At 47.2% G+C, this 134,908-nt stretch overlaps 6 protein-coding genes and 1 long non-coding RNA gene across 8 annotated transcripts; 4 read left to right on the plus strand and 3 right to left on the minus strand.

The window, feature by feature from the left end:
- Positions 1–1,262: 1,262 nt before the first annotated feature.
- LOC114772863 (protein angel homolog 2-like) lies at positions 1,263–3,995 on the minus strand. Of its 2 annotated transcripts, XM_028965584.1 has the most exons (5): positions 3,110–3,995; positions 2,896–3,004; positions 2,651–2,699; positions 1,858–2,015; positions 1,263–1,794 (listed from the first exon to the last, which is right to left on the minus strand). In XM_028965584.1, exons 1-5 carry the CDS (start codon positions 3,551–3,553, stop codon positions 1,643–1,645), a joined length of 912 nt encoding a protein of 303 aa, XP_028821417.1. In that variant the 5' UTR covers positions 3,554–3,995; the 3' UTR covers positions 1,263–1,642. The 2 variants fall into 2 exon arrangements, with proteins under 2 accessions (XP_028821417.1, XP_028821416.1); XM_028965583.1 differs by having other exon boundaries at positions 1,263–2,015.
- Positions 3,996–5,190: 1,195 nt separating this feature from the next.
- On the minus strand, positions 5,191–6,451 carry LOC114772862 (protein angel homolog 2-like). The gene is made up of 3 exons (XM_028965582.1): positions 6,279–6,451; positions 5,502–5,866; positions 5,191–5,426 (listed from the first exon to the last, which is right to left on the minus strand). Exons 1-3 carry the CDS (start codon positions 6,323–6,325, stop codon positions 5,191–5,193), a joined length of 648 nt encoding a protein of 215 aa, XP_028821415.1. The 5' UTR covers positions 6,326–6,451.
- Positions 6,452–8,959: 2,508 nt separating this feature from the next.
- LOC114772864 (polypeptide N-acetylgalactosaminyltransferase 14-like) lies at positions 8,960–86,213 on the minus strand. Its single transcript, XM_028965585.1, is given in 16 exon segments — positions 8,960–9,370; positions 13,154–13,273; positions 19,455–19,574; positions 19,576–19,600; positions 20,211–20,294; positions 21,758–21,850; positions 23,792–23,918; positions 27,806–27,909; positions 31,321–31,405; positions 33,623–33,710; positions 37,758–37,879; positions 42,498–42,563; positions 42,753–42,820; positions 46,819–46,917; positions 74,518–74,687; positions 85,915–86,213. Coding segments are annotated over 16 exon segments (1,668 nt in total). The 5' UTR covers positions 86,053–86,213; the 3' UTR covers positions 8,960–9,211.
- A 3,004-nt stretch (positions 86,214–89,217) lies between these two features.
- LOC114772865 (EH domain-containing protein 3) lies at positions 89,218–103,553 on the plus strand. Its single transcript, XM_028965586.1, has 6 exons — positions 89,218–89,870; positions 91,062–91,238; positions 91,710–91,807; positions 98,529–98,941; positions 101,881–102,045; positions 102,365–103,553. The coding sequence occupies exons 1-6, from the start codon at positions 89,644–89,646 to the stop codon at positions 102,890–102,892; spliced, it is 1,608 nt and encodes a 535-aa protein (XP_028821419.1). The 5' UTR covers positions 89,218–89,643; the 3' UTR covers positions 102,893–103,553.
- Positions 103,554–118,252: 14,699 nt separating this feature from the next.
- On the plus strand, positions 118,253–118,757 carry LOC114772868 (eotaxin-like). Its single transcript, XM_028965589.1, has 3 exons — positions 118,253–118,358; positions 118,439–118,550; positions 118,635–118,757. Exons 1-3 carry the CDS (start codon positions 118,289–118,291, stop codon positions 118,708–118,710), a joined length of 258 nt encoding a protein of 85 aa, XP_028821422.1. The 5' UTR covers positions 118,253–118,288; the 3' UTR covers positions 118,711–118,757.
- Positions 118,758–121,318: 2,561 nt separating this feature from the next.
- Positions 121,319–122,245, plus strand: LOC114772866 (C-C motif chemokine 4 homolog). Its single transcript, XM_028965588.1, has 3 exons — positions 121,319–121,478; positions 121,778–121,886; positions 121,977–122,245. Exons 1-3 carry the CDS (start codon positions 121,409–121,411, stop codon positions 122,092–122,094), a joined length of 297 nt encoding a protein of 98 aa, XP_028821421.1. The 5' UTR covers positions 121,319–121,408; the 3' UTR covers positions 122,095–122,245.
- A 1,884-nt stretch (positions 122,246–124,129) lies between these two features.
- Positions 124,130–125,602, plus strand: LOC114772867 (uncharacterized). The gene is made up of 3 exons (XR_003744205.1): positions 124,130–124,215; positions 124,769–124,826; positions 125,191–125,602. It is a non-coding gene; the product is annotated as an uncharacterized LOC114772867 (long non-coding RNA).
- The last annotated feature ends 9,306 nt before the right edge of the window (positions 125,603–134,908 follow it).

Raw genomic sequence — 134,908 nt, forward strand, 5'->3', positions numbered from 1 at the left:
CCCTTGTTTTTTCTGCTATAAAAGTGGCTCAACTGGACACCAGCGTATTGATCACTGATCATGATCCATATTTGCCATGCTGGGTAATGAGAAGAAAAGGAAAATTAAAACGCGCGTAGCAGCATGTTTGCGCGGCCGGAGGAAACGTTTTCGTGCTAAATCTGGTCCCATCTTTTCCAAGAGACGACGATGTTTTGTAAAAAATAACAGTGTTGATGATTTGGGGAAAAAACTCCAGACCAATTTTAAACTTGACAAACTCAGCATGTTTTAATAAAAGAATTATGTTTTTAATGGCTGTGCCGTTTTTTTTTATTATTATTCCACCGCCATGCATGTAGCTCATTTTTCTGGATCCAGGATCACATTTTAATGCCATGGCTCCAGTTCCCAGTTCCAGGGGTTGGAGAGAGGAGAGAAGTGGTCGGTCTTGGTGGGATCATCGGGGTGATAAAGTCGCCATTTGGCCGGATGGATGGCACCACCACCATCTTCTGCTGAGAAGCTGCAGGTCGGAGGACCTGAGAAGGTGGGGGTCGTTCTTCATCCTGACATGTGGCTTCGGTTACTGGTCAGGCGAAAGGTCCTCCTGCACAATTACCGACTCGCCTTTCCCCAGATCACCTTCACCCTGAACCCACGTGCAGGGTTCCAGGCTTGCAAGGTCAGGGGCTTTCATAGAACTTACACATAATAATTCACCTCGTTTCTCTCCTTTTCAATGACTACTGTATTACAGTTCATTTTTATTTATATCGCCACAACACTCTAGTCCTCCACAACGTTTTTTTATTGAACTTAACCTAACTCGGCATTTGTATGTGGACAGAAAAGAAAGAAGAAATATACTTCCTTCCGTGCACATGACAATAAACACGTTGGATCCTCGGACTACATGCTCAGAATATGCTAATGACCGTATTATTAGCATAATTGACAAATGAGCAGGTTGGATGTTGCTGTGGATGAAAGAGAATATTTGAATCACCACGGTGAAATAAAATTATGACGGTCCATCAGGGGGACGCCGCGCCGGTAGTACTCCACAGGGTGGCAGGACACGAGTTCCTTTTAATAGAAGCGTTTCTTAACGCGCATGGAGGACGGCATACGTTTTAAAATCTACAGAAGTCACGAGCTCCCTTCTGTGTTCTGTGTGTTCACTGTCATTTAGGTTTTGGTTAATAAGATATTATATAATAAATAATTAAGAATTTGATATACATTTTGGATTTTACCTTTCAGCTGCACCACAAGACTGGTTGGATATTAAAAAAATATGTTTAGTCTTTTTTGTACACAGAGACGCATGGATTTTGCATACAGGAAGATCTTTTTATGGATATCTTCTACTGCACATTGGGCTCAACAAATTAAAACAGTCACAAATCTACGCTCAGTATCCCATCACAACACGGTTTTGCTCCCATTACGGGAGCAAAAATGAATTTGCACCATTTTAGCATATAAATACACTGGAATTAGTGAAAGTAAATAGTCATTCCTCATTAAAACAATCATACAAAAAAAAAAAAACAATAGGAACAAACAGTCCGTGGGGGAGAAATGCCACGCGTTCCGTAAAATAATAAAAAGTTAAGAACCTTGTGCGTGAACAGTTTTCTGGCACAGTCCGGCCGGGTCAGCGCTGCAGTCTGAACCGCGCCACCAGGGGCAGGTGGTCGGAGGAGTTGTGCTCGGTGGGCAGCCCGTTGGCCGCCTGGAGGACCGCCTCGTCCACCAGCGCCAGCCTGGCCAGCAGGAGCAGGCCTCGGTCGCACGCCGCGCCCCGCCCTGCCAAGTACGGACCGTCAGTAAACACCGGGCGGGGCGCCGTTACGTCGGGCCCGGACTCACCTGACTGTACGGAGACGTCTCCCGCAGCCGGAGAGTAGAAGATGTAGTCCACGGTGATGGCCGTTTTTGAGTGACAGGTGGTGATCTCTTTTTTCCGTCCGTCTTTCAGGTAATGCGAGTAAACGGAGGCGAGATTCAAGCCGTGCTCGATCTGAGGCCTGTTAATGCGCACACACACACACACACACACACACACAGACAGAACTGCTTCATCACACTTGCATGTGGGGGAGATCAGGGGGAGACCAGAACAGTCCTGTCTCGCAATGCGGATGCGGTGGAGAACAGCAAGTCAGAGAGAGAAATCGCGCCTCTCAGATTTACATTTATATTTACAGCATTTACCAGACGCCCTTATCCAGAGCGACTACAATCAGTAGTTACAGGGACAGTCCCCCCCGGAAGACACTCAGGGTTAAGTGTCTTGCTCAGGGACACAATGGTAGTAAGTGGGATTTGAACCTGGGTCTTCTGGTTCGTAGGCGAGTGTGTTACCCACTGTAACTGACGTAAGATCGGTGGTCAGGACCAAACCAAAAAAAAATCAATTTTTTTGTATATTATTCAATTTAAAACCATATAAAATTTTCAACTGTGTAGCAGCATCTAGTGGTCAAAAGCGGCACTGCAGATTGACAAAAGTGCCATTTCATTATGCAATCTGAAAATATATATATGTTTGTGTGTGTGTGTGTGTGTGTATATATATATATATATTTTTTTTTTTTACTTGTCTTAAAACTTTTTCATACCTTTATTGTACTAGGTGGATAAAAGAGCTGTGCAAACTCACCCATGTGTAGCTGCCTTGGCTGGCACATCACTCTCACTCTCATTTGTCTCTGTAAAAAAATTCAAGTGATATTTGAGTATTCAGCACACATCAGTTAGGAGTAATTCAAGTAAACGAGAAAAGAACATCCGGACATTGTGCCTGGTCGCTTGCTCAATGTAACGCCAGCAAACACCAGCATCCAGACAACGCGCCATCAAACGCAATTTCGGGTCATTTCATACAGACGTCAGGTGAAAAGGTACCTGACGGGCGCTCCTCATACTGGCACTGCTGGCTGACGCCCAGGCTCGGAGGCCAGATGGGGACGTTGAGAAGCCGCTGGCCCCTGGGACTGTCCTCCTGTCCGGACACCTGCAGGAAAAAAAAAACAACCTCAACACAGGCCACACCCACAATTCAAATGACGTAAAATAGTTCCTCTCGTGAGAATATGTTAGATGGGATTGCCCCGCCCACCTTGCCGATGGCCATGCCCCCGTAGTCCAGCCTGCGCTCCCGGATGAAGCTGTAGAGGGGAGACCCCGGCACGGAGTTGAAATCCCCGCAGAGCACCACGGGGCAGGTGCTCCCGTCGGCGAGGCGCGCCACGCGGCCCACCTCCGCCAGCAGCACGCCCAGCTGGGCCAGTTTGATGTCCCCTCGGCGCGGGTTGTACAGGAGGTGGGTGTTGGCCACGCACACCCTGGCGGCGGCCGCACCCGGCGGCGCGACGGGCTCCAGCAGCGCCACCAGGCCCACGTTGTCCCGGTCCATCAGGGGGACGCCGCGCCGGTAGTACTCCACAGGGTGGCAGGACACGAGGGTGAAGCGGTCGCGTCTGAACACCACGGCGCAGCCATCCGGCTTCTTACCCGTCCTCCTCTTGTACTCACAGTGGTAGCCTGCGATCACAACGGCCATAACTAACAAAGTTATTCAGTTCACACACAACGTGCCATGAGAATCTGGTGAAAAAGGTGAAACCTTCAACCCCAAACAAATATTAACGGTATAAATAAAGACACTTTTCAGAAGTCTGCATTGTAAACTCTTTTTCTGACTTTTATATATATACGCACACACACACACACACACACATTGTTAAACAATGTAATAAATACAAGAAATACACACAGTATATGGAAGGGAAAGAACCGTACGGGTGCAAGTAAAACATCAAATGTAAGCTCTTGGTTGCCTCTTTCTACTCGCCAAATGACAAATAAATTCTTAAATCATTTTAAATTTACACACAGAAGCTAAATGTTTTGGAATAAAATAGGGCTGCACGATTTGGGGGAAAAAAAGACATATTGCAATTATCGAGATCAATATTGTGATATGCCATATGATAAATGGGGGGGCAGTGGTGGCCCCCCCATTTGGGGCAGTGGGGGCCTAGCGGTTAAGGAAGCGGCCCTGTAATCAGAAGGTTGCCGGTTCGAATCCCGATCCGCCAAGGTACCACTGAGGTGCCACTGAGCAAAGCACCGTCCCCACACACTGCTCCCCGGGCACCTGTCATGGCTGCCCACTGCTCACTCAGGATGATGGGTTAAATGCAGAGGACAAATTTCACTCTGTGCATTGTGTGCTGTGCTGCTGTGTATCACATGTGACCATCACTTCACTTTATTTATTATTAAAGGGCACTTGCTTGTATATCAACGAAAAGTCGCATAAAAATTACTAACAGTGAAATGTTTAATTTCAAAGTGAAACATACAATCTACTTATAACTTGAAATGCCCAGTGCTTTCATACAATATTCTACTAAATTAAATAATCACAAAAAACCCTTTACATTACTGTCGAACGACAAACCCTGGTAAAGGCTAAACAACTGTTTTGGCCATTATAAAATCCAGTATTAGTTCTTACGTTTAACCAAAACGTTGTTTGGAGGCTGACTTGAACACAGGAATGCATAGCTTCGCTAGCTTAGCCTAGCTTAGCTAAGGTTAAGACTTATAAAACGGGATTTTATAATGGCTAAATATATTCAAAACAATTGTCCAGCCTTACCTATGAAATGTAATCCCTGGTTTGGAGCGTACAGCGGTTTGTACAGCCCCAAGCAGCACAAGAGTGAGGCATTTTTATGCACTTCTCTCCATAGACATGTATATGCTTCACTCCACAGCAGAGCCTTTCGCAATATGGCGGCGACGTTGCCGTACGATGCAGCTCGTCATGTCTAAATGGCAGAACTCCACATGTGTTCATTCATAGTTTTGATGCCTTCAGTGAGAATCTACCAACATAAATGGTTATAAAAATAAAGAAAACACATCGAATGAGAAGGTGTGTCAAAACTTTTGGCCTGTACTGTATAATAAAACTGGTAAATAAAACCATAAGTGAAACAACAATTGGGGTGCAAAGAGAGGTTCTATTAAATGTTATAAAGGAATAAACTGGCCTGGGTACCTAAAGATTTCCAGCGCGGGTTTGATCTGATCTTGATAGTGGTCTCTTGCCACCTCTTGCAGACAACATTATCTGTTCCGATAGAGAAAGGACATTAAAGCCTGAAAGGACGACTCTGTTTTTTTTTTTTACGGCTGGACGTGAACCTCTTGACGCACGTCTGGGCTGTGCTGCTCCAGCTCTCTGATGATGTTGGGGAACCTGTGGCGCCAGTTGAGGACGCCGCCGCGGCAGTGTTGGTACAGGTAGGCGTTGTCGCGGAGCAGCTGCTGAGAGAGGATGTTGTAGGACATCACCGAGAAGTCGAACGCGGGCAAGGTGTGGCCGTAGCGGTGCGATAGGTCCTCCCACTCCCGCCGTATCTCTGCAAAGCGGCGCGGGACGGGACCGTTAGCGACTTTTGGACGTGACCCGTGCCGCTTTAGATCGAGGGGGTTACCTGACGAGCGTCCCGCATCCTCGGGACTCGACGAGGACCTTCTGGGAGAGCGAGCGGGTGAACTGTGGGCGCTCGAGTCCCTGGGCGCGCGCCGCTGGTTTTCCGAGCTCTTCCTCCGTTTGGGGGGAGGCTCTCTATCCGAGTTCATGGCTCCGCTCGAGAAGCGCGGCGACCATGGGGCGAGGCCGCTGGCGAACTGTCCCGGGGCCGCGCGTGGCGTCCACCCCGCGAGCTGGTGCCTGGAGCAGGTCGGGGGACACGGCGGCGCGAGGGTCAGTAGGTGATGCCTCGGCCTGTAGAAGCTCCTCCAGGCGGGCAGGAAGCTGGAGCCCACCGAGGTCACGTGACGGGCGAACATGGGTTGGCTGCGAGGAAGAAGCACCCAGGGGTCAAGCTCCAGAATATCTGGATAATTCTGGAAAAATCCCAGTAAACGTTCGACTTCTAACACCAGTTAACGCACAATATTAAATAAAACGAGTGCAGTTGTTGTCATTTAACGCCCCCCCCCTCACCCATGGGCGTCACTTATACTGTTGCTATGGTTACCGAGCACACCAACCACAAAACATGACAGTGAACGAACCAACACGAATTCAAGATCAAGAGTCAGACGTGAATCAAATCGTCCCGTATTACACACTCCAGATTAATTAATAACGTAACAACGTGTGTGTTTTGCCACATTAAAACCCGACTGCCTCGATCAGTATCGGTAAATTGATCGGTATGGATATATATATATATATATATATATATATATTTCTTCTGACTTACTCGGCGGCTCCGCTGAGCGCATCCTGCCTGCCCTGCGGTCGAGGCATTCGTCGCTGCCCGCGGACTGGACGCTAAGCCGGTCGCCAAACTGGGCTAAAGTACAGCGAGGTTTGAAGCAGGTAAACAGACCGCGGCGGCGGCCATGTTCGGCCCGTCGCACGGTGATGACGTCGACGAGGCGCCGGCGAAACTGAAGCGGCTTCGAAAAGACAAAAGACAAAAAAAAAAAAAAAAAAAAACACGGAAGATTTAGCCGCGTCCGCAACGCCGATTTTAAATATTTTAAAATATTTTAAAAGGTTCGAACCGACGGTCGGATTTGGAATAAAACGAAGGGCGGCGGTTGTCGGCACGATGTCGGCGTCGCTCACGGGGAAATAAGAAAAGCCGGACCCGCGTCGGGCCGACCGCGGACCCACCCGGTACCGGTCCGCGTCCGCTCTTCACTCCCGGGTCTCCTGCGGCCCGCCGGAGCGGCGCTGCCCCGCGGACGGTCCCATGTCGGCGGCCCCGCACGGCAGAGAAGGGGGGGAACGGCCTCGCCCCCGCGGACCAGGATTTACATTTATTATTAACGGGCGCTGGTGTTTCGACCTGAGCTGAAAACACGCCGGTTTTCTCGGTGTTTCTGTTTGAAGTCCAAGACACGGTGTCAATTGTTAAGTCCACTTCATCACACAGTCACCCTGTCAAGCACAGACAGTGTTAAATTCACCCTAGTTAGGCTGGTTAGGGTACCAGGTCACTGTAGAGCACCAATATACCAAAATATACCACTATTACCACCAATTCAGCACCAGTCGTAAAAAGTGATTAAATTGAAGTGATGGTCATATGTGATACACAGCAGCACAGCACACGTGCACACAGTGAAATTTGTCCTCTTGCATTTAACCCATCACCCTGAGTGAGCAGTGGGCAGCCATGACAGGTGCCCGGGAACAGTGTGTGGGGAGACGGTGCTTTGCTCAGTGACATCTTTGGCGGATCAGGATTTGAAACCGGCAACCTTCTATGTAACAGACAAACTACAGGATCCACAATGCAGCGCTTCAGTCGACCTTACCAAGTGTTGGCCGGCTGGGCAATTGAGTTTGACCGTTTTTTTCTTTACACATGCTCCATTCTTCTCCTCCTCTCGCGGTCCTTCTCTGCTGTTTGGATGTCCTGCTGGCCCCGACGTGCATGTCCCAGGGCCCTCAGGTGCTCTGCTGTCCAACATCCGATCTTCAACAAGTGAGGGTTCCAGTCTCTGGAAAGAATCCTGTTTGGTTCCTGTCCCTAACAAGATCAGCCCAGTCGTGACCCGCAGGCCCAGTGGTGCTGACTTCACAACGTCATGAAAACACTGGAGAGAAGACGGCTGGTTCTGCTCTGGGTGTCTGAGAGGAGATTCTCCGGATCACGGACAACCCCCTCTCACCCCTATGCAGGCCTCCCTGACGGACCATCAGAGCACACGCCTCTAAACGCAGACCTGAGCTCCACAGGAAGCCCTTCTTCCTCGTGGCAATAAGAACAACAACTCTTCCCCATTCTTCTCAGGATCAGTATTAAAGTCTGATTGTACCCTCCTGTACGCTTGGTCTGGGTTCAGACAGTCTTAACTACAAGGCATCTTCTGTTGTGTCCCGCGTGTCATCAATTCAACAGGAATCCACCAGTTCTGACAGAGGACATATCGTCTTAAAATGATGATTGTGTTTTTTTTTTTTTTTTTTTGACAGTCGGACATTTACACTACAAAAATAGTCAAATGTTTACCACATAAAATCAATAAATCAACTATTATTTAAGTAAATGATTAGACACAGCAACAGCATCCACAAATGTCCCACATGGGGCCTATAATCTTTCACAAATGTCGAATTCCTCAAGGGTGGCTGTAGTACAATAATAGTAGAAAAGTTTTATTCGGTAGTGAGACTAATTAAATGCTTTTTTCCCATCTTCCCTACAGTAGCCGTGAAGGGACCTACCATTTACATTTTAAGGCATTTAAGGCATTTTTTTTTTTATATCAGAAGCCCTTATCCAGAGCAATCAGTAGTTAGAGGGACAGTCCCCCCCTGGAGACACTCAGGGTTAAGTGTCTTGCTCAGGACACAATGGTAGTAAGTGGGATTTGAACCCACCAGGCTACTACCATCAAAAGTGTAAAACACAATAACAGCGACTAAAAGTGAAAAGTGGTAATAATGTTCGTGTTGATATGTAGAGATGTTCTATAAAGAAATGTGGATTTCACTTCACTTTCAGATGGAGAACGATATTGTTTCCTTTGTCCATTGTTTATGAGATGTGCGCTTTAGGTAAATCAACACGTAATCAGTGTTCGACGTACGGGGGCTCTGTTTCATCGGTTCGTATGTTCTAGTGGACCTTTGCACAGTGCTGTATGATAAAAATAATTATATTGGGATCTGTAAATAAGTTCCTTTTCACAACACCACACACACACACACACACACCCCAAATCCACGTAATAGATGGACTTGCATCGAAAGTGATAAAACTTCACATTTGGCAAAAGCACAAAATAGATTTATTTGGATTCCCCGTTTCTTTGAAACAATAAAGCAAGAGGCTGAATACAAGCGCATGATATCTGAATTTGTCTACGTGAAAAAAAATCACTAAAACGAACTTGATCGATGATTACAAACTCTTTTTTCCACTTTTCATGTGCACTTCATTCAGATTGACACGTCACCCCGCCCTTTTATTAAGCCCTGTCTTATTGAATATCAGAGTATAAAGGTGCTACTGTAGAGGTCGTGAACCCTGTGCTTGTCCGGGTGAACTGTGACCGCGCCCTCTGAGACGCCAGTCGCCGTCCGAGTGCCCCTCCTGGGTCGGCCCACCTCGCCGTCCCCAGCCCGAGGCTGCCCCCTGCAGCCCGCCAGCGTAGCCCAGCCCCCTGGGTGGCGGCCTCAGGAGAAGGGCACCTCCCACCGCTGGGTGAACGCCGACAGCTCGCACGGGCTGATCACCAGCATCTTGCTGCTCTCCACGCCGTCCAGGGCCATCTCGCTGTCCAGGCAGAAGCGGGACGCCAGGTGCTCCAGGTGCGTCCCGGACCTTTGCCACCGCTGTGGACACAGGGAAAAAACAACAGTCCTGTTCCAGACTTTCATTCTAAACACTTAAGGAGCTTCTATTTTCTGTAGTTTAATATAAAAAGAAATAAAAAAATCCCACACATTTGACCACATTTACCAGACCCCCTTATCCACAGCGCCTTACAATCAGTAGTGACAGGGACAGTCCCCCCCTGGAGACACTCAGGGCTGCTCAGTAAGTGGAGTTTGAACCTTCTGGGTGGGTGAGTTGGCCACTAGTCTACTATCACCCTACTGGCCATGCGTGTCGCTTGATGACGGCCACTCGCAAGATAACCACTTAACCCGCAATAAACCCAACCGAAATGGCACCTTTTCTGCGCCGAGCAACATCAGGCGATGGACCCAGACTTGTGATCGGCAGGTTTAAAGAAGCCTAACTTAAGACTTTTTAAGACCATTTTTAAGGCCACTTTGCATTGGGGTCGTCAACTACACGTGTCCAAGGGCCAGAGTTTTTCTCGGCAGACACTGTGAGGGGCAGATTCTCTCCTAAAATACGATATTAATTGTGATATATTAGTATTTCCAAATTCTTACAAGATAAATTCTTACAAATTCTTACATAATACCAGTACTGCAGCAAGCCACTAGGTGGCGACTGCAAAATGTTCGGTTTCTTATTTCGGGGCTGCACAATTTGGGGAAAAAGTCCTATTGTGATTACTGCGTTCAATATTGTGATTTGCGATTGCGTGCCTCACATTAAACGACAAATTACTACATCTTTACATCACTCAAATGTCATTTTCCCAAGACTGCAGCTTAATAAAAATAAATCAACAGTAATTTTCTCAAGAACAGGTACATTTAAGAAAGACATACTACGTTTATAGGTATACGGGAACTCTTGTATATAAATGGTATATTTTACGTTTTAGATGCTGATACAAATCCGTCGTGTTGCCTTTTGTTGGTGCATTTTTAACTACAACTTCACCGTCACCAGACTCGGAATCCTTTCCACCAGCTGTTGTGACGTCCCACATACGAGCTGCTTTAAGAGAGCAGCGCTGTTGTACGGGTGGGTGTGGCTTTGAACACAGAATGAGGCGTGGCGTTCGGATGAACCCCTGTGAAAGGTAATGAACCCCCCGCGATAATGAATACTTGGTATTTAATTGGCCCACCACCTGACACGGAAGAACAGGGGTTTCACCAAAAATACATTTATTTACAACATACGAAATCCTTTAACCAATGACTGCAACCAATTTACAAGCAGGATAGGTACTATAGACCAGACGTTCGTGTTCACTGATTATTATATATAACTAATTATTAGAATAATCAATTAACAGCTCCCAGAACACAGCAAAAGCGGTTAACAGGACGAAGAGGTTCTTACATTTACATTTACGGCATTTACCAGGCGCCCTTATCCAGAGCGACTTACAATCAGTAGTTACAGGGACAGTCCCCCCTTGGAGACACTTAAGGTTAAGTGTCTTGCTCAAGGACACAGTGGTACTAAGTGGAGTTTGAGGTGAGTGTGTTACCCACTAGGCTACTAGCACCATCTGACATCACGATCCATTTGATTACAACTATTGGACTTTTGATTTAGGAAAAAAATAAATGTCATAACTAATTTTGAAAAAATTTGCGATTGATTAGCTAATTAAAATAAAAACTGGTTGACAGCCCTGTTTTTTTTTATCTTTTGTAGACGTCATTATAAAATGATTTTAAGGTAAATGTATTGCGTGCACAAGATTTTTTACTTTCCAAGGGGAAAATAAATCTATGATTATGGTGTCAGTTTGCATGTGAACTATCATGCGGTATATAAAAATATTCATCCTTCCCAGACTTTAAAAGACAGACAGGGTCAGAGTTGGAAACTGAACTGAAATGTGCATGAATAACGGTGATGGACTGGCCCATCAAAAGCTAGTCTGAAGAACTAGACTCAAATTCAAAGCAAACAAGAATCTTCTTTTGAAGCGGAACCCTCTATTTCCTCAGATTTAAGGGCCCATGTGCTCAAATACGGTGGTATTCTAAACGTAATGAATGTCATTTTAAAGGCGAGAGAAGAAGTCCCTCAAGAACCAGCACTAGATGTCCCTCTTGCTCCAGCTACGACCTGGAGAATTCAGCGTCCTCGGCGTAACACGTTGTCGGGGGAATTATCTTCTTCACGCGTTCACCGCTTCCATATCCTCTCGGGACGGGAAAAAAAAAGAAGAAGAAGAAAAGACAACAGTCAGGATATTTGATGCTCGTTGTTCCTCGTTCGTTCTACAAGCCGCCGAACAGACGTCTCTGTTCCGCTCCTGATCAAAGGAACCCCGACCCAAATTACCGTGACACTTCTTCTTCTTCTGCGGTTGTAAGCCGAAATAACGAATATAATTAAACCTAAAATCAATTAGTATTCAGGGCCTGCGGTGCCTGGAAGTCCTTCTTGTAACAGGCTGTTGAAGCACCGTTGATATGAAAGCCTTATTCTTGGGCTTATAGTCTTATACGAGGGCCTGAGGGGACGTGTCAGAACATCTCTAATTACCTCCAGCTCCACAGTTACCTCCCGAGGACCGACCGGGGCTCCACGCGACTCTTTCTATGAAGGAGGTATGTGCTCCTCAGCACGGGTTCTTGCAAGGCAGGAACTGGGCTGTCCCAGGTTCGAACCCCACTTACTACCACCGTGTCCCCAACTGTCCCCGTCACTACTGACTGTGTGGCGCTCTGGATACGGGCGTCTGGTAAATGCCGTAAATGTAAAAGAAATGATGTTTGTTCGGCCAACATTTGCACACGACAAATAAAACTGTTGGTGAGACGTCTGAACAGCATTTTCATTTTACACCAGTAACCAACACCGACGAGGTTATAGGTAGTAGTAGCCTAGCGTGTAAGACACTCGCCTGTGAACCAGAAGACCCAGGTTCAAATCCCACTTACTACCATTTACATTTACATTTACAGCATTTATCAGACGCCCTTATCCAGAGCGACTTACAATCAGTAGTTACAGGGACAGTCCCCCTCTGGAGCAACTTAGGGTTAAGTGTCTTGCTCAGGGACACAATGGTAGTAAGGGGGATTCGAACCCGGGTCTTCTGGTTCATAGGCGAGTGTGTTACACACTACCATCGTGTCCCTGAGCAAGACACTTAACCCTGAGTGTCTCCATGGGGGGGACTGTCCCTGTAACTACTGACTGTAAGTCGCTCTGGATAAGGGCTTCTGGTTAATGCTGTAAAATGTCTACAAACAGGTCAGAAAATCTTGACCGGATGACAAGGCGGGATTAAATAAAATAAAAATTGAAAAAACGTGACAAATCGAGTTATCAAGGTTTTTTGTATGTTGCATTTTAATTGTTTGTAGCATCAATGACTGTTTTGTCCTTTCCATTAGACAGCATTTGTCCAACTATGAAAGGATATTTTTGAAGAAGTCCGGGGGAAGGGCGTGGCCAGCGTATATATGGCCAGCACCAAATCCCTTGTGTGTGTTTCAAACTTTTGAGAAGGGCGGGGACGCCTGGCGCATTTTTTTATTTCTTATTCTTGGAGGCGCCACCTGCGCTCCGTAAAATAAGCTTCTGCCGCCCATTGTCTGGCAGTTTTTCTCATTACTTTTCCATTAGAGCGGCGTATTCCCTGCGCTCGGCGCGTGCTGCATCGCCGCTGCCCACTCGCTCTCTATCTGGAGAAGACAGACAGCCTCCCGCACATACTTATTACAGCGGGGATGTACACGGGAGGCGGGGTCTGGCCCTCGCACGGGACGGGGTCGTACCTGCTTGCCGTCGCCGACGTCGCAGGGCATGAGCAGGACCTGCGAGGCGGGGAAGGTGGTGGAGAGCGAGAGGCAGTGTTGCTTCTGGCGGATCTGCTGCGCGTGCGTGTAGATCCACTCCTGGGGAACACACACACACACACACACACACACACACACACACACACACACACACACACACACACACACAGACTAGTTAACACTAGTGTTGAAATTTTGCAGCATTTACCAGACGCCCTTATCCAGAGCGACTTACAATCAGTAGGTACAGTGACAGTCCCCCCCTGGAGACACTCAGGGTTAAGTGTCTTGCTCAGGGACACGATGGTAGTAAGTGGGGTTTGAACCCGGGTCTTCTGGTTCGTAGACGAGATGTGTTACCCGCCAGGCTACTACTGGTGAGGATATCCGGGTAGCGCAGGGTTCTTGCCATATAACCTCGTCGGCGTTGGTCAATGGTGTAAAATTAAAAATCTGTTCAGACGTCTCACCAACATTTTACTTTGTCGTGTGTGCAAATGTTGGCAGAACAAACATCGTCCCAGAGATAATTTCATTCATTTATATTTGCAGCATTTATCAGACGCCCTTATCCAGAGCGACTTACAATCAGTAGTTACAGGGACAGTCCCCCCCTGGGGACACTCAGTGTCTTGCTCAGGGACATGATGGTAGTAAGTGGGATTTGAACCCGGGTCTTCTGGTTCATAGTCGTAAAACAAGGCACGCCGGTGCCTGCATGAAACCTGCACAGAGCGGCGGGTTGAAAAACGACTTCCGATTACAGGCCTGAAGGGCTCCTATAGAACGCCTGCGCGGCCCCCGTCTGGGCTGAGGTGGACCGGCCCGAGCGCGTCCACGATGATCCAATTATTTACCCATATTAAGCCACAGAGAGCAGCGTTTTAATGCCATTTACATTTTTATTTTCTATTTTTTTTTTTAAACGGAAATCTTGTTAAAGAAGACGACTCCACTCCGGCCTCGCTTTATTCCCTTTTAATGACTTTCCCTCTCGCTCCGAGCGATGCCGCTTACTCCCGCCCGTGTGGAATAATGTAATAACGGCGCATCACAAGCAAGGCGACGGGGGCGGGTTCGATTACTAAAGACGGCCCCCAGGGGCCCAGCTTCGGCGACAGAAAAGTGTCTTTTCCTCTTTTCTCTCTTTTTAATGAATTATCCGCGCCGACGTGGGCGCGCTGACAGGGCCTGACACCCGAGGGCGCCTGCGGCCGTCGCCATCGGCAATTAGCGCCACGTCTGCTGAGCGGCGGATTTTAATGAGATGGTGGAGAGAGGACCAGCTTCCTCCCCATCACCTCCGGTCCTGAACGTCGCCGGAGGCAAACTTCTGTCTCCAGCGCCACCCTTTCTGAAGATGAGAATATTTGCATATCAACCACAGTGTCGCTGGACTCTCCTACTAAACAAAACGAAATCAATAAAATCAATAAAGTGAACTTCGAATTGTGGGTCCATCGCATTACAAACTTTTCAGGTGCCCATTCATCACTGGCGTCTATGCTAACGTCACACTGGATTGACATGGCGAGGCCGCTGATCTTGAACGATGGCTGGACATGACAATGAAGAAGGACGCATACGCACGACGGGGCTTAACAGGACAGGGAAGACATCCAGTAGCAAGTAATAACGACCCGATGGTGAACAGACACGAACGGGGCAGCTTTATACGATCAGACACAGGTGAACACGATCAGGAAACATTACACAGGACGAACGTGAAACTCCGGTCCGGATCCTGGACCCGGAGTAAGCCCTTCCGGACCGGATCGTGACAGCTAATTATCTAGTGCAGTGAGATGGTGGGCCCACCATCGGCCCTTAATGACAAGTCACGACCCAGACTGAACGAAAAGTGTCCTCTGTATTTAACCATCACCCTTGGTGAGCAGCGGGCAGCCATGACAAGATTCAAACCCACAACCTTTTTTAACCGCTAGGCCACCACTGCCTTAACGATGAACCAAAAGTGGTTGCGATGCTAGAGTGGGTAATATTCTCTTTTACTGCATTTGAATTAAAACCAGTACTCTTCAGTAGTACAGGGTGGGCCATTTATAAGGATCCAACTTAATAAAATGGGGATGGTTGGTGATATTAACGTCCTGTTTGTGGCACATTAGTATATGTGTGGGGGCAAACTTTTCAAGATGGGTGGTGACCATAGAGGAGTCGGCCATCTTGGATCCAACTTTTGTTTTTTGAATAGGAAGAGGGTCATGTGACACATCAAATTTATTGGTAATTTCACAAGAAAAACAATGGTGTGCTTGGTTTTAACTTTATTCTGTCATGAGTTATTTACAAGTTTCTGACCACTTATAAAATGTGTTCAATGTCACCAACCATTCCCATTTTATTAAGGTGTATCCATATAAATGGCCCACCCTGTACTATTAGAAACTCAATATCAATCCATATCTAATATAAAATGTGTCATAAATGCGTTTCTCCATTATCAATTAGAATCATAAGTTTACAGGTCTTGTTGTATGGTGTGAAAATGGCATTAAATGGCTGACCAATCAGATGAGTTTATACACCTATGCTCATTTTTGAATGATAAGACGTGCTGTAAAACCAATTAGTAGAGCTGGAAATTCGAGAAACAAGAGACGCCTGATGTTCAACACCTTCACTGCCGGCGCGGCAGCCACGCCCGCCCTTGAGCGTCGGCGCCACATGCGTTAGAACGGACGCCCAGCAGCATTCCCTTTGCGCTGTCCATGCATCTGGGCATAAGAGATGCGCTACGACGCAGAGCATAAAATACAGATATATTTCGCGTGGAATCAAATCGACGTGAGAAGGTTCACTCTCATTTTCTCTGCGGTGAAAAGGCCGAAAAGGAGCTCGTAATATCGAATGCAAACGATGCGGCTTTTACTGTGAAAAAGAGCTGAAAGGAACGTGGACGCGGGGCGTAAGAAGGCGAGCGTGAGGCCCGGAAAGCTCGCGCTCATCATGAGAGCGAGTCGGGGTGCTTTGTACGGGCAGGTCGCGGGCAGGCAATTCGGCGCGGGGACCGTCCGATCCTCTCGAGCGCCTCTTTAGGCCGAGCGGGCGGGGCGGCGAGTCGTTTGTAACATTCTCACGCAGGGAGTGGCAGCGGAAATGCAAGAGTCAAGCGTCCGTGCCGAGTTTTATTCATCATCCGACGCCGGCTGCATCGATGCATTTATGCAGACCTGCTAACCTTGTTATAACCTTGTTACGACAAAAAAAAAAAAACCCGCGAGAGAAAAACAGTGAAATAAAGGAGCCGGTCGACGTGCAAATTCGTATCACGCAGGCATCAAACACAACAACAGCGGTGGCCTAGCGGTTAAGGAAGCGGCCCCGTAATCAGAAGGTTGCCGGTTCGACTCCCGATCCGCCAAGGTGCCACTGAGATGCCACTGAGCAAAGCACCGTCCCCACACACTGCTCCCCGGGCACCTGTCATGGTGCCCACTGCTCACTCAGGGTGATGGTTAAATGCAGAAGACACATTTCACCGTGTGCACCATGTTCCCGTTCCCGACATAAAAGTGTAATATTTGGTTATGTTTGCAATATTTGCATATTGGTTTTCATTGTTTACTTGCAACATTTGCAATACTGTGGTCTGTAGTAGTCGCAAAAAGCATTTCACTGCATATCATACCGTGTATGACTGTGTAAGCGACAAATAAAATAAGAATTTGAATTTGTGTGCTGCGCTTCACCTTCACGTTCAGTGCAAAGGGGTTGATATTATTATAGATATTATATGATTATTCTACATTTTAATTCGTCCTCCTGAAAGAACATCGTCCATATCAGGAGACGTGAGAATGGCCGGGCCTGTGTGGACCTGCTTGTGTTTTCACCGGCAGCTACGGTCGGCGCAGCGTTTGCATTTCTTTACATCAGCATCACGCCAGCGTCGGGCGTGGCTGCAGTAAAACCCGAAACCGCGAAGCGCAGACAATGCTGGTTAAAATGTCCACGTGGCCTCGGCCAGCGCTGTAAAACGACGGAGGATAACGCTGTCTCACATTTACAGCATTTACCAGACGCCCTTATCCAGACATGACTTACAGTCAGTAGTTACAGGGACAGTCCCCCCCTGGAGACACTCAGGGTTAAGTGTCTTGCTTGGGGACACGATGGTAGTAAGTGGGGTTCAAACCTGGGTCTTCTGGTTCATAGGCGAGTGTGTTACCCCGCTAGGCTCCAACCACCCTTACAATCAGTAGTTACAGGGACAGTCCCCACCTGGAGACACTCAGGGTTAAGTGTCCTGCTCAGGGACACGATGGTAGTAAGTGGGGTTTGAACCCGGGTCTCCTGGTTTATAGGCGAGTGTGTTACCCACTAGGCTACTACCACCCTTACAATCAGTAGTTACAGGGACAGTCCCCCCCTGGAGACACTCAGGGTTAAGTGTCCTGCTCAGGGACACGATGGTAGTAAGTGGGGTTTGAACCCGGGTCTCCTGGTTTATAGGCGAGTGTGTTACCCACTAGGCTACTACCACCCTTACAATCAGTAGTTACAGGGACAGTCCCCCCCTGGAGACACTCAGGGTTAAGTGTCCTGCTCAGGGACACGATGGTAGTAAGTGGGGTTTGAACCTGGGTCTCCTGGTTTATAGGTGAGTGTGTTACCCCGCTAGGCTCCAACCACCCCTTGCCGCTCGGAGTCCTCCACACACGTTGCGAGTGGAAGGAGATTCTGCGAGTCGGTGCATTTGCTCGATTTCGCTTGCGCGCAGCTTTTTCCGCTCTTTGGAAGAGCCCTCGGTCACCGGCTCCGGTCGCGTGCGCCAGTGGAGGCCCCGGGGCCCCGGCGGGGGCCTCGACACGGCTGACGCCGCAGTTGTAGGCGGGCGTGTTTACGCGTGTCTGGGGGCCGAGGGCGGGGAGCGCGGGACTTCATTAACCAGCGCCGCCGGCCTTACCGGATGAGCGGGGGGGGTGACGCCATGGCGGCAGATTAGTGGGGTCAGCAGCCAAGGGGTTGTTCACATATCGGCGTTTAATGGGATAATGTGGAGTGTAGAAAATGTGTCCTGTATTAAATCTAATTACCGCGGCCGTAATGGACGGGGCTTTACGGCGCCCGTTGTGGCTCGGCGGTGTTAATTTAACGGTAATCTAGTGCGCCTCGGATCCTGGATCCGCGCCGAGATCGGGGGGTTCGAGCGCACGGATTTTCTAAATACGGAGAATAATTACCTGCCGGGGGAATAATTAAGTGGGATGAGGACCTCAACAAACGAGCCGGGCCGTTCGAGGGGCCCCGCTATCGGGCCCCAGCACGTAGCATCTCATTTGCATCATGTAATTACCCATCAGGAAAGGGCAGGGATGCAAACGGCCGCGTTCGCCGCGGTGCAGGGGGGGGGGCGAGGTGGCGAAACGCGAGGAATCCGGTTAAAGAAACGGAGCCGTGCGCATTGTGGCCGTCTGTGCGTGCAGGAATCTGGTTTTATGCAAATTTGCGCAAGTCATCAGACTGGATCAACAATAAAAAAAAAAAGCGAAGCGATTATCACTTGTGATACACAGCAGCACAGCACACGGTGCACACAGTGAAATCTGTCCTCTGCATTTAACCCATCACCCTGAGTGAGCAGTGGGCACCTTGGCGGATTGGGATTCGAACCGGCAACCTTCCGACTACGGGGCCACTTCCTTAACCGCATGAGTTGCGTATCGCTACTCAAAAATATTCCAGAAAAATATTCTAAAAGCAGATAAACGCTTGAAGGATGAAAAAAAGGTTAAAATATTCTCCCTCTGTGTGAGGTTAACCCTTTTGAAATAAACCCTACTTTTGCGTCCCCTGACAGACGAGCCCGTCCGGGATCAGGCTTCCTAACGACTCGCTGGAAGCTGAAATGATAAATGCTGATGGTCCTCGCACAATAAATACTGCACGAATGGGAACCGGCCTGTGCGCCGCCTCGTCTGCTCCCGAATCGCCGAATGAAAAGAGTCTGAGCATCCAGCATCAACATGGAAAAAAAATTAAAAAAGTACAAAATATTTTAATTTGAAAATAATTTTGAAATATTTAAAATATATGATAACAAGCTTGTTGCGGAGGGGAGGAGCTAAATCACAGTGAAGGATGCCCGTGGTAAAGAGGGTCAAATGTGAACGTCTGATCGGTAGCCCTGAGCCATTGCGTGTCACGGTCGTATTAATCCTGCAGGTTGGTGTTGGTGGTGGGAAAGGGAGGAGGGAAATGGAGGAGAAAGGGAGGAGAAGGCTCCTCCCCTTTTTTAAACTTTGCCCAGCGGTACCTGGCTGTGCGGTGGCACTGACTTGGTGGCCACGCAGGGCCCCAGCGTGAGAGCCGGCAGGTCCTGGCCCTCCACCCAGCGGGACTCCAGGCAGTTCTGCCGCTGCCGTATCGCCCCCCGACTTGGCGTCCGAGTCGTCCGGGATCCTGTGGATCAGAGGCGGGAAGAGGTGGGAATTCCATTCTGATGAATCCGCGGCACGGCCACGCCCGCTGTGGATGAATAACTATTTATTATTGAGATGAATATTTGGTGCTATTTAGAGTGTCTCCTTCGGCAGGGCGTCGGCGCTGAATTACAATGGATATTAACATGTACCGGGATGAATTGTGCCGCAGTGGCAGGGCCATTTATCAACACGGGGGGGGGGGAGAAGGACGGGGGAGGAGCCGGCGGTGGGGTTTACGGCCGGCCCGCCGTCCCCCTTACTCAGCAGAGCGCCGGAGCCGCGGCAGATTCATCACCGCGGACCCCCTGAGCCACGCTGCCACCGTTCCTCGGCCCCTCAGCACTTTCCCCTCCTCCCGTTTTCACCGGCCCGCTCCCCTCGCCCAGGGGCCGGGGAAAGGGGGTCAGAGCGCGGCCCCCCGGGACTTGCTCGGCAGATCTCACCTTTCTGGCTCGAGAAAAACGAGTCTGACGCCGGGAGACGTCATTAATCTCGCTGAATGGAAAATCATGAGAGGCGTGATGGGAATTGTGAGTGTGTGTGTGAGTGTGTGTGTGCGTGCGGTAGGCCGGGCGAGGCGCACTCACTTGAGCTCCGGGTAGACGTTGTCCAGATACCACTTGAAGGATTTGCACTTGAGACTCCGGCGGAGCTCCTCCCGCCCGTGAATGCTGATAAGGGAGGAGTGAGCGGAATGAGAGACGAACACGCCGCGTATCGCCAGGCACGCCCACCCCCCCGTCCTCCCGTGCGCAGATAACCTTAATACGGAGGAGTGTTCGTTTTCCGCCTTTTACTATCGCAAAATTGTGAACTTTTAGAACTTCGAACTTGACCCAATCAGAGCTGCTGTTAAACTTGGGTCACTGTAGACGGGGATGTTCATGGTGGTTCCCTCGTAACTCCGGTTTATTTATTTAACTTCAAACTAATTACCTTGACCCCTTCCGATAAACCGGATTTTAATTTTAATGAATGATTAAAATGTGTGTTTTTATTCATACTTTTATCACAGCAATGCCACCCAGCCTCCACAGTTTTAGGCCAGTGGCTTTCACGCCCCCAGGTTCAAGCCCTGTGACGGAATGTAGAGATCGAAGTATACTTGTTTTTGCCGGCCTGTCTCAACTTTAGTTTTAGTCTAGTCTTTGCGGCAAGCTGTCATTTTAGTCTTTATTCATCTTAGTCACGCTACTCATTTTAGTCTGAACAAGTTTCAGTCAATCAAAAGCATTTTAGTCTTAATTATCCATGACTATTTTAGTCTAGTTTTAGTCAATGAAAATTGTATTTTAGTCAAATTGTTTTACTAATGCAATTCTATTTAACAAAGTCAATATAGTACGAGTACCCGGTAGAACATTTATTTAGTCAAATCCATTTCATAGTTAGATCATAAATAGAACTTTTTGTTATTGTGTTGTAACCCTATCAAGAATACTCTATATCCATCCCAGAAATGGAAGACGCTCTGGTTCGACACACATTCTGTCCAAAAAAATTTCCTTTTCCACTTCATTGTAAAGAGGAAAGATGAGTTTGCCCAGCCATCTGCTAAACCACCACAAGTATCCTGTTCATTTGTTCATTTACGGCATTTACCAGACGCCCTTATCCAGAGCGACTTACAATCAGTAGTTACAGGGACAGTCCCCCGCTGGAGACACTCGGGGTTAAGTGTCTTGCTCCAGGACATGATGGTAGTAAGTGGGATTTGAACCTGGGTCTTCTGGTTCATAGGTGAGTGGGTTACCCGCTAGGCTACCACCACGCTGAAATCTAATTAACGCAGCAAATGCTAAATAAGGAAGTGACGTCAACTGTGTGTCTGGACGGGGGACACAAGAAAATGGTAATACTGCATAATAACTATAACACGATCATACGTTTTTACTCATCAACAGTATTACGTGATATATTTCGTAATGTTATAAAGTGACCAGCATTTACGCTGCCTCTCGTCTTGTCAAAAACTTTTCATTGATGAAGATCTTTTTGTTGACAAAAAACGTAGTTTTTTTGTTAGCGGTTACGGACTGCACCGATGGCAAAAACGCCGAGCAACGATGAAACATGCATCACGACCCCAGTCCCCTCATTCCACAGCGTCCCGCATCGCGGAGCAGACACTCACTCTCCGTACGACTTGCCCCTGGCGGCGGGCCGGGCCGAGTAGTAGTAGAGTTTAAACTCGTCCATCCACACCTCCGCTGTCCTCCTGGTGTTCCTGAGCGAATGCAGAGACAGAAGGAATTGTGTTGTTTTTTTGGTGTGTGCGTTCATCTACTATGAAAGGCCGGCAGGGTCCCTTTCAAAGTGAAGTGATTGTCACATGTGATACACAGCAGCACAGTGAAATGTGTCCTCTGCATTTAACCCATCACCCTGAGTGAGCAGTGGGCAGCCATGACAGGCGCCCGGGAAGCAGTGTGTGGGGACGGTGCTTTGCTCAGTGGCACCTCAGTGGCACCTTGGCGGATCGGGATTCGAACCGGCAACCTTCTGATTACGGGGCCGCTTCCTTAACCGCTAGGCCACCACTGCCCCATCATCTGGATGCAGGGTCACTCGCAGGCGCGGCGTGTTTCATACGAAGGATCTCCAGCGCGCCGCCTGCCTGCCTCTCAGATGAAGGTTAGGCCCGGCCCTCGGTCCCCGGACGCTCCGAGCGGCGGGGTCCCTGCACGGCTAATTAGGCCTGTTCCTATCCCCTCTGCGCCGCCGCGGCTCGGGCCGGGCTCAGAGAAACGCAACTTGCCATTTTTCAAAAAAAATAATCATCGTTTCGCCCGCTGCCTTGGAGCGCTTTTGAAGTGCGGCAACAGACCTGCAGAATCGGGAGCAGGGCCCGGGGGGGCTGGACCGCCGCGCACGTAAAAAAGCAAGCGAGGTGCATAAAACGGGGAATCTGTTCATCACCGCGCCAGCGCGACGGGCGCGACCACGCCCTCGGCGGTGCGGAATTTAACGCCTCGAGTAAATTATTCATTAACTCCACTGATCCCCGCGACACGGAGAGATGGTGTCGACGTTACGAAATCGAGTTGTAACGCCGAGCCTCTCCAGATCCCTTAAAAATACAACAAAGAAGCCGATTCCGCTGCCGGCTGCCTCCGCTTTGCGGGTGAACGGCGTCCGCGTCAGAGTTGGAGAGCGGCGATGGACAACTGAACGTGGCCCGCAGTGAGTTATTTTTCTCCCAATTCTTATCTCTTTTTCACCGCGTGCTGCTTCTCATCAGCAAGGGAGAATCTCCATTAGGCCTCCTGAGCAATGAACAATAAGCCTTGGAGTAATAGAATTTTTCCTTGGAGAAAACAAGGTTCTAAAAAGCAAGTGAAAAAATTACAGTACCGAGTTACAGTACGGGCCAAAGGTCTGGACAGACCTTCTCATTCAACGTGTTTTCTTTATCTTCATGACCATTTACGTTGGTAGATTCTCACTGAAGGCACCAAAACTATGAATGAACACATGTGGAGTTATGTACTTAACAAAAAGTGGAGACGTGGCCTCCACAGTCACCGGACCTGAACCCAATCCAGATGGTTTGGGGTGAGCTGGACCCCAACAAGTGCTGAACACCTCTGGGAACTCCTTCAAGACTGTTGGAGAAGCATTTCAGGTGACGACCTCTTGAAGCTCATCGAGAGAATGCCAAGAGTGTGCAAAGCAGGAATCAGAGCAAAGAAACTAGAATATAAAACATGTTTTCACTTATTTCACCTTTTTTTGTTAAGTACAGAACTCCACATGTGTTCATTCATAGTTTTGATGCCTTCAGTGAGAATCTACCAACGTAAATGGTCATGAAAAGAAAGAAAACACATTGAATGAGAAGGTGTCCAGACTTTTGGCCCCTACTGTATTTGTTTTTCCTTCTGTGGACGTACAGACAGACACCTCTGAAATTGTGGATCACTTGACCGGAAACACAATTACATTTAAAACTCGTCAGACTCCCCACCAACCACATGAGATTGTGGACAGTTTACCCCCCAAACCACTTTCCTTTCCCATGGTGCAAGGCTATTGCATTCTGGGAGGTGTCTGGCCTGTCAATGTTTTGGCCAAAAGTGTCATGCGCCCTCAGAGGAAACCGTGGATGAATTCCAGAGTAAAAATTGTAGATGAAATAATGCCGGACGGCGCCTTCGGAGCGGCTTACTTGATGTAGGTGTTGGCGTTCCCTTCGGGGAAGACGTACGGGTGCTTCTTGCGGAACACGTGTCCCACCCTGCTGCACGGGATGATCTCCAGGCTGCCGCCGCACATCCACACGCGGAAGGAGATCTCTGCAAGGCAGGCGGGGGTGGTTATTTACCACGACCGTGGCGTGCAACTGTTTAGCAGCGGGTTTACTATGAGTGAGTGAGTGAAGTGATTGTCATTGTGATACACAGCAGCACAGCACACGGTGCACACAGTGAAATGTGTCCTCTGTATTTAACCCATCACCCTGAGTGAGCAGTGGGCACCATGACAGGAGCAGTGTGTGGGGACGGTGCTTTGCTCAGTGGCACCTCAGTGGCACCTTGGCGGATCGGGATTCAAACCGGCAACCTTCTAATTACGGTGGCACTTCCTTAACCGCTAGGACACCACTGACCCCTGGCAGGTGCATTCGAGAAATTTGATCATTATTTTGCTCATGCATCATAAATAAAGATTTTTTCCCCCCAAGATAAGGAAATGGTCAGCCTTTATTTACTTTTTATAATTTTTATAATCTGTCAGTATTGATAGAACATTTATTCTCGTGTTGCAACACTGTTTTTGCCCCGGCAGGTAGTTGAGGCCAGGCCTTGACGCACAATCTGACACCAACGGATGTTGGAAAAATTGAGAAAAACCCAGGAAAACTGGGAAAAGGACACAAAAAACACACGTTACGTTCGCCACTTCCACAATGAGCCCTCGAAATGCACAGAAACAACTTAAAAAGTGAAGTGAAAGTCATTGTGCGACACGAAATGTGTTGCATGACAGGTAGCCTGCTCAGTGGCACCTTGGCCATTCGAATTGGCAACCGCTTCCTTACCCGCTAGGCCACCGCTGCCCTCTGCCCTGCCCCCAACTTTGAGGATAGATCATTGTTTATGTTACATTGACAGTTTTTTTTTACATTAGCATTAGCATGCTAGCATGCTAACGTGCTAACGTGCCCCAAACGTCAACACCTAGCACCTGCCAAGAAAATCTTTATCAACGCTGTCCTAGAACAATCGCAAGCCAGTCACTTCATTAGGCCCAGTAAAATTGTGTGTGGAGTTTTTGTCTCTAGTAATAATAATGAGGCCAGTTTTTCATATTTCAGGGTTGAACGTTGACGTACATCGTTGATCTATGAACTGTTGTGTTGTGTTGGTGTATGGAGGTTGAGTTCATGTTTGTTACGCTGCGCTCCGCCTGTGGTCCGGTAACTGAACAATTTCACGTTGTCGAAATCACATTTACAATCCCAATACCTTGCAATAACGTCCCTGGGACATCTAGAAAATGTTCTCCCAATGTCCCTGTAATGTCCCCAGCATGATACGTTTTTTTTAAATATGTTTCTGTTTCCTGTGATAACCACATTTTTTTTGTAGGCAGGACAACAGTATACTATGATATTTGCGAATCATGATCGATGCACCTGGATCCGGTATTGATCTATCATGGTGGGCATGTGATCATGTGCCGAATGTTTTTATTCTGATGGCTGCGTTAATCGCCGCATTTATTTATCTTTTTAAATTCTGTCTACTGTACTCTGGCACGAACGCACCGAGTCAACGCTTGAGGGTGGGCGTGTCTGCTGTGCAGGGAGCAAGGGAGCGGCAGCCCTAGTTATTTATTAGCCTTTGCATGAAAAGTGTATGCTGGTGCTGCCGTGTTATCTTGTCACGGAGGGGAAACTGGTTTTATCGAGTCCTCGGCCTCCGGAACACGTGACGGGACACCTGCATGGGTTCTCCGGCAGTCCTAGAGCGCTCCAGGCGGCAGAATCGCGCCTCCGCTCCCATGGGAGCCGAGGCAGCAGGAAGGCGGAGCCCGGAGCGTCCCGCAGCTCCTCTCGCAGGCGCTGTTACTGCCGGAGCAGCGTGCCGCCGCGGCGGGCTGGTTGACAGCGCCCGGCCCCCTCGTGTTGGAGGACGTTTGGAGACCAGGGGGATGGGGACGCTGCAGTGTGTTATCTTTCCAGCACTGGGCTGCTGCCACGACAGTCTAAATATTTGCCTTCCAGAAGGTTCCGCGGGGAACTGGGCCCGACTCTGACGCAGCCGTTTGCTCGGTCCTCCGACGGGAATTTCGCATCGAGCAGACCGCACAGCCGCTAAAGGGTGACATATCCCACACACGTTCACCCCTGTAAGACAATGGCCCAGGGTGCCCCATAAGGACGAGTCTGGACATTAAAGCTGATGGGCCGCCCGCCATCACACAGCACACAGACGCGTGCTGGTTGTTACGTCCCAGTAAAGCAGTAAAGGGAGAAACTCTGCTTGCCACTCTGTGTGTGTGTCTGTGTGTGTGTGTTGTTCCTTTTTAGGTGTGTGTCCGACTGCTGGCTCCGCCCATCTGCCACTGCCAGCATAAGAAGAGGCCTGAAACAGGAAGTCGACGGCTTAGTGCTCACGGAGGAGTTCGGAGTGTACAGTTTTTGTTCTTGTATTTAGTGTTGGCCCTTCTATGTGTACCCTCCTCTGCCCGTGTGTTTCTATGTTTACAGCATTTACCAGATGCCCAGTAGTTACAGGGACAGTCCCCCCCTGGAGACACTCAGGGTTAAGTGTCCTGCTCAGGGACACAATGGTAGTAAGCGGGATCTGAACCTGGGTCTTCTGGTTCATAGAAGAGTGTGTTACCCACTAGGCTGCTACCACCCTATGTGCGTGGATTCCCCCTCTGTTAGTGTGTATATAGTTGTGTGTGTTTGGTTGAGGGGTTTATGGTGTGCACGGTACACCACTTTCGTGCACTTCCATGTTGTCCTCCCTGTCCCCGTTCCTCCCCCCTAGACGGGAATGTGACATCATTCACCAGCGTGTCCAGCGATACACTTACACTCATCACCCGCTGGATCCCGTATCTTAGTTCTACACCTCAAAATCGCATTAACCCATTAACATTACTGACTCTCTTACTGACTCACTGTTTTTCCATGAAATTCCATCGCTTACATACTCTCACACTGAAATAATCTCACTTAGACACGCTCACAAATTCACAGACATGAACATACTCACGCGTGCACTTAATCGCTTAACATTTCACACATGTAATGGTTTACTTGCAATACTCTGTTAGATACAATGATTACTTGACTTGGTCTATAATAACCTGCTAACCAGCCGCAAACTAATTTACGTGATGGCTGGTTATTGATGTCATTGCCGGATTTTTGGTGCTGATGCGGCACATGCCAAAAGCCATGTCAAATCTGATTATTTGATTATATGATCTATCAGTTATTCACTCAAATAGACATGTATACTAAGGTATGTTGCTTTCTCACCCATACACTGTAAAACATCAATAAAACAATAATTCCAGACTGTTATTATAATTATTATTTGTGAAATATATACACACACACACACACACACACACACACACACACACACACACACAGAGTACAGGCCAAAAGTTTGGACGCCTTCTCATTCATGTTTTCTTGATCTTCATGACCATTTACATTGGTAGATTCTCACTGAAGGCACCAAAACTATGAATGAACACATGTGGAGTTCTGTACTTAACACAACATGGAGACCTGACCTCCACAGTCACCGGACCTGAACCCAATCCAGATGGTTTGGGGTGAGCTGGACCAACAAGTGCTAAACACCTCTGGGAACTCCTTCAAGACTGTTGGAGAAGCATTTCAGGTGACGACCTCTTGAAGCTCATCGAGAGAATGCCAAGAGTGTACAAAGCAGTAATCAGAGCAAAGAAACTAGAATATAAAACATGTTTTCACTTATTTCACCTTTTTTTGTTAAGTACATAACTCCACATGTGTTTATTCATAGTTTTGATGCCTTCAGTGAGAATCCACCAACGTAAATGGTCACGAAGGTAAAGAAAACACGTTGAATGAGAAGGTGTCCAAACTTTTGACCTGTACTGTATATATAACAACTTTAATACCTTGACTATAAAAGAATAAAAAAACTATATGACAAGACTCACTCACCGAAGTTCTCTCCTCCCCAGATGTCCATGGCCGTGTCATATTTCCCCAGGTGATTGAACCAGGACTTATTAATCACAAACAGTCCCCCCGCAATGATGGGCGTCCTGTCGGGACACATGGAATTGTGGGTAAAGCTTTACATATTCATCATCGGCACAGGCGACAGCTCGCTGCACTCAGCTCTATGCAAAAAAACGACTCCTTCCTGACCGCAAGGACAGTCTCACATCTGCGTATTATCATACCAATCCGGTTATGATAATGTTGGAAGATGAAGGTGAGGGTAAATAAAGGATTCTCTCTCGCCTCTCCTCTCTCGGAGTGGATTTATAGACTCTGTGGCTGCGTGGAGGTGCGCGAGGACGAGAGTCAGGCGGCCTTTGTTTAAAAACTCATTTCCTCCTCCAGCTGGGGCTTATTGAGAATAATGGCCGCCGTGGCGGGGGGCCGTGGGTGAACTGATTGAGTGATACCGGAGTCGGTCCAGGGCCTGGTGTAACCGCTGACGGGCGGAGGCCGGCGAGACGTGTAAGAGGATAGAGTCTCATTATCCCTGTTCCTGATACCGACGTCGATGGCCTGAACGCGCTCGGAAGCACCGGATCAAACGTGCCGCTGCCTGACTGCTGCCTGTCAGCCCCACTGAAGATAACTTGCATGTTGAAGCATGTGATACACCACAGCACAGCACACGGTGCACACAGTGAAATTTGTCCTCTGCATTTAACCCATCACCCTTGGTGAGCAGTGGGCAGCCATGACAGGCGCCCGGGGAGCAGTGTGTGGTGCTCAGTGGCACCTCGGCGGATCAGGATTTGAACCGGCATCCTTCTGAGTATGGGTCCGTTTCCTTCCCCGCTAGGCCACCACTGCCCCTAAAAGTTATGCTGCATTGGCCGGGTGTTGGTGGTGGGCGTGGTCACGTTTGTGTACGAGGGGTATTAGGAGTGTAGAGAACGGGGGGGAAAGGAGGAGAAAGGGAGGAGAAGGACGCTGCGCTGCACCCGGGTGTGTCACGTATTGACCGGAGGGGATTAAATCCTCCGGAATGAGGAAGTAGGGTGTGCGAGAGCTGTCAATCATGCCTACAGGCTCCTCCCCTTTTTAAACATAGGTTAATATAAAAATAATTAAGGTTCATTTTCCGGGACTTCTATCTATCTGTTATTTCTATAAATAACGAACTTGAAAAATATATTACAAATTGATTTATACAACATGTTATTTTTTACTATGTCGGTCCTTGAACACCTTGAGGGAATTTCTTAAAATACCGAAAAAAATAATAATTTTTGAATTTCAATAAAATGCTCAGAGGGAAGTTCTTCAGACTCAAACATAGAAAACGGTCTGTAGACTACAACTATTACCAACGTGCAATGTAACTCTCGTCTGAATAATGTTCACATAACATCGTAGGACTACAGAATTCAAATAAGCTCACGTCTATGCACCACTTTCCACTACAGAGGCACAGACCTCCATCGCAGTTATTTTAATTCATTTTATGAAGCTGTTATCTATCTGGACAAGTAGGTGAAGGACATAAAAGGCCGTGTCCGTTCAGAACGGACTGGAATGGAAACCATTTTTTAATTCCATCACAGTGCGCTGCCCTCCGGCAGAATCCAGCTCCAGCTTCCTCATCACTTTCATTTCCTGCTTTGAAGTCGGCAGCGCAGACGTCGGCATCTCAGCCGGTGGTGTCAGTCGATGAGAGACGAGGAAAGGGAGGGTTAGACCGCCTAGCCTCATTCCTGCCGGACTCCAGGCCAGGCTGTAATGGACTTTCCGACATCTGACCAAACAGCCGGCAGGTGGAGGAGAGCTGGTCTGCGGAGAACCTCCCCACCCAGAGGACCTCCATTTTTTTCTCCTCTGAGGTGAATTTCTCGCCTTTTCCACAGCGGCACGAAAATATTTTTTTATTGACCCTCATCCAGATTCCTTTTTTGTACTGTAGTAGTTGCAATATGAATGAATAGATAAGAAATCTCTAATATTTGTTGTAAATAGTGCCATGCGGACTGTAGACTGCGTTTTAAAAAGCATTTTTCCGCATATTGCGATTTTGTTGCACGAGCTGGGTCCTGGACTGCAGAGACGAGGAGATAATAAATACCGTACAGGGTGATAGCGGAGCGCAACAGCTGGGGCTGGGTGGTAAATAAAGGCGGAGCCTGGTGAGCGGCGCGGACGTTTCATCGTCGACCTCTTTCGTGCCACCACATAAATAACCCCCCCCCCACCCCCCGCCATCACGGGAAATAAAGAAAAGACACTCCAGTGCGGCGATGACACCATCTGTGGCCCCATCGCGTTCCCCCAGCTGTTGTGCTGGGGAAAAAAAAACCCCCTCATCTTCATCAGGAGTGACGTCCATGGTCACGACCAGGAGTTTCACCCAGAGGTGAAACCAAGAATTTCCTCACACGTGTTCACTAGAACTCACTGGAGATGGACCGATTATGTTTGGACGTCCAACGGTCCAATTCAGCGTGACCTCGCGTCCTTCAAACGTTCACTTTGGAGGTGAAAGGCGGTGAAATTGGTTTGCTGACTCGTACGAATGCGCGTTATGTTTGAGCGGATGCCGCATTACACGTTGGCCTCCACAGAACAGTCGCGAGGAAAATAACGGAGATGAGAGCTGACGAGATGGGAGAAAAGTGGGGGCACCGGGAGAGAGGAGAAAGCAGAGAGCTTTCAGATCTCGGAGGAGAAGGCCGGGAAAAGCACGGAGCGGAGCGAGGGAGGGAGGGGGGTTTCCGTGGAAATGGAACCACAGAGGAAGAATCATTTATTTCTGAAGCGTTTTTTTTTTTTTTTTGTTTTATTCCGCGTCATCGAAGTGAAATTGATCGTCACTTCACTGCGCACAGTGAAACGTGTCCTCTGTGTTTAACCATCACCCTTGGTGAGCAGTGGGCACCATGACAGGGGAGCAGTGTTTGGGGACGGTGGCACCTTGGCGGATCGGGATTCGAACCGGCAACCTTCTGATTACGGGGTCGCTTCCTCAACCGCTAGGCCACCACCGCCCCATCAGCTGGCGAGCCAATGAGCGCACTGTACAGGCATTAGAAACCTGCCAACTGCTCGGATGTTTCTGTTCAGTCGCCCCGTCTTTGTTCATTTGGCTGCGTGGCACAGGCTCGCGGCAAAGTAAAAAGGATGGAAGATCAATCGGAACGCACGGAGAGGGGAGAGAGAGGGGAAAAAAACGTGGCCATTAACTCCGGGTCGGGATCAAACGGCGTTTGAAACCTCACTCGCCGGCCGAGGTGCCTTATCTGGCCGCGACATCTTCGGGGGCTTCTTCCAGGAGCCTTTCTGGCACACCACCACGACCTTGATGAAGCGTTCGGAATCGCAGCTCGCCGGAAGGCCGCCGGGAGGAAAAGAGGAAGAGAGAGAGAGAGAGATTTTCCTTCCCCAACCTGATGAAACCCAGCGTCCGACCGCCAAACCCCCTCCAGCCCCTAATATCCGTCTTTATGCTCCCCTTCACTTACTTAATGGGTTCGGTGGGGTCACCCCTCCTGGCTTTCTGCTCGGCAGAAAGCTGCTCCCACTTGAAATGGAGACTCCAGTCGAAGCCTGCAGCAGAGAGACGAAGACAATCAGGACACGGAGCTCGGGACGGGGACAGAGGAATGATGTCGAGAGCCAGACGCTTCATTATCGCTCAAACTCAACTTTCACGGAGTGGCGGAGAAAAAACACGGGGACGGGCATGTGTAAAGAGAGGGGAAAAAAGGCGGCGGTAAAAAAATAATGAGAGGATCCAGCTGAAGGAGGTGAAAAGCGAAAGAATGAATAAATTAGGGGAAAATGGGACAGTCGAGATGAATCAGATGATACGGCTCCACGGCAGCGGCTTTTCAGCAACTGAACAGAGTCTCCGTGTAGCTTTATTAACGTATATTTTGGGCATTATTACTGTAGACCTTGCACGCCGAGTCACCTTCATCACCACGAATGTGAACATGTTAATTCTCATTTCACAATGAATACAATGCCATCAATTTTCAAATTTAATTGCCGATCGGTGAACTACTCTAACTAACTATTCACACATTTAGCAATTAATCGCGATTAATTCCGAAGACTAAATGTGGCCAATCGAATTGATTTATGCAGATTTTCCTGGACGCGAACACGTCAGCCAATCACTCAAGTTTATTGCGGGTTAAGAGGTTACGTTGTTGCAAACGTTGACACAACGCATATGCGCAAGAGTGCCGTTAACAAAATGCAGCTACGCTAACATACTGAAGGTTTTAAATTAATTGCAGCGATCGACAAATTAATTTGTGTATGATTTTGAAAATGTTCTAAAAAACTCCTTGATCAAAGACCGAATTTCTATAACAGTTTATATCATTGTGGTTTTCCGATCAACATCAGCTAATAAATGGAATGGTGAATTTGAATTCAAATGTGATTATTGAGTTTATTGAGGAATGTACAGCGCACGTGTACAGGACCATTGATCGATGAATAAGTGAAAGGAGACCATATTCATTTCTTCTGCAGCATTCAGCCCGTGGCCGCATGTTCACCGGTGATTGCTCGCCCACACCACGCCGCTCCCCTTCATCACCACCTTTATTCATCTCTTCGCCGGGCCACTGTCAATAATTAAAGCCGCCGCTTCTGCTGACGCGGCCGCCCCTTAATTACAGTAATGATTAATTACGGGACGGTCACCGTTCGACTGCGGCTGATCTTGGAGATGACCTTTGGGAAAAAAAAAAAAAAAAAAACGTCTCTTTCCGGCAACGATGTGGAGACGCTGAAAGGCGGGCTGTTATCGCATTAAAATGCAGTCTGTGTTGGGCGGAGGAGGAGGGGGCTCTGAATTTGTTCTGTTAATGAGCCACGGTGGGAGGGGAGGTGGACCGGGGGTCCAAGGTTCTCCCAGAGTGCCAACGCAGCAGTTAGTGGCCCGGGGTTTCAGCGTGGGTCGATGTGGCGCTATTGACGCCAAACCATTATTTTTTTTTTATTGTGTGTCTTACAGTTGTGTTTGGGGGGCCTGTCTTAATTTTAGTTTTAGTTTAGTCTTTGTGTGGAGCTATAATTTTATTTTTTATTAGTTGTATTAACGTCCAGACTCATTTTAGTCCCAGTCCTGTTTCAGTCAACTAAAAGTCTTATTTTAGTCAGAATTTATGGCAATTTCTAGTTTTAGTCCACGAAAATTGTATTTTGCAATTCTATTTAACCCAGTCAATATACTACAAGTGCCTGGTAGAATATTTTATTTTGGTCAAAATCATTATTATTCGATTATTGTTACCTTATAGACTTCAGAATACTCTACATTTTCCCCTGTGCTTTCCACTTCATTGTAAAGAAAGTGCATCCAAACATCTGCTAAACCACCACAAGTATCCAGAAATGTAATTAATGGCGTTTACGGGAATATAGGATTCGACACCATCTGTGCGATCGGATGGGAGACACAGGACACAGAAATACTGCATAAAAATGAGAACGTGATTAAACAGGGAGTAACGTATTATTACGTCAACGAAAATGGAGAGACATTTTGTATAGTTTTAAATTAAATTAGATAATTAAATTAAATTAGATAATTTTCTTTGTTATAGTTATCGTCACATGGCCAGCACTTACGTTGCATCTGGTCTTGTTTCAATCATGTCAAAAACGTTAGTTGACGAAGACGTTAGTCATGAATTTCGTTATGTTCTGTGGGTTACGTTACGTACAATGAGTTACGGTCTGGTGAATAATTAAACGGTTGAATCGGGTGGGGGGGCTGGAAGAGCAGAGGAGACCGGGCAGTACCTCCACGCAGGTCGGAGGAGGCCGCGACGTAGGCGAAGGTGTCCATGTTGATGATGTCGATGACTGGGCTCACCACGCAGCTGGGGTCCTGGGGGGAGGAAGCAGGAAGAGAGGTTGCTTTTTACCCGCCGGCTCCATGGCAGGAGGAATGGTGAAGATAATTATAAGTTGGAGCTTCAGTTCCCGGCACTTTAATTTGCGACGCTGCTAATGACCTGCGGAACTGGTTTAAACAGAACCGTAATTCCGCTGCTGCATCGCGGCATTTGGTGAAGTTCCGCGCGTGGCCTGGCGGGACGGAGTCGGGTGATGACAGCGTGGACGGTGGACGGTCGGGGGAGGAATAATCTGGCCGAGTCGCCGGCAGGTTAACAAGCGTGGCGCGAGCTGGCGGGCTCCGTAAATAGCCGTCACATGCGGCCCGGTCTGGGGCTGTCACAGTCACAGCCAGCGCCACTGAACTGCTCACAACCGTGACTGACGACACGGCCATCCTCCCACACACACACACACACACAAACACAAAGTCACTCTTATCCATGGACACAAAATGTTCTTTCTTGGACAAACACACACACACAAAAACAAATATATAAACTCTCACACACATACAGTGAGCAAGGTCCATTGACTCTTGGTAATTTTAAGACAAGTCACACTTGTAAACAAAAGCAAACTGTAAAACTATACCGGTGACTAGTTCACTAGTTCACCAATGTCAGAATGTGTGTTGGTAGTGGCCGTGGTCCCAGCACCAGGTACTGACTGGTTGGGGATTTAAAATTTGGCCAGAACGTGAAAGTTAGGTGTGTGAGAGCTGTCAATCCCACCGACAGGCTCCTCCCCCCTTTAACTTTATACAAAAGTTTATACGTTCATAAAAAGTTTATAAGTTCAGCATTTGGGTGTCAATGATTACACACTAACTAACCAACATGATTAATAAGTAGTAGCTTAAAGCTAGCTGTAGTAAATCTTTCATTTTTTTTCTGGTAAAAGTCCTCAAAGTCCTCAAGAACACACACACATACCTACAAGATCACACCAGAACCGAAGAACACACTAACCTACTGTACACACTATATCTACATAACTACTAATAACACACTATACACACTATACCTACTGTACACACTATATCTACTAACTACTAACACATATACTATACACATGATAATCATATACACACTATAAACACTATACCTACTATACACACTATACACAATATACCTACTATACACATATACACACTATACACACTATATCTACCATACACAGTATACATACACACACTATACACTATATCTACTATACACACTATACCTACTCTACACACTATATCTACTATACACACTACATCTACTATACACTATACACACTATGGACATGCATAGTTACTTACTGCGATAGACCGACACAAATACAAATGGATACAATCAATCTTATGCACTGACACACACACACACACACACACACATTATGCATGCTCTGACACCCCATTCTGTGTATGATTTGCATCTCTGCTGTCGGAGGCATTTATTTTGTTGTCGCTGTCGTGCCAAGTCGCTTCCAACGGCGGCGGATTCTCCGCCACCAATAACAGCGACGCTGAAATCCATTAGCCCGCCGCCGCTCACCACACCTGGGGTGGGGTCACTCGAGCGCCACGCCATTGCCAAACTGGCAGGATGACCAAAGCCCGATTCCCAGTACGTTTTTTGTCTCATGGGAAGCCTGTTTCGGCACGTGGGGTGAGGCCGAGCGTACGATAATGCCTGGTAACTGGATCGATACGTAATACACTTCGAAATAGATATATACATACCTGGACGTTGATGGATAGTCCCGGAGAAATCAATCCCCCCCCTCCTACCCTGTACGTATCGATTGTAGACAAGAGCTTCCTGTATCAGCAAATAAATTACAGGATCTGATAGGGGACAGCGGTTCTCGACGGGGTGGGGGGCAGACAAATTAATTATTCGGCGGCCTTTTCCCTTCTGGTTTGTAAATCCGTCTGCGAAAAGGGCTCGCTGCAGAGGGGCTTCAAGCGCTTTATTTTGCTCGCCGCCTTTTCGCCGTGTTATTTATCGCTGAGGAGATGTGTGCTGATGGGGCCGATCTCTCTTCCGTTCCGAGGCGGAGAAAAAAAAACAGCGGCGCAATGGTTGCAGAAGGACAAATGCTGCATCTTTTCTCCGAGATTATACACAACCTGAGGCTGCGGTGTAGAAACGGCAAACGTTTCACTGTAAACCGTAAGACAACTGAGAATGCGGGGTAATGCCGTCCCTTTTCAAGACTAATTAAAACACTCACTGCAAAATTAACTTGCAATCAATTAAAGAATTGGAGCTAATTAATCACACATCTGAAAATTAATTCTTAATTCTTCAGAAAAAAGCTTGTTACGATGGTTTTTTTCATGAATTTTGCAGTGGTCTCGAGCCGGAGCAGAAGCCCTGTGAGTCGGGTTGCTCGGGTGCTCCTGTTTCAGGCTGTTGGTGGAGAATGACACAACCTCGTCTTTTACTCATGATGTTCATGTCATGCAAATGTCTCGCCTCTGATTGGCTAACAGCGCTGTGACACTCCCTCCAGTCGACCCGCCTCCGCTTGATAAAACTCAGAAAACTGTAAAGGTTGGAACAAAATGTCTTTGGAGATACAGAATCTGAAGGGGAAGGAGAGACAGCAGAAGAACGAAGATGTTCCGCCATGTCTTCAACTTGCTGTTAGTGAAGTGAAGTGATTGTCATTGTGATACACAGCAGCACAGCACACAGTGACAGAAGGAACGTGTCCTCTGCATTTAACCCATCACCCTTGGTGAGCAGTGGGCGGCCATGACAGGCGCCCGGGGAGCAGTGTGTGGGGACCTCAGTGGCGGATCGGGATTCGAACCGGCAACCTTCTGATTACGGGTCCGCTCCCTTAACAACTGAGTTTTGAAGTGACATAGGTTCGAAAGGGCTTTTTCTGATTCGCTCATTTTTCCATCTATGTTCTTTCTATGGCTAACGCCGGCAATGGGGGTGCACGCACCATGCATATGCAACTCAAGAGTGACCTAAAAAAGCATTTAAAGCATTAAAAGTCTGTGGGAGTGTGGAAAAGAGGCTCAGCATGTATACTCACAACGAACGTGTCACCAGAGTGACTTCCCACTTCCCATGTGGGTGACATCTACAAACTAAATGATGAGTCCATCGTTTTGGTTAAACTCTACAAGCGAGGAGCCGGTGCCAAGCAATAAAATCCATTTATGACACACAAGACACGCCCACCATCAAACCTGACACACACAGCAAACTAATTACAGCTTTTAATTACAGACTTTATCACTTAAAATATTTCTAATTATTTGCAACGATTAATGTACTGATACAAATTGCAAGACATTTTTATTATTATTTTAATTATTATTATTTTAATGTTTTATTTGCTGTCTCTCTCTCTCTCTCTTCTTTTTGTCTGTGTCTTCGGTCAACTGCATTGTTTTAAAGTGCTTCATAAATAAATTTGAACTTGAACATCACCAGTTTTTTGGAGGTGTGTTTTGCATGTTTGGGTGAATATGATAAAACGAACAACTGTGAACAGTCTCAGTGATTTCCAGGGTACTTGCTTGCCCGCCTAACCCTGACCCAGCAACAGGACCACCTGACTATCATGGGGACAGAAGAGCATCTGAAGCACAGTCTGCTGCTCCTACCCGAGCTGTGTCAGAACACACAGTGCCGCACAGCTTGCTACCCGAGGACTGCTGCAGACCGAGATTGCGGCCTTCCGTGGAATTCCAGAGTATTCCCTGGTGTCGCTCAACAAGATATTATTACCCTATTACCCTAATATTATTGTGTATATTATGCTATAACCCTAATATTATTAGGTATATTACCCTATTACCCTTATATTATTAGGTATATTACACTATAACCCTTATATTGTTAGTATATTACCCTATTACCCAAATATTATTAGGTATTTTACCCTATAAGCCTAATAACTGATACCACAGTGCTTTTAAAGTTGTGTCTGAGGCATTTCTGTTCAAACCCACCGACAAGAAAAGTCACATGAACATAATCTTATACCTCAAAAAATAAATAACCAAGAGGAGAGAGGGTCGTACCTCCTTCACCCTCTGCAGCAGTGGGGGCAGCCAGTCCTTGTTGACCTCGCAATGGCTATCCAGGAAGGTCAGGACCCCGGCACGGGCGGCATCCGCCCCCCGGACCCTGGAGCGGATGAGACCTGGTGAAGAGAGAGAGACGAGAGAGAGAGAGAGAGAGACGTCCCATCAGGGCTTTAAAGCGAGATCTTTTTTACTGCCACCCTCCAAAATGGAACCTATCAGCTTTCTATTCTGCCACTTGTCCTTGGACCGGGATATTGACACGTTCCAGAACACTGTTAGAGTTCGACTCATGCGTGGCGAGGGACATAAACGGGGCCATCTGGGTGTATTTACAAGGGGACACAATTAAGTGTGCCGGCATAAACCCGGCGACGGAAGGACGTTCTGCGCGAGGATAAGCGGCGGAATCAATAGTCCCTGACGCAGGACCGGGCATCATTGCGCGAGAAGAAGAAAAAAAAAACGCAGGACTTCGTGAAAGTTTCACGCCACGCCAGCCAATTAAAAATCCCATTTCATCCTCGATAACGCTTTATTTTCTGGATGGGTGCGCTCACCCTCCCGCCAACGGTTGCTAGGTGAAGGCCGAAGGCGTGGCCCAGTTCCTCCGAGCGAGGATGCGAGGGTCGAGGGATGAAGAAACGGGGTCGAGAAACAGCGAGAGAGAGAGAGAGAGAGAGAGAACGAGTGCTACTGTGATTAACTTCACCTGCGGCTAATAGAACCAACATTCCGGAACCGCAATGGAGTTCTAAATGGCTTCAAACTCAGCAGTCTGTGACCAGGCGAAGAAACGAAACCTCACAGAGGACATGTAAACAGGGCGGTCGGACTTTCTATCGACGCCATTTGTTACAGATGGGACGGGGGGGGATAAGTTAGACCAATTGGGGGGGTAGTGACGTTCGCAATTTGGGGCCTACGGGTCACTAGTCCCCATTATGATCCCAGGCCCTTTAACGGTGGCCCAGCCCGACACGCCGGCATGTAAACGATGGCTCACATTTCAAACAGCGCGGATAAAAATAAAGACGCGTCCAAAAAGCTGCTACATCGTTCTGGCACGTCGGCCCGCAAGCTGTTCCGCGGGGGGGGGGAACTGGCGCCTCAGAACGTTCTGTGTGACTCAATTGTCACCTACACATGCCACGAGGCTGAGGGTGACCTCAAAAAGCGACATTCTGCAAGGCAAGAAATATCTTGACAAAAACACGCGACAAAGCCTGATAAGAGCTCGACGTGTCAGAAAACACACACACACACCAAACGGGCTGAGCAGAACACGCAACGTCATTTCAAAGGTTGAAAAAGGAGTGGCATAATTCTAGAATGAAGGAGACATTGCTTACGAAAAACGTCTGATTTCAGGTCTAGCGCCCCTGCTGGCTGGCTACAGTACTGTCGTTTTTTTTCCCAAAAGCTTTTGGAAACAATAGTCCTTTTTTACTACGAAAATATCTTGTTGTTTCTTCAATATTTCATTAAAAATGGCTCTTCAACACCAACAATTAAACCAAATTTTTTTTTAACCCTTTTGGATGACACTAGTATATTAGTTAGGGTGGTAGTAGCCTGGTGGGTAACACACTCGCCTATTAACCAGAAGACCCAGGTTCAAACACCACTTACTACCATCGTGTCCCTGAGCAAGACACTTAACCCTGAGTGTCTCCAGGGGGGGGGACTGTCCCTGTAACTACTGATAAGGGCGTCTGGTAAATGCTGTAAATGTAAATGTATAATTAGCACCTTCATTAGGGCAGAAATGGGTAGAGGGGTATTTTGCTATAATGACGATATTTGGCTCTAGTTCAGTAGAAAGGAAGTCATATTTGTGTGATGTGTAGACTTTCTCATTCTATACCGTCCCTTCTCCCTCGCCGAGGCCTCATTAAACAGTAACGATGCTTCAGCAATAGCGTCTCCGACTGGCCACAGATCAATACGCTTGGCCAAAGTGCGTATTTTCAGCAGGGCTCTTCATCAAAAAGGCTTCACAAACGAACGGAACCCGCCCCCTTTACTCTGCCTCCACTCGTACGGCGGCCCCTAATCGGCGAGGCGTTAACAACGCAAATCCACGCTCTGTCGCCGTCTCTTTTTTTAACCACGCTGTCAAGAAGCCAAACCGCAGGACACGTGAACGCATATAAAAAAGTGGGAAAAACAGTTTTTTTTTTTTAGACAGTTTTTCGTTTGGAACTTTAGAAATCGGTTCTCGTGAGACGTGGATCGTACTCCAGACGGCCTCGGTGTATTTGCGGGGTCACGCACAGTTCACCCGCGGTGGTATCCAGGTGACTGGGTGGCGAACTGTCTCATCCGGCAACATCAAAGGTTCGGCTGAAGGCAGCACTTCGCCGCAGACCAAATCAGCATATTCATTAGGGCCTGATTCCGCCACGCGGCACATTTAGCCGCCACTTCAGGTTGAATATTGCACTGATTGTTCGGGGGTGGGAGTGGGCGGAGCGGCTGCTATACGCGATCTACAGGAGCGAAACACACGTGATGAACCAACTTTACACCAGACCAGAGATAATAAGCGTTGACAAGCGTCAGCAACCTGACGCACGGTGACCTTTTCATCCCATACAGAAAAATAGCAGCGTCACATTCAGACTAGAGCAGATGTGGGGTGGGGTGGGGTGGTGGTGGCCTAGTGGGGTAACACACTCGCCTATGAACCAGAAGACCATTATGTCCCTGAGCAAGACACTTAACCCTAAGTTGCTCCAGGGGGGGACTGTCCCTGTAACTACTGATTGTAAGTCGCTCTGGTTAAAGGCGTCTGGTAAATGCTGTAAATGTAAATGTAAATGTAGTAGCCTAGTGGGGTAACACACTCGCCTATGAACCAGAAGACCCAGGTTCAAACCCCACTTACTACCATCGTGTCCCTGAGCAAGACACTTAACCCTGAGTGTCTCCAGGGGGGGGACTGTCCCTGTAACTACTGGGCGTCTGATAAATGCCGTAAATGTAAAATGTAATGGCATCTAGGCATCTAGTCACAGTTGGTAAGGACTCAAGCTTAACTAAGCATGACGTTCTTCCAAACGACCTTCCCTCGTTTTCGCCCTGTGATGATGGTGGCGGAGATGTTTGCTTCAGACAGGGCTCCCACGGGCACTGACCTCCCTCACCTGCAGCAAGCTCGGACCACTGCTGCGGTCACGTCTGAATCGTGCCGCTATACACCACGCACGCACCCACCCGGTGGGAGGTGACACGACTGGCCGTATCATCCACGGCTCTGCAGACCAGTGATTATGGTTTCTCTTCAGTGTGCACTCGTCTTTGTAATGAGATCTTTATGAGAGAGAGAGAGAAAGAGAGAGAGAGATCGCGCTTGTGCTCAGTGTTGCCAGATTGGACGGTTTTGGGTTTGATATATTTTTGGAAAACGTTTTGAACGTGTTTGACTGAAACAATGAGGTATGTGGTAACGTTGCATCTGGAGGGGAATGAAATCAACCAGAGTGTATGAGAGGCTCCTCCTCCTTTTAAATGTTAAATCTTCCGGGTGCCAGGTTTTTAATTACACACCAACAAAAAGGACGGGGTGGGCAGTTCGTTCCTCCCCTCCAACATACAGTTAACTGGTGAGCAGATCCTTCCTGTTTTTGCCTGTTTATTACTGACACACTGCTGAATTTTTGATGTTCAAAACCAGAGATAACGTTTCATTTATAAACGCAATGTATAATACAGATACAAGCAGCATATCTTTTTTTTTGGCCCTGCTCTCGAGGTCCAACGCAGGAATCCTTGAACCCGCCCTGCCTGGCTGCTCTCTCCACCCCTGCACTTTTTTCTCTCATCCGAAAAAACCTCAGCACGAGTGGACGCACGGCTGCTGCCGGCAGTAAAGCCACGCAGCCACTGGCGCCGTCCGCCGCCTCGGTCAATGCGCCGTAATCATCTTCACAGTCTGCCGTTATCGCCGCCTGACAAAAGGCAACCTGCTGTTAAAATCACCCAGGCCCGCGCCTCCGGAGGTCCACAGTCGTGGCCTGGCCTCTTCACTATTCACCAACTCCATTTTATTAATACAGCACCTGCATGGAATCAAAATGTGAGAAGAAGCTCTCTATAGACATTCAAATACTGAATATAGCACACAGCATGAGAGCATGTGAGTTACGACTATTTAATCAAAGCAACAAACACATTAATAAGGATGTAGTGAAATCTTCGCATATCGTTTAAGCATGATGGTTTTCAGAGACTATATAAGAGCTACTTTAGAGCTGTTTCTATCATTTTAGTCGGGCTCAGGTCGATTCACTGCTTGTAATTTGGTTTCGGTGACAGTTTAGAGTGTTTTGCATGTTGTAAATTTGTTGTATTAAAAGTTTAATTTTTTAAAAACACATCAGGTGATGCATTTTCATTACCGTAAGAGAGATGTGAAAATGGATGCTGCGGCGGTGAAACGATGATGTTTTAAACCCGCCCATTTAAAACCTGGTCGATTCTGTCCATCTCTGGTCTGGTTGCAGCTCTAATCCACAGACCTTGTGCACAGTGTAATTTCACAACAAAACAGGCGCCATCTAGTGGTGCTTCCTTATATTACACATCTATACACCTTTGCAGCAGAGAGTTAGGGTTGTAATACGTACTTGTGCCTAAACTGATATTAATACACAATACAACCCCAACTCTCTGCTGCACAGCTCAAGTTTTCGAGCTTACAAGACAGCTGTGACAGAGCTGATGCAGTCGTACCTTCTCTCTTGTTGTTCCGTAGACACTTCACCTTTGGCAACTTGGTAAGGAGGAGACAGTCGTTTGCTGCAGAACAGAAACTAGCAATTAACATTACCGCCTGGTATTAAATCACATATGGATTTAGGTTAAAATACATCTACAGAGAAGAGTTACGGAAAAGTTACGTAAAGAAGGCCTATCCATCCTCTGCCCCACCCCGGCAGTAAATCGGCATACATGGACGCGCCGAAGTCAATTTCACTTTCTACTCACGGTCCTCGCTGAAGTCGTCCACCAGGATGATCTCGTGGATGAGGTGCACGGGGGTGCGATTCAGCACGCTGTCGAGGGAGGAGATTTCATTTACATGAAAATCACGACGCAACCACCACCACCACACTATCCAATATATCCTTGGGTATTAAAAATTGCACCGGCCCGGGAAATATAATGATTGATTAATTATTCATCCCAGTAATTATTCAGCTGAAAAAAATCCGGATTATAGGCGTATGTGGACGCGTTGCTGTAGTGGTTTTGAGGTGGTGTGAGTGTGTGTGGGCCGCTTCACCCCCCCCCAGTCTGTCTCACTAGCAGAGCAGAGTACAGCTCAAGACTAGAACCGTATTACGGCGCGTCACAGCGATGCTCCCAGGGCAGCGTGGGGGATTTTCAGCCGGCCCTCTCCCACACACACAAGCACATATTCCCTCTCTGTCTGGCTGAATAATTGGACCGGTGTCAGCCCGGTGGGCCCGTTCCTCCATTGTTGAGCGGGGCCGGCCTCATTCATCACGAGACGCCCTGTCGCCCCCCCCCCCCACCCCCCACCCCCCGATCTCCTCCACCTCTCGTCCAATCCCGCGCGACGCAGCAGTGCTCGGGGCCGCTCACTGCTTTATTAAGCATCCTGACAGAAATCCGTTGGAAACCCGGAAAGGCTTTACTGGAAGACAAAAGGGCTGATTTAGCTGGTGAGAGCTGAGTAATCAGTGTGGGGGCGGAGCTCTGCCAATATAATCCTTCGCCCTACCTGGGCTTTGAAATGAGGGATATTAAAACGAAAAAGTTCTAAAGTGTCCCTCTTTTCCTTCTGGAAACATGAATTATCTCTCTGCTCCAGGTTTCTCCAAATCCCATCAGAACGGAGCGTTTATTCCTGCTTCACTGAATATTTTTGGAACATTTCCCGTATTATAATGAATAAAAAAATAACAATTTTCACCATTATACCATTCATATTTATATTTATCTTTTGGCTTCTGAGACTATCATTCGATCTACGGCTGCGCTGTTGGAGTCGTTGCTAAGCAACATCGTTCAGTCTGCCATCAGGTAGCCTACGGATGCGCCGTTTGCGGGATTTACATGGAAAATAAGGCAGTGTGATCAGAATATCGAAAAAAAAATGGCCATTCCACATTCATCATGACGTCTGCGATATTATAAAATTCTACAGAGAACAGCCGACATTGGTCCTAAACTTCCAGGTTCTCATAGAACTGAGATATTATTACATAAATATATGTAAGAAAAATAAATAAATACATTTTATATTTTACAGTGATACTAAGTTATCTCACTAACCTGACAAATTGCATGTGATTCTGTATACATTGCATCCGCATTCAGCATTCATCCGGACGTCTACTGACATTGATCCTAAACTTCCAGGTTCTCATAGAACTGAGATATTATTACATAAATAAATAAATACATTTTATATTTTATCCATAATTTTTTTCCTCAGAATTCTACACACGACCCCCCATAATGGCAACGTGAAAAATTTATTGGGAAGTGTATTAAAAATTACAAATCTGAGAAAGACGCTGAATTCCAATAAGTCTTTGAAACTGAGCATCATTCCATTATTTATGGCTGTTTTTTACTATTTTATTTATTGCTACATGAAAAATGCGCACATATAATGAGAAACATCAGGAAATGCATTGTTGTAAAATCTAAAAAAATTAATTGAACAGGTGGAACATACTGGCCCCATAAGCAGCTTTAAAATAATTCTACTATCCAGAAACCGTTCTATTCTCATTAGAACAAGTTTTCACCAAAACCATCACAACACGCACAAGACTTTTTAGAAAAGTTGCAAATTGCCTACAATTTCCCAGTAACTCCAGTTCTCACTTACAGCCCACTTTTACTGCGCTGAGCGCTTCTGTTTCATTCCGCCGCTTTGCTGACACGTGGGCGGGGCTCTTTTTCCTCCCTGGAAAAGACGAGGAAGGCGAGGTTTCCGAGCGGCGCCGTCGCGGCCTTCTCCGCGTATCACAGGAGCACGCCATCTTTTATTGTACTCCACCTAAACTCCATCGGGCTCTTTTAGCGAGTGCCTCCTTTATCCTGTCTGCCGGGAAGTGTTCCTGCACCCTGAAGCCCTTAAGCTGCTTGTCTTTAAACGGCCGAGCGTTAAATGCAGCGTCCTAACGCACGATTCCGCATTGTCTTCTTCTTGTTTTTATTTTTTGACTCTGTCCCGAGGGGGGAGAAGAAAACAGTCGCCCCATCATCGTTCCTTCGCCCCCCCCCCCCCTTTCATCCCGCGTCTTCCTCACTTCTTCATCTGTCAGCCCTCATGCCCGTCACATGGGACCGGGGAGAGGTCGCGGTCCCCCCCGTACCCGAGGACAGGGCCAGGAGAGCTGAAGCACCTCGGGGGGGGGGGGCTGATGGTGTGGTCATTTCTGTTGTTTTCCCCATTAACTTCATCGCCACGGGCACCGGGTTGGGGACAAGATGCACTGGACCGAATGACAGGCTAATTAGGCCCCGCCCAGTAGGGAGTGTCAGAGTGCCATAGTGTTATTGGTGCCAGGAAAGCTTGTTTCGTTTATTAAAAAACAAAGACAATTATGCTTGCATAGTTGCTGGACTTGCTGAAAACGAGGGGGGGTAGTGGCCTAGCGGGCAAGACACTCGACTATGACCCAGAAGTCCCAGGTTCAAACCCCACTTACTACCATCGTGTCCCTGAGCAAGACACTTAACCATGAGTGTCTCCAGGGGGGGACTGTCCCTGTAACTATTTGGTAGTAGTAGCCTAGCGGGTAACACACTCATCTATGAACCAGAAGACCCAGTTTCAAACCCCACTCACTACCTTCTTGTCCCTGAGCAAGACAGTTAACCCTGAGCGTCTCCAGGGGGGGACTGTCCCTGTAACTACTATAGATGTATTCAGTGAAGACTTTTCAATCGAGGATCAAATCCCATTGAAGAACCCGACCGTATACCGCGGGGAATGTCACGGGGAAAAGAAGTCTCGGCGGATCTCAGCCAAGGGAGAGCAGCGTTTCACCACCCACTCAAAGGCCCAAGGGCCTCCAGACAGCAACACGCTTTTTTAATCATTATTCTTCCTTCTGGTCCTAAAGAAAAAAGCGGTGCGATCTCGCAAATAGCAATAAGGCGAGCCGCGGCAGCAGTGGGGAACCCACTGGGAGGGATTACAATTTAATTGGCTGAAAACGGCGAGTTCGCCGACGCACACTTTCCTCTCGGCCCTCTGTGGACATTTAAAGACACCCCCCCCCATCTCCGCTGGCTACTCGGCTAAAGTGACCTGAAATTCGGCCAGAGGAAGGTTTGCCGGAGAACCGTTTGCTTTGGGAATGGGAGGGAGGACGAGAGAGAAGGAGAGAAAGGCTCTAAAGGTCAACGCTCGTTTTTTTATTCCCTTCTTTTTACACTCCATTACTGGAGGAGAGGAGAACCATTACTGCACGTTCTTACAGGCAGCCTGCAAGACCACCAAATCTGTTCTTTATAAAAAAAGTGAAGTGATTGTCAGCGTGAAACACTGCAGCACAGCACACGGTGCATACAGTGAAATGTGTCCAGAGCGACTTACAATCAGTAGTTACAGGGACAGTCCCCCCCTGGAGACACTCAGGGTTAAGTGTCCTGCTCAGGGACACGATGGTAGTAAGCGGGGTTTGAACCTGGGTCTTCTGGTTCATAGGCGAGTGTGTTACCCCACCAGGCTACTACCACCCTTACAGTCAGTAGTTACAGGGACAGTCCCCCCCTGGAGACACTCAGGGTTAAGTGTCCTGCTCAGGGACACGATGGTAGTAAGCGGGGTTTGAACCTGGGTCTTCTGGTTCACAGGCCAGTGTGTTACCCCACTAGGCTACTACCACCCTTACAGTCAGTAGTTACAGGGACAGTCCCCCCTGGAGACACTCAGGGTTAAGTGTCCTGCTCAGGGACACGATGGTAGTAAGCGGGGTTTGAACCTGGGTCTTCTGGTTCACAGGCCAGTGTGTTACCCCACTAGGCTACTACCAGGCTACTAGTATATGAGGAACACACGTACCTCCTGACCGTCCGCAGCAGCGTGGACCGCGCCTCGTTGTGGAACGTGATGACAATGGACGTGGGCGGGAGCTGCGGGTCGAAATGCGGCGTGGTGCACCTGCGAGGGAACAACGGGAGATCAGTGACAAACGTCTCCAGCAGAGCAGAAGGCGTCACTATGATGAAAGAACATCATGACATCACACGATTATTATGGGCCAGTCAATATACTTATTGAGTTTATCTGAACTCTCTGGTCGCAATAATCCGTGAGAATATTAACTGTAAAGGTGACGTCCGCACAGTCTGAGACGGCATAGAGGACGACAATATCCAGGCATCTCAAGACCTTTCCTCACAAGCAATTTACCCAGGATGCTCTCAGCCCAAACGTGCATACGGATCATCGGCAGATTTACTCAAAAACTCGAACCGGTGAACTATATGGGATGTAAAACAGCTTATTTAGCAGGATTTCGTTTCTAATAAGATCAGCTGTTCCCATCACGGCCCTCCCCAGCACCGTTTTATTCCGCATCATTATGTCGAGGTGAGAATGTCTCGTGTTTTGATAATCAATTTTCTGCCCGGGCCCGGCGCCCGCCGCGAGGATAATGTACGAGGTCCGCCGCCCCGGCGTTTACTCGTCGCCCCGCCCCACTTTTCACTGCGAACAAACAACGAATAACTTACTCCCGGAGCCAAGGACGCAAAAATCCCGACGAGGGAAGGAGAGAAAAAAAAAAAACGAGTGCAGCGTTGCTAGGGGCAACTAGACCGGCCTGCCTCCCCGAACAACCTGCACAACTGCACCGCTGAAATAAATCGCTCTTTATCCCCCCGGAAATTAATAAATAAATACACCCTCCGATCCCTCTCGAGCTTCGCGCGATTCCGCTCTTATCTGCGGAAAAGATGAAAGGACGGAAAGAAAGGAGAGAGCGGCGCGGAGCGGGCGATGGCGATGCAGATAAGGATAAGGGCCGCGGGCCGAGTCCAGGCAACGGAAAAACTGATTTCACACTCGCCTACCAGCACCGCCAGTCAACAGTTGTCCGGCTAATGCGTTAAAAACGGAGCGAATCGAGCTCCGCGCCGCCGCGGAACGCCGTGTTTTTGTGGGCCTCGGCCGTTTTCTTTTCCAAGCCAAGAGTGGTCCGCGGAGACTCTGTTTAGATTTGCATGCAGATGGTGCCGGAATCATTCATATTTGATCACTTGTACTTGGCGAAGGCTCTCTTCTTCTCTCTCTCTCTCTCTCTCTCTCTCTCTCTCTCTTTCTCTCTGCCGCTCCCTGACTTCGCTTTTCTTGCTTTTCAGAGTTTTGTGCTGAGGTGACGAAGAGGTAAGGGCATCGAACGCAAGAACATTCACATGCACTTCCTTCCTGGAAGAGGGTCAAGTCACCAAACAGCCAGTTAGTAGATTCAAGATTCAACAGAGATTTACCATCAGCGATTGTCACAGCAGCACAGCACACGGCGCACACAGTGAAATTTGTCCTCTGCATTTAACCATCACCCTGAGTGAGCAGTGGGGACGGTGCTTTGCCCAGTGGCACCTTGGTGGATGCCACCACTGTCCCATATGCGTGTGTGTGTGTGTATGTATGTGTGTGTGTGTGTGTGTATATATATATATATATATATATATAGAGAGAGAGAGAGAGAGAGAGAGAGAGAGGGGAAGGGAGAGAGGAAGGGAGAGAGAGAGAGTCCATTACTCATGAAATTACAAAGTAAATATTACAATATAGGCACTAAAAATGGTTAATAGAACAAAACTGAAATTCGTAAGTGTGCAGCATTTTTGGATGAATTCATCCATTGGACCACTGGAATTGATTATCCTAATTAACTTTTCAAATTGTATTGATGATAATAAATTACAAGTAAGTACCACAAGATGCCAGATGCAAACAAGTTCAAATTTGTTAAATTCCCATTTTTCCTCATATATCATTGCCAAAAAAAATCGATATATTGCCTATGGACGTATTGATGTTTTACTCCTAATTAGAACAATTCCATTATTGTACTAATTATTCAACGTTAGGGTACTGATTTCAGCTTGCCACTCCTATAGATGGTTTATCATCATCTGTAGAAAGCACTTGGAGGGGTTCTTACTGAGTCTCTGCTTTTGGCCTGAAACAAGCTGCATGTCCCCATTAACAGGTGGAGCAGTCTGGTTAAACCTTTTCCTCCGTAACTGGTTTGCTGGAGTAGTTCACGCTTTCAGAGTTGGTTTGACAGCCGCTTAGTCATCCTGTGTGTTAAACAGGAAAAATGGAGCGCTGTTACCCACAAAAAAAAAACTGCTTTATGTGCCACTATTTCATTTCACTGTGTTGCCAGATTCACAACTGTCCAAACCCCAAAACATCCGACGTGTACCAAAACGCACTGATTCTGAACTGATTTCCTAGCTCACCTGGCAACCTGTTTGCATGCTCACGATCAGGCACTATATGACAATCAGTGCTGTTAATTGAAATGGGATCAAAACTTGACATTTTGCTTCGTGTGTCATTGTGCGTACATCCCATGGGTTTTAAAAAAGTACACATCTTTTAAAATAACAACACTATTCTTTTTATTTCATTATACAATACCACAAATGTATCGATCCCGATGACCCTTATTTCAGGATTCAAGAGATTTATTGTCAGAAAACAGTATACACAGCATACAGTTTCTTGAAATACCGCACAGACGGTATTATACAATGTACACTGAATTTAAACCTTAATACCTATACAGTCTAAAATAAACTATATAGCTTTATGTAGACTAAACAAGGACAACCACAAACAAGACGATGTGCATTTGCTTGAAGAATATGTGATGTTTCCAACAAGACAACCATGTTAAAATGAGCAGATTTCGAGTGAAATGTCAGGAGGTGCAAATTTGCGCCTATCGACTCGTTTAGATCGCCGGTGGTAATTGATTCCATCTGAAATCGCAACACACCACAAGACGCAGGAGAGATGCGCACCGTGCCTGGCCCCGCAGGCCCCGCCCCCCCCATCTCCCATCCACTACGCCCGGCTCGGCGCGGTCGACTGGAACACCTGTCACGGCATTTGTTTCAGTGGAAGAACACTGATTGCCTCAGATGTACCTCGCAGATACTGTCGGTGAGCAGGCGGAGAGCGGGATTCTCGCCGGGCCCGGGGAGCCGGCGCTGCGTGATTCATCCGCGTTGCCAGAGCCTGCCTCCATTCCAGCAGCTCGCGGCGATGGGAAATGCTTGCCAAGTGTCACAATAGTGCATCTGACACACATCTTTGCACGCCGACTGTCTGGTTTTTTGGGCCGTCCTATTTGAAGGCACGAACTGACAAAAGCTAACTGAGAGAGAGAGACACTGTGAGAGAGAGAGAGAGAGAGAGAGAGAGAGAAACTGAGAGAGAGAGAGAGACACTGACAGATAGAGAGACAGAGAGAGAGTGAGAGAGAGACATTGACACAGAGAGAGAGACTGACAGAGAGAGAGAGAGCGAGAGAGACACTGACAGATAGAGAGACAGAGAGAATGAGAGAGAGACATTGACACAGAGAGAGAGACTGACAGAGAGAGAGCGAGAGAGAGACTGACAGATAGAGAGAGAGAGAGTCACTGACAGAGAGAGAGAGAGAGAGAGACTGACAGATAGAGAGAGAGAGACTGAGGGACAGAGAGAGAGAGAGAGAAAGAAACTGAGAGAGAGAGAGAGGGAGAAACTGAGAGAGACACTGACAGATAGAGACAGAGAGAGAGTGAGAGAGAGACATTGACAGAGAGAGAGAGACTGACAGATAGAGAGAGAGAGCCACTGACAGAGAGAGAGAGAGAGAGAGAGAGAGAGAGGTGCTTCCGGCGAACTGGAACAGATTGGCTGATAGCAGCCATGGCAGGTCCTGGCGGAGGTAAAGAGCCTCCTGAGGCCGAGGTGGGAAAGCATCGGACAAAACTGTGCCGAGCTGCCACGGCCAAGTCTGGCCCTTGCCGGTGGGAGCTTTTCACCAAGCGGTGGCCCAATTTACGGGCGCAGGGGCCTCCGGGAGCGGTCAATGTGAACGGACGGATCGTTTTTGGGCTTCAGCCAAACATTTTACATTGCAAGTTAAAAATCGAACTTGAATGTTACACGGTGTGATATGCAGTGAAATGCTTTAGCGGCCGCTACAGACCACAGTATTGCAAATATTGCAAGTAAACAATGAAAACCAATATGCAAATATTGCAAACATAACCAAATATTACACTTTTATGTATTTAACATAAAACATAAAATATGTGTAAGAGAGAGGTATAAATTGAAAAATGATTCATTCCGAGGTCGGCTGCCGTCGCGACTGCTCGCGGCCGCGTTTTTTTTTTTTTTGTTTTTGCCTTTTAAACTTATTTCTAACAACCATTCACCGGCAAATCCACCACCATTGAGCGCATTAAATACAGTAGAGACAATCTTGTTTCCATTAGTACAGGTTGCCACCACGTTCACTTTCAAACTGACCCCAGATCAGCATTCTTCCGAGTTTGGGAGAGGAGAGCTCATCTTTTTGCATGGACTAGTACCGCCGGTCGCGTTTACCAGAAAGCGAACTGATGATGGACACAGTCCAGTACTGGGTTTTAAAGTTAAAAGTTAAAAAAAGTGAAGTGATTGTCACTTGTGATACACAGCAGCACAGCACACGGTGCACACAGTGAAATGTGTCCTCTGCATTTAACCATCACCCTGTGTGAGCAGTGGGCGGCCATGACAGGCGCCCGGGGAGCAGTGTGTGGGGACGGTGCTTTGCTCAGTGGCACCTCAGTGGCACCTTGGCGGATCGGGATTCGAACTGGCAACCTTCTGATTACGGGGCCGCTTCCTTAACCGCTAGGCCACCACTGACCCGCTTTTACTACTTTGCTCCGCAACCACCGTACCGGACGTAATTCTCCACTTTGACACGATTACATCCAGTAATTCTTCGTCATTAAAAAAGATAAAAAAAAACGAATTGTCATTTCATAAACGGTTTATGGTCCAACCCAGAGGACGCACGTCCAAAATAAAGCAATCTAGAGGTTCTGCTGCTGGAGGGTCGACTCTGGTGAATAATTTATAGTAGCCTTCAGGAGCCGTGGCGTTATCTGACATATGACCACCAGCGGAATATTTTTGAATATAAACGAGTATTTCACGGTCGCCTCATTAGAAGATGTGAGCGGGAAGTGTCGCTGGGACAGCGATACCCCGTGAAACGGAGGTTATTTTTTTAATGAATAGCTCCATCAGACCGCCTGCGGTGGGCGGCCGGTTTGGCGCCCGGCACCACCGGGCCGCACAGGAAAAGCGTCCATCTTTAAGACAGTTGTTGTCGAAGCATCGGCGGGACGCAGAAGAACATCTTCAGCCGAAGCGGCTCCCCGTCTTCTCCCACCGCCGGGGTTCCCGTCAGGACTTCCTTTTGTTGGCACGCGCACGTCTCCAAACAGACGAGACGGGGGAGCGGGAGACACGCCGGCGCCGAGCGTTCTTCTCGCGGAATTGCAAATGCGGCGCGATGGGATCTGCATCCATCACCGCGGCTATTGGTTTCTCCTGCCGAGCTCGGGGCCCCGGACCGCTCCTCCCATCCGTCTTCCACTCCAACGCGGTATTCAAAACGTTCATTAGAGATCCTCGGGCCCGCCGCGCCGGGCGGAGCTGCCGATGATGCGGATTCCACGGTTTGGGCGTGGGAAAATACGGGAAGAAGTTCTAGCTGAAAAAAGCCAGAGGGCATCTCACGTTCCCTTCAGTGGGTCGAGTCAACCCGACAAGCAAAATAAAGTCGCTTCGATGTCCCCAAAGGTCCCTTTCTGTTACAAAGGCATCCCAGGAAGTCCCTTGTTAGCGGGTAAGGGGTTCTGGTCATCCCCAAGGACTGGTTGCAATCGAGGGAAAGATGGTTGTGGCCAAGAACAGGGACATCCTGGACGCAAACCTTCTCCAGAGTGCTCAGGACCTCAGACCTTCCAACAAGACAATGACCCTGAGCACACAGCTAAACCCGAGTGAGCGTCTCTGGAGAGACCTAAAAATGGCTGTCCACCAACCTTCACCATCCAACCTGCCAGAACTGGAGAGGATCTGCCAGGAGGAGATGGCGTCCAGGAGTGAAAAAGACCCGTGGCTGCATTAACTCACAAGGGAACTTCTACTAAATACTGAGCAAAGGGTCTGAATACTTAGGACCGCGTGATATTTCACTTTATCTTTGTTCAGAAATCTGCAAAAAACGTCAACAATTCTGTGTTTTTCTGTCAATATTCGGTGCTGTGTGTAGAATAATGAGGAAAAAAATGAAACGAAATTATTTTAGCAAATGCAATATAACAAAGAGTGAAAAATCTGAATGCTTTCTGTACCCACTGTATAGAGAACTATTTATATAGATTATTTAGATATATTGATTATTATGTGCAAATCTTTTCTTTTAACACATTATCATTTTGCTAAGAGGAACAAAAAATGTGCCTCCTTCCACTGATTTTTCTTTTTTTGCTCCTGTTTTTTTCCATCAGTTTTTAATACTTTACTTTACTTTACTTTACTTTACTTTACTTTACTTTACTTTACTTGGCAGACGCTTTTATCCAAAGCGACTTACAGGAGGACACCAGCAATTCTCATTCGATTTCTATAGATTTTGAGTTTACAAAAACTAAGAGCCCTGATAAGGCCGAACTTGTCAGAAAAAGAACATGCTCAGAAATTGTTAAGTGCCAGACGAGGATAATTTTTACATTTTGTGCGGTGTGTGTGTGTGTGTGTGTGTGTGTGTAAGTGTTGGATTCGTCTGAAATACTTTTTGAACAAGTGGGTTTTCAGCTGCTTCTTAAAGGTGGTGGTCATCTCGGCTAGTCGAACGGAGCAGGACAAGTTGTCCCACCAGCCAGGGACAACACAGGGGAACAGAGTCGGTTGGGATCGGAGACCCCATGAAGAGGGGATTTTCAGCCTCATTCAATAGCAGGTAACGGGTTGAACGGTGCGTTTTTTACTCTTTGTCACCAGGAATCAGCAGAAGAACGTCACCTGGAACGTCTGTGTGACCTTCGTCTTTGACTGGCGGTGAAAAGAAGGCCGACTCGGCGCATTACAGGGAAACGTCAGATATGCTAAACCGAAGGTCTTTGAACAATGGCGGCTCTCCCCAGACTGCGAGCTCAGCACCGGGCGGAGATGAAGATCTCCGGCTCATCAGACCGCCGCTGCCGATTCCGCACGGGAGCAGGGTGCACCACCACTCCGTCCTCCTTTATGGAGTCATCGTGGATCCAGTGGCTGCCGTCACACTCGTGGCGGGAAAACCGAACCGAACGCAGCGGAATTCGACGCGAGCCACTTTTTAAGCAGCGTGCGCTCGGCATGAAATCAGGGCCCCTGTTGGCCGCGGCATCCGGGCCTGGGGACGCCGTCTCGCAGACTTGTCGCTTTAGCATATCTGCCGTGTCTCTGTGCCGGGTCGCTGGGTGAAAGAGCGGTTTTGGACAATATGTCATGCTTGTGTGTTACCGTATGTTCAGGAAATGTCAAAACCAGACATCGTGACATCGCCAATGCATGAAAAAAACGTTAAATCGCCACCACACAACACACGGTGCACACAGTGAAATTTGTCCTCTGCATTTAACCATCACCCTGAGTGAGCAGTGGGCAGCCATGACAGGCGCCCGGGGAGCAGTGTGTGGGGACGGTGCTTTACTCAGTGGCACCTCAGTGGGACCTTGGCGGATCGGGATTCAAACCGGCAACCTTCTGATTACGGGGCCGCTTCCTTAACCGCTAGGCCACCGCTGACGCAGAAATCATTAAACTCCAACAAAAAGACATCTTTCTTGACGTAGTCATTTTACATTTACAGCATTTACCAGACGCCCCCCTGGAGACACTCAGGGTTAAGTGTCCTGCACAGGGACGCGATGGTAGTAAGTGGGGTTTGAACCTGGGTCTTCTGGTTCATAGGCGAGTGTGTTACCTACTAGGCTACCTCCACCCTTACAATCAGTAGTTACAGGGACAGTCCCCCCTGGAGACACTCAGGGTTAAGTGTCTTGCTCAGGGACACGATGGTAGTAAGTGGGATTTGAGCCTCGGTCTTCTGGTTCGTAGGCGAGTGTGTTACCCGCTAGGCTAACAACACCCCCAAACATTTATTCATGTAAATCCTGAGGACGCCTTTGGCTTTACGCAACACTTACACAGCAAAAAAAAAAAAAAGACATTTTCTCGTGAGTTTCCTCTGCCAACGATCTGGTCTCCAACAAGGAGTTCAACAGCTTCGGAACGTATTCTCTACTGTGGCATCCCTCAGCGTCCGTGCCGGCCGAAAGCACCGGCGTTCCTCCACAAAGGGCTTTTACAGTGGCTGGGATGAGCGACGGGATTAAGCATCGGACGGGATTAACGTCCATCCTGCTCCTTTTCAGTCGCTCGCGCGTCTCACAGGCCTCGTCGAGCGAACGTGAAACACGATAGAAATAAAAAAAAAAAAAACGACTGCCGAGCAGCCGCTTCCGATGAAACAACGTCTGTTGTTTACGGGGATTTCGCGGCAAGCGTGATGGCCAACATGGAGCGATGACGTTCCCATCTGTCAGAACGCTACGGACAACTTGCCCGATCACGTGCTCGTAAGGAAAAAAACAGCCAAGAATGATTGGGCAGTGGTGGCCTAGCAGTTAAGGAAGCGGCCTTCCGTATTCAGAAGGTTGCCGGTTCGAATCCCCATCGGCCAAGGTGCCACTGTCCCCCACACACTGCCCACTGCTGGGTTAAATGCAGAGGACAAATTTCACTGTGTGCACCTGTGTATCACATGTGACAATCACTTCACTTCACTTCACTGAGGTGCCACTGAGCAAAGCACCGTCCCCACACACTGCTCCCCGGGCGCCTGTCATGGCTGCCCACTGCTCACCAAGCGTGATGGTTAAATACAGAGGACACGTTTCACCGTGTCACCATGTGCTGTGCTGCTGTGTTTCACAATGACAATCACTTCACTTCACTTTTTCTTTATCCCCGGTTTAACTGTGTCAGGCGGAATGCTCCACTGGGTCATCTTCGCCGTGACACACCGGAGGAGCCGAGGAGCTTTTTTTTATATCTGGCCCACAGGTATTGTGACACAGTTCACTTGGCCTATTTGCAACACGGGGAAAAAATGGACGGAGGTGTTCGGTGCAAAAATAAGCCCTCATTACGGGATGAGCAATGGCTGCCCTAGAGCCAGAGGTGATCACCGCACAAGGCGAAACAGAAGAGCGGCGGTGTGAGTTCCTGGCCCGGAGACTCTCGGGTTCCTCTGCAGGTCTCCCTGGACAAAAAAACCTTCAGGTCCCCGTTTTTTTTTTTCAATGTCGCCCGCGTCTCGTCGACAGAACGGACGCACGATTCACGTTCTCGCAGCAATCGGGTCCTGTTTTTCGTCAAAATTCCCCCTCGCTGCTCCGAGCTGGAAGCAACGTACAGATACGAGATTTTCTCAGAATGTCTCCTGGTCTCGCCAACACTACTGGAAAAGAAGCACGTCACACACAAAACAGGTTACGTTCCCAATGCAAAATGGCCCAATGTGATCAGATTTTTCCATGATGGCGTGAACAGTCCCGCGGAATTTGGGCCGCTTCGGCACGGGCTCAGAAATCGGAATTTTTGGGGAAATTAATTTCTGCGCTGCGACAATTAACCGTTCTGCTTGATTTATCTTCATGCTTTTAACCATTTCAGAATCAACCGTGACTGATTGTTAAGACAAAACCTTCCCGTGCGATTTAATGCACTACGGAAACGAGCGCGTGGAAGAGAATTCGGACGGGGGGACCGAACGGGACGGGGGACCGAACGGGGGACCACATGCACACACACACACTCACAAAATAAAAATAAAAAAACTCGTCTAGCATTTACCAATTTCTGAGCATGTTCTATTCCTGACAAGTTCGGCCTTAGTTTTGTAACTCAAAATCTATAGAAACCAAACGAGAATTGCTGGTCCTCCTGTAAGTCGCTTTGGATAATAGCGTCTGCCAAGTAAAGTAAAGTAAAGTAAAGTAAAGTAAAGTAAAGTAAAGTAAAGTAAAGTAAAGTAAAAAATAAAGTCTATCAGTCGGGTTTATTGCGGGTTAAGTAGCTATGAAACAGCGACAGACACGCCCACCTTCAACAGAGCTAACGATTAAATTACTCGTTTCGACAGCCGTAATTTGCACGTTTACTCCAGATTGACGTGGTGATTGACCTTACTGTATTTGCATGTAATAAATGTGATGGGCGGGGCTAATGGCGAACAGTACGGTTACCGGGCGCCAGCTAAGATGCGCCTCGTGATAATTACTCCCGTCCAGCGAGGACGGCTAGTTGCTTTACGGGAGTGACAGGAGGCTTGTTTGTTTTCAAGCACGGCTTCCTTCGCCCGTCCGGCACCGGCACGTCAGATCAGTACCGAAGTGAAGAGCTTCGCCGGCACCTCTGCCGCAGGCGCATCATTGCCGACGCCGATTTGGCGGGAAGCGAGCCGGAGTGCACTCTCCCGTCTCCCGTAATTGGGCTCTGTCACTGCACCGGAGTTCCCGAAGCCTCCTGCCTCCACGCCATCCGCCGCCTTAATTGGTAGCCAAAATGGATTCTCGGCGTATCCAGTGAGAGGCGGCGAGGGGAGCTGGCGGCGCCGCCGTGATTGCCATAATTGGCCTCCTGTCGGAAAAAAAGCAGATCCTGGCAGCTCTGAGCCATCGGCGCTAAACAGCTGGCAGGATGGGGGCGCGGTTTACTTTTCCCGCCACTCGAGAGTCCCGTCCGTGGGTCCCGGTCTCTCGCCGCTCCCGGCCTCGGGGGGAAAGCTAATTCTGTCCATCCCCTCGTTTACGTTGTTGGATGATGCCGCCGGCGCCCGGTTTCATTCGCACGATAGTAATTAAAATGAAAAAAAACGGCAACAAGAGTCAAGGCCTGAAATTAAACCAGCGGCACGCTCGGTAAGAAGAGGTCGTCTCTCGTCCTCTCTCTCTCTCTCTCTCTCTCTCAGGCGCTATTAAAACCCTGTAATGCACGTGCTCATCCTGGTGGATCAACAGGCGGCGCCTGTGCACACGCGCCGTTTGGTGTTACAGGGCGCTTCGGCGAAGGTCCAAACGCGCCGGGGAAGGGGGGGGTTGGGCGGCCAGATGGGTGCTTGAAGCCGCTCTATCCCGACGGTGCAGCTGCCCCGTGCAATAGACAAAGAGGAGGAGCGCCTCACTGCCACGCCCGCCCGGCGAGCAGATGTTCCCGAGATTAATTTCATAAGCGTCCACCGAATTCAATTAGCACCACACCAGGCTTCCGCACAATCAACCACCATGTCAACATTAATCCTGCCCTGTAGGCAGGGTGGTGGTGGGGCAGTGGTGGCCTAGCGGTTAAGGTAAGCGGCCACGTAATCAGAAGGACAAAGACAAAGAGGAGGAGCGCCTCACTGCCACGCCCGCCCGGCGAGCAGATGTTCCCGAGATTAATTTCATAAGCGTCCACCGAATTCAATTAGCACCACACCAGGCTTCCGCACAATCAACCACCATGTCAACATTAATCCTGCCCTGTAGGCAGGGTGGTGGTGGGGCAGTGGTGGCCTAGCGGTTAAGGTAAGCGGCCACGTAATCAGAAGGTTGCCGATTCGAATCCAGATCCGCCAAGGTGCCACTGAGGTCCCCATGATGAAGGTACCATCCCCACACGCTGCTCCCCGGGCGCCTGTCATGGTGCCCACTGCTCACTCAGGGTGATGGTTAAATGCAGAGGGCAAATTTCACTGTGTGCACCGTGTGCTGTGCATCACATGTGACAATCACTTCATTTCTCCTCCATTTCTCTCTGTTCTCTACACTCCTAACAGCCCCCACGCCACTACCGACACCAACAGGCTCTGCCAACCCAGGCACCCAACTACTGGTTCAGTCCTTAGTAACCTCAAGACTGGACTACTGTAACTCCCTTCTAGCTGGTCCACCCTCCGACCTCTACAACTCATACAAAATGCATCAGCACGACTGATCTTCAACCTTCCCAAGTTCTCCACACCGCCCCTCTGCTACGTTCCCTCCACCGGCTCCCAGTAGCTGCACGCATCAGGTTCAAAATACTGATGCTGGCCTACAAAGCCAAACATGGAGTAGCACCATCCTACCTCACAGCCCTTATTACACCTCGCACTGCACCTTGTATACTCCGAGCCTCCAGTACTGCTCGCCTGGTCCCTCCATCTCTGAAGGTAAAAGGAAGACGCTCATCTAGACTCTCCTCCTTTTTTTGCCCCTCGGTGGTGGAATGAACTTCCAGCTCAGTCACTGAGCACCTTCACACGGCAGCTCAAGACCTTCCTCTTTAGTGAATATTTAGATGAACTTGTAACCTTCTTCTTGTCTGACTTCTGTATAGAAACTAGAACAGAGTGAATAAAAAGATTGTATTCTTAGTTGGGGGTCCTAGTGAACCGGAACTGACCACTTCATCCATGGTAATGTTAAATTATCAGGAGCTTAATGTTATCAGGTGCTTAAATTTGCCCTATTTAGCACCAGGAAAATATAGCCCAGCATCTGTTAAATACTGTACAAAATAAATGTCATTTATTCAATGATGATATTTGAGGGGGAATTTAATTAATTTCCAAATGTAGTTATATTACAAAATGGACACAATATAGTGAACATTAGATGAACAATTGCATCAAACGAAGCTGCAATAACCGTCTTGGCTGTAATTGTGCTTCCAGCCTCTGCAGTGAAGGACGTTTCCTGTGATCCCTTCAACATTCACACCTTTAATGGAATTTCATCGCGTTGATGAGCTCTGAGTGCAATAATTGACCTTTTATCTGCCCGCTACGGTGAAATTAACTTAATTAAGCGGGCATGTTATGAGCCGACGGGCGCGCCCAGTTTCTGTCTGCCACCCCGGCCGCAGTACCTATAGCAACAGAGGGGACCAGAAGCCGGAGGAGAGGCGACGTCCCTGCTGACAGCACCGCGGCCGGCCGTTCGGTGTGCGGTTATGAATTATGGATCCGGGCGCCGGAGCCTGATGTGATGGGCCTGACGGATTCAGGTGGATGAAGACAGAAGGTTCTGGACCGAGGCAGTTTTCGCCATCAGATTGCCGGCCCTCTCCCAGGAGGAGTGCCGGGCCTGGCGACGGAGGGAGCGTGCGCTATGCGGCAGCGCGGTGAGGAGGGAGCGGGGAATAAAAAAAAAAAAAAAGAAAGCCAGCCGGTTCAGTGACACATTTGAAAACCAAAAAAAAAAAAAAAAAAAATTGGTGTTTATTTCCTGTAGAGGAAACATTGCCGATGCATCGCGATTGATACGCTCACCTTAATAAATTAATAAATCCATTACTAACCCCCCCCCCACACTTTTTTTTTTATTGCACCACGCATTCAATGTTAAAAAAACGGCCCGATCGCTCGCCGTAATGGCTCCCTGTCATTAACGAGATCCATCGACCGCGGCCGCCCCGGGCGCCGTATCGATTTACAAATTTACAAGTTTCGCCACGGCCATGTAGGCCATTTGGTTGCCATTAACTTGCCCGGTCATAATTTACCATATAACCGCCAGAAAAGGTCCGGCCTGCGTACGGAGTACGGCGGCGGGAGAAGAGGGCGGGCCCGGCGCGCGCGGCGTTCAGGGTGCAGAAGGACGCGTTGAGCTGGAGACGATTGGCCCTCCAATGCCTCGCTTTTTAAGCCAATTAATTCGCTAACCGACGTCGATATGCTGTTAATTAAGTTATGGCGTCTCGGCGAAGGCCTTGGACCGCTGCGAGGTGGGAGTGGCGAGCACAGGAGGACGGGGTTAAGGGTGACCGTGTGATTACCCTACGAACGCGCTTAGGGGGCAGTGGTGGCCTAGCGGTTAAGGAAGCGGCCCCGTAATCAGAAGGTTGCCGGTTCGAATCCCGATCTGCCAAGGTGTCACTGAGGTGCCACTGAGCAAAGCACCGTCCCCACACACTGCTCCCCGGGCGCCTGTCATGGCCGCCCACTGCTCACTCAGGGTGATGGGTTAAATGCAGAGGACAAATTTCACTGTGTGCACCGTGTGCTGTGCTGCGTATCACATGTGACAATCACTTCATTTTTTTTACCGGACGTTCCCCGAAGTTCTCTCGGGGCCGCTCGGCACTCCGGCCCCTCTCCGGCGACGCCGGATGAAGCCGTGCGTGTGTGTGTTTAGAGTCGGAACGGCGACGGATGTTTGCGAGGGTCTAATTTTGCGTGTGATTTAATGCTCTGCCGGCTCACGCCGAGCCCCCCGCGTTTATTACCTCCCTGCAGGCGCCTCGGCGACACCGAGGAGAACAACGGCACGATCTGTGGCCCCGGGGCCCAGCGGAACCCTCCACCACTCCCGTTCCTGCATCCTGGATGCACCGATTTTTTTCACCAGATCGTAGAAAAGAAGAAAGAAAGTGAAGTGATTGTCACACGTGATACACAGCAGCGCAGCACACAGTGCACACAGTGAAATTTGTCCTCTGCATTTAACCCATCACCCTGAGTGAGCAGTGGGCACCATGACAGGCGCCCGGGGAGCAGTGTGTGGGGACGGTGCTTTGCTCAGTGGCACCTCAGTGGCACCTTGGCGGATCGGGATTCGAACCAGCAACCTTCTGATTACGGGGCCGCTTCCTTAACCGCTAGGCCACCACTGCCCAACCGCTAGGCCACCACTGTCACCGTTCCACATTTCGCGACTTTTACTCCTGTTCTGAGAAATCAGCATTAGCCGAGTTCATTTATGTCTCTTTATCGTCTTTTCAGCATTAAAATAATCAATGAGACGCTGATTTCATCCTCCTCTCCTACAGACATTTTAAATATAAAAGCTGTCCTTCCTTCTTGTCCCCAAAATGGGGCTCCACCGGTCAGAGGGCTTCAGAAAGGACATTGTGAGACACTGCAGCACAGCACACGGTGACGCGGCAAAACGTGTCCTCTGTATTTAAAAATAAATAAATAAATAAAAATATATGAAATTTTAACCATCACCCTCGGTGAGCAGTGGGCTGCCATGACAGGCGCCCGGGGAGCAACGTGTGGGGACGGTGCCTTCATCGAGGGGACCTCAGTGGGGTTCGGGATTCGATCCAGCAACCTTCCGAGTCCGGGCCCACTTGCTTTAACCGCTAGGCCCCCACCGCCACCCACCCTTTTATTTTTGTGAAGTGATTGTCATTGTGATACACAGCAAATTTCAACGCTACAAAAGCAAAAAGTCGAGACCAGGGGTGACACGTTCTCAGCTCTATATAAGATGTTGCACATGGGGCACGTTCGCTAATGTCACATTCACCGGTTCACCAATTAGAACGTTTGAATTAAAGCGTCTGATAACCTGCATGGTGGTGCTGGTGGTGGGCGTGGTCACGTTTGTGTGTTAGGAGTGTAGAGAACGGAGGAGAAACGGAGGAGACGGACGCCGCCCTACACCTGGGCGTGTCACGTGTTGGCAGGAGGGATTTAAATAGTCTAGAACGAGGAAGCCCGGTACATGCCTACAGGCTCGTCCACCTTTCAGAACTTAATTTTCATAAATGAAGTTCTATAACAGGTTTCATATTCCAAATTGATCACTTGATGCAGTGACTTGATTAAACTGCATAGAGTCAATTGTCAAAGTTAAAACATATTCGCGATATATCATCTTGATTGATCGGTTCTTCACAGGGTGAAGAACACCAACACAGGGGTTTTACTTAAAAAAGGAACATGTTGAAATGTGCCGGACACATACTTAATACCGGCACACCGCGGCTGCGGAAAGGGCGGGTCACATGACACGCGCCACCTCTGCAGAGTCCTGATTACATTACAAAAAAAAAAATCCAAGTCACAAGCTTCAAGTGTCCATACAGCAAAATACCAACGTATACTTTAACTTAAGGATAACTTGGCATGATCCGGTTAAAACAGAACAAGGAGGAACGTGTAACAAATGGCCTAATGCTGCCAAACGAAGGCACCCGACAATCATGGGACAAAAGTTAACTCGGTTTAACCCTTTAAAATGTAACCGCGGGGATACTTTAACTATTCATTCTCTTTAGAGTTTGAATGTAGTTGGCTTTTTGGACACTACTGGTAGTTCTGCCGCTATTTCCGCTGTTTGAACTGCGGAGATCACGCCACACACTTCCCACCAGCCGGTTATTTCACTGTTAATGCAAAAGGTTTTAATAGTCCGTCGTATTTTTACATTAACGTGTAAAATTGCAACAACTCACCATGGCCCTTGACTACAGGATTAAATGGAAGGTATTAATATTTAACAAGGCAGACGTGCTGCGGCGCTTTTTCCCTGGACCACAGCGACAACGTTGCTTTAAAAAGCGAGAGGCGGACACGCTAAATACCAAGATACACGTCCCCTCTGCAGGCATGTACCGGGCTTCCTCGTTCTAGACTATTTAAATCCCTCCTGCCAATACGTGACACGCCCAGGTGTAGCGCGGCGTCCGTCTGCTCCCATTCTCCTCCGTTCTCTACACTCCTAACACACAAACGTGACCACGCCCACCACCAGCACCACCATGCAGGTTATCAGACGCTTTAATTCAAACGTTCTAATTGGTGAACCGGTGAATGTGACATTAGCGAACGTGCCCCATGTGCAACATCTTATATAGAGCTGAGAACGTGTCACCCCTGGTCTCGACTTTTTGCTTGTGTAGCGTTGAAAAATTTCATCGTCTAGCCGGATGCATAATATAAATGCTCTAAATGTAAAATGTACAGCACATATATTGACTTATTTATAACTGTAACGAACATTTGCCTATTATGAGAGGTACACCAGACGCCTCTAGATGTTGCAATAAAAAAAAAAAAAAAAAAAAACATCCAGTGAATTCCGTGTCTGAAAAAAATGCATATTTGATGCCGCCGCAGCAGCCTTTGCCGTGGCCGAACCAGCCCTGAAAATGCCGGAGGCCCGTCACCCTGACAGCAGCATGGCCTGATTGCTCCACCATTATCCCCACTATCCTCACGTGGTCGGGGGAACCCATCTCCCATCGGCGGCGGATTTAGAGCCTGCCAGGCCCTCCGTCTCCCAGCGCTTTAATCAGTGGACTGTGGCACCGGCCGCCCGCCGGACACAATGACGCCTCCGCGGCCGCAGAGCGCCGAGCCGGTGACTCCGAGTCAGGAGCTGAGGGCCAGGAGAAGCTGAGACGCAGCACTTTTTGGGGGGGTTATTACATTTTAATGGCCGCTGGGAAAGTGGGAGATTTTGCTTGTGCTGAAGCAGGAGGGGTAAAAAAAAAAAAAAACCCCGAGAACATAATTTCTGTGCCACAGACATGATGTCTGGCCAGAAGTCATAAGTGAAATAAATGAAAGTCATCGATGCATGGTGCAAATCCATAAATGTGATTTGCTCCGTCCCCTTGTTTTTTTTTTTTTTAGATTAAAACACAACATGACACATAACTCGTGACATTTTACAGAAAAAAAACTGCACCTAATATTCTCATAACAAAACCAGACAATTTCTGATTTTCATGACAATTATAAATGTATGCATATGTTTTTTTATTAAATTCCAAAAACAAACAAACATTATTAAATTATTTTGGAGATGGGCTTATATTAGAAATGCCTAACATTTGGGGGAACACGTAGGGACAGGGTCTGTACCGGCTAAAAAACTAAATCGGGACAGGGCTGGTAAGGTCCATGGCCACCAGAGGGGACATGTAGGGACAGGGTCTGTACCGGATGAAAAACGGAATTGGGACACGGCCGGTGAGGTCCTCGACCGATGAGGTCCTCGACCACCAGAGGAGACATGTAGGGACAGGATCTGTACAGCCTAAAAAAACAGAATTGGGACACAGCCGGTGAGGTCCTTGGCCAACAGAGGGGACATGTAGGGACAGGATCTGTACAGCCTAAAAAAACTGAATCGGGACAGGGCCGGTGAGGTCCTTGGCCACCAGAGGGGACATGTAGGGAGAGTGCTGAGCCAAGACAGGCCCATTATGATATTATAAGGTTTACTCCACTCATACTCTTCACAAATACATTTGCACCATTTATTAGACCCCCAGAGCGACTTACAATCTGTAGTTACAGGGACAGTCCCCCCTGGAGACACTCAGGGTTAAGTGTCTTGCTCAGGGACACGATGGTGGTAAGTGGGATTTGAACCTGGGTCTTCTGGTTCACAGGCGAGTGTGTTACCCACTAGGCTACTACCACCAAGTATTAGAATAAAGAAAAATCGATTTCACAGAACCCATTTAATGTTGTTGAGGGAAAGAATGGTACAGTGTCTGAGGTCAAAGGTCACAGTGAAAATGAAGGCATGAGTGTGGTTGTATTGTGAATTCTGCAGACACGGACCGCCACCCCGGCGTTTATACGATTAATGGCGGCGCGCCGGGGTAACAACAAAGCCGCATGCTTGATGAGGGCGGCACTGAAAAATGACACTCAGATGCAGCCATATTGGCCGGGTGACAGCACACTTCGCAACTTGATAGGCCCCCGTCCCCTCGGCGGGACGGAACCCGGCGGCGTGTGGCAGCGACAGGCATTTCCGGGAGCTTTATATCACGCGTCGAAAATATAGCATGTGCGCTATAAACAGCCGCCGGCCTGAGCAGCAAAAACAACGCGGCACAGCGGCGGGTTTTAATAAGTATGACTAGTGGTTCCCACACAGCGGCGTTTATGGCTCCTGTTTATCTTATTATAATTTTCAGGGAGTAAAAAAATGTAAAACTGGCAACGCCGGCTTTCTCGCTTTGGTTGTCCACGCAGCTCAGTTAATTATTCAATGACGTTGATGCTTTCATTGTGTTTTCCATACGCCCTGGCTGCGAATTACAGCCCCTCGTTCTCAAGTTCACGATGATAACAGTGTTTGAACAGGAGGGCTGCAGCTGGACTGGGCAAATCAATCAATCAATCAATCAATCAATCTTTATTTATATGGTACTATGGAAGAGTAACAGGCGCGTCTCTCATCGGCCGCCCTCTTTATTACTACACCCCCTCCGCATGAATTACTGCACTGGGTGCGGAGATGAGGGGAATAAGAGAGAGAGAGAGAGAGAGAGAGAGCCCCAGAACCTTGTGAGGAGCCACTCCTTCACGCTCGGCGGTCTGATGGGGCTGACAGGGAGCGGGACGCGCTGGTCCATCACTCACACAGCCGACGTAGGTATGCGCGCTGAGAGGACGCGTTTCCCGCCCCTTCCATCAGATGCACGTCCAGCGGGAAGCGATCGAACTGGACTCGGAGGACGAAAAGGTTAAAATGCCGAGAGGTCATTCAAATGTCATTAGAGATGTTGCAAGGCTCTCAACACATGAATTTATTTTGTCACTAATAACAGTAATAATATAAAACCATATATAAAACCATATATTAATTGCTAATTATCAAATTTAAACAATTGGAGCATTTCAGAAGTTGGAGATTTCTGCATGTCGACTCATCATAGATAATATTTTAATAATCTGAGACACTGGATTTCATGAGCTAACTGTGCCACGGGGTGTAAATGGGGCACAAACGCTTGATATGTGAAGTGTGAAGTTTAATAAATAAAAAAGAAAAAGGCACGATGGCCAAAACAGAAATCAAGAAACAGAAAAGCAGCGTAACGTCACCAACTAAACAGAACCATGGGAGCGTGGGAGAAAACCAACATATAAAGTCCAGGTCTGCCTTGGCTTCGCAGTAATTACCAAATTTTAAAAAAATCGCTTTTGTCATGTCAAGGGACATTCGAGGAAAAAAGGATTTTATTAAAAATACAAAGAAAACCAATGTGATGCCCAAAAGGAAGCTCGAAAGGAACTTAAACGGACCTGAAAGAATGTGTCATAAAAAACAGGAAGTGACACATAGGGCTGCGCGGTAGATACGGTATGAAGGATATAAATTAGGCCAACGGAGGAGATTTTGATTATACAGCACGAGCCGTTGGTTTTTGGAGTTGTTCAAAAAACAAGAGGCCTTATATATCATTAAAAATGACTCGTAATCCATACTCGTAAACTTGCATCATGAAAATACCTGGTATTTCACTGGCCTCATGGGTGTGAAATAAAGTCCCATTTTCAGTGGAATTGCCCAGATTATCTTGTTTTTTTCAGGTATACGGTTATGCCAAACGTTGATGTATCTGTAAAAGGTTTGTTATAATTTTATTAAAAAATGCTGCTGTGTCTTTGTTATGGACACATGTTCATTCATGCTTATTCATGTTATTCATGCTTAAAATACGTGGTTCTCTTTTTTAACAGATCCGTACAGCCCTGAAACTTCGTAAGAGTTCAAAGTTGGGTGACCAGGTGGTTCGCTCTGCAATTCCCTGCACTTTGTTTGCGCGCTCTGGCCTTTACCTGCATATTGAAGTGGCTTCTGTGACATTTCGTATGCAGATAAGATAAACGGCAACTAGTGACACAACCACAACAAACAGACAAAAGTTCCTTAACTCCAGTCTGGGCCTCCTGGGACGAGGACGCTCTGCTTGGTTTATGGTTTAACTGGATTCCCGTGGAATAAAACGTGCGTTGATCACATGAAAGTTTCAGGTCGGCTCCATTTGCAAACGTTCTTCTCTTTGCATCTAGTGGCAAAAAAGGAGGAAAAAACGTTTGCAAAACGTCATGTTTGGATGAAGGACACGCCTGCAGAGAGCCCTCTGTGGGAATTGTCACGCCGTATTCGTAGAAGAAACGTTGCGATGAAATTGAGTCTGCAAGGTGCAGAAAGCCTGAAGAATGCAGCTATTCTCTGGCTTTTCAAACCGAGCGCCGGCGCATTGTTTCACCGGCAAGGTGACTGATTGCTGTTTGATTTCGGCCGCGCTGGATGCCGCTGTAGGCCTTCCGCGGAAAACGGTGGCGGTGGTGGGTGTGTGTGGGAATGGATCCGCCAAGTTATTTTTGCACTCCGGACGGCGTTGTGGAGTGACCTGCTTCTACAGAAAAGTATAGCTGAAGGAGAGCACAATTAACTCGTTTTAGCACAGGGCAATCTGGGTAATTGCGAAAAGCCACGGAGGAATGATGGGGGATCAGTGGCAGATGGGGAGCGGGCCGCGTTTCCGAAATACCACGTCGAGATGCGGGTTCCAAGGCCAGGAACCCGTTATGGAGAAGGACTATTTTTACAGAGGCCTCATTAGCCTTAATTTAAAAAGAATGTTAAACCAGAGTGAACGTTCATATAATGAGGATTAGCGGGATGGTAGTAGCCTAGTGGGTAACACACTCGCCTATGAACCAGAAGACTACGGAGTCACAGGTTCAAATCCCACTTCCTACCATTGTGTCCCTGAGCAAGACACTTAACCCTAAGTTGCTCCAGGGGAGGACTGTCCCTGTAACTACTGAGCGTCTGATAAATGCTGTAAATGTAAATGTAAAGGATTAGAACAAACTATTAACTATTATAAACTATTTCAGGGTAAAATTATAAAAAATCAGTATACATCAGTATTAGTGGACCGAGTTAGAACTGAGCTGTGAATACTTTAACAGAAATATACCATGTTTTAGTAATTGTGCTGTTCTGTTATATTAAAACTGTCTACTAACATTTCAAATGGGCAAGACGAATATTAACGTTTATTATTGGGGTTTTTTTCTCCACCAACTGTGTGCATAGCAAAGTAATATCGCAGCTGTTGCAAATCAACATTAAACTATTTTTAACATGTTGATTAATATCTGGAGTATCAGTTAGGACTTCTTACATTCCAGACATGTAACCGTGCAATAAAATAATGGCCATTCCTGCTACTGGGACAGCAATATATTTTTTATAATTTCTGCAGGATTACTGAAGCTCCCCATTGTTTCCATGCAGATCTTAAAACATCGATTAAAAAAGAGAAGACGAAGTGCTCCATTACAATTTCATTATTTATCTGTATGTGATGTCTTTATTCACCAGGGCTGCACTAAACCACCCAAATTCAAGGGGTTCCATTAACACCTGGCATATGTGACCATGAGCTATACAACACTCTCCTGTTCACACCATCACAGAAAAGTTGGCAGGCGGTGTAGGGTTGCTGCATTTTACCCCCGCAGAAACTGAGTAAATAAATATACAATATAAAAGTATATAAATTGTACAAATAACCAAAAAAAACAACAAAAAAAAACAGGTATTGCAACTGTTGTGAATTTTTCCTTAGAGGCCAGGAGACGTTTTTGGATATCTTGATGGAGACGTTTCTCTATATTCAGATCCTCGCTGCTCGGCACTGCAGTCAACAAAAAGTCGTCCCCTGGCCTGTAATGAAAATTTCACAACACACCCCTGCTAGTACTTTTAAACCCTTAAATCCTTCTGTCCTTATGCATTTAAATGGCAAACCGTTCTGTCCAACCTTTTGTAGTATAATTAAAATAGATAGATTTCAATTTCCTGCTCTGCTATGTCGTAAAAATACATGGTTATTCATGGGAAGTTAACGTGACATCAACTCTCATAATTCTGCCTCCAGTTCAGACAACACGGTGAAGGGACTTTCCTCTTCATTGTCCATTCGTCCCCCGTTCAGTGTTGAACAATTAGCCGTGTTGCAGTATTGATTTTGGAATAAAGTGCGGTTGTATAACATCATTGATATTTTGGACACTTCGGAATTCTGTCTTCCAATAAAACGCTGGGTGATCGATGACCCTGAGGCCAGAGGCAGCAGACGAGAGTGGTGCAATCAGGGTACAAAAAGCATGAAGAGAATAAAGAGGTGCTCGGATTGCGCAATACAGGCAATGCATGTACTACACACACTGGATAATGAATCTATTGCAAGAATAAACTTCCCATGCTAAATCAATGACATTCAAATGTAATATTGTGAGTGATATTTGCTAAATTAATGCATAGTTCTGCATAGTCATTTCTCACACTGTTTTTTTTTGTTTTTTTTGACCAGCTCGGTGTCGACCACCTTTATCTCCGCCTTGATCGCCGCTGAACCGGCTGTACGGGACTTGCCGGTCCGGCCGCGACACAGCAGCAACGTTCAGACTCTGCCTGGCTGACGGACAGCTCGGCAAATAAAATCGATGCGGAGACGGGGTGCGGGTTGCACCTGACAAGCGCCGATCGATGAGAGATGAACGAGAAAGAAGGGTCGTGCCGGAGCCGGGGCCGCCGTGGCCGCCGGGACCCCCGCCTCTAAATGGAAGACATGATTCAGCGCCACTCGTATTTAAAAGTTTTTTTTAACTACGTGTCTGTGTAAGTCAAGGTCGCTCAGAGTTCGTATTTGTCAGGTGAAGCCACGTTCGCTGACTGGACTGTTAATATTCTACACGGATAGTGATCCACAATGCAGTTTCGGGGTTTCACCAAAGTGGTCACACGGGTAAGGCCCTAAGTTGTCTGTCTTATGCTGGGCCAATGCAATTCTTAAATCTATTTTTCACTCAATAAATACTCAAGTGCGGCCAAATCGCAAAATTATTGTGCGTTTTGTGTCATATAGTTTACGCGACGTAAAGAGCGCCGATTCGCGCTCCTGATATATACAACGATAAATCACATGATTTTTTGCTGGAAAAGTCGCACGGCTTTAGGTACACGTCACCAAGCACCCACAGCAGGACGAGGACATCACAGCTACATGGAGAACAACAGAAGTTAGCAAATACGCTTGAGACTACAATCTGAAAAAGGGGACCTAGACGTACAAGACCGAGACTGTAGAGCAACAGTGTTGCTGTTTCAACCCCCCTCCACACCTGTAGGTGGCGCTGTAACTACCCGCTCTCACCCATTTACATTTACATTTACAGCATTTACCAGACGCCCTTATCCAGAGCGACTTACAATCAGTAGTTACAGGGATAGTCCCCCCCTGGAGACACTCAGGGTTAAGTGTCTTGCTCAGGGACACAATGGTAGTAAGTGGTTCATAGGCGAGCGCGTTACCCACTAGGCTACTACCACCATAAGCGTCTTGTTCTCCGTCTTAAACATCTGAACACACCATTGTTCTCCAGCCTGTCTGGGACCGTTCTGGGTCCCCTAAAACGCTGTTTCCGTGTGGACGCAAGACCACATTGGATTGCAATTTTCCCGTTTTAGAGAAAAATGTTGTTATGTGGACGAGGCCTTAAGAACTTCTGAATGCATGCTTGGTTGGCACCCAAAAATCCTGATTGGTCGGCGTCCATCATATTGCAAATCAGCCATCACTGTGTGTGAACGTGGGAAAGAAAACGCTTTTCTCTTTTTTTTCTCTTCTCTTTTCGCTAGATATCTGACTGAAGTTGCTGTTGAGTTGGTGAGCCAATGAGCACACGGCTGGATGACAGATAGAGGCGGGCACAATACCCACCTGTGCCGACAGTGGGGCAGTGGAGGCCTAGCGGTTAAGGAAGCGGCCCCGTAATCAGAAGGTTGCAGGTTCAATTCTCGATCCGCCAAGGTGCCACTGAGCAAAGCACCGTCCCCACACACTGCTCCCCGGGCAACTGTCATGGCTGCCCACTGCTCACTCAGGGTGATGGGTTAAATGCAGAGGACACATTTCACTGTGTGCATCGTGTGCTGTGCTGCTGTGTATCACATGTGACAATCACTTCACTTCACTTCACTCGACCCGTTTCTTAACCAGTAATCATTTCATAATCATTGTGAGCTGCGTGGTCCGAATTTGGTGTAAGTGTTGCCTGTTGGATGTGTTCATGATCAGCTGATCTGGGGGACCTTGAGCTTGTCTCGTCCCCAACAATCCAACACGCTGCGCTGCATTATTCTGCTGAAAGGGACGTCCTGACCATGCACGTGAAAATGACTTACAATACACACACAACGCAAGATGTGGTTTTAATGTCAATTCCATCTGGTCTTCTTTTACAGAGACGCCATCTATTAGTGGAATATAGAGTCTCTCTGCTCCCTTATACGTCCAGTGTCCCCTCAAGATACCAGAGATGAATAAAAAGTGGAGCAGTCTTTTTTACATACTTATCTATTTGTGTCTTTGCTTGGTGAAATACGCACAGTGAGAATCACGCAACCACTGAGCCCAGACGGCTAACAAGTCCGATCGAAACGGGGCGGCGGGCGAATGCGGAGATGCGGCAGCTCGGGGAAATCAATGGCGGAGCGACCGTGCCGAGCGGGCGTCCCTCGCCGTTTGGGGACGGGTCGCCAGTCTGTGGCACGTTAGACAGTGGCTGCCACTCTCGTTCCGCCGCCTGACCCGAACACGAGCTGGTGAGGCCGAGAATCCCTGCGCGGTTTCAGTGGCAATGCAAAGAAAAGGGAAATGGCGAGGACAGGATGGAAAATTACTTTACTTTACTTTACTTTACTTTACACTACTTTTATCCAAAGCGACTTACAGGAGGAAGACACCAGCAATTCTCATTCAGTTTCTATAGATTTTGAGTTAAAAAAACTAAGAGCCCTGATAAGGCCGGACCTGTCAGGAAAAGAACATGCTCGGGAGTTGTTAAGTGATACACAAATTATTATTATTTTTTAATTTTGTGCAGTGTGTGTGTGTGCATGTGTTAGATTCGTCTGAAATACTTTTGAACAAGTGGGTTTTCAGCTGCTTCTTAAAGGTGGTAGTAGTCTCGGCTAGTCGAATGGAGCAGGACAAGTCGTCCCACCAGCCAGGGACAACAAAGGAGAAAAGAGTCGATTGGGACCCGAGACCCCGTGAAGAGGGAATTTTTATTCTCGATTCAATAAATTGTGTTAAAATTTTACTATTGTGTTCAAATTTAATCTATTGTGTTAAAATTTTATTTATACCTTTGTATTTAATGTTACTGTTTGTATTTAATGTTACTTGTAAGGGTCTGAGAGTAACGAAATTTCAATTCTCTGCATGTCCTGTACATGTGGCAGAATTGACAATAAAGCTGACTTTGACTTTGACTTTGAATAAGCGTTGGCGGGAAATTGGCTCTTCCGCAGATTAGCGTTGAGCGATGCGGTTTTCCAGTTTGTTGTATCGCGGCGCACTGCGAGCGGCCCTCAGACGACCTGCTGCCTTGCGTTGGGTAAACAGCGGCGTTGTCGGCGACCGGAGCGCCGCCGGGCAGCAATTTTCGGGGTAATCCCCTCCGACAGATAAACTCCCCGTCATCGGGGGCCCGAACGATAGCGTAACGTGGGCCGTTTAGACGCTCCTGAAGCGGCGCTGGAGTGGAGGTGACGCTGATCATCTTCTTGCAGCGGGCCTGTCGATTTGCCACGGACAATTCGGAATCGGAAGCGCCGTTAACCTTGGCAGGGAATTTAGGTTTAGTCTCAGGGCCTGGTTTTCATGGGACACAAATTTACAGACGAGAGCAGGCAGGTACACGAGTTGACTGTTTCCTAGTGGTCTTTATGGAAATCTGTGCTGGTGCGTAATTATTTTCTGGCAAAATGTAAAATGGGAGGAGCCTGTAGGCGTGACTGACAGCTCAACTGACTGTTTCCTCTCTAACTGCAGTTAGGCGTATACATGAATTGAGATTTGAAATCAAGGTGATTTCTTTGCTAATGGTAATCTACTTAAAATAAAAACTATAGGTTTCTAATTAACTATGGTTAAAACTAACATAGTGTGAATGCTTAAAGGTGGGCGTGTCTGTGGTGCAGGCAGCATATGGTGAAAATTAATCATGATTAATTACTTGGGAAATTTGAGTTAAATTAGATCCTTTTTAATAATCTATTGACCCTAGTTGTTGATTATTTTCCCTTAAGAACTTAAAAATCGTAGATTTTTAAATCATGAACTTGAGACACCATAAATATCTTCTGGAACAAAGTAATATTACCCTCTGTGACATAAAGAGTTTTCTAAATGGATCTCTGTGATGAATCTCTCTTTGCCATGCCCACCGATTAAAACACTGCGGAATTCTATTTCCAGTAGTATATACTGTAGCTATTAGTACACAGTACAGGCCAAAAGTGTGGACACCTTCTCATTCAATGTGTTTACTTTATCTTCATGACCATTTACGTTGGTAGATTCTCACTGAAGGCATCAAAACTATGAATGAACACATGTGGAGTTCTGTACTTAACAAAAAGTGGAGACCTGGCCTCCACAGTCACCGGACCTGAACCCAATCCAGATGGTTTGGGGTGAGCTGGACCAACAAGTGCTAAACACCTCTGGGAACTCCTTCAAGACTGTTGGAGAAGCATTTCAGGTGACGACCTCTTGAAGCTCATCGAGAGAATGCCAAGAGTGTGCAAAGCAGCAATCAGAGCAAAGAAACTAGAATATAAAACATGTTTTCACTTATTTCTCCTTTTTTTGTTAAGTACAGAACTCCACATGTGTTCATTCATAGTTTTGATGCCTTCAGTGAGAATCTACCAACGTTATATGGTCATGAAGATAAAGAAAACACAATGACTGTACTGGCCTGTACTGTATACTGTAACTATTAGACTAGTGTATATACTGTAGGTATAGTGACTGCTTAACAAAGACGTTTCATCAGTGAAGCACTCTTCCTTGATTTGTGAAAAAGTGCAATATAAACCCGGTTAAAGTACTTTGAGTCCCATTAGGGACCCCAAAGTGATAAACTGTCCTGGAAAACATGAATGGCTCCTCCTGGATTCATTATTCCCTCTTGTTAGTGTGACACACACTTACGCACACTATCAGGTGGAGAGAAGAGATCAGAGAACGCGTCACCTGTAGTGACGGGTGTCACGAAGTGCTCGGTTGCTGGGGATCCTCTCGCTCTCCCTCTGATTGAAGGCATACAGCTTGTAGGGGTCCCGGCCCGGCCGCCACCGGTGGGCACCGAGGTAGCTTTTCTCCTCGAACTCCTCCAGCAGGTCGTCCCATTCCGCCTCGGAGATCTGCAAGGCAAACGGTGCGATTCAGCAGTGACTCCGCCCCCGTCAAAAAACGCCCCGGCAGCAGTTTCCCCGCCGCGGCGGCGATTCGGCCTCGTTATTTTATAAAATCACAAACAGCACTAAACATTGCTGCAATTCTGGCAGCTCCTCTTCCCGACCGTACATCCATTCTTTGACAGGAAATGGGGGGGAGAAAAAAAATAATAAAAACGCGGCGATGCACAGCGCTGCGGGCAAAACGTTTCGGAAATTTGCAAATGCAACACTCTCGGGGGAGCGTCAATTGTGCGCCCGTGGAAGAGAAAAGTGCCGTGACAGCAGCCTGTATTCCCCCTATAAGCAAACCAGATTTCTGCTTATTTCTGGCCATCAGGAAGCAGAAAATACGGCCACCGGCGTCCCCAAACCGCCACCCGCCGACTGGATTACATCTGATTTCCAAACGTAATTGGCGGTCATTGAGACGGGGAATATGTTTCCCCGGCGTATTGCATCGCCGGAACTTGGTCTTTTTTTTTTTGTATTTCACATCAGATTCAGTTTTGACTCCCGATGCGGTCCCTGGTCCCCGCCCGTCCTTGTATTATATATACAGTACAGGGCACCTTCTCATTCGACATGTTTTTTTATCTTCATGACCATTTACGTTGGTAGATTCTCACTGAAGGCATCAAAACTATAAATGAACACATGTGGAGTTCTGTACTTCACAAAAAGTGGAGACCTGACCTCCACAGTCACCGGACCTGAACCCAATCCAGATGGTTTGTGGTGAGCTGGACCAACAAGTGCTAAACACCTCTGGGAACTCCTTCAAGACTGTTGGAGAAGCATTTCAGGTGACGACCTCTTGAAGCTCATCGAGAGAATGCCAAGAGTGTGTAAAGCAGTAATCAGAGCAAAGAAACTAGAATATGAAACATGTTTTCACTTATTTCTCCTTTTTTTTGTTAAGTACAGAACTCCACATGTGTTCATTCATAGTTTTGAGGCCTTCAGTGAGAATCTACCAACGTAAATGGTCATGAAGATAAAGAAAACACGTCGAATGAGAAGCTGTGTCCAGACTTTTGGCCTGTACTGTATATAAACGTCTATCTCTAACGCATTGTCTTTCTCATTTTGTTCCAATCTGTTCAAGGTCCCACGGTTGAGATATAAGGACCCGTTTGGCGTTCTCAGGTGCCACCTTCCATAATGCTCCCCGCAAGGTGACCTGGGACGGCAACAAAAGCACGCGTCGGCGCTCGGCGGGAGGCGAACTGACAGGCCCGTCCTCTCAGGGCCGAGGCCTTCACACTCGCTGGCACATTAATGAGACAGCGGGTCTTTGAGTCCTGTCTGCGCCGCTGTGGCGCGTCCCCTTGTAAGCGCGCCGGCTCCTCGGAAAAAGCCCGTGTCACGGCCTGCCGATTTACACGAGCTGCGACAACGTCCTCGCGGCCCGTAATGGAGCTGGGTAATTACAGCCGCCTGTCCCTGAAGACGGATTGCGCGTGGTAATAGACGCGGTCTGCGTTGCCCCCCAACACATAACTCAAAACCAGACGTCCCGGAGGTCTCGCCACAAATCGGGTGCCAAAATGTGATGGTTTTATTATGATAACCCGTCATCGCGATGAATTAAGCGTCATAAAGAGTAGACCTGCGGGCTCCGCGGCGCATTGTGATGCGCGGGAAATAAAGTCGGGTTGATTTAACGCTCCGCGCCGGAGAGCCGTGATCCGAGGTCGGCTGATTGACGTGCGACGGACTGTCTATCATCTGCGACAGCATGAGGAGTGACAGAACGCAGCATCTTCCCTTCATTGTACGGGTGACGATTATCATGGCATCAGGATCGATCAACTAATTTTCACCACTTAACGTTTTCCTAAAAAGCTTCGAATTCTATGAAGCGTTTTAACAAACAGAAAATTGCAACACAAATCACGTAACACGGCTTGATCCTTACATTTTACATTTACAGCGTTTACCAGACGCCCTTATCCAGACCGACTTACAATCAGTAGTTACAGGGACAGTCCCCACCTGGAGACACTCAGGGTTAAGTGTCCTGCTCAGGGACACGATGGTAGTAGGTGGGGTTTGAACCTGGGTCTTCTGGTTCATAGGCGAGTGTGTTACCCACTAGGCTACTACCACCCTATCTTGATCTAAACAGATCAGATCAGGTTTTAGGTTCGCCGTACGTTCTACAGCATTAACTTCAAAAATATTCAGTAACGTCATAACAAGCTATTAAAATGTCCATGAAACATTTCTACCGTGTAGTGAGCACACAAGCGGCAACCAAGTGCTTCTTTCACGTTTCTCGGCTTGAGCCAGAAGACCCAGGTTCAAATCCCACCATCGTGTCCCTGACCAAGACACTTAACCCTGAGTGTCTCCAGGGGGGGACTGTACCTGTAACTACTGATTCTAAGTCGCTCTGGATAAGGGCGTCTGGTAAATACTGTAAATGTAAATGTAACTTGCAGTAAACTGATTGGCCAATGCACCTTGGAGAATAAGATAAATGGATCTGATTGGCTGTCGCATGAACATGTTTTAACGCAACACAACGGACCCCCAATACACCGTAGATGACGTCCCCACACCTCTTACGCCCTCAGTCTCTTTCCCCCACCTGCCTCTGTAATGGTTTCAACTCTAAAAAGCTTTAGGCTTAAGAACTAATGGCAATTAATCATGATTAACTATTTGCACAACTGCTAAATGTGACAAATTAGCTACCATTTTTAATCATTTGACAAGTTAATTAAGTTTTTTTTGCACCACATTGTGTCTGAACGATGTGTCCCCAGTTTGAAGCACTGTGTTATTGGTGCATTTTCGCTGTCCCCCAGGGAACAGAGACAGTCTGGCATCTGATGGAGGCCGGGTATCCGGCCATGTCGGCCGCGCCCGCTTATAATTGGACCGGGCAAACGGGGTCCCAGAGAAAAATCGATACCTCCGAGTTCTCGGCGCAGCGACCCTCTGAGGAGCCGCCGGGGTCTCGACGCTGGCGCAGCCATTAGCCCGGCGGCTTCGTCAGAGCCCCGCCCGCGTGGAGCTTCAATCCTCCCGGACGACGGAGGAAAACCGCGATGGCTTCGCGGCGTTACCGGCCCGTTGTGCTTGTGCGAATCTGCAAGTCTGGAGACGGCTGCCCAAAAACTGCTTAGCAACACACAGAGGCAGGAGTGTGTGGAAGGGCCCGGTAATGGCCCCTGTGGTAGCTGATGGAAAGGCGGGCGAGGCCTAATCAGCCGCAGGGCTGCCGTATTGATTTCGTGTTTGACACCGCGCAACGCTTCGCTCCGAGCGGCCGCAACGCGCCATAAACCAAACGCCAAGGCCGGAGCCCCATAAAGTAACGTGCCGCGGTAAATCGCACCAATGGCGCGCGCTGGGAGCCGTCCCTCAGTCCCCCGTGACGGCTCGTCAGTCTCGTTCGTCACCCTCACATCTAATCAGAGCAGGCGCCCCCCCGCCGCCGGTTCCATGCCCCGCTTCCGGGTGACGGCCAATTCCCGCCCGTCCTTCCGACTGTCGCTTCCACTTCCCATCTGTTTCTGACGCGCTGCCGAAAGGAAGAACCGGGGGCGCGCGGGAAATCGGGGCCGCCGCCATCACTCACGTCCCCACTCTGCAGTCGAAACACCACCGTTCACCACAGCGTTCCGCCGGGATCACTTTTCACCGCTCGTTCTGTAGACGGACTAAAATAAGGAATACGAAGGTAACCAAAATGCTAAAACGAGTTCTGTAATATTGGCACTTCCACGTGCCATACGTACCATGGTGCTCAGATCATGTGGAACATCGTTTCATTTCAACGTAGGTAAAAACTGAAGGCTTCGCGGACGTTTGAAACGCCGTTTCCTCTAGCAACGTAAAAATTTCACTCATTTCAGTGAAATTCGATAGCAAATTATCATCATAACCCAGAGATTCAAAGTTCAGTTTATATATGTCATATAAATGAAAACATTCCTGGCTATCACACGTTGCACTCGTGTAGCTTTTAGACCAGTGACATTGTTGTCCCGTGCATCACACCCCCTTTGTCATTTTAGTTTCACATATTTTTATTGCATGAACGTTATTTTATTGACGTGTTGCAAAGTTTTGACACGCGTTATACGTTGAACTATTTGGTGCAATGCTTGTAGGGTTCGCAGAACTTTATTGTGGAAGTTGATTTTAACAAGTGAGGCTAGTTTTCTGTGTCCCGTGCGTCACGTGGCAAGTTTTCAAACTGCTTGGATGACTTTTGTCATGACTTTATGTTGTAAAGCACGACAAGTACTACATACATGTCACTCTTGTTCATAGTTCTGACAACTAGTTATTGGGGTAAACTATCTTGTCATCAAAATGTCCTGTGAATCACGCAGAGAACAGTCCAATATGAAAAATATTAAACTTTTGCTTTAGGGCCATGAAAATTAACTAAAGTAAAAAAGTGAAAAAAAAGCATATCAGCAGCACTCTTCATTTTACTTCCTGTTTGTAGTGTGACCTATGACACATGAGACCTATGAGATGCCCCATGCACCGGATTAAGGGGTCCTGATCACTGCAAGCTGAGACTCCTTATATCCAGTTAGGCACCCAGCACCCAGTATCCGCTGCCACATTAATGTGTACTTTGTTGTTTTTGGTTCTTGACGTTACGTATGTCAAGCTTCTGCAACTCCTTCCCCGATCAACCCCACGGCATGACAGATGCATCTAGACAAAATTTAAAAGGTTTCCTATCTCAACTACATTATATTTTATTACAGTTTTTATTCCATTTTTTTTAGAAAAATCTTTTGCCACATATGTCTCTGTCGTAGTTTTAAATGTGCATTATATGAAGCTTTAGTCTTGAATTAATTAATTTCATTTAATAATGATGATAATTGTTATTCGAATGACAGTCCAATTTTACATTTTAATGGATAAAACTATGCATAGCCTAAATAATGACAGTTTTATTCATCCTGTTCAGAGATCATTTACAAATACTGGCATTGGCGGCAATGATGAACAGTACAGCACCTTGTAAATCTGTGCAAGTTTACAACGCAATCATAATCATGACATAGCACAGCGTCAATATAGCGAGCAGAGTCTATACCACCAGTCGTATCCGACTGGTTTATGCAAATGTTTTATGCATTATAGCGCGCTGATGATCATTATATCATTTTCAGGGCATGTGGCCCAGCTCTAGGCTCCAGTAAAGGGCAAAAAGGGACTTATGAATCACGGCAACGCAGAGAAGCGCCATTTGGGAGCTGTTTTGCACAATGTGCTATTTGTGTGAGTTCATGAATATTCACATGCATTTGCCTCTATGTTTATTTGGAGAATGGGGATCTTTCATTATAAATTCACATAAACAGCTCACACACACACCAGTGCACACAGCCAATATCCACAAGCAGGAAGTAAAGGAGGTAAAGGACGTGGAGTCGGGTTTAAAGGAGCTTTAAATTGGCAATCAACAATTGGACCACTTTTTTCCTGCATTTTGGTCATAATTTCGTTAATCTCCGGGTTAGAGGAGCGGTTTTAACTACGTTCCATTCATCTCGTCCTTATCAGCATATTCAAAATGCAAATTAGAGGTCAGCGCGTTCAGGATTTTCAAGAGCCGGTGTTCACGCGTGTAAGTCAGTGAAGTGAAGTGAAGTGTGTTCAGACCCGGACGGAACATGAGAACCGTGAGAGAATCAATGCCGGCACCTTTGGGATCCTGTGTCACGAGGTTCAGAAGCAGACGACGGCAGCACAGTGTGTGTTCCGCTATGACCTACATGCAACATGAAATGTCATATTTACCCGTGCAGCCCGGCGTTAAGAAGTGCCTCCCCGTCAAAGATGTTCATCTTCCATTTTCACATGCTGATGACCATCTCGCTGCAATATGTGCGTATACCGGTCATCACCAAGTCGACCAGATCCATGTTGCACACTGTGTGGTTTGTGGTGATCTGAAATCACGCAGTCTGTATGAGGCTTTACCGGAGAACAAGCGCTTTCCAAAGTACTCTGATTTCCGTGTTTGACGGTGCTTTGACAAATGAAAAGTAAAGATATGAACAGCTGTTCCCGACAAAACGTTCCCTGCTTCCGACCTGCTAATGATCACCGGATCCTAATTAAACCAGGGATGGAGGGAAAACCCTCTCTTTCGAAATTACGGCCCTTGCAAATATATAATTAGTAGCATGCGTTAGAGATGTAGAGTCAGCCTGGTTTTAATATTACGACTGGGTGAATAGCAGCACTAGAGGCTGAATTCGTATTTGTAATATTTCCCTATGTCACGTTCTTTATGGTCGCAATGTCACATGACCAATCAAAAATGAAGTTCCTTAGGAACGAGTGAAAAAGTGGAGGGATACACTGCGGCACAGCACACAGTCACACGGTGAAAGGTGTCCTCTGTATTTAACCGTCACCCTTGGTGAGCAGTGTGTAGGGACGGTGCTTTGCTCAGTGGCACCTCGGCGGGTCGGGATTCGAACCGGCAACCTTCTGATTACGGGTCCGCCTCCTTAACCGCTAGGCCACCACCGCCCCCAACAACACGATTAAGATAAATGCATTTTAATGTCTCGATAGCAGTGAATGAATATTAAATGGTGAACCGTGGTATGAGTTGTTTGCAGCATGGAAATACGGGGTGGATTTGTACAAGCCGCCGGAGCAGAATCCGACCGCGTCCACCTTTGCTAAGGTCACGTGATGAAATATGGCAAGAACGTGGAAAAGTAAAAACATTTTTTTCCCCCCAATGCAATCACAGCAATCTCCAGCCTGAAATTCTGTGGCTGCCTCGCCTTCCAAATTGAATTATATGGCTTTTTTTTTTCAGGGGGGGGAGGAAACAATAAAGAAACAGAAATTGCCGGGTGACATCCCCCCACCTCCCCCTTTCATCCACACCACAGCGGCGGCAAGGGACAGGGACGTTATCAGGGACACCGCAAAACGAATAACTAATCATCTCCCGTATTAGCGGCTTCGGGACCACGTTTGGAAGAAGCGGCCAACGCGCCGGGCTTCACGTCCCACGCCGACGTCACAACGAACTCGTCTTCCAGAGAGGAAGGGACAGGAGGAACCCGCTGTCCAGCAGCAGCCACTTCTCATACTGCGGAAGACGTACGGCCTTCTCGCAGCGGGAGGGGACCTTCTCTCGGTATGTCTTCAGAATGTCTTTTTACTTTACTGTCGTTCTAACAAGTACAACGAAATTGGGTGCCGTCCCCGTCTTCTAAAGAGAAGACAACCAGCACACATACTGACATGATGCAAAATATAATACAAACATAATATACAATTAAAATCCAAACCTTGAAAGATGGATTAAATGTTTCCAGGAGCTGTTGTTTAGTCTGTCTGTGCTTGTTTTAATGCTCCTGAAGCTCTGAAGTTGCACAAAGTCCCCCAAAATATGGTCAAATCTGACAGGGCAGGACAAGGCACGGAAGCAGTTTGTGAGAAAGCTCCGTACGCGTCCAGGTGTTTGTGTTTTGTCTTCGTACCTTCTTGCACCCTTTTCACGGCCCCCTCCCGGCGACCCCTGGCGGCGTTGCCCTTTCCATTTTCAGTTTGGCCACGTTCCCAAATGAAAGAAGATTGAGGTCACGTCTCCGGGCCGCTGTGGAAGAACTCATTATAAACGGATTCCCACGTGCCCTTTCCAGCCCCGCACCGCAGCGCGCCGGGGGGAGGGGGGGGGGGCGTGTAGGCGCTGTCAGAAAACATGACGGATTCTATCGGCCCGACCCGGTACGTGGAGCCGCTCCGGTAAACGCGCGACATGACACCGTGCCGCTTATCCCGCTCGTTCTGCCGTGGAGCCCGACCCCGGCGATCTCTTCGCTCACTTCGCCCGCTCGCTGTCGCTAAGGGTCGAGGCGGGAGGAAACCGGAGAGCCTGAAGGAAACCCGCGCCAACGCGGGGCGAGCACGCAGACCCCGCCCACAAGCGGCCCAAGTCGGGATTCGGAATGAGCAGCGCTGAAGACGAAAGAGACGCCATTTGCCACTAGTCAATGAGGACAATCGTCACCCCCCCCGGTGGGAAAGCCGTTATTCTGCGGCGTCAGCGTCCAGCCGAAATGACTTTTTTTTTTCCCGCCCTGCGAACGGGGGTTTATTGATCACGTCCCCGTTACAGGAGAAAATTGCTCCTTGGGGCCGGGTAATTGCATTACAACAGACTTATCTGAGCACTCAGCTCGGCGCTAACGGTCCTTTCCGGAGGCTCCCGGGCCCTGACCGCGGGAGGGGCGCCCAACGATTAGCTGCAAAGTGGCCCGGTAAACGATGCATGCAAATGCGTCCCCCTAAACCAGAAACGGGCTCCGAGTTGTCGATTAAAAAGCACCGCGCTTCCGGCCCCGCCGCTGCTAAACGGCTCTCATGAAAGGTTCAGAAGAGCACCTGCAGAACGTAGCCGCGCTCCGCCCGCCCGCCTGCGGAACAAATCCGGCGAGATTCGCGCGTTCGCTGTCGCCACCGTTTATTCACACTGTAGACGTTCCGGCGATATTTATCACAAAGTCCACTACGTCGGGGGGGCTTTTTTAATCCCATCGTGATTAACCGGCGGCTCTGACAAGGCCCGACACGACAGGCCTTATTTCCCAACATGATGAGCAAGACCGTTTTAATAAAACATATGGTGGCGGCGTAATGAAGCCCGCCGCACGCCGCTCTAAAGTGCAACGGATGCAAACGCTTTAATCTTCGTTCTTCGTGCTTTTAGGGAAAAAGTTCTTCGCACGCGTTTGTACCCGGGCGCAACGGCGTTCATTTTTATCATTTTAATGCAACACTGGCACTTGTTGTACATTTACGGCATTTACCAGACGCCCCCTTATCCAGAGCGACTTACAGTCAGTAGTTACGGGGACAGTCCCCCCCCCCCTGGAGACACTCAGGGTTAAGTGTCCTGCTCAGGGACACGATGGTAGTAAGCGGGGTTCGAACCTGGGTCTTCTGGTTCATAGGCGAGTGTGTTACCATCCTCGCTCACTCGCCTTCCATAAATCCTGAATCGACCCGGGGCGCCAAATCACCTCGAGCGCAGGCGGGAGGAAACCGGAGAACCCGGAGGAAACCCGCACCAGCACTGGGAAGCGAGACGATAGAAGTAACTTAGAAGGCCTTCCTTGGCGTGCTACGGGGCAAGCGAAAGGCATTCTGAGGTCGGTGTAGCTGGCTGATGGCTTGCATGCAACACCCAACCATTATACAGTTGTTATAAATATGTTATTACAGCCGATATTACATGTAACGAAGCAATTTCATCGTCCTGTGGAGCAGCGTCACGACTCTGACCGGCTTTTATTGCTGAAATGCTGTTAGAACGTCTCAATTCACTCCACAGTCGCCCACAACTACTTAAGACTTAAAGCGTAAGACTTTATCTGAAAAAGTACGTAAACACACATAAGTCCGTTGTGGATTTAGACGTCTGAACACCGTCCACACTTTTCTCTAAAACAAACCATACGGGAGCATTACCTGAAACGACACGCTGTTTTAACCCCCCTCCACACCTGCAGGCGGCGCTGTAACTCCTCGCCGTTGCTGGACGGAGGACGTGTTGGGGCTCGTCCACGTGGAGAAAGAGAACTTTTTGGAAAACGCCGTCTCCGTGTGGACGCAGGGCCGGATCGGAGCGAAAAACGTCCCCGTTTTTGGGCAAAAACGTGTGCACGAAAGTAGGAGATTTCGGCGGAAATGTGGGTAATTGGCCAGATACGAGCGGAAACCGGCTGACGGGGACATCTACCTTGTCTGTTTGCCGCGAACAGGCCGCGTCCTGCCTTTGACGGGTTCTGATTTCGAACAGAGCAGAGAGAAGCGAGCGAAACGGTCGCCGGGGCGGGATTACCGGGTGGTAGTAGCCTGGTGGGTAACACACTTGCTTATGAACCAGAAGACTACAGAGTCACAGGTTCAAATCCCACTTACTACCATTGTGTCCCTGAGCAAGACACTTAACCCTGAGTGTCTCCAGGTGGGGACTGTCCCTGTAACTACTGATTGTAAGTCGCTCTGCATAAGGACGTCTGGTAAATGCCGTAAATGTAAATGATTAGAAGACGCTTCTCGACCCGACAAGGCGCTTGTAAGCGGAGAGGAGGAAGCACGTCCCCGCACGCCTGCACCGACAATCCCTTCGTGGACGAGGAGAAGCTCCCCGGGGCCCGGTGAGGAGCCGTACAGGCAGCGGCCTGCGTTTAGCCCGAAATCCACCGAGCGTGCAGCCTGCAGGTTCCGGAATCGTCTGACGCTCACTTTTTCGCAAGTGGCCCCAGAGGCGTGTGCAGGACGCAGATAAAAGTCCCGGGAGACGAGCGCGTTATCAACAGGAGGCGCGGATCGCTGCAGAACCCCACCATCCGACGGTTCCTTTGTTCCGGGAAGCTTTACAGAAGTTTTTAATACGGCTGTTAATCGCTTCCGATCCAGAACCTTCCCACATCCCACATGTATTTAAAATCCTGGTGCTGGCCTACAAAGCCAAGGGAAGGGCCACGCCCTCCCACCTCAGACCCCTCATCACCCCTCGCTCTGCACCACGGAATCTACACTCTGAGCTGGTGGAATCAACTTACACTACATTTACATTTACGTTTACTGCATGTACCATACGCCCAGGGACAGTCCCCCCCTGGAGGTGTCCTGCTCAGGGACACGTTGGTAGTAAGTGGGGTTTGAACCTGGGTCTTCTGGTCCATAGGCTCCTACCACCCTATAAGTTCCATCTTTAAATGCAAGATAAAACCCTTCCTTTTTTTTAGGAAATGCTTAAATGTGTATCTATGTAATAATTCTAATAATAAAGATGGGTTATGAGTTATTAAATGACTGTAACATGCACGCAACCTTCATTACAGAAAATGAAACCCTTCTGTAAGCAGCTTGGAATCGTGGATTTTGCAGAAGATTCATCCTTCATTCATCCAGCCAAAAACAACACGTCCTGGTCCAACAAACGTCCCTTTCAGCCTAAACCCAGAGCTGATGAACAGAATAAACCCAAAAAAGTCACCAAAGAGACGAAAGTCCGACATCGGTGTGGTGGGGGGCATTTATCCTGGTGTGATGACCCCCCCCCCCACACACACACACACACACACACACACCGGACGCCCAGAAGCAGGTGCGCAACAGAAGACCTGGCGATGCGCGCAAAGTTGCCGGTTCCAGGCGCGCTCACCTTGGCGTCCCGCTGCGCGTCCCCGGCGGCGCTTTCGGACACTTCGCGGCGACTTAACAGGATCAGGTAGAGCAGCGCGGCCGCCCAGAGGAGCGCGGCGGCGGCGGCCAGAGTCAGCCTGCGAGAGAGCCGCTTCATGGCGTCGCCCTTCTCCCGGACCCCGGTGCGCGTCCTCGCCCCATGGGTTCGCCCGGTGCGCGTCTCCGCCGTGCGCGTCTCCGCCGGCGCGGCCGAGCCCTGCGCTCCAGGCTCGCAGCCCTCGCTACACTGGCCGCGCTCCAGCCCGCTCCCTGCCGGAGAAATAGATCCGCCCGGTTCCGCCGGCGGGTGCAGCGCCACCTGGCGCGGCGTCCGGGAACTGCGTTTTTCACCGCGTTTATTTAAAGCGCCATTTCACACGTCGTCTCGTAAATACTATCGTGTATGAACTTTACGCCCCACCGCCCTTATACTTTATCCAGTTAATCAAATGCAGTATTACAGTAAATAAAAAAAATCCGGATCTGATGAGGCAGAAGAAAAAGAATATAAAACACCTTTTCAGGGCCAAATTCACCAGAAATAAAAACCTTACAAATTAAATTAATCATTTTTTTCTTGAACTCATATTTATTATGAAGCTAGAAGGGTTTTTTGTCGTTGCGGTTGTCAGGCTCTGGATGTCCCAGGACGGTCTGTGACGTCATCTAGTGCCCGGTTAGAGGTACTGTAGTTTTGCCTGGGAGGGTTATTAGAAATGCACCTCTTTTTTTTTTTATATGGGTGGGATGAGCTTCCAATCCGCCGTTCTCACATGCACAGGAGGGAGGCCGGGTCGAGCTCTTCTTTTTAAAACCAAATTCCTGCTTGTGATGCAGGTTACGTGCGGCTGGCGCAATGTTAACCGGTGCGCATGAAACAGCGGGAAGGATGCACGTACCGGGCCAGAACACCGTAGTCGTGGCCGACTTGTGCCGGCCAGCAATTCCACTGTTCGCGATTTATTTCTTTTTCTGTCAATTGCCTCAATAAAAGGGCAGAATTCGGATGTGCAGGATGGTGCAACGTTTCACTGTTCAATACGCTGGTGTCAGAAATATATGCTGCCAGTCAAAAGTCTGGACACCCCAGAAACCTGATATATATACCGTACTATTTCATCTTGCACATCTTTGCACATAATCATTGCACTACATTGTACATATCCATTGCATATACACATTTGTAGAATTCTGATTATACACTTTTTTTAAGTACATATGCTCATATTTATAGTTAATACTAACTGTACATTATTACATACGACGGTACATCCATCTGAAAATACAGTCTCTTCCTGTACATATCACCTTATGTATACCCATAACTTATTTTATCTTTATCCAGCACTTGCTGCTTATTGCACTTCTGGTTAGACTTAAACTGCATTTTGTTGCTCTGTACTTGTACATGTGTAATGACAATAAAGTTGGATCTAATCTAATCTAATTTAGTTCATTACGTAACTTCACATGTGTTAATTGTGTCATCGGCTTTGTTCTTTAGTGCATAAAAACTGCAGGACCCATAAACGAGTAGATGTGCATATACTATATATTCCTGCAAAATGAATTGTTAAATGTGCGTTTCTGGATTCCTTTGGGCTGTCCTCAAAAACACAGTCAAGAAAAATCCCCGAGCATGAAACCTGCAGACCACCAGATGTCACTAAAGCTGTGAACGTCACATATTTCCAACGGTCTTCACGGGCTTCAAACTGGAAAGCTGTTTCGAAAAGTTGAATATTTTAACTAGTTATCGGGTGGTCTACATAATAAGAAATAAGTCGCATCATCCTGCACATCCGAATTCTGCCCTTTTATTGAGGCAATTGACAGAAAAAGAAATAAATCGCGAACAGTGGAATTGCTGGCCGGCACAAGTCGGCCACGACTACGGTGTTCTGGCCCGGTACGTGCATCCTTCCCGCTGTTTCATGCGCACCGGTTAACATTGCGCCAGCCGCACGTAACCTGCATCACAAGCAGGAATTGGTTTTAAAAAGGAGAGCTCGACCCGGCCTCCCTCCTGTGCATGTGAGAACGGCGGATTGGAAGCTCATCCCACCCATATAAAAAAAAAAAAGAGGTGCGTTTCTAATAACCCTCCCAGGCAAAACTACAGTACCTCTAACTGGGCACTAGATGACGTCACAGACCGTCCTGGGACAACCACAACGACAAAAAAACCCTTCTAGCTTCATAATAAATATGAGTTCAAGAAAAAAAATGATTAATTTCATTTGTAAGCTTTTTATTTCTGGTGAATTTGCCCTGAAAAGGTGTTTTATCTTCTTTTTCTTCTGCCTCATGAGATACGGATTTTTTTTATTTACTGTAATACTGCATTTGATTAACTGGATAAAGTATAAGGGAGGTGGGGCGTAAAGTTCATACATGATCGTATTTACGAAACGACGTGTGAACACAATCGGGAATATAGTCGGTCTACATAATCAGGTTATAACAGGTCAGACAATTCCGTCTGAACGTGAATACAATAATAAAGCAATGTGGTGTGATATGTTCATATTACAATTATTGATACATATCATATGTTAATATGCTGCGAAGTACAGTACTGTGCAAAAGTCTACAAACCAGCAAACCAACAAAAGCACTTGTAATGTTGCTAATGTAATATTAGTAATAACCATATGGCAAACTCTGATGAAAAAAAGGGTTTATTGCAGATTATCCTTCTTTTCATGAAACAATGACTAGATAGACACTCCGTCTGTAGACTTTTACTTGCAGGAGATTATTCACTATTTTACAGTGTTGGATGAGACCGACACCCAGTTCTTTTAAAACACCTTTACATATCAACATCTTTATTATTACCACTTTCACTTCGGGATCAGTGGTCAGTGGAGGCCTGGCAGGTAAGGAAGCAGACCCGTAATCAGAATGCAGAGGACATGTGACTTTTCTCTCACTATTTTCACTATCAGATGCCCTTAACTTCATCCAGAGCGACTTACAATCAGTAGTTACAGGGACAGTCCCCCCCTGGAGACACTCAGGGTTGAGTGTCCTGCTCAGGGACACGATGATAGTAAGTCGGGTTTGAACCTGGGTCTTCTGGTTCACAGGCGAGTGTGTTAGCCACTAGGCTACTACCACAAGACAGTCCCGTCCCTTCTACTCCAGTTCTTGCAATAATGAACGACGGCGATGCAGTAAATATCAATGTTTACAGTGGGCGATTGCGCGCCACGGCCACTGGGGGCGCTGCAGCGCCCTCTCCGCCGCCCACAGCCCGGCCAGTGCCGCTGGGCGGGGCTCTGCCAGCAGTCGGGCACTTCCTCTCGGATCGGGTTTCTTCCAGGGGGGGCCGGCGCTCTTAAATCCGCCGCAGCGGAGGAGCCGGCGGAGCCCGTCGCCGCGCAGCGTTCCACGGCCGCGGGTCGCGATTCGTCCGTCGTTTTGTTTTATTTGTCGCCGCCGCGCCGCGCGTTTTTGTCCCCCCGTCTCTGGACGTTTTTCCTTTTTTTGGGGGGGTGGGGACTCCTCCTCATATTCCAATGAAAGACTGCGTGTTTATATAATTGTCGGTAAAATAAAAATGTGCATCTTCAAGCGTTAATGATGCGACCTTGCAGCCAGGGAGAATAATGCTATAGTTGCATGAATTAAATGTCCATACATCGTGTTTGTTGCGTTTCGAAAAGCCACCGATCGCCGCCGAACGGCCCGGGCCACCTGCACCATGTTCAGCTGGCTGGGCACCGACGACCGGAGGAAGAAGGAGCCCGAGGTCTTCCAGACGGTCAGCGACGGCCTGAAGAAGCTGTACAAGAGCAAGCTGCTGCCGCTGGAGGAGCACTACCGCTTCCACGAGTTCCACTCGCCCGCCCTGGAGGACGCCGACTTCGACAACAAGCCCATGGTGCTGCTGGTGGGCCAGTATTCCACGGGCAAGACCAGCTTCATCAGGTAGGACCAGCAGGACCACCGGACGCCTTATAATAATGAATGAGACGCAGCATCGTTCTACTTGCTGATGAAGCTCCTATCTGCCCAGTTGATGTCTTTTAATGCACCAAACTGTTTGTAAATGGCCCTAAACTTTCGAACGGTAATCCCGAATTCTCCCACACCGCCCCTCTGCTACGTTCCCTCCACCGGCTCCCAGTAGCTGCACGCATCAGGTTCTAAATACTGATGCTGGCCTACAAAGCCAAACATGGAGTAGCACCATCCTACCTCACAGCCCTTATTACACCTCGCACTGCACCTGGTATACTCCGAGCCTCCAGTACTGCTCGCCTGGTCCCTCCATCTCTGAAGGTAAAAGGAAGACGCTCATCTAGACTCTTCTCCGTCTTGGCCCCTCGGTGGTGGAATGAACTTCCAGCTCAGTCACCGAGCACCTTCACACGGCAGCTCAACACCTTCCTCTTTAGAGAATATTTAGATGAACTTGTAACCTTCTTCTCGTCTGACTTCTGTATAGAAACTAGAACAGAGTGAATAAAAAGATTGTATTCATAGTTGGGGGTCCTAGTGAACCAGAACTGATCTCTTCATCCATGGTGACATAAAAGCAGTCGCTCTGGATACGGGCGTCTGCCAAACGTAATGGCACCTGTATAGCTGAGCCCCTAAAACTGCACAATTCCCCCCATAAATGTTGCAGGCTTGTCCCGTTATGATCTGCGGGAGCGTCGTCGGTGTCCCCCGCTACGTTATTCGCTTCGGACGCAAGAGCACGGACAACGTCCCTCCTGTCACAGCCGTGCGGGACAGTCCAATGCCGTCCCCATGTGCAGCCCACTGTCACCGCTGTTGCTAATGACAATAAGGCGTATTTTCATCAGTACCGTGCCGTCAGGCGGTGTTATAATTGTGTTATTATCTCTCCGTAGAGGTAATCGCCCCGAAATCCCACGTATGTATCCTGCATGCAGTCACTGATGTGTTTGCAATCCCACTTATTAACGTTATTAGTATTTAGTGATGGGCAGTAAGACCAAAATTCTGTAATCTTTGTTTTTTTTTTTTTTTATTTTACTGGTTTCACGGTATTTGCCTGTATTTTTTAGTTTAATACGGTAAAATACTTGTTTCCGCCGTTTTCCAGGCCATTTAAAGCGGTGTTGGGCTTTAATAAAACCTCCTGTGCAGGTACCTGCTGGAGCAGGACTTCCCGGGGATGCGCATCGGGCCCGAGCCCACCACCGACTCCTTCATCGCGGTGATGCACGGGGACATCGAGGGACTGGTCCCCGGTAACGCCCTGGTGGTGGACCCCAAGAAGCCCTTCCGCAAGCTGAACGCCTTCGGGAACGCCTTCCTCAACAGGTGCGTGGGAATGTCGCGTACTTATCCGGAGCGTAATAGGGTCTCGCTTATTAGTGGCCTTGATGAGGAACTGTGCGAATGGACGCTGTACGTGTACGAACAAGTCCCTTTTTAACAGCGATGTGAATATAATACGCACTTCCTGTCGGAGGAGCCCGTCACAGTTCCCACGTCCCCATGTAATCTGCAGCGTCCGGATTATTAATAGCTGTGTATTAATAGCCGCGGACGCTCAGATTGTATTTCCGGCCCGGTGGAGAAGCGAGGGAGGCGACAGGGCGGGTTTAAATCGACAGCTGTCAATCATGACTTGCAGAAAAAAAAAAAATAATAATAATAATAATAAAAATGGAATTGAACCCGAGTGTCATGTGACCGCTGTCCCGCTGTGGACTGAGAATCGGCGTTCCGGGTTTGGCATCGGTCCCCGGTGCTCTGCAGATGACGGGACGTGGCTCTTGTGTCCCGCAGGTTCGTTTGTGCCCAGCTGCCCAACCCCGTCCTGGAAAGCATCAGCGTGATCGACACTCCGGGAATCCTGTCCGGGGAGAAGCAGCGGATCAGTCGAGGTAACGCCCGGCACCGCAAACACGCACGGAACATCGCGGGTGGGACTCAGCGCCGCGTCTGGGAGTCTCCGCTTGTACGGCGCGGGCCCCCCGGAGGAAGCGCGCATATTTGATGGTAACCGTAAACTGGGGCGAGTTGGAAAACAGGATGTGCGCAACGTGACACCAGAGAAGCAGCAGTCGGCCACCGAAGCTCACGTCCATTTTGGTGAAAAAATATTTCACGTCACAACGAGTGTTTTAATCGGACTGATAAAGTAAAGTGATTGTCACGTGTGATCTACAGCAGCACAGCACACGGTGCACACAGTGAAATTTGTCCTCTGCATTTAACCATCACCCTGAGTGAGCAGTGGGCAGCCATGACAGGCGCCCGGGGAGCAGTGTGTGGGGACGGTGCTTTCTGATTACGGCGCCGCTTCCTTAACCGCTAGGCCACCGCCGCACAATTCGAGTCCGCCGTATTCCGGACGCTGGCTTCGGCTTCGTCGCCACGAGTGGTTTCCTGATGAACGCCGCGTCCGCCTGGTGCACTGGGCGCGCCACCGAAGCCCCGCCCCCACACAGCAGGGCGGGGCGCACACTTGGCATAGGATTTTTAATCTCGATTTTCCGAACACTTTGAGTTGTTATGTAAAGTATCGGTATCCTCCCCCCCCCACGCCGACAGACGCCGCCTCCGCTCGCCCCCGTGTCCATGCGTGCGTCCCCTGACGGCACCACAGCCCGGAAGGTCGGGCTTTCCGACCGACCCGACACGATAGGAATCGAGTACGAAGATTTACAGGATTCACAGTATTATACAGAGTTTAGATGATCCTATTGGGTGTGTTTTGGGGGTTTTATGCATTTAATATCATTTTTGGTGACCCCCCACATTGCAATTTCTTCCTCGGCCCACCATGGCCGTCGTCCTTTTTTTTTTTGCCGGATGTGATAATATCATTTGGGTTGAAATACGGTGACGTATTCCCCGCCGCCACGTCCCTCCTGGGCCCGGGACGGTCTGAAAGCGCTCTAATCCCCCCCCCCCCCGCCCGCGCCATTCCCAGAGAAGCGGCCCCGCGGCCGAAAGGGAAGTGCTGACGTCCACCGATTACTGTGGGCTTCCCGGCACCTAATGGACTTTGCTGAGTGCGGAGTGAATAACGGCCGCCGCAAAACAAAAGGACTCAGACCGCCGGCGTCCGCAGCTAAAGTCCTCGGTGGAAGCTGATGTCCGGCTGGACACAAACACACGCCTGGTCTGAAATGAAATGACCCTGACCAAGATGGTGCCTGTTGGGAACGGGAATGCAGCACAGCACACGGTGCACACAGTGAAATGTGTCCTCTGCATTTAACCCGTCACCCTGAGTGAGCAGTGGGCGGCCATGACAGGCGCCCGGGGAGCAGTGTGTGGGGACGGTGCTTTGCTCAGTGGCACCTCAGTGGCACCTTGGCGGTGCACACAGTGAAATTTGTCCTCTGCATTTAACCCGTCACCCTGAGTGAGCAGTGGGCGGCCATGACAGGCGCCCGGGGAGCAGTGTGTGGGGACGGTGCTTTGCTCAGTGGCACCTCAGTGGCACCTTGGTGGATGGGGATTAGAACCGGCAACCTTCTGATTACGGGGCCGCTTCCTTAACCGCTAGGCCACCGCTGCCAGATCCATCTCCTGGAGCTCTGTAACCCCATTTTGTCTGTGTCACTCAAAGAAATAAAGAAGGAAGAAAGGGTCGCTTCATTTAATTGAGTTGCTTTACGGATTTTTATAGTAATATACTACCATCGTGTCCCAGGGGGGGGACTGTCCCTGTAACTACTGATTGTAAGTCGCTCTGGGTAATGGCGTCTGGCAAATGCTGTAAATGACAGAATTAGTTTACGGTTAATAATGGAATTTGGAGGGTTTTTTTGGGGGTGCGCTGCTGGTAAGTAACAACATTTTTGAGATCAGCCGGTATTCTCCAGCGACGCCGTGAAAAGGCATGCCTCGAGTTGCTTAATAAGCATACTTGGCAACGTCGGCGGGCACCTGGCTGGAGATGAAGTCGGCGTGGCCCCGAGGCCGGATTCCCTGGCAGCGAGCATGCGCTCGTCCCGCTGTGGACGCGGCCGGCGGTGAACTCTGCGTTATGCAAGGGCTTTAGCGGCCGGTCACATGCCGCCAGACTCGGGGCCCGTGATTTGCCAGTGAAATCGTCGCCCGGGCAGCTTTGTGCGCCCGCGCGGTTACCTCGGCTGCCTGAGGGGACGGGACGTAATGGATGGGGACGAGTTAGTGTCTGGCACGCGGAGAATGGGGACGTTTAGACACCACAGATTACAGGCTGCTCCTGCTTTCAGGTCCACTGTGGGGTGTGGCCAGAAGGTCCGTGTTCAAACTCCACTTCCTGCACTGAAGATTGGAGAATAAACACAAGACGATTTCTTAAATGATCGGTGTGACAAATCAAAGCATTATGGATTTTGCCGGTTTGATGGATTATTGCAAAACACTGTACTATACACTGAAGTGAAAGTGAAGTGATTGTCACTTGTGACAGACAGCAGCACAGCGCACGGTGCACACAGTGAAATTTGTCCTCTGCATTTAACCCATCACCCTGAGTGAGCAGTGGGCGGCCATGACAGGAGCCCGGGGAGCAGTGTGTGGGGACGGTGCTTTGCTCGGTGGGACCTTGGCGTATCGGGATTCGAACCGGCAACCTTCTGATTACGGGGCCGCTTCCTTAATCCTTTAATACATGTATTAAATGTTCTTTGGTCTTCAATAGGAGGTCGCCTTGAAAAAATAACGGGGCGATAATTAATCTGCAGGTCATGTTCTCATCTAGTGACGCTTCCTTATTTAACACAGAATTAGGGTTTATTTGATCTAAAAATGCTGATGTTTATTGACATTGATAATTGATACCAGTGTATTCAGTTATTGTATTCAATGTTATTTCATCTTAACCGATGCAGTGAAGACAAAGGTACAGCTTTGTCGTGGTGAAGATGCACCTAGAAAAGTCTGGACTTCTCCGATGATGAAAGTTGACACAGCGGGGTCACCTGTGAAATATCCAGACGCTGGAATGCGCGTTACGCGCTGGCCCTCGCTGCCCTCGCCGCGCTCCCGTTTCGCTCATTAGCCCACAGCTACGCGCGTTCTAGGACTCGGAGGCTCTGGATCGGGGACAGGGACTCGGCGTGAGGGACGCTGTCTCATTAGCGGGCCGCCGCGAGCGCTTTAATGAGGAGACGCCGCTGCGATGTGAAATACCCACCGCTGCCACGTCGGTGTGACCGGTGAGAGCGCCTCGACTCGACATTTGACCCGACGCTGTGTGTGGCGCAGGCGTGGCATCCGAAAAATCCTGAAAAGGGACTCGGCCGTCACCTGCTGGCCGCCGCTCTTTTACATGGTTTAAAAAGAAAAAAAAAAGTGACGTGATTGTCATTGTGAGACACAGCAGTACAGCACACGGTGCACACGGTGAAACGTGTCCTCTGTATTTAACCATCACTCTTGGTGAGCAGTGGGCGGCCATGACGGGCGCCCGGGGAGCAGCGTGTGGGGACGGCGCTTTGCTCAGCGGCAAAGTCTGGCGTCTGGGGACGTTTGTGCAAGATTGCGTCAACATACAGTCGGCCTTCTGACTTCAAAATATGAGGCTACGTTGCAAGTGTGTTACACTTTGTCGATGGCAAGAAAAATGTGGTCCCCCTGAAGGCACCGTCCCCACACGCTGCTCCCCGGGCACCTGTCATGGTGCCCACTGCTCACCAAGGGGCGATGGTTAAATATAGAGGACACGTTTCGCCGCGTCACCGCGTGCTGCAGTGTTTCGCAATGACAATCACGTCACTTTCGCCTCACTCAACTGTAAAACCCCTAAATAATCTTTTTCCTGACGCTGGCCACCTGTGGTGAAACCGGCCAGACCAGGGGCCCGGCCAGACCAGGGGCCCGGCCGCCCGCGGCTCTTTTACACGCACATTCGTGCGGGTAAAAAAAAAAAAAAATGCCGTTTTTGACAGCGTCCAACGCGTGCAATCTTTGCGAGCCCCGCCCTGACCCCCCCCCCCACCTGTTCTCTTTTCAGAAATAAAATTTCACTAGCAACGCACTAGCCTAGATTTTTGGTATAAATGGCATAGAATGTATAAATCGCCATATTAGTCAATTAATGTGAAAAAATACAAATAAAAAAAAAAAGGAATTGAATCGAGAAGCTAGATCACGTGTTCATGCGCCCGTGCCAGACCGGGCCGCGGCCGGGACATGCCCCGTGGCCGCGGGCGACTCCCTGAGTCCATGCCGAGCAATGCGCCACGTGCTGCCAGCTTGGTTGCGAGTGTGTACATGCCTCCAGCTGGCCCTCGCGTCCAACCTCAGTCATGTGACCTCAGCTCTGTCGATTGTTTTTATTAATTGATCATCTTATCGATTAATTGAGAATCGGAAACGTCAGGAAAATACAATAATAGAACTCTACAATGTTTTTTTTTTATTATGTCCAATTTAACTGCATGAGCTGGTTAGTTTATTTTACTCTGTAAATAAAATGTTATTGTTGTTGTTGTTGTTAATATTATTAACATATTGCATAAATAAGTGGAAATCAGCGTTGTTTAGTTCTGTTGGAATTGTACTGAGAGGCTCCTAAATGGACCAGACAGATGCTGGCAGTACCCAGGAGGAATACTGAATGCTTGTTCTCAGCCGCGTTATTCTCGGAGAACCGCAGCTGATGGAACGTTTCTGGAAGGTTCCGTTGACGTGCAGCCAGTGCTGCTCTTGCTGCCGATTCTGCCAGATTTGTACGCAGAAATGTTGTGACGTTTGACACTATCGTGTGCCTGTCGGAGCCTTTGAGTTGTTGTCAATTGTTGGACATCTGAGATGTTGTCCAACCAGTTAATTTTACAAATAGTTTAGACTGCAAGAGATTTTAAAGCCCACTTGCCCAAGGGTCAAAAATGTATTTTCTCTTATAAGCACTGTGGAAAAAAAGGGTTCAGTGTAAACAAAATTTTTATTTTTTTAACTAATTAGTGTGAAAAATCATAATTTTTACTATTCTGTCGTACTGCATATAAAATTCTGAATCTCGCTCATTTAGATGCTAATTGTACAGCTTTTTGTTGATTGCATAGCTGCGGTCTTTGAAGATGGATGAAAATTTCTGTGCGTGAAGCATAAGCCCTCTGGCCACGGTAAATAAATCACGTCCGTATTTATTCGGACGGAAGAGATCCGCTGACCTGGCAACCCCGCGGTGGAGCCGCGCCTTCTTTTGGTCCGGACCTTGCAGAGAACTCAGCTGTTTTCGTGCATCATTTCACCTGTTTGTCTCTCTTTCCCCCCCTGTGAACAGCTACAGCAGAAGAGGAGTGTGGTTATAGCTCGCTGCGTAATTGCCCGTACGGAGGTATTGTAAAGGAAGCGGACCCTTTTTTTTTAAAATTATTATTGTTGTTGAAAAGCTTCTCGCGGCTTTAACAAGGCCCTTGTGGTGCGGCCACGTCGCGGCCCGCCGGTCGCGGGGCATTAACACCCTCTGCGCCTCCCCCTCTCTCATGTCGTTTCTGCCGTAACGCCGTGCCGGTTTCACGGCCCTTATTGTCCCCCGCTGTGGAATATGCTCGGCCCTGCTTCATCAGTAGGCGCCGCGGGCCACAATAAAGGCCCCAGTGAAACTGGCGAGCCGCGAGAGATGGGGCTTCCCCCTTCCATCTCTGCCGAGGCATGGGAGCCCCGGCGCCATGCTCCATGCCAGCGATTTGACGCATTAACGCTCTAACCCCCTCTGACGGTGTGAAGCCTGTGTTCCAGAACCATCCAGCTCGTGCCAGAACAAAAAAAAAATGTTCATTTTAAATGACGTTTATTCATTATGGTGGGATTGTTGTTAAAAAAAAGTGCTTTTATTTCAGGCCTTTAGAGCGCTTCACGTTTAAATCTGTCACAGCTGAAAGTGGGCTGGTGTTGCCAGGGCCAGAAAATGTGGTTCTTAAGGAAGGTCGTCTGCTCCACCCACACGGCTTGTTGTGAAGGCCCTCTGGAAAGCGCCAGATCGCCGGGCCCATTATCTCTCGTCGGGAATATTAAATCCAGCAGGAGAGAGCCCGGCTTTAATCAGTACCTGGCATCTTCGCACTTTCATTTTTAATGTTTGGCATATGAAGATGAGACCTTTTCCATTATAATATTCCTGAGAAGTCCGACTGTTTTAGCATATTTTTACATAAATATATTAGCAATGTAAATACATTCGATCAATACTCAGTAGATCAGTCGGCATCATCCGTCTGTATGAACTTCCTGCTGAAGCCCGTTTGCTCCTCTCGACCGTCTCCATTCGTATTAGATTCTCAGCCACCCGTTTAATGCGGAGCGCGTTATCCAGGGATTCCTCCGCAGCTCCCAGAAGGTCATGAGAAGATAAATAAACTGCTCTCCTGACTGCCCTCTTTGTTTAGACGTCCGTGGAGAGTGGAAGTTAGGACTGAGGGGCGGACAGATAGACGTTGGGTTTGTTTGAGAGGCCACTGGTTGTTCTAGGTTTGGGATTGCACGGTGAGGAGCATCATGCAGACGTGAGCTCATGATGAACCACACTCAAAATAACAGGCTTGTGAATCCATATTGTTGCTCTGATGGATCGTTCCTGCAAACACCACTTCTTATGAGGTCATAGTTTGGAGGCTTAGATGATTCCAGGTTGACTCCTTCCTATTATCTTTCCAGGTTACGACTTTGCTGCGGTGTTGGAGTGGTTTGCTGAGCGCGTGGACCGTATCATCCTGCTCTTCGATGCCCACAAGCTGGACATCTCGGACGAGTTCTCGGAGGTCATCCGGGCACTCAAGAACCACGAGGACAAGATCCGCGTGGTGCTCAACAAGGCCGACCAAATCGAGACCCAGCAGCTGATGAGGGTCTACGGCGCCCTCATGTGGTCCCTGGGGAAGATCGTCAACACACCCGAGGTCATCCGCGTCTACATCGGCTCCTTCTGGTCGCAGCCCCTGCTCATCCCCGACAACCGGAAGCTGTTCGAGGCCGAGGAGCAGGACCTCTTCAAGGACATCCAGTCCCTCCCGCGGAACGCGGCGCTCAGGAAACTCAACGACCTCATCAAGAGGGCGCGGCTCGCCAAGGTGACCCCAGCTGCCCTGCACAAAAGTTTTTTTTGCCTTTGCCAGGGATTTTTTACATTGCAGTAGAAAATGCAAACTCTGGTTTCATTGGCTGAATGATATCTAGTAATGTTACTGTCACGAGGGCTGGACATGGCGCGGAACAAGGACGCATACGTAATACATGGTAGACAGGACAAGGGGAACATCACCAAACAATGGCCCGACGGCGAACAGACACAAACAGGGCAGCTTTGTACACTCATGCGCAGGTGAACACGATCAGGAAACATGAACACAGGACGAACATGAAACCCGGAGTAACCCCTGGCGGACCGGATCATCACAGCTACATTAAGTAGCTGTTTAGGAACGTTGTGTGAACGGGTTGTGTGGGGTCAAATAAGGTCATATCTCTACATATTGTCTGCACAGGCACGTCATAATCAAATTCAGGCCGCTCACGCAAAAAGCCGGAGATTTCCCAAGACTGGGGAATGCTTGTGAATGCTTCTTTCATGGAAAACAAAATTGGCCATGACCTATGGGTCATAACATCTGACAAACTGAGAAATATTGTTTTCAGGTCATCGTGGGTTTAAACAATGTTCCAGAAGTCCGTCAGTCCATAGTAGAAAGACTAGGAGGACTTCTTCTAAAGTATATACTGTTCATTCGTATAATCACGGCTGAGATGGTGAGAAATTAGTCCCTCAATGTATATTCCTAATGAGCAATTTCTCCAGAAATGTGGCAACACTGAATTCTAGCTAAACATTTCACTGTAGGTAATTATTATACTGGCTTATTGAAGACGTGCAAATGATCAAAGCAATTTAGAATTTTAGAAACAATCCCGTGGATATGCTTTCACCAAGGACACGCAGTGTGAATTCCTGTAGGACGTAAACCTTTAACGGCCGGGCATTTCCTTAATCGACTGCAGTTGACAAGCTTTCAAAAAATGGCTGCAGGTACAAGAGCCTCCTTTGTTGTGCTGGTGGATTAGCAGGTTGAGCGAGGAGATGTGTGCTCGCCACGTCTTCTGCTCCGGCCTTACGTTGCCCGACCTTGACTACGTCCTCCGCTGTTGATCCGCGGAGATGTCGGCCTGCGCCTTTTCAGTCCGGCAGCGCGCTGTTCCGTTTCGTCGTCTCTGCCGTCCGGATGGATTTTGCACGTTGATTTGGAAGCGGCTCTCGTGAGCTTTGCTTCAAGGCGTGGAAATATTTGCTGGGAAACCTGAGTGTTTATTTTTATCTCCAGAAATGGCCAGACTTGGTATTAAAGTCAGGGCAAGATCTTCTGTGTTGCCAGATTGGGCTTTTTTTTTTTTTTTTTAGATTTTGGTTAAAACTGCTTGTCTCAGAATGCAAATTATTTATGTACAAAACCTATTTCATTTGGAGTAATTATGAGTTTTAGCCGTTTTTTTTTTTTTCTGTTTTTATGCATTTTTCGACAATTGTGGCTTGAAGGTCACATTTCTGGCAACACTTTGCACTCTTTTTCACGTGATGTATTGACAGGAGGTACAAAAAAAAAGGCCTGAGTCATGGTACGGCTCAGCCGAGTCTCCAGTTTCCCGACAGCATTTATGATTGATCAGACCACGAGGAGCCGCCGCCAGTATCATAATACCAAAGGCAACACCCCACGTACCGTGCTCATATTTTACTTTACTGTCTGCGGATTCTCTCCTTGCAGTATGTCTGTCATGCGCCTCCAGATGTTGTGTTGGCGAGTGCCAGGACCCAGAGTGCCAGTGGAGAGGGAAGGGGGGGGGGGAGTTGCTGGGCAGGAGATGAATAGATTGACGTCAGGGTGCTTCTAGACACAATCACAAATCGATGGTATCTGCACTCATAACGACTGCCATTGGTGCTAATTTCAGAACCCAGGGCTCTTCATTCCGCTCGTGTTGGGAGGTGATCTTGGCCGTCGTGACCTGCGGGTCGCATTTCAGCCTCAGGCGGTTTCCCTTGCCACTCGAGGCGTCTGATCAGCCACCTTGATTACTCTCAGTCAACAGTGAAATAGAAGGATGTGCTCCTTGTGGCAGGACAGGGGTTGAAATGAATAAGACTCATATTATCCTGGTGAGATTTTCTTCCAGAAATACCAGTTCTAATCCAGTATATGCGTTCTGTTTGGTGGAGTGTATTATTGAACCAGCCTCTGGGCGTCATAATCAGAAAATATCAAAACTACCAGTCGTAAAAGGATTTTTATATGCAGAAATGTCCAACTTCTGAAAAGTAGCTTATGCTCTCTTGGTTGAGTCTTGGTTGGCGCCCTTCAAAAAGCATTTACACTTACAGCATTTACCAGACGCCCTTATCCAGTAGTTACAGGGACACTCAGGTTTAAGTGTCTCGCTCAGGGACACAATGGCAGTAAGTGGGGTTCGAACCTGGGTCTTCTGGTTCATAGGCGAGTGTTTTACCCACTAGGCTACTACCTCCAAAAGCGAATAAAATCCATTTATGCAGATTTCCCTGCAGATACTTTGGGCAATGAGGCGCATTTATGCAAATGATACAGGATAAGCGGCGGCCAATCAGTCGAGTGCTTCATAAAGTAAGCAAATGCACACATGTGCCGAACGAGTCCGGCTCACGGAACTGGTACCAAACTGGTTCCTCTCGCCTTCTAACCTTTAACCGAGCAGCCGTGGATCTCAGCCCTGCAGATGCTGGCGAGATGGTTTTCTGACGGACCTGCTGGGCCCGAGAATTGCGTGCACGTGTCACGGCTCCTCGGTTAAAGGAAACGGCGAGGGGGAAAAGCCGGCAGCAGCTGGTCGCCTTGACAGTCGGCCGCCCCGCCCGGTGTCCCAGTCAGAGGGACGGGCTTCCCCTGCTGTCAGCAGCCGGACACTCATCCTTCCTCGTTCTCCGTGGCTTTTTTTAGAGGGTTCTTGCTTCCGTAACTCTCTGCGTCGGCTCTTCTGTTTGCAGGTCCACGCCTACATCATCAGCTCCTTGAAGAAGGAGATGCCCTCGGTCTTTGGGAAGGAGAACAAGAAGAAGGAGCTGATCAACAGCCTGGGCGAGATCTACGGCCGCATCGAGCGCGAGCACCAGATCTCCCCTGGAGACTTCCCCAACCTCAAGAAGATGCAGGTTAGTCATGTTTTCTATCTTCTCCTACCCATCCATCTGTCGTCAGAAGTACTTCATCCGTGCAGAAATGTTCTTGTTTGGTATTCGTGACCAGATGGACCGAGGGTGAACCAGTTCTGTGTGCGGTTCAGAGCCAATCAGAGAGAAACGTGTCCAACGTCCACTGGATAAGGACCATGTTTGCTTGTGCATTCCAACCACAGCTTTTTGTGCCATGAATCCATGATTCTGCTCCAAGAGCTTTGACGTGTCCGCCAGCCAATCAGGATTGAGTATAAATGTATTAGAAATGCCAGAACTGACTCTCTGTCTCGCACAGGAACAGCTACAAGCCCATGACCTCAACAAGTTCCAGCCCCTGAAGATGAAGCTTCTGGACTCGGTAGACGACATGTTGGCCCATGACATCGCCCAGCTCATGGTGCTGGTCAGGCAGGAGGAGACCCAGCGACCCAACCAGGTGGTGAAGGGCGGGGCCTTTGATGGCACGCTCAACGGGCCTTTCGGTCATGGCTACGGGGAGGGCGCCGGCGAGGGCATCGATGAGGTGGAGTGGGTGGTGGCCCGTGACAAGCCCATGTACGACGAGATCTTCTACACCCTGTCGCCTGTCAACGGCAAGGTCACGGGGGCCAACGCCAAGAAGGAGATGGTGAAGTCCAAACTGCCCAACACCGTGCTGGGCAAGATCTGGAAGCTGGCTGACATAGACAAGGACGGCATGCTGGACGACGAAGAATTCGCTCTGGCCAACCATCTCATCAAGGTCAAGTTGGAAGGTCACGAGCTGCCGGGCGAGCTCCCGTCTCACCTTATGCCCCCCAACAAGAGAAAAATCCCTGAATGAAATAAAGCGGTGATAATGGGGTGTTTTTTTTTTTTTATTATTATTATTATTATTATTATTACATTTTAGGGGGCGGGGTTTTGAAGATTTTTGGTTTTTTTCAAATTACAGAAAATTATAATAAAAAGGACTGCAAAGAGCCGTGTCTCTCCGGAATGCTGCTCTTATGCTTAGTGGGAACAAAAGGTCGACCGGGCTGGCGTGACCTCTTGACCCCTGTATGCTGACTTCGTTTTCTTTTTAATTGAATGAAGTGGAATTTTTGTGGCGGGAGGGATTGTTACGACACTACTGGCTGTATTTTAACGGCGCTAAGACAACCGATAAATAGGAGTCAATGTGATGTTAGAAAGTTCACTAACCACCTATCCAGTACGTCTTCTGGGCTTTCCGAATATAAACAGTACTATTGCATGTCACAAAAAATAGAATATAGTGAAAAAGTTTTTTTTTTAATTTCTTGGTTTTACTTTCAACATAAACATATTTCACTTAAATGTAACGAATATAGCATGTTTGAAGGTTTACCTTTCTGAATAAAGTTACAAAAAAAAAAAAGGAAAGACCATTTCCCCTCCATATTCTCATGGGGCAGTGGTGGCCTTCCGGCCCCATAAACAGAAGGTTGTTGGTTCGAATCCCGGTCCGCCAAGGTGCCACAGAGCTGCTCCCCGGGCGCCTGTCATGGCCGCCCACTGCTCACTAAGGGTGACGGTTAAATGCAGAGGACACGTTTCACAGTGTCACCGTGTGCTGTGCTGTAGTGTATCACAATGACAATCACGTCACTTTCACTTCATCATGTTTGGAGATGAACCATTATGGGTCTGCCCCGATTGCCATTTTCTCGAAAAACTTAGCACTGTTTATTTATGTAATTTCATTTAATGCTCATTACATCTCTGATATGCCAAATTTAGAGCATCTCTGGTGATATCTGTTAACCTGAAAATTTGAATTCCAAAACCAAATACCGACCCAAAAAAAAATAATATTCTGAATAGTATTTACACCGTTCTTGGCGCTGTTAAAATACCGCACACACCCTTTACATGTCAGGCCACACACCCTTACAGTACCGGTGGGACTGTACAGTGGCTTAACATGGTTATTTTTATTATATTTTGTTGCATTAAAAATCAACGTTAAAAGCAACGGTTAAAAAAAAAAAAGTCTTAACTCGTTTTCACGGTATATATAGTGAATAGTTAATCATCTTAACTAAAATGACTGTATAATGTAGCATACTCTCTAAAGGACATAAAAAAAAAGCAGCACTTTTTATACGTAGGCGTAGTGATTTGTCCTCTCCTTGCGAACAGGCAGCATCGTGATACGTGCCGGCCCTCTCTAGCCTGACCAAGAGACTGTTAAATCTGTATAGCCGTAGGATTTGCGCTCGGCGCACCGACTAGCCTGTAGAAGTAGCTGTAATCGTTGTCGACGGTCTGTACGTGTCATCGCCTATTTAACCTTGAAATATTGAATATTTAGAGGACGTAACTAAATTCCGACGTTGTGTGGGATGTGCAGTGACATTTGTACAGTTCACCACCATTGCCGAGTATGTGGGCTTTTCATGTCGTCTCCTGTCGTTTGCCAGCGGTAACGTGTATATCCTTTTGGGTAGAAAGACGTGAAATGCTCGTATTTAGGTGGCGTGATGTTCGGTGTTGGACAGACTGCTGCACTGTACTTGTCTTTTCTGTGTGGAGACGAAGCCCTTGGATGTGTTGTGGCCTGTATGATCAATAAAAACTGTGCCCTTTACCGTCTGTGTCTGCTTATGTCCAAAGGACGTCAAGGGAAATTTTTAAGGTTAAACAAACGTTAAGGTTGAACAAAAGTTCATTGAGGATGGTAGTAGGTGGTAGTAACCTAGCGGGTAACACACTCGCCTATGAACCAGAAGACCCAGGTTCAAACCCCACTTACTACCATCGTGTCCCTGAGCAGGACACTTAACCTTGAGTGTCTCCAGGGGGGGGACTGTCCCTGTAACTACTGATTGTAAGTCGCTCTGGATAAGGGCGTCTGGTAAATGCCGTAAATGTAAAATGTAGAAACCTTCAGAGCCGGGTCTCCTGAGCGGCAAACGCGCAACTTGACATGCACACCAACAGACAGACAGCCTCGTTGGCATGGCAACCACTGCATCAGAAGTTCTCCATCCTCACTGAGGACCAGGGGATGATGGTTCAGAACCTCATTCAGGAACAGGACTAGGAGGTCCTGGGTCATTTGAACCGGACAATTTACCTATTCCAAGAGTTTCTGGTCCTGCAGACCTAAAGGACCGCTTCTAACGGTCATGTCCAGAGCATTGAATTTGACTGAGCAAACGAACTCCCGTCTCCTCCGTTTATGGTCAAAAAATCTGAACATGGCAGCTTGTTTGGTCTATAGGCTGCAGGCCAAACGCTTAAAAGAGAGAAAAGAAAAATCCGGTTTAGCATCAGAAATGTTGGAATTTGTCCCGTTTCCACTTAGAAAAATGTCACCAGCGATCCTATTTTCAAATTGGCGAGAAGTGCAGAGCTTTATTTATATCAATAGATAAAATAGGAGGAGAATATGAGAGATTGTGCTTTTTGAATTGCTGAACATTACACAATGTAAAAAAGTAGTTTTGCTCATCTACTGAATATAGAAATATATATATAGCATGTGAGATAAGACGAAAACATAACTCTTTATGATTGGTTGTCATTTCTGGAGCTAAATCACTTGAGATAGAAAAATAAAACCAAGGTCCTATAAGTCAGAAAAAATCAGGAGAACATGTTGCATTGAGACTGGTTCCTGTTTGTCGCGCCACATATTCAGAACAGATCAGAACAAGTGATGGATGCCCGGCAGAAACCAGGATGTGATAACCTGCATTTCCACTTCCCCCGCCCTTCCTTTCTATGTCCTCTGCACGGAGTTCCTGCCCTACCCGGTTCGCGTCTAGATCAGCGAGGCCAAAATTCTAACGTCAGGAATACTTAGCAATACGATTCCTTGCTTGGCTGAAAAACAAAAAGCACTCTTGTTAGTTTTTTAATATTTTAAATATACAGGGTGGGCCATTTATATGGATAGACCTTAATAAAATGGCACTTAACCCTAAAATTGCTCCAGGGAGACTGTCCCTGTAATACTGATTGTAAGTCGCTCTGGATAAGGGCGTCTGATAAATGCTGTAAATGGAATGGTTGGTGACATTAACGTCCTGTTTGTGGCACATTAGTATATGTGAGGGGGCAAACTTTTCAAGATGGGTGGTGGCCATTGGATCCAACTTCTGTTTTTTCAATAGGAAGAGGGTCATGTGGCACATCAAATTTGCTGGTAATTTCACAAGAAAAACAATGGTGTGCTTGGTTTTAATGTAACTTTATTCTGTCATGAGTTATTTACAAGTTTCTTATAAAATGTGTTCAATGTCACCAACCATTCCGATTTTATTAAGGTGCATCCATATAAATGGCCCACCCTGTATATTTCTGCCCTCGGATGTCCCGTTTAACTTTAGAAGAAGGGCGTGTGAGACTCTCCCCCGGCATGGCAGCAGCATGGCGTGTAATATTGCAAAAATACGGAACACAAAAGACTCGACAACAGGAAGTACTTATCACATCCAAAGGAAATACTCGCCCAGTCGGAGCATCGAGATGTCATGTTCGCCCGCGACCGGTCCATCAGGAAGTCGTGTCCCATTCAGCTGTCTTTGCTGAAAATTAACGACTGATTATATATAGCCTGTGACAGACAGGTACATCTTAAAAGCCTGATTTGGCACAATATTACATTTCAGGATATTGTTATGACAATAATAACATAATCACCAGACTACCAGCCACATTATAGAACCGAACTGAAGAAGCTGGAACGTGAGGTCATGTAATAAACAAATCTCTCCAAATCTGGCAGCTTTTGCCGTCTCCACCGCCAACGGGGACGGTTTCCACCCGTCGTGAAGGTTCATGCCGAACACTTTCTTATCATCAATAGTGAACAAAGCCGCCGTGAAGGTAAAAAGGGGGGAAAAAACGATTCCTCAAACATACTTCACCTGCTCCTCATACAACAAATACGAAAAATACGATTCTTCTAACTGGCTCCATAACCGCCACAGAGTCGGGCCGGCCAGACTTTTGGCTGATAGTGTGATGGTGACACAATCCCAGCAAGATGTCATGCATGTACTTGTACTCAGATTATTTCAGTGAGTAGAAATCAGAAAATGGTTCATATTGTTCGTGTTAGCGATGCGCATTGTTGCACAGCTGCACGTTGGTCACAAATACAGCTGTGTAGAATATTTAGATGAACTTGTAACTTTCTTATTGTCGAACTTGTGTACAGAATCTACACCAGAGTGAATAATAAGATTGTATTCATTGTTGGGGGTCCTAGTGAACCAGAACTGATCTCTTCATCGATGGTAACATGGAAGCACGTTGTAAGTCGCTCATCTGCCAAATGATGTAACAGTAAATGTAAATGTACCAAATCTGGACACGTCACACCCCTGCAATGCGGGGGGGGGGGGGGGGGGGGGGGTGCAGGAGGGGACAGGTCAAGGGTCAGGAGCCGTGGTGAGCGCATGAGAGCCGCCACCCCGGCGCTAATTGCAACGTGGAGCCCACGCGGCCGGTGAGAGGAGTCGGACTGCGGTGTTACTCGCCTCGCCTCGTTCCCGCCTGCGTGCGAATGCTGGTGCCGGTGAAGCCGTTTCTGCGGCCGTCCAGGGGAATGTCATGGAATGTCATATCCGTACTTTACTAAAACTAATAAATATCTGCTCAAACTGTACATGCACATATGGAACATATTCAGAAATCATATGTTCCAAAACGCAGCTAGTTTAGAGGAATGTAAAAAAGTGCTCAGTGTAAAGCAGATTAAAGTATAATTTTGTTCATTATTATTCATTAGTCATTTGAAATATATCAGATTTTTTATTATACTGAACATTTACATGTACAATGTAGCAAACATATAATTAAACACAGGCCAGAAATAATAACTTGGATTATTAAAATAGTGTATTTAAATATAGAAAAGAAGTAATTATTCAACAGTAACTACAACAATCTACAATAATGGCGCTCGATTAAAACCAGTGTAAAGTACAATTTAACTCGGTAACAGGGTCTGTCACCTTAATTCCACTGAAGATGGTGACTATAATAAACAGACAGAAACGGGACATAATTACACGTCATTAACCTAATTAATGATGTCAGACACCCAGAATATTTACTTTAATGACGTTTTAATAAACTTCCTGCAAAGTTTAAGTGACTCTGCAGACGTTTAGCTCTGTGGGGAGAAAAAAATAAAACAGGATGTTCCCCGCGCCCGTGTGGTCACTGGGGATGTCCCCTGGCCTGGTGACCCTCGGGGGACGCAGCTGCTCTACTGACACCGTGGTCCTGTTCTCATCAAAACTCTCGGAATGAGGGAGGGGGTGTAGCGTGGCAGCCTGCAGATGTGGAGCTCTGTGGCACCAGAGCAGTGGGTGGAACATAAAGGGGTCCTTGTGAATTTTTCTCGCATGGTTCCATTTTGTAAAGTGGTTCCTGCAGGACCCAGCTGGTGGTTCTTCATAAACATTTCAGGGTTCTTCTTATTTTTACTCACATGGTTCCATCTTGTAAAGTGGTTCCTGCGTTGTTCCTACAGGCCCCGACTTCGTCCCACGTCCCAGCAGGTCAAACTGAGTTCTGGTGGTGGTTCTTTATAAACATTTCAGGGTTCTTCTTATTTTTACTCACATGGTTCCATCTTGTAAAGTGGTTCCTGCGTTGTTCCTACAGGCCCTGACTTCGTCCCACGTCCCAGCAGGTCCAAACTGGGTTCTGGTGGTGGTTCTTCATAAACATTTCAGGGTTCTTCTTATTTTTCCTCACATGGTTCCATCTTGTAAAGTGGTTCCTGTGTTGTTCCTGCAGGACCCGGCTTCAGCCCATGTCCCAACAGGTCCAAACTGGGTTCTGGAGGTGTTTCTTCATAAACACTTCACTGCAGCACACGTTGCCACCTGTCTGAGAAACATAGGCAGATTGGTTCATGGTTTCATAATGTGGGAATTTGCAAACTTGACCTTTGAATTGTGAAGCATCAGTCTCCTGGTCACATGGTCAGAATGCAGAACGTTCTGCAGCGTTGAAACTGGACGGGACTTCTGTGCTTGTTTGTACTTGTACTTAAGAGTTTGGCCTCTTGTCCTCCAGATTCCTCCAGAATCTAAGAACTCCGCTGGTGTGTAAATAAAGAGGCTTGATAATGATCAAGAGCAGGAAGAGGAGGAGTCACTCTGGGAATTGTGAAGCGCGTTCTACTTGAAACAGGAATGACCAAATATTGATGATTCATTGGTGGCAAATGGGAGGAAAACCAACATGATGTTTGTTCATGAAGTCCAGTTCGTCTACTGGAAGGACCTGGTTTGGTGTTTTGATGGTGTCTAGTGGAGAACCCTCCTCCAAAATCCCCCATAAGTGTGCTTATTTAAATGTCATCACCATACGTCCAACCTATACGGTTCTCCAACGAGATCCTCAGGTTCTCCACGTCTTCTGTGTCTTTCGGGGATGTTGAAATGATTTTCCAAAATGGTCTTCTTCACGTGCCAAGGCAAGCTTGTGGATAATTGTACATCCTGTTCCCTCCAGGGAGAGGACCGAACGAACCGCTCACGTTGCATGAATCAGCACCACTGACAGCTCCACTTGTCCTCTTCATCCTCTACACGTTATTAACTGCAGCCAGAAGATGGTTTCTGTGAGTGTTGGGAAGACTTTTGATAAGAAGATTCCATTATATCATCATCTGAGCGCGTCCTGGACGCCCCCCCTCACGGTACGGTGACCCTCGGCGAGATCTTCGTTTACTGCAAAAACCGCGCAGGAATGCCGTGAGATCATCCCGAGGGTGACCTCCGACCTCTGAGAGTAAACTCTCGTCTTGATTCATCGGCCTGTCGACCCCGGTCGGATGCCACGGCGAGGCCCCGCGGGAGAACGCGCAACGTTCTGAGAAATTCCCTCGCGTGCGTCCGCGGGACATAATCCTGAAGGGATTCTGCACCCGGTTACTGCTGCGCGTTTACAGATGACCTCCGACCTGTGCAGAACATGAACGTTTTTTAAAATAATCATCTCAGTCTGGTCTGGATGCACGGGCCCTTACGCAGGGTGGCGGTGGCCTGGTGAACCAGAAGAGTGTCCCCAGGGGGACTGTCCCTGTCACTACTGACTGTAAGGCGCCCTGGACAAGGGAAGTAAAAAATGCATTGCAGTCGGTTGCCTTAATTTTATTTTTTGCGGTGTACTTTAGTGTTGATTGTAAAAGGGGGCAGTTGTGGCCTAGCGGTTAAGGAAGCGGCCCCGTAATCAGAAGGTTGCCGGTTCGAATCCCGATCTGCCAAGGTGCCACTGAGGTGCCACTGAGCAAAGCACCGTCCCCACACACTGCTCACTCAGGGTGATGGTTAAATGCAGAGGAGAAATAACGTTTTTAAAAACATTGATTCTGTGGGTCTTGAAATGTTGAACAGCAACACATTTTTTAAAATGAATAACAATTAGTATTTTTTTTATTATTGTTGTTGATTCTGCCATTGTAATAAAAATGATAATAGTATTTATTGCCAACTTTATGCAAACGAGTACATACTCTATTCTGTTACATCTCAACATTGTTCAGATGTTGTTTTTAAAAAGATATTTTTTTCTGTTAATTTCTTACATTTTTAGCCTTTCGATTTCTCTTCATTTGTGACTTTTTTATTAATATTTGTTATCATTCATTTATCCCAATGATTGCATTGTTAGTATTGTTTTAAATTGATTCAGTGGTTCTGCCTTGTTTTTTTTACTGTTGCTGTTTTAAGCTGCTTGTGAGGAATTTGAGCAACTCTGAAAAGCCAGAATATTCGACGCATTTGACCATTTAAGTCAACTTGACTTAAGTTTGCTTTAAACGTAATTGCACATTTTCATGGACCAAGTTGGGACTTGTGGTGGCCTTTGACCTCCCTAACATGATTCATTGTGCTGAAGCAGCCCAAACAGCACAATGGTCGAAATGACAGATTGAGAAAAAGTGAAAATGTTTAAAATGACGTTGAAGTCCTTCGGCAAGAAGCAGCTTCCTGTTTTCCTTGTTTTCCTATCGGCTCGATGTATCCTGGCGGGAAAGAAGTATTGCCCAGAGTGACAAGAGCAGGATGTTTGTCTTCTCGTGTGGCGTGGAAGCCACGGCTCTGTCAGCTGTGAGGTTGGAATTTGCTGATGTCTGAAAGGGCCTGTGGGCGTTTCGCTGCACTGCTCACAAGCATTTACGGTTTCATTATGAGCCGCGTTTATGTGCATTTGGCCACGGAATCTGTAAACTGTCTGCCAGCTGCATTCAGGAATGACTCAGGTCGGCGCCTTGTGAACAACGGGTCCGACTGGAGAATAATATCATGCATACTAAACAGGACCCATGCATATCTGACAAAATCAAATTGCTTTAAAGATGTATTTCTAAAGGTCAAATGCTCAACACAAATGAGAGGTAGATTAAATTTTGCACAGAGTGATTTTTTTTTTTCCAGTAAATTCCCGCCCTAATCGATGGTGCCATCTAGTGGTCGTATGAATTAGAATAAATTAATGGAAAGCAAAATTCAAAGGTTTTCAATAGAAATGCAGTTCTTTAGTGGCTGGTTGTTTTTTTCAGAATCTTCTAGAAAACAAATTTAAGATGCCATAAAAAGAGAAAAAAGAAGAACACACAATAGATTAATATAAATATATAAATATATTATATACATATATATACAAGACTGTTGGAGAAGCATTTCAGGTGACGACCTCTTGAAGCTCATCGAGAGAATGCCAAGAGTGTGCAAAGCAGTAATCAGAGCAAAGAAACTAGAATATAAAACATGTTTTCACTTATTTCACCTTTTTTTGTTAAGTACATAAATACATTGTTAAGTACATTGAATGAGAAGGTGTGTCCAAACCTTTGGCCTGTACTGTATATATAGATGCATTTTTCAATATATTATAATTTATTTATGCTGCTGTAAGAATTACAATTACCAGTTTTTGTGTGGGTGACATCTAAATACATTAGTTGACCTTTGTTTGTATGCCTATGATAAATTAAATATGTGTACTTTACCTCCTCTTCACAGCTGCAGTTTCATCCTGAGAACCTTAGAGAAGAAGAGCTCTGTGTTTCAGAATTTCCGTCCTCATCAGGTTAAACTCTTCATCCTTCTCTAAGAAAACTGATGATCTACACGTTGTTGTGCAGTTGTGTTAAGAAGTAAGGGGTGGATTTGGGTTTTTTTTTTGTTTTAATTCCAGCATTTCTCCAAATCTACAAAATCACCAAATCTGAAACATGTATTTATTGATTTGTTATGCAGACAGATATTTAATTAGAATATTTAATAAGGAGTTCGCTGTGTTATTTTGTACTATGTGGAATATGTAATGTGTGTGACACCCACGGCCACATGCCACACGTCGGGCCCAGAGGTGTGCAGAGGGGAAAACAACGAGCGTGCATTAGTCACCGGCAGCAGCAGCCTACACACGTGTGACTGGAAACTAATGTCACCTGCCTGGCAGGTGTCTGGACCGCTGGCCTCTCAGGTGCGATGACAGTCGGGGGATCGTCATGCGTGTTGGGGACGTGACTCGTGAAATAGCTTCCAGGCCGGTACCAGTTTCAGGCCATCGGCATGGAACCGCGGCGTCACTTCCTGCCATGAAGCCTTTCTGTCTTTCCTACTGATGTCACCTGAAGGAAAGATTCATCTCTATTCTTAATGGAACAGCAATTCTACACGGAATCGGACATTTTGCAATGAAATTTGTTGGCATTGTGCCAAACTGATCCGTGACGTGACGTGCCTCCTCCTGCAAAACCAGGACTGTCGCCAGGTGGCCAGAGGAACAATAAGACCTGCATTCCTGCTTCGGGGCTTCCGTTTGGGAAAAGGACAATCTGATTGGTCTGTGGTGACCCTTTTGGGGGACCAATGTCTCTTATAAATGAGGTCCTCAGGCCCTCCTGCGGTGTCTTCTTTGGCTCTTGCTCTCTCCCCCTGTCTGGAGCTTTGGTACCAGAACGTCTTCCTTCCTGTACCTTCTAGTGTGCCGAGGCTGTGTATACCAGTGGTAACAATGCCGTTAAGATGCATGGAGTTAAGATGCTGAAGATCCTCTTCACACCGAGGTCCTGTGGGGACCAATGGACGGATGACCTGTGTCAGTGTTCCAGGCCCTTCATGACTGAAGGAAACTAATGGTTCCACAATGTTCCATTTCATACACAGCTTGCATGGAAGCTGTTTTGAAGAATCCAATACAGAATGAGGTTTTTCATGACCTTCATGACTGCTCTACACTATATTGCTGTCATCATCATAAGCTGCATCATAGGTTCTCGTCTTAGGTTCTCAACATGCCCCATTGTCTTCAGAAAAGCCTGGATAGGTAAAACGTTGTGAGCACAGCTCTGAGGAGTCTCAAATACAAAACAAGTTTTTAGTTTTCTACACAACCCCCACATGAATTATTTCCCTACTTTTGAATCTTCAAATTGGCCCTACAGCATAGAAACTGTCAGGATAAGAAGTGTGAAGGTTGCGCTTGCAGGTGGTGATCTTCAGCAGGCCTCTCCTTGTTCAGCATTGTAATAAATTCACAGAGCGCTTCCTGGTAAAACCACAAATAATGTTTCTTTGAAGTGTTCATTCCGCGTTAAGTTGCTTCCGTTGTTTGATTAAAGAGTATAATCTAAAAGTTATAAACTTTAATAAGTCAAGTTGTCTCTAATAAAATTACTTACTAAATTTGTATATTGTGTGTGTTTGTATACATATACATAGACACACACACACACACACACACACACATATATATATATATATATATATATATATATACACACACACGTGTGTGTGTGTGCGTGTGTGTGTGTGAGCGCGCGTGTGTGTGTGTATATAGGCACCATCCCCACACACTGCCCCCCGGGCACCTTTCATGGCTGCCCACTGCTCACCAAGGGTGATGGTTAAAACTAGAGGGCACGTTTTGTTGTGTCACCGTGTATTTCACAATGACAATCACTTCCCTTTCACTTTATCAGGCGGCAATTATTGTTGAGTTCCAGTGAAATGATGCTGCGTTCACCACGTCTGTCACTTGACTGAATAACAGAAAACCCTTTTGCAGTGATCTTAGTAAATCAGATTTTAAAAAGCAATACAACTGGACAAATTCACACTAGCTGAGTGTCCGCTGCGACAGCAAACTCATTTTTCATGGAAGAACGGACATTTCGAAATGACCCTAAACTTTTTAACAGTGGCGTAAGATTATAATTAGCATAAGATTATTATAAATTATAATAAATGACCATTAAACCATGACTGAGGTTGCAACACAGTGTAGATTTCTCTCTGTGCTGTCGTTTTTAAACAGCGTGTGCTCCTAAATGAAATAAAATGGGATAAAATGGCGCGTTGCCATCCAGACTAGGGTGGGAAAGACCGTTTCCTGCCACAAACCACAGACTTTCCTTATCGCATGATCTGTGGCATCAGTGGGGTCCTTATCACCGCTGAAAACCTCCATATCTCTGCAGAGCGGGGTGGCCGATGTCATCGTCTGGGAAGGGTCCTGATTTGGAATATCGGCTGAGTGTGAACTGCTCGAGGCGACAGCAGGGCTTCCAGCGAACTCTCGCAGCGCTGAGTTCGCAGAACGTGTAGATGAGAAGGTGAGGAGGGGGCAGGAAGGCAAACCACATCTTTGTTCTTGAGAAGTGATTCTGATCTTTCCGGGCAACAACTGCCCTCAGCAAAACCTTTCAATTCAAATTGGCTCACTACTGTTAACACCCATGGCGTCTGCATGAGCCTTGGTGTTTGGATTGACAACAAACTGAGTTTGAACCATCACATTGCTGCGATCTCCAGATCCTGCAGGTTCACACTCTACAACATTCGCAAGATTCGGCCTTTTCTTTCACAACAGGCTACGCAGCTCCTCGTCCAGGCAATGGTCATCTCCAAACTCGACTACTGTAACTCTCTCCTGGCTGGAGCCTCTGCAGTCACCATAAAACCACTCCATATGATCCAAAATATGGCAGCTCGTCTCATCTTCAATCAGCCAAAATATACCCATGTTACACCTCTTCTTACCTCCCTCCACTGGCTCCCGGTAGCTGCTCGCATTGAGTTCAAATCCTTGATGCTGCCTACAGGGCTGTAAATGGAACTGCGCCCTCCTACAACAACACAATACTACCTAGCTACACTCCTGCACAGAAGCTACAATACTACCTCCTACATCAACACACTACTACCTAGCTACACTCCTGCACAGAAGCTACAATACTACCTCCTACATCAACACACTACTACCTAGCTACACTCCTGCACAGAAGCTACAATACTTCCTCCTACATCAACACAATACTACCTAGCTACACTCCTGCACAGAAGCTACAATACTACCTCCTACATCAACACAATACTACCTAGCTACACTCCTGCACAGAAGCTACAATACTACCTCCTACATCAACACAATACTACCTAGCTACACTCCTGCACAGAAGCTACAATACTACCTCCTACATCAACACACTACTACCTAGCTACACTCCTGCACAGAAGCTACAATACTACCTCCTACATCAACACAATACTACCTAGCTACACCCCTGCACAGAAGCTACAATACTACCTCCTACATCAACACACTACTACCTAGCTACACTCCTGCACAGAAGCTACAATACTACCTCCTACATCAACACACTACTACCTAGCTACACTCCTGCACAGAAGCTACAATACTTCCTCCTACATCAACACAATACTACCTAGCTACACTCCTGCACAGAAGCTACAATACTACCTCCTACATCAACACAATACTACCTAGCTACACTCCTGCACAGAAGCTACAATACTACCTCCTACATCAACACAATACTACCTAGCTACACTCCTGCACAGAAGCTACAATACTACCTCCTACATCAACACACTACTACCTAGCTACACTCCTGCACAGAAGCTACAATACTACCTCCTACATCAACACAATACTACCTAGCTACACTCCTGCACAGAAGCTACAATACTACCTCCTACATCAACACACTACTACCTAGCTACACTCCTGCACAGAAGCTACAATACTACCTCCTACATCAACACACTACTACCTAGCTACACTCCTGCACAGAAGCTACAATACTACCTCCTACATCAACACAATACTACCTAGCTACACTCCTGCACAGAAGCTAAAATACTACCTCCTACATCCACACTACTACCTAGCTACACTCCTGCACAGAAGCTACAATACTACCTCCTACATCAACACAATACTACCTAGCTACACTCCTGCACAGAAGCTACAATACTACCTCCTACATCAACACACTACTACCTAGCTACACTCCTGCACAGAAGCTACAATACTACCTCCTACATCAACACAATACTACCTAGCTACACTCCTGCACAGAAGCTACAATACTACCCTCCTACATCAACACAATACTACCTAGCTACACTCCTGCACAGAAGCTACAATACTACCTCCTACATCAACACACTACTACCTAGCTACACTCCTGCACAGAAGCTACAATACTACCTCCTACATCAACACACTACTACCTAGCTACACTCCTGCACAGAAGCTACAATACTACCTCCTACATCAACACAATACAACCTAGCTACACTCCTGCACAGAAGCTACAATACTACCTCCTACATCAACACAATACAACCTAGCTACACTCCTGCACGCTCTCTCAGATCTGCATACGAAAGGAGACTAAAAATTCCTTCTTCACGGGGTCTCCGATTCCAATCATCTCTGTTCTCCGTTGTTGTCCCTGGCTGGTGGAACAACCTGCCCTCCTCCACACGACTAGCCGAGACTATCACTACTTTTAAGAAGCAGGTGAAAACCCTCTTGTTCAAAAAATATTACAGACAAATCTAACACTTACACACGTGTACACATTGCACAAAACAATACAAAATATATATATACATTATAATTTTTATCTTCGTCTAGCACCTAACAATCTCTGAGCATGCTCCTCGCTGACAAGTTGAGCCTTATCAGGGCTCTTAGTTTGTAAACTCAATATTCTATAGAAATATGTATGTAAGTCGCTTTGGATAAAAGCGTCTGCTAAATAAAATAAAGTAAAGTAAAGTGATCCGTTCTTGTAACACACTCGCCTATGAACCAGAAGACCCAGGTTCAAACCCCACTTACTACCATTGTGTCCCTGAGCAGGACACTTAACCCTGAGTGTCTCCAGGGGGGGACTGTCCCTGTAAATACTGATTGTAAGTTGCTCTGGATAAGGGCGTCTGGTAAATGCCATAAATGTAAATGTCTTTTGTGGAACATTATACACTGTTTATAAAGCTAAATTACAACATACAAATTACAAATTACAATTTAATGTTTAGCTTAATTTCCGGTCACATTACTACCTTTGAACAATAAAATTTGTCATCATTATGTAATACTATTTATTCATGTACTTATTTCAAAGTTTCACACACGTGACAGAGAACTTTGTACACGGTGAGTGACGTGGGAGATCGCATATCAACACATTTATGAAGCGGACGTTCCAGATATAATTGGATTTACATACATTTTCGGGAGCACGTTTTGCCCAGAAAAGCTTATTGTTGGAAATGATTTCAAGTTGAACTTGCAGTGGTTTGTGGGTATCACAGTTTCCCCGCAGTCTAGGCGGTGTGAAGCCAGAAGAAAGTCACTTTACTTTCAAATGTTTGTGACGCTTTTTCGTCACAACCTGACCACGAATAAGAATGGGCCTATTTTACGCTAATTTTACTTGTCCTTGTGTTTCAAATTACGATGCCCTCGTCTTTACCCTCAGATTTTGAAGAGTCGGAACTCTCTCTCGCAATTTTCTTATGCTGATTGAGGCACGCGTTGGATCACGTCGCTAGGTCGGGGCGATCAAGGTGAACCCTTCTGAGTTGAGGACGAGAACTCTGCGGTTTCCATCTCGAGCACGTTGCTACAGCGCGGGCCGCTGCAGAGGCTGCAGAGACGAGGAGGGGTATCTCGAACAGGAAGCCGGGCCGCACCGGGCTCCTCGCCACGGTTTTTCCCCCCACCGCTACCTGTTCCTGCTTGGATGCCAAGGGTAGCAACTTCTGAAGGAAACCGGTACCGAGAAACCACCCCACCCACCCCGGGGCCGAGACCGATATAAGGAGCTCGGTTTGGGCTAGAAGGTTGTCAGAACCAACAGGAGAAGCGAAAACCCCTGCAGGGTCCAAGAAAACCATCCGAAGCACCAGACATGAAGACCTTCTGCCTGCTGGCTGCCGCCATCCTTCTGGTTGCACTCTGCTCCCCGGCACTGAGTCAGCGTGAGTGAACGTGAACCAGATTAACCAGATTAAAACATCTTCAGTCGTTATAACCTTTACTCGCAATCTTCTGGTCTCAGATTCCAGCGGGCCGAGCGAATGCTGCTTCGACTTCTACACAAAGAGGATTCCGGTGAGCCGAATTCAGAGCTTCAAGGTGTCTCACGCTGACTGTCCCAAGAAGGGCATCATGTAAGTCGCCCTTCACGGCGTTCTGTATTTCCGCACGTCCTGCCGTTTCTGTGCTAATTCTGCGTCGTTCTGGATTTACTTTAGACTCAAGACGGTGAAGGACGTGGAGCTGTGCGTGAACCCAGCTGACCAGAGCATTCAGGATCTGATGGAAAAGTGATGTGGGGCCAGAAAGTCAGCTCTGGACAGGAGTAGAGAATGGTGACCGTTGCAGATCATCACGCCGGCTCATCTTCAATCGCGCTTGAAACTGTGCTGCGAAACGAACACACACACAAACACCACACACACACACACACACAACACACACACAAATACAGGCACCCTGCCGTGAACACCCTGCATGCAACATTTTCTGCGGACGCTGCTGAACTGAGATACTAAGCTAAGCATTTCCGATCAAACTGAACGTGAAATATTGCCGTTTGTCTTTTTTTTTTTGGTTTGATGACGAAATAAAGAAATTCTCATAGAGACACCTCCCGTCGGCTGTGTTTTGTATTCTGTCACTTTTTTGAGCATCACTCAATATTTATGCTGAAATGCATTGTCCAAATTATGTTTGAACAATTATGTTTTGATGTAACTGTTTTTAAATGTGAAAAATAGCATTTTATTTATTTTTTATTACAAAATTATGAGAATATTATCCATATCTTGCAGCCAGTAGAAAGAGCTGAACGTTTACATTTACAGCAGCATTTACCAGACGCCCTTATCCAGAGCGCCTTACAATCAGTAGTTACAGGGACAGTACCCCCTGGAGACACTCAGGGTTAAGTGTCCTGCTCAGGGACACAATGGTAGTAAGTGGGGTTTGAACCTGGGACTTTGTGCTCTTCTGGTTCATAGGTGAGTGTCTTACTCACCAGGCCACTACCACCCTCAGTCACTAAGACGTATTTATTTTATCATTAATCTGCAGCATGTTACGTTGTGAACAAAAAGAAAACGTCCGGTGGAACATTCCAGGTCCCCACAACAAATTAAAAGCGAGAGCGAAGGTTTAAAGTGTAAACATCTCCAAGAATTCCCATTTCGCCAGTGAACGTGTGTGTGGTGTGACCGGTGTACGCCTGTAGGCCCCTCCGCATGATTTTCTACTAGCGAGCAACAGCAAGCACGCTGACTTGGAACCAGGAAGAACCACGGAGATGGTTCCTGCAGAACCCCAACTTGTACGTTCGAATCGAGGCGGGTTTCAGCGATCAGCGAGCTCTGTATCGCATATTTCCACCAGGAAATTTTCTCCACCGGATGAACCGGTCATTTTTCATATTCGTGTGTTTTCTGTGTGACCTTTACTGTCACAAGAACTTGTTTGGGAGGCTAAAAACTTGTCAGACGTGCGCTGATTCAAAACCGACGTCCTGTGGTTGTTAGTGAACATGCTGCGAATGTGTTCTTTATTTGCACTCTCAAAAAGCAGCGCTGCCATTAGCGGAGAGCTAGCCACGTCTTTAATCAGAACTTTTATTCCATATGGTCATTTGGCCAGATGATTCGTTCGAATTTTGAAAAAGGATTTGTTCGGTGCGCTCTGATGCGTGGCGTAGACGTGGACCGCCATCGGTAGGGACTTTTGGGTGTGACCCGCTGTGTACGGTGGTTTTTTTCGGCAGGCGGGTGTGGGAAATGTCATGGGGTGGAGGGCCGAGGAGGTGGAATTTTATGAAGAATGAACGAGGCGCGCTGCACTTTTTAAAAATGTATTTATTTTTATTTTTTTACACTCAACAGTCCCTTTTTTGGTTTTTGGTTTTGTGGGTATGGCAGTTTCTCCGCTGTGTAGGCGACGTGCCGCGAAACGCTCCCCTTTCTACAAATTCACTTTGCTTTCCGACATTCATGTGGCTTTTTATCAAGGACGTGGTAACGAAGTCATTTATAAGTATTGTGATACTCAAGTTTTTGGGGCCAAAAAACGGGTAAAGAACGGCCAACCACCAAATTTCCAATATCTGTGGCCACTTAATCTGTTGCCAGATTATTCACCGTTTGGAATTGGAATGTTGAGATTGTTTCGGTTCATTTTCACACAAACAGAATTTAGCCTGACAGGATGGGCTTTAGAAGCACATTTATCCATCTGCGTCCATTTTTGAGCAGGAAGCTTGTGCCAACGATTGTCTGCCATGTAGACTATGGCAAACAGAACTTATTTCATTCATCTATTTATTTTAGTCATTATTCAATTTATTAAATACATTTTCAATTTGATTAATGTGGCATGAGGTCCAGATAGCCATTTTTTTCCCATTTAACTTGATTAAAGACCCTGGGCTGTTAATTCAGGATTTACTGAAGATTTACTACAGAGGACTTGCAGAACCTCTGTTGAAATTAAAGTACATTAACATGAAAATTAAAAGTACATTGAATGAAAATTCAACATTGGCAATTGGCCAACATTGGCAATTTTCATGCTAACATTAGTGCAGAAATTCAGATTTTATACGAAATTTACTCTCTGATTCTAGAATAGACGACAACATGCTGTTAGGATGTTGAGAAAAAGTTGTGGTTTATTAAAGCATGTAAATGCAGAACGTCGAGAACGTAATGAGGTGCAGAGGCCCTGTGGTTTGTCACGTGGCGGAACGTTTCCATCTCGTAATTCTTGGTACGTCGCAGTCGCTGCAGAAGCTGCAGAAATGAGGAGGGGGCAGGTCAAACCCACCTCACCACTGGTTCCATCCCACCACCACCTGTTCCGGACATCTAATCCAATCCGAAGATCTAATGGAAACCAGACTGAGCCGCCCAGCGGCGACGCCTTATATTAGGAGGCCAGGTTGGACAGAGGATGAGATCATAGAAGGACTCCAGAGGAGAAGAACCTGTCAGAGACGCCAGAGATGAAGACCTTCTGTCTGCTCACCGCCGCCGTGCTCCTGGTCGCCCTCTGCTCTTCAGCACTGGGCCAGTGTAAGTGTGTGTTTCTTCTCAAATTCGTCTCTTAAAAGAGTCTGAAAAAAAAAATCCAATTAAAATGTTAATCGACACTGGACCAGATTATTAATCCTTCAGAATCATTATCAGTTTAGATTAGATTGGATTTTGCTTTCAGTGTGAAACCCCGTGTGAAATTCCCGGATGTGTTTTTGGTTCTAAACCAAGATTTTTGAGTTTAGTTCGTTGTAAATGTTGAAGGTAAATAGCAGGTAATTCATGTGTGAGGATAATAAATAACAGCGTATTAAAATTCGTTAAATCCTTCTCAACAGCTTCGAGGCCGAGTGAATGCTGCATGAATTTCTACCAAAACCGCGTTCCTCTAAGACAAATTAAAAGTTTCACAGTAACACACCCAAGTTGTCCCAAGAAGGGGGTCGTGTGAGTATTTTTTTTTGTTCTTTTAGGTGCTTCAACTTGAATGATTTAAAACATGAACAAATGATGACTGATTTTTTTTTTTTATTCCAGACTCACCACATTGAGGGGAATTAAGATGTGCGTGAACCCGGATGAGCAGCGGATTCAGGATCTGATGGAGAAGTTGACATGGGGACAGAAAGAAGGTTCTGGAACCGGCTCGCAGTAGAGCTCTGGCTCTGGCCAGCGGACAGCCCAGTGTTTATAGCTATCACGTACACATTCATAAATCTTTACCCTGTATTACTTCTGCGCTGAGATGTGAAGTTTGTATTATTTAATCTGCCCTTTGTGACACAATAAATGTTTTCTAGCAGATACATGTTGCGTGTTTAAGATCATTACGGTTCTACATGTATAAATACGGACATCATGCACTAATTCATGTCGCATTCATCTTATAAGTTCCATAAGCGAGTCTCACAGCCAGGGCCGGCCTGTAACATGGACAGAATACGCAGATGCTGAGGGCGTCGTCCATCCAGGGGGCGCTACAGACAGAGGAAGAAAAAAACGTGGAACGTTGCACCATTCTGAAAACTAGTTGCTATTAATGAGTCTTAATTTCCCTGCTCAGTAATGTCTTGTCACGGCCAATACACCTCCAGCCCACCAGAGAGTGCCAGACCAGCCGGGGAGACGGCATCCCGGAAACGGAAGTGAGAGCGGGCAGCGCCAAGTATAAAAGCTAGGTGACACTGAGGAGACGCTGCCCGCTCTTTGACGAATTTATTTCCATAGACGCCAGCCTTATTTTCCCACGCTCGACTGATTGATATCCACGACCACGACCTTTGCCTGTCCCCGACCTAGAACTTTGCCCGCCCCTCTTGTGACGATGATCTCTAATCGGATTCTCCAGTGTGACCACGACCTTCGCCCGCCATTGACCTTGAGTTTGCCTGCCCCCTGTTGCTAATACGATCTTCCCCGTTACCCCCCCCACGGAGCCAGAGTTCCCGGCCAAGCGCCTCCGGTCCTCCTCTCCCCGTAAGACGACTACTCCACCCGCTCCAAGCATGCCTGCGAATGCGTCCTCGAACTCGGCCAGTGACATGTCTATTAAGTAGTATTAATAATAATAATGAGGCGTAACTTTCCCATCAGGCCTGGGGGGACAGACGTGTTTCGTGTGTGATGTTCAGAAAAAATAGGACCAACAAAGTTGTGGTTTATTAAAGCATGTAAATGCAGAACGTCCAGAACGTGGTGAGGTGCAGAGGCCCTGTGGTTTGTTACGTGGTGGAAAGTTTCCATCTCGTAATTCTTGGTACGGCGCAGTCGCTGCAGAAGCTGCAGAAATGAGGAGGGGGCAGGTCAAACCCACCTCACCACCGGTTCCATCCCACCACCACCTGTTCCGAACATCTAATGGAAACCAGACTGAGCCGCCCATCGGCGACACCTTATATTAGGAGGCCAGGTTGGACAGAGGATGAGACCAGAGAAGGACTCCAGAGGAGAAGAACCTGTCAGAGACGCCAGAGATGAAGACCTTCTGTCTGCTCGCCGCCGCCGTGCTCCTGGTCGCCCTCTGCTCTTCAGCACTGGGCCAGTGTAAGTGTGTGTTTCTTCTCAAATTCGTCTCATAAAAAAATCCAATTAAAATGTTAATCAACACTGGACCAGATTATTAATCCTTCAGAATCATTATCAGTTTAGATTAGATTGGATTTTGTTTTCAGTGTGAAACCCCGTGTGAAATTCCCGGAGGACTTTTTGGTTCTAAACCTGTTCTGCGGTGCTTCTGATTTGTGTAGATTTTTGAGGTTAGTTTGTTGTAAATAATGATGGTAAATAGCAGGTAATTCATGTGTGAGGATAATAAATAACAGCGTATTAAAATTTGTTAAATCCTTCTCAACAGCTTCGAGGTCGAGTGAATGCTGCAAGAATTTCTACTCCAAAACCCTTCCTCAAGACAAATTAAAAGTTTCACAGAAACACACCCAGGTTGTCCCAAGAAGGGGGTCGTGTGAGTATTTTTTTTTTGTTCTTTTAGGTGCTTCAACTTGAATGATTTAAAACAAACAAATGACTACTGATTTTTTTTTTTTTATTCCAGACTCACCACATTGAGGGGAATTAATATGCGTGAACCCAGATGAGCAGCGATTCAGGATCTGATGGAGAAGTTGACATGGGGAAGAAAGATGGTTCTGAACAAATATCAGGACATGCAGGTCCATCTAGACTAACCACAACTACACTTGTCCCCGGACAACAAACAACAACTAGACAACCTGGACCAACTGGACCATCACGTGTACAGGCCACCAGTCCATTGCAGGTTGACCCTTTTTTCATACATGAGGGACAGTTTTGCACTGCACATGCATAAATCCTAAAATTCAGCACAATTATTAATTATGTTATGTCGTCATGGTAACAATGTAGTAAATTTCTCCTGTTATAATCCAAAAGTTTTAACTGTGACATTTAACTAACATCATTGTTTGAGCTGTGGATTTAGTCCTTCACGTTTCCATGTGTGAAAACCACTTCTGCGCACACATCATGAGAACAACTCGCACACGCAAATATATCTACATGCAGTGAAAGTGGAGGTTTTACAGAAAAGGTTTAAGTATTATTTCGGTCAAAATTATCAACATTTGTCTGCTTGGCCCGATGCTTAGTGACGTGTCCTGAAACCTCCACAGTTGTGTCCCAGCTCAGACCTTGTGTGGGCAGAGTTTACATGCTTTTCTCATGTTGATGTGGGTTTCCTCCATGTTCTCCAGTGTCCTACCGTCATCCAAAGGCATGTACACTAGGTGAACTGGTGTTTCTAAATTGATTGTAGGTGTGTGTGTGTGTGTGTGTGTATATGTCACTTTCAGGATGAATGTGACATGAATAAACTCCCGGTCGCCCTCTGCTCTTCAGCACTGGGCCAGGGTAAGTGTGTGTTTCTTCCATTTGCAAACATAACATCTCATTTAAAATGTTAATCAACACTGGACTATATTTATTAATTTATTATCAGTTTAGTCCCAGATTAAGATTAGATTGGATCTTGTTTTCAGTGTGAAACCCCAATTCCTGGCGGACTTTTTGGTTTTAAAACTGTTCTCCGGTGCTTCTGATTTGTGTATATTTTTGAGGTTAGTTCGCTGTAAATAATGATGGTAAATAGCAGGTAATTCATGTGTGAGGATAATAAATAACAGCGTATTAGTGTGAGTATTTTTTGGTTCTTTTAGGTACTTCAACTTGATTTAAATAATATAAATACGAACAAATGTTTTTTTTATTGCTGCAGACTCACCACATTGAAGGGATCTAATATGTGCGTGAACCCGGATGAGCAGCGGATTCAGGATCTGATGGAAAAGCTGACACGGGGACAGAAAGATGATTCTGAACAAATATCAGGACATGCAGGTCCATCTAGACTAACCACAACTACACTTGTCCCTGGACAACAAACAACAACTAGACAACCAGGACCAACTGGACCTGGACCAACTGGACCATCACGTGTACAGGCCACCAGTCCATTGCAGGTTGAACCCGTGAGGGAGAGTTTTGCACCTCATGAGGGACAGTTTTGCACTGCACATGCCAGTGGCGTAACTATAGCCAGTTCAGCAGGTGCGGTCAGACACGGGGTCCGTGATCTCTGGGGGCCCGTCACTACCTCAGACCCGCCTCCTTATAAAAAAAAATAAAATCCAACCATCATATAAAAACAGCTAAATAAAGTTATCATCTTTCATTGTCGCCAAACTGTCATGTCAGAGTATATTTGTTTCTACTGAGATACAGCAAGGGTTTCTGGGAAAGCTAAATTTTTTGAATGGTCGGCTGCACATTGCATCATCGTGCTGACCAGAACAAGTAGCATGCCCTTCAAACCCAAGAGCGGCTGCAAGAAGCGCCAGGAACGTAGAGAGCTAAAGGAAAGGGTGGCAAAACTCCCGAAATTAGACCAATTTGGATTTTTAACCAGAGTGGTCGTGAGGAGGACAGGACACGTAGCAGCAGAAACTGGGAACTGTCATGCAATGTTTAGCTCATTAATTAGATTAATTAACCACAGAAAAAGTATGGAGTAAACAGCAGGAGATCTGAGTCCTAGATCACTGCTGTGTGAGCCAGAGCGCAGTTCGGTTCAGTGAGATTTGGAAGAAAAAAAACGCCAAAATGGCTAATAAATGATGTCTTATTAATGTTTTTTGCCGATTTTGACAAAATTTTCCTTTTGGAAAAGACGCTTGCGCGTTTCCCGGTTCAACTTTGGAGCGCAGATGAGCGGCCATGCAAGGCGAAAGTGGTCACGAAGCACAAACACACGTTTATTTCAACACTTTGCCCATGGGGAAAGTGTGTGGCATTGGTGAACCTGGTCATGGTGTCTGTAGGAGAGCTGTTGGTCGAGCTGAGAGCAGCAGGAGGGGGAAAATTGGCCTGGAATAGCCGCATTATTAGGGGCGGCGCTGTGTGAGTGTGTGTGAAGTGAAGTGAAGTGAAATGATTGTCACGTGATACACAGCAGCACAGCACACGGTGCACACAGTGAAATTTGTCCATGACCATTGTTATATGCTTGTATTCAATAATTAATGGTAAAAAAAAAAAAAACTGCTTCTTGTAACGTCTGTATGTATGTGCGATTAAATGCGATTAATTAGATTAATTAATCGCCACACCATGTAATTAGATCAAAATTTTAATCACTTGACAGCACTAACTTAGACTTTCAATAGATATTTATGTCTGAGTAATCTTCCAAGCAGACAATAAATTAGTGAGATTGGTCTTAAGTAGAGAGTAGGCCCATAGGATAACTGTGGCTAGGATTTTTAAATGTTAGCATGTTCCTATTGTCTTTGTTGCAGCTCAAATCTAGAGTCAGAAGCTGGCAGTTCATTTGAAGTCAGTAGCGCAGGTGGCCCGACTGTAGATGACACTGTCAGTGGTCCAGACCGGGCTGAGTCCACAGTCGGTGGCAGTGCAGAACAGGAGCAGGACAGGACAGGAGCAAGGGAAGACCTTTATCCTACAGACAGGGGACATTTTGGAGAAAATGTTTTGGACGCTTCCATTAAACGTTACATCTTAACTATGGGTTCTTGTAAACAGAGGGGTCCTTTCCCTTTCGCTGTTTTTCTGATGTGTTTATCACACTGGAAAATTCTATACAGATACTCTCTGACTATCGGAGTGCTTTTGACCAGGCCAAAGCTACACAGCGCAGATGCTCGCAAGTAAATGGGGTGTCCAAACTACATTTGAAAATGTTAGACCAAGGAGAGTGAAGCGTCACTTTGACAAACTATCAGAAGATGAGCGTTTAACCAATGCAGAGAAGTATTTCAGAGTGCAGATATTCAATGCCACTCTGGAGCCAGCTCTCTCAGAGATTTTCATGTATGCGGGAAACCTGTCATGTGTTTGAGGCTCGTAAGATGGCCTTCTAGTGGCCTAATTCACGCATATGGGGGGTTGTATGCATATTAATCATTTTCTTTTTTCTTTTTTTTCTGCACAGTTAAATAAGTTGGATTAAGTTTTGTTTCTGGGCAGTGCGAGTTTAAGCAAGCTTTCTATGCTTGAAGTTTGTTATGCGTTGAGTGTTTCAGTGTTCCCATATTTCCATGCAAGTTGATGTTAATGCGGTTATATTAGATTACCCTGTAAATTGGTATTAATAACAAACATTTTTTAAAGGTTTTCACATGTAATGGATCCTATGTAGTACAGTATTTTTGTATTTATAAACTATATCTATATAAACTATATACTATATAAAATATATAAACTACCTCTGTGCTTTTGGTTCTTTGCAGAGAGGATTGTAGTCACCGGGAGGGCCCGGATTGAATTTTCGCACCTGGGCCCATGACCATGTTGTTACGCTACTGGCACATGCATAAATCCTAAGATTCAGCACAATTGTTAATTATGTTATGTCGTCATGGTAATAATGTAGTAAATTTCTCCTGTTCTAATCCAAAAGTTTTAACTGTGACATTTTACCAGATTTTAACATCGTTGTTTGAGCTGTGGCCTGAGTCCTTCACGTGTGAAAACCACTTCTGCGCACACATCATGAGAGCAACTCGCACACGCAAATATATCTACATGCAGTGAAAGTGGAGGTTTTACAGAAAAGGTTAAAGTATTATTTCAGTCAAAATGATCAACAATTGTCTGCTTGGCCCGATGCTTACTGACGTGTCCTCAAACCTCCACGGTTGTGTCCCAGCTCAGACCTTTTTACATGCTTTCCTGAAAAAATACACATTCACCTTTAATTTCTGTTGCCTCCAGCTCAATTAGATGTAGACATCGCATACTACAGGCTCAACAAGCAAAGTACGACTAATTAATCAACACAGTTAGCACGAATAATTATGGAACCTTTGGCGGTAAAGGACTAGGATGCAGTCTAGAAGGTAAATACAGTAAATAGATGCTAAAATTGAATAATTTCAGGACCAGCTGAACATGTCTTATATTATTAATACTGTGTGGTGGTAAGTAATATTTAATGTGACAGATGTTGGGTTTTGTAGAGAGCAGATCATCTGTGTTGATTCTCTATCATGTTTTCCTCTCTGTCCCCTGGTTTTGTCTGTCCTACCTAAAGCAAGTTAAGCAAGAAAAACAAAGACAAAATGTCGAAAAAAGCACCAACACACGCCTGTTCAGTTGTGGAGTGCAGAGGTCAACCAGGGGGACAGAGGCAGCCAGAAGATAGAAGGTGAAGATGTTTCTGCAGTTCATCTTGGTTTCATGTCGTGGGTTGAACCTACGCGTTTATTTTTGTCCAAACCACAGAACCTGCATCACATCTCAGCTGCTTAAGCACCGTCCCCACACGCTGCTCCCCGGGCGCCTGTCATGGTGCCCACTGTCACCAAGGGTGACTGTTAAATACAGAGGACACGTGTCACCGTGTGCTGTGCTGCAGTTTTTCACAATGACAATCACTTCACTTTCACTGCTACAAATTTCGTCCTGGATGTTTCATTTGTCAGACTGACATTAGTTCAAATGTTTAAATTAATTACAATTTTATGTATACATTTAAATTGAATTAAAAATTTTTTTATATAATATATATACACACACACACACACATTATATATATATATATATATATATATACATACACAAAATATGACCACTGGCATGAGAAGAACCTGGACAGGCTGGCGGCTGATGTGGCAAAAGCACAATCGTGGACAAGATGGCAACATGGGGTCAAAACAATACGAGGTGATGGCGATCCAGAGAGCGTAATCCAAAAGTCAAAGGAAGACAGTGTGAGGCAAGATGACGCAAGGGCGTCCAATAAACAGGAATTTATGAATTTATGAAGTTAACGAATGAGTCTGCGGTGTCTGAACTTGACGCCGCTGTTTCATGCTGTGTGTTTACATGGGTGTGTCTACTGATTATGTGCGCCTGTTATGTTTAGTATAAATTGATCCCTCCTGTGTCCTGACGGCTGCTCGTTGTGCATTTTGTGGCGTCTTGTGTGCCGATGTGAGTTGGGCAATCGCATCCATTTCTTCCAGCCCTCCATCGATAAGAGTAAATATCACATTGTCGTATAATTTGCTCATTAATGTCAGGGCAGTTTGACCATGCACACACCCACGGTTGAAGCGGTAGGTGCACGAACGCGGTGTGGCCTAATGGTGTCGCTGTTTCCCAACAGAAACGCAGGGCGGTGTGGAAATAAAATGGTTTTCAAAGGCCGCACAACACAAACCGTCTGACCCCGGAAGCAAAAGAGTAAACTGATCTCGATTATAGTGCTTTTCATGACATACAACTGCAGGATTATGATGTAGACGAGAGATCTTAAACGAGGCTAAAAAACGACCTTGAAAAACCCAACCTGCACACAAGAGCTTAAGGTCACTGGCTTCACATTCTAGTGTCTTTGGAAATAAAACTAGTACATTAGAGGACATTTTAAGATTTCTTTCATCTTTTTCTCCCCAGTACTGCAAACATTTACAAACATTTACTGTACAATGCTAAAGTTCTTAATTTAATATTGAATTTCAGTCTGCAATGTGTCATCCGAATGTGTTTCATCATGAACAGTATTTATGAAGTCCTGAAGGCCTGAAGGCCTAAAGGACGAACTCAGGGTCGTTATATCTGGCTCGCCATTCACTAGACGACGATTCCTTTACTGTATACAGGCAGCCATTTCAATACTTTAACACAAACCTTGCCAAGGTAACCTTACAAGTGCGGGATCTTACAAAATAATCATTGATTTTCATTTACAATGAAAAATAAAATCTGCTTCTCCTCTCGCCCCGTTACTAATCAAGATGTTGACTTGTTGACCAGGTTGTTTATTCTTTTCTGCTTCAAAAGCAGTCGACTGGTGTGATTGGCCAAGTCTTTAAATTCACAATTTTTTTACAGTTATTAACATAAAATGTCTCTATCTGCTGACTAATTTGCATCGTTTGTGTGTAGTTTTTGGAGCTGTTATCATTGCGGATTTTTTAAATATTATGGCTGTCAAATGGTCAGTACCGGAGTGACTTTAAGTCAGGACGACCAGATCTCCTCGTTCCCCGAACATGACGGCCCGGCTTCTTAGCCTTTTTTTTCTGAGGTGAGTAAACTTTCTTCACGTCTCGGGCTTCATACACATATATTGTACTAGTAATAACTACAGCATTAAAATGCATTAAAATACAAATGCGTAAAAAAACAGCATTCTGGCAGTGTTCACCCCCCCCAGTTATCCGTTATATACTCTGTACCCCTGTCTATAAAAAAAGCTAAGTGATTTTCACTTGTGATACACAGCAGCACAGCACATGGTGCACACAGTGAAATTTGTCCTCTGCATTTATCCCATCACCCTGAGTGAGCAGCGGGCAGCCATGACAGGCGGTGCTTTTGCTCAGTGGCACCTCAGTGGCACCTTGGCGGATCGGGATTCGAACCGGCAACCTTCTCATTACAGGGCCGCTTCCTTAACCGCTAGGCCACCACTGCCTGGCACCAAAAAAAAAAAAAACCTGGCCACAAGTGACGTGAATATCACTGAAAAACAGTTTTCATGAGTGTACAAGGTGTGGTCAGGAAGAAGAAGCCTTCAGATGGCTTGCTAAAGTGACCACTTTCCACATGGAATTCAGCTTCTCTGATCCCAGTGAAGACCGTTAATCCAGCGCCGTTTCTCTCGTCAGAAATAGCCCGGCGAGTATTTTATTTAATACTTTACATTAGCGTAGCTCTGCCAGTCTAGACTGTGACTCAATGATAACCTGGCACTTCATTCCACCCTCTGGGGCTGGATCATCTTGTAGCCCACGAAGAAACGCTCTCGGTAGGTTTCCTCTCTTTTAATGGTAAAGATGATGCCCTTGGTTATAAAAAATGACGCATGCTGAGTTTTGACAACTTTATACCCTGAGGTCCACATTTTGGCAGGTTCCAGGACACAGGCGTCCAGAGGAGCCTACATCAAGCCATCAAGGGTGGTCTTATATATGGGCCAATAATTTGTGCATTTATACTCAACTTTACCACACCTGATCAAAGAAATAATTAATTAGTCCTTGTTTTCTGGAAACCAGAGATATTTGTATACCGTATGAGAGCCAACACTGTGAATTGGTTGAAGACCACCGGTCTTAATTTGAATTATTTGACAGTAGAAATTAACATACGCTACCCTGCATACATCTAGTCGGGAACTTTTGAATCCAGTGGCCTGCGTAATGAAGACCTCGACCACCATGTTCAGAAGGAGAACAATGGGGAACCTCCACGCACGGGCAGACAGAACTGAGTAAATTAGCCCCAGAATGTCCAATGTGTCCCTTTTGTCTGCCCACATAAGGCTTTTGATTTCCCCGTCCAGCCCCATGTCTTTAGACGTGTCATATTTTCAGGGTTATTAAAGAATTCTTTTGAATAAATTCTTTTTTTATTATTAATGCTCGGCTTTTCACTGTCACCAAAACTGTAGCATAAAAAATATTTTCCATGTTAGCATTTTTATGCTGTCTTCTTGCAACAAAAAGAAATGTTTCTACGGCATTAATGCATTGGGGCGAAGTGGGTATGTGCCGTGGTGACCTCAAAGGAAAGTTCCGTATCATTATTACTACTAATACTTAATAGGCTTTGCTACTCAGGTGAATTTATGTTGGCTTGTTTTTTCTTAAGACACATCAATAATAACTAGTTTTAAGAAATACTCTTTTGTCTTTCCATTTGTGGTGCCCCCTGGATGGATGGCGCCCCTAGCATTTGCATATATTGCCTATGCAAGGGGCCAATTTTGGCTGTTGCTCCCCAATTCATGACCCGATAGCATATTTATAACATATATGTTATTGGGTCATGAATTGGGGCAACATCAGGAATCACGCAACCCCAGAAGGTTGTTTTCATGACCAGGAAGGAACCTTGAAGGGGAAGTGTGCTTGATGCTGCTCCACGTTTCAGCTCCCAAGTGGCTCTTTGTTCCAATACGCTCGTCATTGTACTAAAATATCCACCTGAAATATCAATTCCGAATATCCACCAAATATCATCGGCCACTTGGCTCCACGTCACCCCTTGCCTGTTTTTTTTTTTTTTCAAGTGAGCTTTGTCATTTCAGCTACATACATGTTGGACAGTACATTTTGAAATGAACCAGAACCTGGTGCTACATGTAGGATGTAAGAAAGTTAGGCGCTGCCATAAAGTGACCGTGTGTGATAGGGACAAACTGGGCTACATAAAGTGCAAAACACAGGACAGAGGCAGTGCAGGAGTAACACAATGCAAACAAAATATCTAACAAAAAACTGCTATGGTAGTAGCCTAGCGGGTAACACACTTGCCTATGAACCAGAAGACCCAGGTTCAAACCCCACTTACTACCATCGTGTCCCTGACCAAGACACTTAACCCTGAGTGTCTCCAGGGGGGGACTGTCCCTGTAAATACTGATTGTAAGTCGCTCTGGTTAAGGGCGTCTGGTAAATGCTGTAAATGTAAATGTCACGTCGGCGAGCAGAGGCGGGACATAAGGGAAAAAATGATTTTTTTAATAAACACAAAGAAACAGGGCACGATGGCCGAAAGTGGGGAAAATCACAAAAACGTACCTGCAGGCGTGTGCCGATGGCCAGAACTCAACACTACAGAACAGTTTGCAAAGGTCCACAAAGGAAGTCGGTTCACGAACAGTGTTGCAGCCCCGCCCAGCTGCTCCACAGGGCCTTTTAAAATGGCGTCCTGACTGTGCACAGGTGAGTCCCCAGGTGCTGTCAATCCTGAAAACGTAGACAAGAAGACAGACAGACACAACACTGAAGCAGCAAAATGAATAATGAAGGTGCAAAGTAAAAATACCGCAAATGCCGCTGTGCAAAATGGAAGAGTGCAATAATAGATAATAATTTCTGAGCATATAAAAGGGGAAGAGTGTGCCTTGCCCTCCTGCTTCCCCCGTATATTAACCCTGTCCTGCGCCTGCTCCCATCTACCTGGACTGTTCGCCGCTAAACGTGCGTGTCCAGACCTACAGCAACAAGAACTTCAGGCGTGCAATGTCTCATGTAGGTGCATTTAGGATCTTCTGAATAACGCACTCATTCAGAAGACGTACAACCTGTTCGGTGCCAGAGTGGCCATAAAGGCCATTTCGGTCGCAGTGAATGGGTTCTTTTTAAAGGGACGAGGCGATCCCATCGACCCCCCCCATGCCCCGTCACAGATCTTCTGTGTACGAAATGTGACAAAAAGGCTGTTCCGCACCATCAAATCCTAAAGGTGGAGATAGAAGACATCAAGGGCTGAGAAAGGTAACCTGTGGAATATTATACAGAAACGAATAAAAAAACACGGCCCCTTTCCTTCTGTCCAATGGCAAGTACAGCATTGCATTCACAAAAAGTCTGAACAGTGCTGCGCTTTCAAAGGATAATTCCCTTAAGTGATGTTCCGACAAATGCGCAGCAGAAAGGGGAACGTATCGGCGCTCTTTAGAGTTAATGGGACAGAAATGCTGCAGGAGATAAAAGAAGAAGATTTTTTTAACAATAAAAGAGAGAGACAGACTCAGAGCCCAATTTATTTGAAAGCCGTCCAACGGGCCGAGGCCGCTTTGATGTAACAGGCGAGCCGCCGCACCGTGCCAGAACATCAGGGTGTGGGATGCACCTCGGCACTGTTATAAAACGCCGTTCCAGGTGCCAACTGGGCAGAAAACGTGGAGCGTGCATGTTCGCTGCGTTCAAAGAAAATAAAAAAAATGGATTAACATAAATGAAGTATTCCCACAATGATTTAGAGGCTGAATTGTGACAGTTGGTGATCATTTTTACTGTTGTGGGAAAATAGTGATAAACTAAATCGACCACAAGTGCTACCAGGGTCGGGACAAACATTCGTAAAAGTACATTTTGTTTAGTTTTTTGCACTATTATGGGTGGTGAATTTATGAAGTTCAACATTAACGGAATACGAAGAGGAATGGTGTGAGACCATGGCGGTGTGAGACATGGCACCAACTCACTGTTCAGTTACCTAATTGTCCCCATGTGGTTCGGTTGTTGGCCAGTGCGATGCTGAGTGTGTTACGAGTTTTCTGTCGTTTTGTTTGAATGAAAAACCCTCACATTTCTCCTCCCCTTGTGGCACGGAGTGGAAATGCATTATAATGACAAGCAGCATTGGTGATTAACTCGACACTTAAACAATTACTTTCTTTTCAAACGAGATAAGCCTAGATAAACACATCATTACATTTTTATGTAGTAGGTGCAGGAACCAATGACAGAGTCAACTACAGAGCACATTTTTTATATGGAGTGAATGCAGATTTAAAAATTTTATGAATCGTACAGACATTATATGTATTGAGTGCAAGCCCTGGTATAAAAAAAATGACATAAGAAGTCACCACAGTTATTGGCATTGTCCTCCTCTTGCTCTATCTCTGTTGCTTTTCTTCCTGCTCTTCAGTGCTGCCATCGATATAAGATATT

Source organism: Denticeps clupeoides, unplaced genomic scaffold (genome assembly GCF_900700375.1).
Source record: "Denticeps clupeoides unplaced genomic scaffold, fDenClu1.1, whole genome shotgun sequence".
NCBI lineage: Eukaryota > Metazoa > Chordata > Actinopteri > Clupeiformes > Denticipitidae > Denticeps > Denticeps clupeoides.

What these genes read in the sequence shown, in the direction of transcription:
- LOC114772863 (XM_028965583.1), bottom strand. Translation starts at nt 3,553, where the DNA reads ATGGCCGTTGTGATCGCAGGCTACCACTGTGAGTACAAGAGGAGGACG. An exon ending in GGGGCATGGCCATCGGCAAG is followed by an intron (nt 3,005 to 3,109) that starts GTGGGCGGGGCA and finishes TTTTTCCTGCAG; the next exon opens with GTGTCCGGACAGGAGGACAG. An exon ending in GCCAAGGCAGCTACACATGG is followed by an intron (nt 2,016 to 2,650) that starts GTGAGTTTGCAC and finishes GCGCATTAACAG; the next exon opens with GCCTCAGATCGAGCACGGCT.
- LOC114772862 (XM_028965582.1), bottom strand. Translation starts at nt 6,325, where the DNA reads ATGCCTCGACCGCAGGGCAGGCAGGATGCGCTCAGCGGAGCCGCCGA. An exon ending in GCGCTCAGCGGAGCCGCCGA is followed by an intron (nt 5,867 to 6,278) that starts GTAAGTCAGAAG and finishes TCTTCCTCGCAG; the next exon opens with CCAACCCATGTTCGCCCGTC. An exon ending in GGATGCGGGACGCTCGTCAG is followed by an intron (nt 5,427 to 5,501) that starts GTAACCCCCTCG and finishes GCCGCTTTGCAG; the next exon opens with AGATACGGCGGGAGTGGGAG.
- LOC114772865 (XM_028965586.1), top strand. Translation starts at nt 89,644, where the DNA reads ATGTTCAGCTGGCTGGGCACCGACGACCGGAGGAAGAAGGAGCCCGAG. An exon ending in AGAGGGCGCGGCTCGCCAAG is followed by an intron (nt 98,942 to 101,880) that starts GTGACCCCAGCT and finishes TTCTGTTTGCAG; the next exon opens with GTCCACGCCTACATCATCAG. An exon ending in CCAACCTCAAGAAGATGCAG is followed by an intron (nt 102,046 to 102,364) that starts GTTAGTCATGTT and finishes TGTCTCGCACAG; the next exon opens with GAACAGCTACAAGCCCATGA.
- LOC114772868 (XM_028965589.1), top strand. Translation starts at nt 118,289, where the DNA reads ATGAAGACCTTCTGCCTGCTGGCTGCCGCCATCCTTCTGGTTGCACTC. An exon ending in CTCCCCGGCACTGAGTCAGC is followed by an intron (nt 118,359 to 118,438) that starts GTGAGTGAACGT and finishes TTCTGGTCTCAG; the next exon opens with ATTCCAGCGGGCCGAGCGAA. An exon ending in TGTCCCAAGAAGGGCATCAT is followed by an intron (nt 118,551 to 118,634) that starts GTAAGTCGCCCT and finishes GATTTACTTTAG; the next exon opens with ACTCAAGACGGTGAAGGACG.
- LOC114772866 (XM_028965588.1), top strand. Translation starts at nt 121,409, where the DNA reads ATGAAGACCTTCTGTCTGCTCACCGCCGCCGTGCTCCTGGTCGCCCTC. An exon ending in CTCTTCAGCACTGGGCCAGT is followed by an intron (nt 121,479 to 121,777) that starts GTAAGTGTGTGT and finishes CCTTCTCAACAG; the next exon opens with CTTCGAGGCCGAGTGAATGC. An exon ending in TGTCCCAAGAAGGGGGTCGT is followed by an intron (nt 121,887 to 121,976) that starts GTGAGTATTTTT and finishes TTTTTATTCCAG; the next exon opens with ACTCACCACATTGAGGGGAA.